The sequence below is a fragment of the Amphiura filiformis genome, chromosome 15 (genome assembly GCF_039555335.1).
Source record: "Amphiura filiformis chromosome 15, Afil_fr2py, whole genome shotgun sequence".
In the NCBI taxonomy this organism is placed as follows: domain Eukaryota; kingdom Metazoa; phylum Echinodermata; class Ophiuroidea; order Amphilepidida; family Amphiuridae; genus Amphiura; species Amphiura filiformis.
This window is the reverse complement of record NC_092642.1, coordinates 1,180,332-1,290,295: the sequence shown is the minus strand read 5'-3', so window position 1 is coordinate 1,290,295 and position 109,964 is coordinate 1,180,332. Positions and strand designations below refer to the sequence as shown.

General features: G+C 36.2%; 1 protein-coding gene across 1 annotated transcript; it reads right to left on the bottom strand.

The window, feature by feature from the left end:
• Positions 1–9,841: 9,841 nt before the first annotated feature.
• LOC140171131 (uncharacterized) lies at positions 9,842–91,941 on the bottom strand. Its single transcript, XM_072194312.1, has 12 exons — positions 91,474–91,941; positions 26,827–26,878; positions 26,088–26,168; positions 24,270–24,356; positions 23,535–23,603; positions 22,192–22,437; positions 17,429–17,497; positions 15,234–16,271; positions 14,206–14,286; positions 12,592–12,681; positions 11,597–11,743; positions 9,842–11,138 (listed from the first exon to the last, which is right to left on the bottom strand). The coding sequence occupies exons 1-12, from the start codon at positions 91,885–91,887 to the stop codon at positions 10,516–10,518; spliced, it is 2,997 nt and encodes a 998-aa protein (XP_072050413.1). The 5' UTR covers positions 91,888–91,941; the 3' UTR covers positions 9,842–10,515.
• Positions 91,942–109,964: the final 18,023 nt, after the last annotated feature.

The window sequence follows — 109,964 nt, the reverse complement described above, 5'->3', positions numbered from 1 at the left end:
CAATTTTCCTGGGCCCGAATTCAAATTGTAAATTATAATGTTACACTGGTCCACATTTTGTGACACTTTGTAAAACTTCAGACTTGGAAATCAACAAGTTTATTACAAAAAATAATAGTCACCATTTAAGTCCTATACCAAGTCTTTATTTGTAACGAAGTACTTTTGCATTTGTATTTGTACTTTAAAAACATTTGAACGTTTTTGAAATGTCTAGAGAGGAAATGGCTCTATTCATGTACAAATATCAATACACAAAAAAAAAAACATTATTATACAAGGTAATAATTAATAACAAGTAGACAACACATTTCATTTGGAAGACTTTTATTTTCATGATTTCAGCCTGCAGCCATTAGCTAGCTGAGGATTGTATTCATTCTGCTTAGATTTACTGGAATATTCCATTCAAAATCCACACACCCTCTGGAAGATTTTACTGGCATCTCAATTCAAGTAACACTTTAAGCTCAATCCGGCTGGAAATATTTGCTGTAGGGTTATGTTAAATTCGGTTCAAAATTGTTGCGATTTATGAAATTCAGCTAAATTTGGGTCTAAAACCATGTTTTTGTTTGGAAAGTTTCCACACCTTTTTAGATAAAAACTGTTGGATCTTGAATGGAAACCAAATTGAATTTGGTTTGAATTCCATAATCTTCCTCAAGGAGGTGTGGTTGTCAAATGGAATAGCCCAATTATGAGTTCAACTGAAATAGATTTTCTTTGGCAATGTCACAAAAACAACTGTTTTACATAAATGTTTCCCATTCCTGCAGCAAAAGCAATCTTCATATCATTTCTATTTAGTTGCATACTGACGGAGCACTGAAACAAAATATCAGGACATATTTTAGCATCTTCCTTTTAGCCTTTTTGGTGGCCCATGAACCAAATTCTGGCCCATTTTCATGTGCTTTAGGCACATTTGTCCCAATGAAGTCAGTTTTACACCACTAATTCTTATTAAATTTTATCATATAATTATAGTAAAATAAAAAAATAAAATAAAAACTAGGTTCCAGCATCTATTGTCCTAATCTTATGGAACCCATTTTGAAAATTAGCCGAAGTCACCAAATTTTGATTTAGAACTTAGAATTCCTTTGTCTAGAAAATCCAAAACTCATCCTGGTGATCGTGTGTGCAAACATTAGTATTTTAATTGTTAATTTATGCAAAAAATGGGGATACTTGTGGCCTATGACATACCAAAAGATGCACATTGTAGTCAATTTTGTCTCAGTATTTGAGTCAGTGGGAAGCCTGCCCCCTCCCCAAGGGCAGGGGCGGATTTAGAGGCGCCCCTCTATAGCTCTCTATTTTTTGCAGAGCGGCGCTTGACTTTATGTATTTTTGCAGAGCGGTGCCTGACAGTGTGTTGCCGCCTAGCCACTGTGACAGCAGCGGTTGCGCAGCGCCCCCTCTATTGAAAATTCCTGGATCCGCCCCTGCACACCAATAAGAAAAGACTTTTCTTTCATAATATCCTAAAAACATGTTCACATTTTCAGATAAACTTTTTAATTAGACACAAATACTTTTCTGACATAACATTCTACAAATCCAAATTGGGTGCCTTCTTCAACATGGGTATAATCTTAATTCATAATAAAAACATGATCTGTTCTAGCCTTATATGCAATTTGTATCAAAATAAATATACAAGAATATTCTAGTTTTCTGAAGAATATATTACACCTTACCTTATTACACCTGCATTGCATATTTTTGTAAAATAAAGGGAGCAAATTTAAATTGAAAACGTGAAAATTAAGTTGAAAAGAGGTGTAGGCCCCACAGACCTGCAGTGTGGGGTGGGGTGGGGTATGAACGTTTGGACAGTATTTATTGTGGGACATTAGAGCACATCAGACATATCGAATTGCATTCTGAATACGAAGAATGTCCTTCTGATATCAAATAATTTTGATTTTTTCAAATTCGCATGTAATACATTTTATGGCAAATGATTAAAATTGATATTTTTGATATTTAACAGTACTTGAAGTAAACTTTATAAATCTGATGATTTATACTTAAAGTGTATGTAGGTGGGATGAAAAGCCGACGATGAATTGTAAATGTTGACCTTTCGTATTGAAGATATGGATTTTTTCTTTTTTTTTTTTATTCCATATCTTCAATATGAAAGGTCAAAATTTTCAATTGATTGTCGGCATTTTCTCCCAGCTACATACACTTTAAAGAATATGTCATTAGATTCATAAAATTTACTTCGAGGACTGTTATTATCAAAAATGTGAAAAATGTCAAATTTTAATCATTTGTCAGAAAGACATTCTTCGTATTCAGAATGCAATTTGATATGTCTGATGTGCTCTCATGTCCCACAAAAAACGCTTATTCCAGATCCCTTAATTCTTTTTTCTACATATTTTTGTAACACATTTTGCAAAGGGTGTGAAGTTTTGGAGTCCCTTTGTAAAATGAGCACAAGTTGTTAAGAGGAATATATTTGAATGTTTCAGCACCATCCAGGGATCATTACTTGAATTACCTGGATATGATATACACACAAACCCCTTCTCAAGGATGATAAATGCATGTCATCATGCTCACTCCCCCCCTTATGTCAAAAAATAGGGGGGAAGACAAAAAAGAGCAGGAAAATACCTCTTTACTTCATCTACCTCTGGCACCAATACTTCATAGGATGATAGCTGGATAACAGACAGTGGCATAGCCAGGAGGAAGCTTCCCCCTGTGAGAAGTCTTCCCTCCACCCTGATATTTAAGATTTTAGGCCTTTTTTGTATTTTTTTGCCAATTTTGGTCAAAGTTTGCCTCCTTAAAAAGTTGTCTTTCCTTCTTTGAAAAATGCTGGATACACCACTGATAACAGCCTCTTCCCCTCCCACGAACATCAGCAACAGAAACTGTTAAAAACTATTGGTACTTATCTTACAGTACATTTATCGGTGGTTGGCAAGCGCGGCTGTAGGAATTTGCTAGCAACATACTCACTATGACCCCAACATGGTAAAAGGGTGCATCTTACATTTACTTCACTAAGATATTACTTTTTTTGTCATAGCTTTGGTCATTTTTCAATAACCATCACAAGGTAAAAGGATATAACTTCAAAGACAATAAGGTGATCTGAAAATACTTACTTTTGTCAAAGTATGCTCCATGTAGTTATCCATCATGTGGCACAAGATAGCAAAATTGTTTTAAAAGGGCATTTCATGATCTGCAGCCTCATCTCCCACTTGTCTAAAAAAAGTTGAGATTTTTATACCAGTGGAAACCTCTGGCTACATAATGTTTATGTACCAAAAATTTCTTGCAGATTAATTCATTTAGCAAGAATATTGTCAATTTGAATTACATTCTGGTACACCAGAATGAAATTGCAACACAGTGGCTGATATAGAGCAGTGTAAATACACATAATCATGCATAAAATTGGAATCAACTGAAATTTTGGAAATTATCTTTTTTCGTGGATATCTACCTAAAAATTTCATAAAAAGAGGATGCTATGATCACGAAATACTCCCTTAAACTTATATGTTACATGCTTTTTCCACATGCGTCAAATGAAAAAATTAACCTCAACCATGGCAAGAGGAAGTAGATTGATAGTGTGAACAGAAGATGCATCCCTTTACCTTACTATAGCCAAATCAGGAGCAGTTTGCAATTGAGAGTTTCAGAAGTGCACAAAGATTCCAGTTGACATCCATACACCCTCTGTGGAAGACATGACCTTAATCTCCCACACAGGGGGTGTAAATAAAAAATGTAGACATCCGTTGAGGTAACACCATTTGAAATTGTGACCCGATCCGATCCACACAGGCTAATGTCAGAAAATTTGAAAATTGAATTACTACCATTACTAACTTGCTCAGTACCTGCACTGCTGATGTTGAATCCAGGGTCTCTTGAATATTTGGTTGCAAAGTTATGAACCTTTTATATATTCATTTTCTCATGTTTTTTTATCGTTTTGTTTCTCTCCTCATTTTTGCTTATATCTCAGTTTCATTATTGCTGACTTTAGCCTGTTTGGACCAGATCTGGTCACAATTCACACTCCCTGCCAAGCAAACACTCACTCACCAACATCAACAAATGTTGTCAGAAAAACGTTTAAATGTCGGGTTATAAAGGGTATATTACGGGTATAATACGTTTTCATAACATTAAAAAGCATTTTTTGATAATCTACTGCCCAGTAAACACAAACTGTTTTACAGAAAACATTTAAATGTCAGGTTATATAAAGGGTATAAAAACGTTTTAATAACATTCCACAAACATTTTGAAAACTTGATACAAAACATTCTAAACAGAATGTTATTTGGGGGTTGAAAAAATATATTGCCAAAAACTTTTGCCCAAAATATTTGCAATAACGTTTTAAAAACATGACCTTTATATTAGGTATATCACCTCAAAAATAAAGGCATCAGAAACACGTTATTTAATGTTTTTACATGAATGACCTTTATTAAAGCATCAAAAATCAAAAAACCGAATTGAAATCGGTCAATGCATTGTGACGTAGTGTCAATTTTAAGATGCTCATAAATGGAATGCAAATCTGCCACAAATTGCTATAATGACAAAATTGGCACATTTCGAGATTTTGAAGGTTTATTTGGACACTTGCTTGAAAAAGCAACGTTAATTTAAGTATCACAGGTTAATTGCCTATTTTTTTAACTTCGTCAAAGAAAACAAAATAAAAAAATCTATCATTGAATAATTATAATAAATTAACCAAATATACTATTTTAGCAATTCCGGCCAATCTGCAGACAAATAAAAGTTGAAAAAATGACTAAGTTCAGCTAATTAATATGCAAAATTGATGCCAAAAGAAAACCGTACATGATATCAGGGTGCAGTTTTTTTCACAAACATATGTATACAAAGTTCTTTCAATTGATAACAAAAAATACACAAAAAGTAATCAATTATGCAAATTAGCTTATTACAGCTAATTATGTATTCATGATATTATTATGTAAATTAGGCATGAGTAATTTTGGTTTTTTTCGATGTTTAATGAAAGTCTTTTCATTCATCATGAATTTGTCAAGTATGAACCTGTTATGATGTTGAGTAAAGAATCTGCAGTTAATTACTTTAATATAATACAACAAAAAAACTTCGACATTTTGACGGTGTCTGGAATAGAATTTTCATTTTTTCTGTAAATATGATATGTGTCACCATTGCTCAAAGCCAAATCCGAAAAGTAAAAATAAAAATTCATTTGCAATGAGACTTTAAATTAACATTTTGTTATCTGGATTAACATGGGAAGAGAAGCGGTAAACGGAACAGCCCTCTATTATACCGCGTATACAAAAATGGTGTGGCCTTGGACACACACAATGGCTTAGAGCTATTGTGGTTTGGAATATTACTCCTTTAAACTCACTTAAAAAATGTTTTGTTTCAAATCGTTTTCCTCAAGTGTGCCATTCGTTGTCGACGGAAATAATTTACATGCTTAGAAAGATTAGTATTTCAGCTAAATGGTGGTAGATCTTGATTTTTCAAAAGGCCTATATTTATTGATTTATGAGGGATCTTCAACAATCCATAAAAATAGGTAGTAGCTCTTAAACGAAGCAATATTTATTTTTAAAAACCCGATGGTAGTCACAGAAAGGTTTCACACACCATATATCAAAAATTCAAACAATTGTGATAAATAGCACATATGAGGAAATTAATTTTTCGGCGTGGATGTTTGCCAAAATTGAACAACTTTCATGCGCGCGCTTTTCAATTTACTGTTATGCTTGCATGCACAGTGTGGCAGAAGTATTGTGCAGCCACTGTGACATGCCTATTTATATAACCCGACATTTAAATAATATTAAAAACGTTTTGAAAAAACATCTTAAGAACATTTCTGTGTTTGCTGGGTGCAAATATTTTAACATAATGTTAATTAAAAGTGTTGACAAAATATTTGGCAAACATGTTTGCAAAAATAGTATACAATAACATTTTGAAACAAATATTGTTGTAGTGTGTTTTCATACAAAACGTTTTCATGACCTTTACATAACCCGACATTTTAATGTTATTAAAACGTTTTTATCTAAACCAAAAGCCAAAATATAACTTATTTAAAACGTTTTAAAACGTTTTTGTGTTTGCTGGGTGTGTGGTAGATTTAGGTCATGTCTTCCATATGGATGCCAACTGGAATAGCCAAAATTTAAGACCAGCTCCCACTGAACCTTGTACATGAAAGATCTTGAGTTTAAAGGAGGATTTCGTGATCCTAGCATCCTCTTTTTATGACATTTTTCAGTACATATCCACGAAAAAAGCCTATTCCCAAAATTTCAGTTGATTCCGATTTTGCGTTTGCGAGTTATGCATGATTATGTGCATTACACTCAATACACTGCTCCATAGACAATGCATTGTAATTTTGTTCTGGTGCACCAGAACGAAATTCAAATTTCACGATATCTTTGCAAAACGAATTAATCTGCAAGAAATATTTTGTACATAAACATTATGTAGCCAGAGGTTTCCAGTGATATAAAAATCTCAACTTTTTTAAAGAAAAGTGGGGGGATGAGGCTGTGGATCACGAAATGCCCCTTTAAGATTGTTAAAAGAAGATGACAAGTTTGTAACTTTGGCAGGTCACTTTTTACAACTTTAACTTTGTCAGAAATTAATCTTCTTCAAGTAATCAAAATTCATTCTTTTCATTTTACAGTATAAAAGTAAAATGTTAACATGTACCTGATTTTGCGGGAATCTTTCATGCCCTAATTTGTCCAATAAGTGAGTCAATAAATAATATAGAATTTCTATCAAGTCTAAAATAAGCTGAACATTGGGTTATTTCAGTTGAAATCCATGCACCTTTTATGGAAGACATAACCTAAATCTTCCAGACACAGAATTTTAATTTAAAATGTACGGAAGGTCATATTTTCCACAGGGGGTGTATAGTACCCAGTGGGCACAGGTTAGGATTTCAACGTTGATACAACGTCGAAGTTTCAACCTCATTTGAATTTGGATTTGGAAGATACCTTCTCTTAAATAACAGTATTGCGAACCACCAGCATAAAAAACTCGATGTAGAGAGTCTTTCCTATTCAGAGGAAATATTGCAATTACACACCTTATTGCCTTTTAACAATAACCATTGACACTAGCACATATCAGAGAAGATGTAAGAAAAGGATGGAGAACAGAATTATATCCTTGAGATAATCCCGTAGGTAATCCTGTTGCACCTATCATAGTCCTTTATTATCAAGTGATGGGTTAACCAACAGTTAACAATGAGAGGAAATTCCTGAACCTAGTTCAGTTGGGGATGATTTGAAGTGACCGCCAATTATGACCATTTGATATTTAATACCAGCAATGTGAAAAAAAAAGAAATAATGTAGTGCCAAAATAATGTACCCTTTTACGGAAGGAGCAAAGTTTAACAAGTTATAACTCCGCTTCTGAAGTACGAATGTCAGCGGCGAATGTCAGGTTATTATTTCCCAGTCTTTAAAAAAAATTGCAGGCAGAGGTGGGAATCGATCTCGGTTCCTCCCGGTTAAACAGCACTGTGCAAGACCACTAGACCAACTAAATATCTGTTGTGAGATGTGTGACATTAATCTTTGATATTGCTTAATGGAACAAATCGCGGAATTAAATCAGTAATAAAAGAAATAGATTCTTATATAGCGGTCAAATTAGATCAAAGGGGAAATATTTGTCCCTGCTCGAAAGAAAATATAGGTTAGAAAATTATCAAATAAATTTAAATTAAAAATTGAGATTTTATATTTCTTTCTTTCACAGGCGACATTATCACAGACAAACACTGTATAAGCTAAAAACTCGACTCTCATAACTAGATGCTGACATTTAGCTCAATGGTAGAGCATAAGACTGCTGATATCAATATCGTTGGTTCGAGTCCTCCTGCCAGCAATGGTTATATTTATGATTTTAATGCTACGCTAAAATTTGTTCAGTTTTTTTCGTTTTTTTCGTTTATTTATTTATTTATTTATTTATTTATTTATTTATTTATTTATTTATTTATTTGTTTTTGTTTATTTATGTAAATAATTTGATATATTTCAAAGAGGTATTTGAGCAATTTTATAATCCTATGGGGTCATTTTGAACCCCCACCCCTCCCAACTTGCCAAACGCACAACACCTATGAGTTTGCATCATACATGTCATCATTAGTCACGATTATGCATTTTCAGTTTCCCACGCGTTTGAACGGGAATTGGATTGCGTACTTTTTCGATGTCTAGTGAGCAAATTTTTTCATTATTTTGAGAAAATGATGTCAAATTTTCTATTCTATATTGTTTGGTAATAATGTCTTTTGCCAATAGTATGTTTAAAGTTGTAATTTTGTGTTTTTGATCGCAAAGATCGGATATTTTAGTTCCCGATTCAATTCTGAACCCTTCGCAAGGGTGCCGATTTCGCAGAACTTTGACGATAATTTTGCCTTTTGGACACTTAAATGCTTTCGATCCTTAATTTTGTTTCAACCGAGTCTTAAATTATCAAGCACCATACAGTTGGTACCACATTTATATACATTGATGAAATTTTAAAGATTTTTTTTCAAGTTTCTAACGGCTAAATCGTTAAGTGTGTATTTCCCATTGACATCCAAAATGGCGTAAGCCAGTCCTCAATATACATAGGTATGGCGTATATAGGACTGGCAAGCGAGTCTATGTCATCATCATAAAAATTTAAAATTCAGGTCCCACAAAAATACAGTAATTGTGCAAAGAGGACATAAATTATTTCTTTCTCCCACCATAATTGTCCGCAATATATCACTAACCGCATAGTCCCAGGCAAGGTTCATTATTGTCAGGGTTAGGGTCTTAGGGTTAGGGTCTTATGGTTAGGGTTAGGGTTAGGGGTTAGGGTTAGGGTTAGGGTTAGGGTTAGGGTTAGGGTTAGGGTTAGGGTTAGTTAGGGTTAGGGTTAGGGTTAGGGTAAGGGTTAGGGTTAGGGATTAGGGTTAGGGTTAGGATTATATTCGTATTTATTATACTAGTAATAGTATATTGTGTGTATGCAGTTTATTCCGTAATCAATAAGTATCATAAACAAACACCTTTCTGGCACAACGAATCATAGCACAGTCGTGTAGGCATTAGACTATGGATACAAAGGTTGTGGGTTCGAACCCCAGGTAAACCGTTATAGAATTTTAATTCTATCGATTTCTTTTATTTTATTAAGTAAGAGGAAATAATAATGGTAATAAACTCGTGTTATATCTAGCCTCATAGGCCTATTAATTACATGTATGTACTATGTGTTATCGCATTGTGGCCCATTATGGTTGCAGAAAGAAATAACATACGCCGACAACTAGACTACTATACAAAAAAAATAGTGTCAAATCTTTCCTGGTCAATCAATATAATACTTGCAAATAGATCATAGTTTACTAATCTAATCCTGTACCTGTTATATCACCTGTATTTGCATGTAGAGTCTATACATGGTTTGTTATGGTAGGGATTAGTGTCCGATCTCTGTAATGTAATGTAAATGAAGCATATTGATATGCAGGAAGAATCGATCAGGCGCTATCTATTAGGGAAAGATAAACACTATTCAAAATATCAATAGACAAGAAGAAAGGGATGTAGAGATTTGTAATTGAGTCATGCATGATTTAACAGAAGGTTCTTTCCAATTCCCAAACGTAATGCTAACCTGATTTTAACCCAATTTCAACCTAGAGGTTAGTTGAAATCAGGTTGAAATTTCAACATTGATACAACGTTGAAATTTCAACCTGATTTCAACTAACCTCAGGTTGAAATCAGGTTGAACTCCATCAGGTTGAAGTCCATTTGCAAATACAACATGATTTCAACCTGATTTGAATGTTGAAATTGATTACGATGTCGAAATTTCAATGTGATTTCAACGTCAGGTGTGCCCACTGGGTAGATTTCAACTGCAATACCGTAAAAACTTGATAGTTAGCATATGTGCTTACTATCAAGCGCTTTTAAAACATGCAAACATGAAGAGCCCCACAAAAGTGTAAAGGGTTTTGAGCAAATCATCGATACACAGATTATACAAACAAGTAAGCCTGCAAATTTGTGTCTTAATCCCATTAGCTCAGTTGGTAAAGCGCCGGACTTTGGTACAATTTCATGTTTTCAAAAGCGCTCGATAGTAAGCACATATGCTAACTATCCAGTTTTTACGGTAGCCTATTATGGGTTTTGTTTGATAACCTATGGGCATGGTTAAGGGGGAACTGTTCCCCATGTCCCATTCTCCAGTCAGTGCCACCAAATAAGTAAAGCAATAAGCCTCTATAATAGTGCCATAACACGGATAACTTGAGCGAGTTCTCTCTCAGATCTTCCAATCTAACTCCTTTGCATTCACTTAGTGACACTTGTCATACTTCTTTGCACTCACCGACACTTGGTCCTTGCATCTATATAATAGAAATAATTCTTAACTTTACGTTCATCCGTCATCAGATTGCAAAGTGACATTATAGAGCATCATATAACCTTTATCATATCCATATATCAGTCTATCCTGTGGATAATAAGTTAACATAGATGATGCTCTATATCTATTCACAATAGGAATATCTATCGGAGTCAACTCCTCGTTTCTATATAAGTCAAATGCATAATCTATCCCTGAGTAAACATCATACGGGCTCTTTGTAGCATATAAAACACCGCAGATGATAAACGCATCCCCAGACGAGCTTTTTTGCCGATTCGTGTGAATCGTTCTTACAATAGACAAATCGGTTGCATTTAAAATTGATGCCACCAGCATTTCGTCTTCAGTGGTGTATATTATCCATACGCCGTTTTCATCCACGGCAAAGTCAAAGAATGTTGTTTCTGATTTGTATAAATATTTGAGATGGCGCTCGTAGCGAGCATCTGGTACATCTATTTGAGCTGCTGTGGAGTGTGTGTTTAAGTCAAAGCGAGATGCTCTCTGTGTGCCACTAACGTGGTAATAAAAAGAGTTTTTGTAAATGATGTGACCGGACCCATCCCAGTAATCTGGAAGTGTGATCTCCCTGGCGTGAAAGTTTATCCTGACTGCATTTAGGTTTTCATATTCTGGAAGAAAAATAAAGAATGCAAAATTAAGCTAAATTAGATGGGGTTTTATTAGAAAATGTTTCGACATAAAAATGATTCACAAAGCATGATTATAATAAATATCAGATTTCAAGTGCTCAGATCCAAAGCCAATATAGGCCTACACCATTTTCAAATTGAATTGCTCAACTGAAACCTTACTTGCGGCAAATTTATGACACTATGATCGAAAGTAGCACATAATTCTATTTTCTTGTTTATATTTTACTATTTATATTTGCCTATACATCTTAATGTTTTTTTTTTTTTGCATCTGAATGATGAACTTAAGTGTAACAAAATTTTAACATTTAGTTTTTATTGTTTTTGATTCACAAAATATAAATCTGTTTATTTTAATCAATTCTTACTCACTCACCTAATAGTGTATTTCCAACAAATTGATTGGTAACCCATATTTTTTCTTACTCACTCACCTAATAGTGTATTTCCAACAAATTGATTGGTAACCCATATTTTTTCTCTGCTATCTTCTTCTGGCTCAATATCCCTCATCCACGAACCCAAATATGTCCTTGATTGAGCCTGCTCAAACGGACCTTCTACCAGCTTTAGTTTACATTCTATAGAAGAAAACAAATTGAGATAAATATTAGGCAAAAATAAGCTGTCTCAGACACCCGTGCACATTACTATGTGAACTCCAATTTAGCGCTAGCACTATGTGTTGGTCGTATTTTTTTTTGTACACATTTCACCATGATTGTAAAAGAAGCAATCAAAACTATTAATTGTGTATGTTTATTACTACGGTATGTTTCTGTATTTGAATATCAAAAAGTACAAATATTGTGCCTCATTTTCTTTTAAAAAAATTAAAAAATTAAAAAAAGCATAGCACTTATCTTTTTTTTACCATGTTTCTAAGACAGACTTTTGCCTTATGAGTGCTAGAAAGTCACTTATCAAGAAACAATCAAATCAGGCTATTACATTTGAAAATCACAACCCCCCCCCCACTGAGGAAGAATTTAGAATTTCAACCAAATTCAACAATTTAAATGATTCTAGATCCAAAGAAAATTAGATTTTGGATTGCCAACAAAATTGTCTTATTTTAGGCCAAATTGTGCAAATTCCATTGGATTTCATAAATTTTAACAAATTTCAAATGGAATTAAACAGAAAACTAGTAAACTAGGACATTTCTCTACTGTACTATCACTTCATTCATGTTTTAAAACAGATTTAGAAGTCTGAAGACATTGCTGAAACATGTTTTCAGAATGTAAAAACTCTTGTCTGGAAAACATCTTTTTCTGGAATTTTCAAAATGAGCGTAAGTGCTCTTTTGTAAGGTGAAAAACGTTTTTACAGATTTTCAAGATTAGGGTAGGTTGAGTAAGGAGAAACAGACAAATATGGCGGCATTCAAGCTTTCTCCTTTCTAATCTCTTTGGTGCCTGCTTACCTTTGTCTCTTTCAAATGGCGGTGGTTTGGTCTCTAACACCAACCATTCTGATGTTTCAGGTGTGGCTTGGGAATCAGCTGGAATTGGTTCTGAAAATAATCAACACACTATGTTTAATAATATGTCTAGTCTCCCACAGAAGATCATTTCTCCCATACTGTGCTCAGGGGCATAGCCAGCTTTTTTGGTCAGAGGGGGCAAAATAAAATTTCAGGGGTACAGACGAAAAAAAATACACTTGCATCATACAATACATAGAGACTGTATGTCTTTGAGCTTCAAAAAAAGGCTTTATTGGGATGGTGTGCGCGCATAGCGCGCAAACATTTTGTATTTTACACTATTGTCGCCCATTATCAGGATGGAAATGGCTTTAGCTTTACAATGTGCACGTGTAGCGCACAAAAATTTGGTATTTTACACTATTCTGGCCCATAATCGGGCTGAATTTTGGTAGAAATAAGAGACTCCTTGCCCCTTTCCTTTTCCTTTGCTCTCTTAATTTTCACTTTCATTTTTTTTTTGTCAGAGGGGCACTTTTTTCTTTTTCTTTTTTTCAGGGGGGCACTCTGCCCCCCCTGCCCCCCACTGGCTATGCTACTGACTGTGCTGGCATTTAGAATGCCCTACCAGCACATATTCTTGTGCTTTTTGAATATACCACACTGCACTGGTATGTTCCCGGTACCTCTGCATTGAACCATATCATGCTGATCACTTGCACCTGTACGATTAGTATAATCATGGTAGGTATTATAGAAGGAGGTTCCACAGAAATATCCTAATCCACTCAATAGGGTTAAGCCGATTACGCTATTCAACGCGAGTCATCACTTGAATGGATTTAATCAGTGCAGTCCCTCAAACACGGCCTTTGATGTTTATGATCGTTATGCGACAATATCGATCATATATTTTAAAATTTAATGTAAGCAGACCCCCCAGGTGATCCGTACCGGAAATGGATGGTATTAGTGCCCTTTTGCATCGGTCACATGATCGTCGATTGCGTCATTGTGTTTCCGAGTTCAAGTTGATTTACTAGCGAAAACCTGATCGAATTCCTCATTTCCTTCCAAAGTTACGGTGAATTTATGTATTTTTCTGATCATGATTAGTAATACTGGCGGGTGTCTGCGGGACTTTTAAACCAGTGGAAATGATTTGGAAAGGTTTTCCAAGACTGGCAATGTTGTTTCTATGATCCGCCAAGCTTGGCCATAAGAAATATTGGCGTTATAAAATTACCGGAAGTAAATTGTTTTCCTTTGTTTATGGTCACGGCCACAATGCTTTGTGGGTAAAAATGGCGTCATTCTGCTTAGAAGTCGCGATAACGGTGGTTCATAACCGACCAAGCTCAATAGATAAGAAGCTTAGCAAATTGATAGTGCACCATTCATACCTGATTGCTCAGTATCGACTCATAACGATCATAGTACAAAGGGAACTGGGTTCGTGAATTCTCCTTCTATTAATACCTACCATGGTATAATTATTGTATTGTATTCAATCTATGATTGCAGACATACATAGGTGATGAGTGCAACCTAGTGTAGCACAATATATTCAAAAATTGTTTACACCTGTCTCATATCCCTGTGAAAACTCACCCAGGTTTAAGCAGAAGCCTTTCATTCCTTTCTGTCCTCTAGGTCCTGGTAAACCTCTGTCTCCCTTTTCTCCTATCTTTCCTGTATGAAATAAGACAGAGGATTAGATTTTGTAGGAATTTGTTGCTGATGGGGGGGGAGTGGATGTGGTAATGATTTCCATATGTGAGCCACCCCACCTTTTGGCAAAATTACCCATTTTTTGTTATTTTCAGCCACTTTTTGACAATTCAGGCCGAATGTCCCCCTACATTTCAAGCCGGATTGGCGCTAATGACAGGGGGAGTATGAAATGTACAATAAAGCAGCTCCATTTGAATTTCATACACCCTCTTGAATTAGATTCAATCTGAATCTTCTACAAAAGGAGAGTGAGTTTCAAATAGAATTGATTAATTTGCTAATTCCATTAGAAATTCAAACTCCCTCATGGAAGACATTTCCAAAATTGTCCACAGGGGGAGTATGTACTTCAAATAGAATAGCCCTTCACTGGGAGATCAAACCCTGGAAGAAATCATACTGAAAGCAATGGTCTTCACATCAGCTATTGCTTCCAACCTTTAGTAATGTTGACTTATAATATTGTGCTGGTAATATAGTCACTGGCAATTTTTTTCATTCAAACAGGCAACTTTTTTTATTTACACCAGAGAATAGAGAGTTCCCGTGTTTTGGGTTACCCGCCATCTTGGAGGGAAACCTAAACTCCGTTTACAATTTTCAGAATACCAACACTCGCGCAATAATTAGCAAATGTTATTTTGTAGAATGTAGCACCAATAGGGTCATTGACCAAATCAAAGGAATGAGGAATACGGCGGTGCGAATCACGTTATAAACACTATTGTAGTCCGTTCCGCTTGAAAATACGGGAACTCTCTATAGAGAATTCAGGAAGCTCATTCCCTGGAAATGTTGCTATACATGCATGCAAAAAAATTGTGTTTGCTTCATGGGAAATTACCATTTTTGTCCAGGTATGGTTACCGGCCCAAATATATTACTGATACTGCAAGTTAACTTACCAAATGAACCACGGTCTCCTTTACTTCCTTTCAATCCATGAACACCTGGAATGCCAGGAATGCCATCTTTTCCAGGTGGTCCTGCAGGACCCATAGGTCCATGCAAGTATCCTGGCAGTCCATTCAATCCTGCATCTCCCTTATCTCCTTTCATTCCAGCTGGTCCGGGTGGCCCCTGAGGTCCAGGTAATCCATTTATACCATCCAATCCAGGGTCACCCCAGGATCCTTTCTGACCACGAGATCCTTTTCTTCCACTTAATCCTAGTTCTCCTCTTTCTCCTCTTGATCCTTTGTTACCGGAGTCCCCTTTTGGCCCTGGAATGCCAGGATCCCCCTTCAGTCCCAATTTGCCTGGAGGTCCTGGTGGGCCAATGATAAATCTTCTATCTGCTGAGAACCCTTTAGGACCCCGCTTACCAGGAGGGCCTTTTGGACCAGGTGGACCAACAACAAAAGTAACTTCTTCAGATGTGTTACATGATTCCATACACATTAAATTCAATCTTGCATAATCTAGAATATAATCTTCTCCATCACCACTTAATTCAATATCTCTTACGGTAGAAGGCCCTGGAGGGCCTGGTAATCCAGGAGGCCCTGGAGGGCCATTTATACCAGGGGTACCTGGTAACCCTGGTGGACCAGGAGGCCCTTGTTCAATAATAGTTATTGTTTGTGGACTTTCACTTGTTTGTGGAGTCCCAGTTGGTTCTTCTGGTACAGGAGTCCCTTCTAATTCTCCACCAAAATATTTAGGAAATTTTTCTATCACCTCAGCTGGACGTCCTGGTAGTCCCCGGGGCCCGCCTGGTCCAGTCCGACCTCTCTGACCACGACTACCCTTTTGACCTCTTTGACCTTTTGGCCCGCGAAGTCCCAAAGGGCCTTGAAGACCTGGTTGTCCTGCTATACCAGTCATTCCCTTCATTCCAGCAGGTCCGGGGGATCCAGGAGGGCCAGGTGGGCCCTGAAATTGTCTTATTCTTGACTCAGGTAATTTTGAAAATGCTTCTAGAAGTGCTTCAGTAGATGTGACTGTAAATATTAAAATATAAAATGATTAAAAAAGAAGTTAAAAGCTATATTGTAACATATCCATAGTAAATTTCTTTGCCATATTATAACATTTGCTGAGGAAGACGCCCTCACTGAATTTTTAAAATTCCCTTTTTAACACGATTAAATTGTACTTTATTAAACCAATATACCCTGCAAAAATCAAGACTCTAGGTGCTGTAGTTTTGTCAAATCCGAGATTTTGAATAAAACGCCGGATGCGGCGCTTTATTATTACGATGGAATTATTAGTCGAACACATACACGATGTTCATAACACACAGTACATACACGGCGTGCGGGACGGTGATATACACAACAAAGGGTCGTACCACAACATGACCGAAGGAGGGTAGTACGTATTGGTATTTATGTGCGCTGGTAGTAAATTCAATTTTCTTTGCTTTGCCGTAGTTGTTCGGCTCAAAAATAAAAGGGATATATCTGACAGTAAAAGCTAACATTTTATGGCAAAGAAATGCTAATCTATTTTGTTTGAAAATGTTATAATATGGCTTTAATGTCAGCTATTACTGTCAGATATGTTCCCTTTTAATTTTGAGCCAAACAACTGAGGATAAAGCAAAGAAAATTTACTATCAGCACCAATGACGCCAATGCATGTCACTCCATCGGTTGTGCTATGGTACGGTCATTTGATGTGTGTAGGACTGTCTTGCACACCATGTATGTACTGTGTTATGAACATTGTGTACGTAATAGACTACTATTTCCATCGTAATAATAAACCGTCTTGTTCAGACAGTATATTCAAAATCTTAGATTTTGACAAAACTACAGCTATTTATTAAACTAAATTACAATTGTCATCCCTGGTATAATTTTGGTGTTAGTCAAATACCGTAAAACCTCGTCTACAAGCATATATAGCGTTTTTGATGAAAGTTCAATTAACATGAAACAAGCGTGAATAATTATATCTAAAACCATAGATTGGTCTTACAAAAATACTTGTTTGTATGCTTGGATCTTTAATTTATTTGCTCAAACTCCATAAGGGCGCTTGGATTAATTTAGCTTTCATCAGAAGCACTCTATATACTTATAGACGAGGTTTTACGGTATGTGCCATTTTATGTGACAGTTAATAATTGCAGTCAGTGAGTAGTACCTACCATTACAGCAAGGTGGCGTTTGTCCAAATCTACCAGGCTGACCATCTGATCCTTGCTCTCCATGATCACCTGTTGAATATATACAAAAAGAAATTGTGAGAATTCAAGTGTTTGAAAAAAAAAAAACAGTTGACACTTCATCCACCTATATCCAGTCTACTAAAACTAGCTCTATCATGGGTGAAAATGAGGTTTAAATATGCCATCTATCAGAGATAAGTATCAATGATTGACTGTGTTATTAAATGTCACCTGATATCAACATTGTAAAAGATGAAATTTGCTATCTACTGAAGATAACATGTTGTGGTTAACTATGAAATCTGCTATCTATTGAAGATAATGTGATGTGGCTGAAAGATGAAATCTACTGTAAATAAAATGTGGTTGAAAGGGTGATATCTACTGAAGATACCATGTGGCTGGAAGGATGAAATCTGCTGTCTACTGAAGATACATGTGGGTGAAAGATGAAATCTGCTATCTACTGAAGATAACATGTGGTTCAAGGGGTGAAATCTGCTATCTACTGAAGATAACATGTGGCTGAAAGGGTGAAATTTGCTATCTAATGAAGATAACGTGTGGTTGAAAGATGAAATGTGCTATCTACTGAAGATAACATGTTGTGGTTAACTATGAAATTTGCTATCTACTGAAGATAACATGTGGTTGAAAGATGAAATCTGCTATCTACTGAAGATAACATGTTGTTGAAAAGGTGAAATATGCTATCTACTGAAGATAATATGTGGTTGAAAAGATGAAATCTGCTATCTACTGAAGATAAGTGGTTGAAAGATGAAATTTGCTATCTACTGAAGATAACATGCAGTTAAAAGATGAAATTTGCTATCTACTGAAGATAACATGGTTCAAAGGGTGAAATCTGTGTTATCTACTGAAGATAATGTGGTTGAAAAGGTGAAATTTGCTATCTACTGAAGATAACATGTGGCTGAAAGATGAAATTTGCTATCTACTGAAGATAACATGTGGTTCAAAGGGTGAAATCTGCTATCTACTGAAGATAACATGTTGTTGAAAAGGTGAAATCTGCAAACTACTGAAGATAACATGTGGTTGAAAGATGAAATCTGATATCTACTGAAGATAACATGTGGTTGAAAAGATGAAATCTGCTATCTACTGAAGATAACATGGTTGAAAGTTAAAATCTGATATCTACTGAAGATAACATGTTGTTGAAAAGGTGAAATTTGCTATCTACTGAAGATAACATGGTTGAAAGTTAAAATCTGATATCTACTGAAGATAACATGGTTGAAAGTAAAAATCTGATATCTACTGAAGATAACATGTTGTTGAAAAGATGAAATTTGCTATCTACTGAAGATAACATGGTTGAAAGTTAAAATTTGCTACCTATGTTGAAAAGATGAAATTTGCTATCTACTGAAGATAACATGGTTGAAAGTTAAAATCTGATATCTACTGAAGATAATATGGTTGAAAGTTAAAATTTGCTATCTACTGAAGATAACATGTTGAAAAGATGAAATTTGCTATCTACTGAAGATAACATGGTTGAAAGTTAAAATCTGATATCTACTGAAGATAACATGTGGTTGAAAGATGAAATTTGCTATCTACTGAAGATAACATGGTTGAAAGTTAAAATTTGCTACCTACTGAAGATAACATGTTGTTGAAAAGATGAAATTTGCTATCTACTGAAGATAACATGGTTGAAAGTTAAAATCTGATATCTACTGAAGATAACATGTTGTTGAAAAGATGAAATTTGCTATCTACTGAAGATAACATGGTTGAAAAATAAAATTTGCTATCTACTGAAGATAACATGTTGTTGAAAAGATGAAATCTGCTATCTACTGAAGATAACATGTGGTTGAAAAGATGAAATCTGCTATCTACTGAAGATAACATGGTTGAAAGTTAAAATCTGACATCTACTGAAGATTACATGTGGTTGAAAGATGAAATTTGCTATCTACTGAAGATAACATGATTGAAAGTTAAAATCTGCTATCTACTGAAGATAACATGTTGTTGAAAAGATGAAATTTGCTATCTACTGAAGATAACATGGTTGAAAGTTAAAATTTGCTATCTACTGAAGATAACATGTTGAAAAGTTGAAATTTGCTATCTACTGAAGATAACATGTTGTTGAAAAATGAAATCTGCTACCTACTGAAGATAACATGTGGTTGAAAAATGAAATTTGCTATCTACTGAAGATAACATGGTTGAAAGTTAAAATCTGACATCTACTGAAGATAACATGTGGTTGAAAAGATGAAATTTGCTATCTACTGAAGATAACATGATTGTAAGTTAAAATCTGATATCTACTGAAGATAACATGTTGTTGAAAAGGTGAAATTTGCTATCTACTGAAGATAACATGTGGTTGAAAAGATGAAATCTGCTATCTACTGAAGATAACATGGTTGTAAGTTAAAATCTGCTATCTACTGAAGATAACATGTTGTTGAAAAGATGAAATCTGCTATCTACTGAAGATAACATGGTTGAAAGTTAAAATCTGATATCTACTGAAGATAACATGTGGTTGAAAATATGAAATCTGCTATCTACTGAAGATAACATGGTTGAAAGTTAAAATCTGATATCTACTGAAGATTACATGCGGTTGAAAGATGAAATGTGCTATCTACTGAAGATAACATGTGGTTGAAAGATGAAATTTGCTATCTACTGAAGATAACATGTGGTTGAAAGATGAAATTTGCTATCTACTGAAGATAACATGTTGTTGAAAAGTTGAAATTTGCTACCTACTGAAGATAACATGTGGTTGAAAAGATCAAATTTGCTATCTACTGAAGATAACATGTGGTTGAAAAGATGAAATCTGCTATCTACTGAAGATAACATGGTTGTAAGTTAAAATCTGCTATCTACTGAAGATAACATGTTGTTGAAAAGATGAAATCTGCTTTCTACTGAAGATAACATGGTTGAAAGTTAAAATCTGATATCTACTGAAGATAACATGTGGTTGAAAGATGAAATTTGCTATCTACTGAAGATAACATGGTTGAAAGTTAAAATTTGCTACCTACTGAAGATAACATGTTGTTGAAAAGATGAAATTTGCTATCTACTGAAGATAACATGGTTGAAAGTTAAAATCTGATATCTACTGAAGATAACATGTGGTTGAAAGATGAAATTTGCTATCTACTGAAGATAACATGTTGTTGAAAAGTTGAAATTTGCTACCTACTGAAGATAACATGTGGTTGAAAAATGAAATCTGATATCTACTGAAGATAACATGGTTGTAAGTTAAAATCTGCTATCTACTGAAGATAACATGTGGTTGAAAGATGAAATTTGCTATCTACTGAAGATAACATGGTTGAAAGTTAAAATTTGCTACCTACTGAAGATAACATGTTGAAAAGATGAAATTTGCTATCTACTGAAGATAACATGTGGTTGAAAGATGAAATTTGCTATCTACTGAAGATAACATGTTGTTGAAAAGGTGAAATTTGCTATCTACTGAAGATAACATGTGGTTGAAAAGATGAAATCTGCTATCTACTGAAGATAACATGGTTGAAAGTTAAAATCTGATATCTACTGAAGATAACATGTTGTTGAAAAGGTGAAATTTGCTATCTACTGAAGATAACATGTGGTTCAAAGGGTGAAATCTGCTATCTACTGAAGATAACATGTGGTTGAAAAGATGAAATCTGCTATCCACTGAAGATAACATGGTTGTAAGTTAAAATCTGCTATCTACTGAAGATAACATGTTGTTGAAAAGATGAAATTTGCTATCTACTGAAGATAACATGGTTGTAAGTTAAAATCTGCTATCTACTGAAGATAACATGTGGTTGAAAGATGAAATTTGCTATCTACTGAAGATAACATGGTTGAAAGTTAAAATTTGCTACCTACTGAAGATAACATGTTGAAAAGATGAAATTTGCTATCTACTGAAGATAACATGGTTGAAAGTTAAAATCTGATATCTATTGAAGATAACATGTGGTTGAAAGATGAAATTTGCTATCTACTGAAGATAACATGGTTGAAAGTTAAAATTTGATATCTACTGAAGATAACATGTTGAAAAGATGAAATTTGCTATCTACTGAAGATAACATGGTTGAAAGTTAAAATTTGCTATCTACTGAAGATAACATGTGGTTGAAAGATGAAATCTGCTATCTACTGAAGATAACATGTGGTTGAAAGTTAAAATCTGATATCTACTGAAGATAACATGTTGTTGAAAATTTGCTATCTACTGAAGATAACATGTGGTTGAAAGTTAAAATCTGCTATCTACTGAAGATAACATGTTGTTGAATAGGTGAAATTATCTACCTACTGAAATTTGCTATTTTATGAAGATAACATGAACTGGTTGAAACGGTGAAAGCTGAAGATAAATAACATAATGCAGTTGTGCTTTTCAAAATTGCTGATATTGGAGATTGTGTCATATGTAGGATGATATTGCACATGATACTGTAGAATTTCATCTACAAGCATAAATGAGTGTTTGTTGACGAAAGATATGAAAGACAGACACACTCCAAAACAATATTTGGAGTCTGAGCAAATATATTACTGATACAGGTGGCTGTACAAATAGTATTATTGGAAGACCAATCTATTTTTGTGGACTGGATGGTGTCTGCCTTTCACTTCTTTCATAAAAGAACCCTCATTCTTTGGCATATGCTTATAGATGGAATTCTACAGTATGAGTTACAGCCTTTACACACCTTTTTGTCCTGGTGGTCCCGGTGGCCCAGGTATTCCAACAGGGAACCACCCTCCCCCTGGCATACCAGTAGGTGTACCAGGTAAAGCTCCATAGATATTCATCAATGTCTCAAAGATATCATCACCACTGCCAAGACCTGCCAGTCCATCTTCATCATCACCTAGAGTCTCTGTCCATTTATCATTGAGACTAAGCTGACACCCTGTACAGTCAGGATTGGTGGCATCTGTGTCCCCTCTGTCACCTGCATGTTGGAATCAAATATCAGAAATTTATTGTCACGAATGTAGTACCGGTATCCATGGACTAAAGTGATGCAGACAAATTCCAAATAGTCAAAGTCTCGCCATCATGCATCACCCAAAAGTGAGGGCCGATCTTTTCATGAAGAGTGACAGACAAAACTGCTATGCACATGGTCTTTCGCATAAATGTGAAGAAAAGCCATGCTGCTCTATCATGTTTACGCGAAGGTATACGTAATGCCGAGGTGATTGTTACACATGCACAATTGAAAGTTCGGCCAGGATCGTAGCCAGGATTTGGGGGGGGTGCTGATTTTGAAAAAGTGGACTTTTTTCCAAGGGGGGGCAATTTTGTGAAAAGTGGACTTTCTTCCCCAAATTTGGTCCTTTTTGACAAAAAAACTTTAAAATTCCAAATTCTTAAATTTTGGGACTTTGTGTATACTTTTGCAAATTTGGGGGGTTGCGTTGCACCCCCTGGCTACGGGCCTGCGTTCGGCCCTCATGAATATGTGAGAATTCACAGCATACAATGCACAGGGACTTTGACTGTTGCAAAATAGTCTATATTAGTCTATGGTCAAATCCTACTTGCAATTTGCATCAGTAGTGCACTGGGCAAAATTTCCAAGGGGGTGAAATTGAAAAATCATTAGGCAGAGGTGCCGTAGTTAGAGTTAACTTTGGATATTTAGTTATTTTCTTTATTTTTCAACTGGGTAAGCCTGGTGGAATATAAAGAAAATAATTACTATTTAAAGTGAAAGCTGATAAACATTGAGTTCATTTCGTTGCAATTGAACACACTTTTATAACTAAATCAAGGTGTTTACCTAAAGTGTGTGTATTTAAACAAAAGGAATATTTCTTTTTTTTTCTTCTTTGAGTTGTCGAGGGGGGATTTCCCTCCACTACCCTCCAGGTCGGATTCGATATAATCTTTTGTTGGGTTCCATTAACATTATAGATGTCACAGATCCTCTCTGCTTCTATTAGCTGAACCTTTTGCTTTCCTAAGAATGTTGATGTTCAGATTTGCGGTTTTTACACAAATTCTCATTCTCTTTTCAAATGAAATAGAGTTGACTTTCCCTACCTTTATCACCTTTAGGACCAGGAATACTTTTTCCATCAAGTCCAGCATCTCCTTTAAATCCTGGTGGCCCTGATGGGACAAAAATCATTATATAGGTGCAGAAAAGAGAAACAAATGAAATGTTAGTGTTAAGTGTCCATTTTTAACATCACAATTTGTACAATCATACAAATTAAAAGGGTGCATTGAGGTACTTTTTTCTTGAAGGGTCATTTATCCCAAAACAAAAGGGTTAAAGTTAGGGTTTAGGGCACAGGTTAGAAGTAGGGTTAGTGATAAGATTAAGGTTATAATTTGGTCCACCTCAAATTCGGTAGTGACGCACATGCATATTTTTCTAGCCGCAGTATCGAATCAAAGTTTAACGCTCTGTGTGTACACGTACGCATACAGAGGCGGTTTGTTGGCATGCTTGTGGCGCAACTGTGAAAATGCATTGACATCACTACCGAATTTGAGGTGAACCAAATTATAGGGTTAGTGTTAGGGGTATGGTTAGGTTAAAGTAAGTGTTAGGATTAGAGTTATGGTTAGGTTTGGATTAGGCGTATGTTTAGGGTTAGGATTAGGGCTTAGCTTGTTGGTTAGGGTAAAATTTTAAAAAACACAGACTTTCTATTGATTCTGATATGCCCATTTTGATGGAGAAAAATGGGGGGGGGGTGTGGTGATGCAAAAAGAGGCTATTGATCAGACCATCATCATTAATTTATAAGTACAATTAGTCCACCATACCTCTATCTCCCTTTGGTCCTGGTAATCCCACTCCTTGACCTCCTACTCCTTGACCTCCTACTGCAATACCTGGTGGTCCTGTGTGACCTACAAAATGTAATGAACACTCACATTAATTTTAGCAATAAAAAATTAGTTTTTTTAAATATAATAAGAATGTTTGTTTTAAGAATAGGCCTATTGTGCTTTAATTATCATATATTCCCAATTGCAACCATTTTCCATGCCAAATTTTGATTGTGGCTGAATAGCTCCAAGTAACCTATGAAGAAAGCCTTACAAGGTGGAAAGGTTAAATGAGCAGGGGCGGATTTAGAGGGGGCGCACCTGGCGCGTGCCCCCTCTATTTTTTGCAGACCGGCGCCTGAATTTGTGTGGGCGCCGAGCCGGGGCAGCGGTGGCTCGGTGCCCCCTCTATTGAAAATTCCTGGATCCGCCCCTGATGAGTCTCAGTTATGTACCTTTAAAGACTTGTTAATAAATTTCATTAGTTCATTAAAGAAAATTATTAACTTGTATGATACTAGTATAGTAGTAACAGAATATTGAGCATGGGCATGGGGACACAAAACAGTTTAAATTACAGGAACATACATGTATCAGTAGCGTGTCCAGGGGAGGCTTTGGGTGCTGAAGCCCCCCGCACTTTGTTAAAAATCATGTAAAATCAGCCGTTTTTTGGCGATTTTAGCCATAAAGCCCCCCGCATAAATCTGAAAAAGGGCTGAGCCCCCCGCAGGAAAAGATCCTGGACACGCCGGTGTGTATGTATGCACACCTGCAGACCCAAGTACGCATTTATAATGTAATCAGACATGGATGCATAGTAAGCAGAAGACTCACTACCAGGGTGAGCTGCCCCACAGACATTGGAAATTTGAAATTCAAAACATGCCGCTTAATTTTACATTCATGTATAAACTTCAGAAGCTCTCGCATAGTCAGAAGTAACCCCCCTCAAAATATCAGGACAAAGTTAAGATGCATGGTGCACTGCACCTGGATGCTTTTGGAGGCCCATTTTAGCGGCTCTGCCCACATTGATTATCACCATTTTAGTTTTAAAATGGCAAATTTGAGCTTTTATCAAATAAAATAGTAAAAGACAGAGTTTTTACCTTAGACAGTCCAGGCAAATTACTCTTTTAATGTAAAAGAGTGAAAATTCACTCTCCAAAAGAGTGAGAAGAGTGAAAATCATTACAAAAAGAGTGGAAATCACAATTTCAATGTATGATATAAGAGACAGTACAAAAAAAAAGAGTGGGTTTCACTGTTTTAGGAGTAATTTCCACTCGTTAGAGTGTGTGACATATAAAGTCTATATAATTTGCAATGATATTTTTATAAACATTGTGGAAAATAATTAAAAGACAAATACTTGTTACATTTGGCAAGACTAAAAAAAAAAGCATAAGATTTTACTATGCTTTCATTTTACATTAAAAAAAAAGAGAATGCTAAGTAACCAATCAAACACACGTTTTATAGAAAAGGTTTAAATGTTGAGTAATAAAGGGTATAAAAATGTTTTAATAACATTCATAAAACATTTTTGAACATGTGATGCATGTTGACAAAATATTTTGCAAAAATAGCTAAAAATGTCCCCTTCCTTTCTTGATAAGCGTCCTGTGAAGTGCACTCACTTTATACTAAACAAATTCACCTGTCTCGACTCAAAACCCAACATCCAACTTGTAACCTGTTGATTATCATCTTGATTCATTTAGCACCTTTGGCATGGGAAAGCACTGGAAATATCAATTCAAAGCAGCTGCATGGACAAATGTTACACATTCAAACATTCAAACTCACCTTGTGGGCCGGGATGTCCTGGCAGACCAGCTGGACCAGGTTCACCTTTGACCCCAGGTTCACCTTTGACCCTAGAAATACCTGAATAAAAGATGACAAAATACATTTTCTCACACTATTATATATGATTATACACTTGATAATAACGGTACAGACAAGTTTACGGAAAAAAAATCTTTTCATATAGATATTTTATTTCTATATGCTTTTTCATCAAGATGATCACCATTTGATCAGAAGAAAGATATGCAAAAATATGAAATATGCACACACATACATGCAAAAAGCGCAGACATCATGGAAATACTGCAAAAGAAATTTGCAACCGAAAATAAGGCCAAATATATAGCAATTTCAAAAGAAAGTGAACAATCAATCAAGCAGACAAGCAAACAATTAAGCAAGTAAGAAAGAAAAGAAAATGAAAGAAAAAGAAAAGAAAGAAAAGAAAAAAAAAGAAAGAAAGAAAGAACGGAAATAAAAGATTAAAGGAAAGAACGTAAATCAAGAAAGTAAGAATGAAAGGGAAATACGAAAAGGGAAATAAAGGAGCAAGGCAATAATACAAGGATGGAAAAGTAGGAACGAAGAAGGAATGAAAAAAAATATATATGGAAAAAAAAGAAGAAATAAGGAAAGGGGAATATTAGAAATTTTTAAAGAAAAGAAAAGGATAGGCCTACTCAAAGTAGAGTTAAGAAAACATTTTATTGGTAAAAAAAATTAATCTATTATTTACCTGATGAGCATCTTTTTAAAGTAGCATTACAAAAAGCAGCAATGGAATCCACCTGTCAAAGACAATCAAGAGAAATTTTATTTTAAATTTTGTTAAAGAATATACTCTTATTTCATCACTAACATTCTCCTCTTGTGACGAGAACTTTATCGATAAGATCATTACACTGCAAAATATATTTTACTCAACATTGAGTAAAAAGGTCACAATTCAACAAATTAGTAACACATTACTCAACATTGAGCTCATATTGATCAATATTACCCAACATTGAGGGTAATATCTATTAAAATGAGCTCAATGTTGGGTATTACTTACTCAATTTGAAATAAAACAAACGAAGACGGGAAACAGTTGTACAGCAAATTTTCGGTACTGGGCGTACCTTCTTCAGGCTTTATTACATATGAAATGACACAAGTCATTTCATATATGTAATAAAGCCTGAAGAAGGTACGCCCAGTACCGAAAATTTGCTGTACAACTGTTTCCCGTCTTCGTTTGTTTTATTTTATGTTATATACGGTATTTCACGGGAGTGCATCTTTAGAGATCCAGTTAAAGTATGTGTGTTTCGTCAACTTTCTGTCTACAAATTACTCAATTTGAGTAATGTTGTACTCATTTTGTTGAGCTGTGACATTTTTTTTTACTCAAGTTGAATAAAATATTTTTAAGAGTGTATAACGTACGCATGCGCGTATTTTTTTTGGGGGGGGGGTTGGGGGGTTGGGGGCGCCAGCCCCCCGGGGTAAAAGCAGGGGGCGGCCAAAATAAAGGGGCGGCGGAAGAAGAAGGGGCGGCAAAAACATGGGCGGCAAAAACGAAGGGGGCGGCAAAAAGAATTATGTAAATAAAAAAGGGCGGAAAAATTTGATAAAGCATAAAAATTTGTGAAAAAATGGTACTATATATCAAAATGTGCTGCTTTTTAGGGCGCTTGCGCCTGACCCTTTTTTTTTTTTTTTTTTGCTCTTCACTTTTTCAAACGACCGTGAAAAAAATTGGGTCAACCTTTTCGGGCTGTTGAGGAAGGGGCGGCAAAATTGAACTTTCTTCAGCCCCCCCGGGGTTGGGGCGGCCACGGTACGCCACTGGTACGTGAGACTTCATCATATACATTATGATTCAATCAGGCGGGTGCAGGGGCGGACTGGTCACTAGCTCTGTGGCGTTGTGGCGATCGCCACATGGGCCGCTTGGTTCTGGGCCACTCAGGGCCGATTGCTAAAAAAGAAGAGAAAAAGAAAGAAAAAGGAAAAGAAAAGAAAGGAAAAGGGGAGAAAAAAGAGAAAGAGAGAAAAGGAAAAAGAGAGCTAAAGAGGAGAAAGAAAGGGAAAATAGAAGAAAAGGGGAGAGAATGGGGAAGGAGTATAGTAGCTTAAAGTCATAATGTACGATCTTTTTTCAGAATTTACCTTTATTTTTTTCAAAACCGATTTTTGGCATATTTGTAATACTTACACATGTTATAACTTAAATCTATGAGCAAACTGTCAAATTCGTCCTATTTGTAGTAAAACGGGACGATTCTGTTGGTCCGACATAAAGTCATAATTTTTTTAGATTATGACTTTATGTCGGCCACGATCGCAAATCGTAGTCTCGTACAAAACTAGCTTGGTTACGCTTCCTCCACATGTGGAGGGAGCGTAACCAAACTGGCCGCGTAGGAGACTAACTCTGAGGCCGCACTCGCTGTCCTGATCCAAATAGTGCGATATGTTTAGAGTGATAGAGGTGAAGTTTATGATGTTGTTTCTTTGCAAATTCCCAATGTTTTTCGCGTCCAAATGTATTGGGAACTTTCATAATGATTGCATATTATCATTTTAGAAGAAAAAAAGAAAAATCTAAACATTTAAAAAGATCGTACATTAAGGCTTTTTAAGACAGGCCCTAGGGTCTGAGGCATAGGTCCGAAGGCATAAGGCCTAAGACATAGGCCCAGGGCTTAAGGTATAGGCCCTAACACTAAGCTATTATAGGCCGGCCACTAGTACACCGTCGCGGCATCAGCTACTATGGCCTTTTGAATCAATTCTCTAGACCGTAAACACAACAAAAGGCCAATACTCTAGATGCGATACAGTAAAATTTTTAAATTTTAAGCCAACAGCAAAATATTGGGCCGGCTGTCAATGGAATATTGGTATTTCATTGCGGCTGCGGAATGAGGCTAGGGCCGATATGGGCATTTGGTATATAGGCAGCAGACATAGGAGAAAGAAAGGAAAAGAGGGGGATCATTGAGGATGGATGAGTAATATAAGGGCCTACACAGTGTGCCTGCTATTTGTCTGCATAGTGATAGGGCCTAAGGCCTGTAGAAATAGGGACTGATAGGCCTATAGGCACTCGACTTTCGAAGTGACGGGAATGTGCGGACATGGGACACCAGTTTGAAACTATAGGGGTCTTTTGGTGAGAGGTTCGACGCCATATAGCCAAGGGGATCATTCAGTAAGGAGGTCTCAAAAGGGGGTTCTTTCATATACTGGGACAAAACTTGGGTCAAAATATAATTGACAAATTTTTGATAATTCTTTTTCAAAAGTCATCAAAATGGGATTTTTTGTTGTTGAAAAAGTGAAAGATTACCAGAAATTTGTCAAAAATTCTTTACAAAGGGATGTCTTTTTGTGACAGGAAAAGAAAAAATAGGGGTCATTGAGTGAGGAGTTCAGGAATTCAGTAAAAAAAAAAAAATAAAAAAGTGGTCATTAAGTGAGAGGGAGTTGAAAATGGGGTTAATGTGGGTTGTGAGTGAGTGCCCCTCCCGGCCTTTGGCCCTTTGGACCACCATCAGCTGTCAAAACTAGCATGGCTAGACCATCATTCGAAAACCTCTGGGCTGGGGTGCTCCTTGTAATGCAGGGATTACATTACATAATACTTACAGCCACATTACTTAGTTCAATACCCAAACCAATATCTTTCCCTTTTGATGTTTCAACTCATAGGCGTAGATCCCGGGGATGGGGGATAAATTCCCCCCCCCCCAATATTTTTAAAGGGGATGGTCCATACATGCCCCCCATGATGACACCTGTAGGCCTATGTGAGTTTCTGACCAAATCAATCTCATATTTAGCCATTTTAGCCTAAAAAGTGTCAATTTTTTTCGCGCTTCACGCGCATTTATTCCACTACATCATCACCAGTTTAGCTTCAATATGCCAAAAATGTTTGTGCACTTCGCGCGCATTTGTACAATAAACTTAAAATGTCGCCAAAAGGTGCTATTTCAAGAATATTTTTCCAACCCCAATTTCAAAAACAAATCTACGCCACTAGCACTGTGGAGTTTTATCACGCTCGCTATTAAATGATCAATGCCATTTTTGCCAAAGCTCACTACCATTCGCTAGATGCTGTGAACTACCAAATAATATATACCATAATATAGGTGGTAGTCTAGTTTGGTGTATATGACTTCGATCATGTAGATACGAGATAAATACTTTGACAAGCGTTAAAATTAACATTTATATATAAAATGTCAGAGAGAGTGCACGTCTATCATGTAGACTATATAAATTATATTTCTATGAATTTCTTATAATCATGCGGAAAGAAATCAAGTCTTAAGCAAATAGTGGTTAACCACTCTTTAGTCCAATTTGGTTTTGGGTCGGTGAACTCATGTCGGATTTAATTACCAGGTATCACAATTAAAATTCATTCAAAATCATTCCTGTATTAAGAAGCAACAGCTCGACTTTTTCAAAATGTACATTGATGCTTATGATCGTGTGATGGCATTGCAGACAATGGATAAACAAAATATATCAGAGGGTACAATTACTTTAGGCTATTGATGAAGTCATTTTCTCACGTTTTATTTTTGAAAAGTTGATCAAGTTCATTAATTCCATCAGCTTCAATATAGTTCAAATGGTCATGATGGTGTAAACTTACAAATGTGCAACGAAAGTGTTAAGCCGAACAGACTGTACTTTGCATGAAAGGATTTTATCCATGAGCAAAACATCATCACCAGTTTAGCTTCAATATGCCAAAAATGTTTGTGCACTTCGCGCGCATTTGTACAATAAACTTAAAATGTCGCCAAAAGGTGCTATTTCAAGAATATTTTTCCAACCCCAATTTCAAAAACAAATCTACGCCACTAGCACTGTGGAGTTTTATCACGCTCGCTATTAAATGATCAATGCCATTTTTGCCAAAGCTCACTACCATTCGCTAGATGCTGTGAACTACCAAATCGCAACAGTTTAAAAAAGTTGCTATTAACCTTTACCCAGTAGGCCTAAACAATTTTCAGCATTTGTCTTTTAATGATTGAATATACTCACGATATATGATAACACAGTTACGCAAAGATATGTAACATGTAGTTCTATAGGGCCTATGTGTGCAAATGAGTCAAAACATAAAACATGCACACTACTTATAAAGGAAAAATAACTGTTGGTTTGATCTTGATTTATTGCAAGTGAGTGACAATGGATAAAGAATATTTCAAGTCTGTACAAATGGAATTTGGCTTGAGAAATCGTTGTCAAATACAGGCTTCCTGACCCCATAGAATAGCTAAAACCCTTAGTTGTCCGGGGGCTTCGCCCCCTGGACCCCCACCAGGGGCTTTGCCCCTGGACCCTACCAAGGGCCCTCACGCGGGCCCCTGGACCCCATGCGCTAGTCGCTACGCTCGAATTGAGTAATAGGGCCGGTCTTAATCAATTTGCCACGGCCGCCTAAAACCACCAGTCCGCCCCTGGGCGGGTGTTGGTTTTTGTAATATTTATGCATAAATGGCAAAATGAACCAAAACGGTGTGACAAAAATTAAGTATGTGCCATGCATTTAATATAGTTGATTCCGTAAAATAAAAGTTGATATCCAGCCATCATCAGCATTCATTTATTTGATTTGTTTATATAAAATATGAAAATTAATATTTGGGAGAATTGTACAAAGGGATGAACTCCCGGGGGATGAACTATTCGAACCATTTACATTTTCGTAATTTTCCCCCCAATTTTAATTTTAAAGGGACCATTGAAAGAAAAACATATTTGTTATCAAAACAAAGCTAATAACATATAGAATCCATTTCTAAAATGATAAACGCAATTTTCCTTTATTTTACCCCTCAAATCAGCAAATAAAGACAAAGCGCCCAATGTCACGTCGTTCCGCCCAATTCATATGTGCAGAGACACGTGGCAACCCCTGTGACGTCAAAGTGGTTATCCTTTCCGCTGCATGGCAACACTGCATAGTCCAGACTTGGTCCTAAACCAACGCATGAACTTGACGTGTATACAGCAATGAACTTTTATGTGCCTTTTAGGCCTAACAATTATAGGGCCTATTAAAAAGGATATTATAATATAAATTACAAAGCTACAATGACTTCTATGATAGACCTATATATAAATTCTAGCTAAGCCTACAAAATTGGCCAACAACGGGGAAACATAAGTAAGTTAGGCCTAGGCCTTCATATTGACAAAGTCAAAGCTGTCAGTGCTAGCTGCTCGGCGTTTGCAAGAGAGTATCATTTGTTTTGACTGAGGCATTCTGATATAGCAACTCTTTACTTATATTTCCTCTGAAATATCTGGTGAGGATAGGAAAGAGAAGGCAATGATATTTCGGGTTAGCCCATGACATGCGACTTAATTTCTTTAGGCCTACCTCCCGGACGTGCGGCCTAGGTTAGGCCGTATAAAATTAATATGGTTCTCGTCCAGAGGATTTTCATGAATTGATGAGGGAGGGAGGTGTTTGTTTTTCAGTGTAAAATCAGCATTGTCTGCCGTTTTCGGTCTTTTCCAACAGTGCTCGAGGAAACGATGACGCACTTTTTTTTTCAAATGTGAGATTCTGAGGATAAACCCCTAGAGTAGGCCCTACCACAAAAAGACTTGGAAGTGGTCCTTGTTCTCTAATAAACTTATTTATAGGCCTATGTATGAAAAATTCATCAATCATTCCAAAGTCTAAAATAATTGAAAAATCTATTAAAAAAATCTGACAAATCCCAGAAATTGAGGAGGGACGGGACGAGAACCAAACATTAATTTTATACGGCCTTAACCGCCAGGCCCAGGCCCGTACGCAGGATTTTTTTGGGGGTGCTGATTTTGAAAAAGTGGACTTTTTTCCAAAGGGGGGGGGGCGATTTTGTGAAAAGAAGACTTTTCCCCCAAATTTGGACCTTTTTTGACCAAAAAACCGTAAAAACCTGATTTTTAAATTTTGAGACTTTTTGTATAGGGGAGACCGGGGATGGACGTTACAAATTTTACATTTTGCCCCATATAATTCCAATGAAAGAACTCAAACACTCCATCTTGGGTGTGTGGTTAGCACATTATGTTTACTAAACCTTGGGGCATACAAAACATGAAAACATCAAACAACTAATTAACTACTAATTAACTAATGAAGGTAATTTTTTGTAACAACTTACCCCGCATACCGGGTAAGTTGTTACACCATGCGGGGTAAGTTGTTACAATGTTACAAAATTTTATGGACCTTTTATAGGCCTTTAGAAGCATTTAGATCATTTTTATTCTATAATAAGTTCATTTATATTAAACTATGATGCTCTTCATTACTCGTTGACTGCCGATAAAACGCCCAATAAAGACTTAGTCACCGGACCGCGCCGGCCAGTTAAAGTACATGCCCTATCACACCACTCCACACCATACATAAATTCTCCCAGTCACATTTCCCAAATATGAAATTAAAAAATTCAAATTTTAATTTACTTCTTTTAAAGTTTGGCAGAGGCGGGGTTCGAACTCACGGCGCAACGCTTAGTACTCTATGAGCCTAGCGCCTTAGACCACTAGGCCACTTGTCTTCTTGTTATTCATCTGAAACTTATTTAAAAATATAATCGCAACTTCAACATAGGCCTACCACGTGACTAGCAAAGGCAGAAAACGTATTATATTTTGGAATTTTATCTGCTTAAAACATTAATGTGTATTATCAGCTACCATTATTTATATTGTTGAATTCTCAAGCGCATAGAGACAATTAATACGAGCGTCCTATGATACATACACAATACATAAAATCGATTTTGATCTTCGGCATTACTCGGTGACCTCCGATAAAACGCCCAATAACGCCGGCCAGTTAAAAAAATGCTTAACGCGGCTGTGTACTCTAGCCATTGTTTCTTTCTCAAAATTGAGTTTTTTTGATATGTTTGTACCTTGTTATGTTTTTTATAAATACAAGGAATGAAAATCCAGATTTGTAAACTCCAACTGCAATATTTTAAGGATTTTATTCCACTATTCCACTCGTGTTTGAAATTGAAAAAGAAAGAAAATCTTTGTTGTACCAGCAAGGTACACGCGCGCAACAACTCATCGCGTTGCGTATCGCGCAATTTGTTAACGCACAAATACGCGACGCATACGCGACGCTTATCTGCATGCGCGGCGCATCATATGGAAACACCACGGAAGCACTGAATTCACAAAAACCTAGTGGTCAAATGGCACCGATTTAGCTGATAAAAAGTGGGTTTTTTCAAGTTCTTTCCCCGATTTAAATATCAAGTTATGAATGGATTTCGCTCAAACTTCTCAAGGGCTGTGGATTTACCCGATGTTCACGTAATATAAGTTACAAAAACGAAAACTGTCGCATTCTCCTGTGAGATTCGATGAAAGTGCAAAATATGACCACTTTAAACTTCAACGGCCATTATTTCAATGTTCATTTTCTCGGTAAAATGACGATTTAGGTACACGATAACTCAATAAATACAGCATCTATAGGTAAGCAAATATGATCATCGTAAAAAGCATGATCGACTCAAGAAACGGTTTTCTCATTTTTTATATTTTGGTCTATTTCCGATTTTGGGCATCATTTTGTGCAAATAGGCGTTTTTGAATTTTAAAAAGTTCATTTTGATGCCTTATATGGTCAATATCTCAAAATATAAGGCCAATATCAAAAAAATAAAAAACCGTTTTTGGAATGGAGCCTCAAGATTGAGCTAAAACAAAATAAAATATTTTGGAAAGAGTGTTTTTTGTTATGATGTACCTAACAAATATTGCCAAAAACTCACTTTTTGTGATTTTCTTCAAAATTGTTGTTTTTACCCCAAATCTGTATTTATATTAAGATTTATTGATGTCTTGCCTTCATAAAAATGTATACTTTTATATGTTTTGCGCGAATAATTACAAAGTTATTGCACTTTTACTACATGCATGTCTGAGAGTACACAGCCACCTTAAGTACATGCCCTATTGAGATAAGCAATCCTTTTGTGATATGTCCATTCATCCATATAATAATAGCAATCAGATTTTTGGATGGATGTTTTACACAGTGATTGGAGAAGAAGCTATGTAAATAATCAAAAGTACATGTCTACAAATTGACAAGGACAACTCCTTTTGTCAAAATTGTTTTCACCTATTGCTCAGTATGTTAATTAATCCGATTAATTACGTAATTTCGCCAGCGTATGATATATCAGTAGGCCTACTAATATGTAGGCCCAAGGAGGTTAGATATAGAAAGAACAGGAAATAGATTACGTATCGCATATTGGTCCTTTGTGCCTATTAGAGTTTCCGCCAAGGGAGGAAGAAAAAAGGAAGGAGGGGGGGAAGAGAGAGAGGAGAGGGAGACCGATGGAGTCACAGGGCTCTAAATTACATAGGCGTAGATCGGGGGGGATAAATGCCACAATATTTTGCCAGGGGGATGGTCAATATAATCACCCCCCAATATTGACGCCTGTGTATTGGTTTGTGTCGAAATTAACCTCATATTTGGCCATTTTATAGCCACAAAATGCCATTTTTAGCGCTTTGCGCGAATTTATTCCACTTTTGTCCCATATTTCACCAGTTTAGTTTCAAGCCTTTGCATCGGGGCCTGAGATTGGAATTCCAGTTTCCTTTCTCACGAAGTAAGGGCTAAGAGTAAAATTGTACAATTGTGTTTGGGAGTGGCCTTCTCTCTTTCTCTTTTCCTAGCTATTTTCTTCCATTTCTTGCTTTGTTTATCAAAGCTATCTAGGCCAGCATGCATATATTAGCCTACACTGGCTATCCAGGCTTGTGCATTTGTATGAGCTTGGAACGGTCCATGGTTTTCCATGGATTAGCATGTGTTCCTCACGGACCAACCTGGGTAAACAAATAGGCCTATGCTAAAATTTTCGCGCGCATTTGTACCATAAGGTTCACTGTACTGGGTACTTTTAAAAAATCCTAACCTAACCTAAACATAACTTTAACCCTTAGATTGGAGCTCTACTAGAAGTAAAAATATAGATAGTGAACGAATTTAGTATTTCTATACGCTGGCGAAGTTACGTAATAATCGGATTAACTACCATAGCAATAGGTGAAAACAATTTTTGAATATACCGCGCTGCACTGATACGTTCACGTGGTAGGCCTACCTCTGCATTGAACCATATCATGCTGATCACTTGCACCTGTAGAATTAGGGTCTTTTTATCTTTTCAGTTTCCGTAACTCTATTGTTCAGATACGAAAACGCAAGGGATTCAGTAAGTTTACTGTAATCTGACTTCATTGTTAACTCTGAAGTACCAATCAGCTTATTTCAATAGAGGTAATTGCCTGTGTCAATAAAGCCCATAAAGGCTGGAGATAAATGAACACCGGTGTACGACCGCTGTTTTAATGGTCTAGCGCCCTCTCGTGTTTGACAGTGATAAATTGATTCACATAATTATAACAAAATGCAAATCCGAATGAAAAGGTCCACTTTTTTCTGTAAAAACGTTGAAAATAAGCCCTTCAGTCACAAAAGGTCCGCTTATGAGCCTGTCGCGCCCCATTGCACTTGTGCAGGGCCACAGTGTCGCCCTTCCCTCGTATCAATGTCTATCTCCCTATTTTGCTTCCTCCTCCCCCCTGATCAGTCTCCCCACTACCTCCCCGGTCCCTACTCTCTCCTCTCGAGCTTTCTCTTTCTAGCCTTTCCGTCTCTTCCTCTCCTCTCTTTCTTCCTCACCCCTCCCACTCTCGCTTGTTTAGTCTCAACTTAAGTATCTCCTCCTCCCTCCTCCCTCCCCCTCGCGAAATTTATCAGTATGATCCATGACTAAAAATAAGCTCTGCAAAAATAAACATTTAAAATAAACCCGAGTCTTGCATATATAGGCCCAACCAATTATCAGATTAGCTTGCCATGAATAGAATACATTATCTTTGCTCCAATGCAAATTCTTTTGTATTGCATTTCAATATAAAACATGATTACCAAATCACCACTTGTACGCGCCACATTGGGAGATATTTGACTATTTTAGACGCTCGTTTCATCGCCAATATGAAAGACTCATTGCTTATAACTTGGCAACATGGTCAGTATATATTTCAATGCAAGACTCTTTTTACGATCCACTTACGTCTAGGCGTAAGTACATATACACCAAACACAAGTCAATTGAAGCCGTACAATTTACCGCGAATTTAGGACCGTAAAATTTAGACTCTTCTTTTGTCTAGATTGGCACCCAACCGCACATCTCAAGGTTTTATGTAAAAAATCAATATAACTTACCAAAACGAAAACTGAAATTCACGAGCTTCAAATTTTCAGTAACTAACAAAAGGCTAGAATAAAAGATTGGTCATACCTGGGAGACTACCACTTCAGAATAACAATGACTTACAAAAACTATTACGGATACGGAAACAGAAACTGAAAAGATAAAACGACGGTTAGTATCTTTGAAAAGGCCAGTATTGTATTCGGTCTACAATTACAGACATACACAGGTGATGAGTGTAACCTACTTGTAGTGAAGCGCGATATGTTCAAAATTGTTTTCACCTATTGCTATGGAAATTAATCCGATTAATTACGTAACTTCGCCAGCGTATATCTATGTGAGAATGATACAATAGAGGCCCTGCATGAAATTATTGATTGGCTCCAAACAAAGGTTTTCAACCGGTGTCCTTCACCGTAGTTATGGCGGAGTGCAGTCCATTCAATCAAATGTTGTCATCAACCTATTTGATCGTAGTGCAGGATTATGTGTGTGAGACGAACTGTCACGGTAGATTGCAATCATGCTTTTGTTGAATGCATTTGAGTAGTCCGCCATATTTACGGGATGATACGTCGCATGCAAGGCCTCTATATGACATGATGAACATAGTCATGGATGCATCAGTTTTAAAATAGACTAGGCGGTTACCCATATTTGGCGGTTCTCGGCTGGGCGCGATTACCAGGCTGATGGTGACATGCCCATATGACAGTTTTTACTAATTTGACCTCAGATGACCCGTGGTGACCTTGGATGACCCCAAAATGACCTTCAAAAAATGCTGCTTTAAATGTTGACTGTACCTACCAAGTTTCATGCCCATACGACACTTTTGAGTAATTTGACCTTAGATGACCCCTGGGAGGGGACCCCGTGGTCAGATGACTTAACGAACATATTAATAAAACATCTTCTTGCCAGCACAGAACTATACCCACCCACCGAGTTTGAGCCCCGTACGACCTAGTTTCATGCCCATATGAAAGTTTTTAGTCATTTGACCTCAAATGACCCCTGGGAGGGGGGCCCCGTGGTCGGATGACTTAACGAACATAGACATCTTCTTGCCAGGACAGAACTACACCCACCCACCGAGTTTGAGCCCCGTAGGACCTAGTTTCATGCCCATATGGCAGTTTTTAGTCATTTGACCTCAAATGACCCCTGGGAGGGGGGGGCCGGGGTCGGATGACTTAACGAACATAAACTTCTTCTTGCCAGGACAGAGCTACACCCACCCACCGAGTTTGAGCCCCGTACGACCTACGACGGCCTCACATTAGCAGTCACAGACAAAACCTAAATCTACAGAATATATCCATTACTCGTCGATACTCGAAAGAGCTCAAAATAAATAACTTAGAAAATTTTCTTGATGTCCTTTAACATGTTTTCATAGTTAACCATCGTTAGCCATGGAAATCTATCATGAGAACTGACCGGTGACTAAGTCCGATTTATTGGGACGTTTATCGGCAGTCAACGAGTAATGATATTATGGTCAGCCGCTGCAACCCGCAAAGAATCGCCATATTCCAACACACGTTGGGCAGCAGCTTCCATAATACATTAAGAGGTGCTTTCCCCCTCTCTGTCTTCCTTTTCCAGGTTCTTGGCATCATCAACAGTAGAGCAATTACAGCTCTATGTAAAGTAAATACACAGTAAACATATGAAATGTTTAAACTTGAAAATTGAAACAAAATATATAGTTCAACACATGTAAAATGTAATTGGGGTAGGTTGTTACATGGGTAGGTTGTTACAGTGTAACAACTATCCCCATAGGGAGTTTTGCACACATACGCCATTATAACACAACCCTGAGGCAGAATTACAGATCATGACTCGGGGATATATTAGTGACATACACATACTATATTTACCATAACAAGCTAGCATTATGCACCTCCAGTCGTTAGAGGTATTACAATATTACAGTTTTGTCAGAAAGTTACTAGGAGAGGACAAAAAAAGTTTTTTTGACATAACTTTTTAGTAGAACAATGGAGAAAGCTCGCGATTGGCAGTATACCCCAGTGATGTGTAGGCAACATATGGATGTCAGTTAGCCTGCCCTCTCTTATTCCAGCTTGGCACACTGATAGGTGTAACAACTTCCCCGTGTAACTTCCATCCCCGGTCTCCCCTACTTTTGCAAATTTGGGGAGGTGCGGTCGCATCCCCGCACACACACCCCCCCCCCCCTGCGTACGGGCCTGGCCAGGCCTAAAACGCAAGCCGATCCTGACTCCGAAGTTTGGAAGCTGAATTGTTTGTTTGTTTGTTTACCCAGGTTGGTCCGTGAGGAACACATGCTAATCCATGGAAAACCATGGACCGTTCCAAGCTCATACAAATGCACAAGCCTGGATAGCCAGTGTAGGCTAATATATGCATGCTGGCCTAGATAGCTTTGATAAACAAAGCAAGAAATGGAAGAAAATAGCTAGGAAAAAGAGAAAAGAGAGAAGGCCACTCCCAAACACAATTGTGACCCCTCGGCACAACAGAGCCCGGATGTCGCCAGTGCCACTATTGAGATATGCTCCATCGAACTTAACAATAAACAATAGGAAACAAAGGATTTATTGACTGTTTTATTGATTTTTCACTACTTAAATGTCAAGTACTATAGACATGATATACATCATTTTAAAGCTAATTTCAAGCAGAATATTTTGGTTGAATATCTCAAAAATGATGATTGGCGACTTCAGGGCTCAGTTGTGCCGAGGGGTCACAATTGTACAATTTTACTCTTAGCCCTTACTTCGTGAGAAAGGAAACTGGAATTCCAATCTCAGGCCCCGATGCAAAGGCTAATAAAGTGTGTTGCTTGTTTCTAAACGGTCGCTCCGTGTAGAGACACACGTATGGGACCAGGTTCAAAACAAAAGTCAGGCTCGGGAGAGCGAGTTGGCGCGGTTGTTTCCTCGCCTTGCATCACTACTGAGGTCCCGGGTTCAACTTCAAGCCCCTGGCGCGCGGCCCAAAGACTCATGTGAACTTGGTTTATCTCGATCCCGCAGGTTTTCTTCGGGATCTCCAGTTTCCTCCTGCTTCTCAAAAATCGGTGATTAGTTGTTTGGTTATCAAAAACTTCCTTCACCCAATGAAATTTGGGGAGCTGAAAAGATCATTGGTGGATGTTACAGTCCAAGTGCGGCTAGATTTGCGACAAGTTCGGCAGCATCCAGCCTAGATGATGCGATCTGATTGTGATAAGTACCATGGCAGTGAAATTACAGCGCTTTGAATCCTCCGAGATCTGGGAAAAGGCGTTATTATATAAAAGCCGAAATTTATTTTTAAATAGATAAATCCAAGATATACATCCAAGATGGTTGAAATCATCCAAAGGTAAAGTGCTCAACCAAAAATGGGAGCGAAATAATTAATTAATTGGATTTGATACAGCTACATAATGCTTTACAAATCTGTTTCGTAAGGCCACAGGGCCTCACTCCTCATTTATTTTTATTTATTTTTAAAAGCCTATGAAAAATGAGAAACAAATTTGAAGATAAAGAACCACGAGAGGAACATATAAAGGCCACTCCAAACAATCATATGAACAATATTTACTGTCAGCCTTTAGTTTACGTTATGGACTGTTTGACTGTTTTAAATCAAGGGGTCTACATTTTATTCATATAAATACTCAATCACTGCTACCTAAACTTTCTGAATTGAAAATTATTGTAAACAAAACTAGAGCTTCAATAATTGCAATATCCGAAACATGGATTGATGATTCTGTTACGGACTCTGAAATTGAAATAGAAGGCTTTAATGTTCTTCGTAATGACAGAAATAGACATGGAGGGGGAGTGTGTTTGTACATTAAAGATAGCATTGCCTTTAATGCAAGATTAGATCTTTGCAATGATCAGATCGAATCGATTTGGGCTGAATTATTGTTCCCCAAAACAAAACCAATTGTTGTAGGGGCTTGCTACCGCCCTCAAACTAACTCTCACTTCTTTGACATATTTGAAGACACTTTGTCTAGAATTCAATCTGATTTGGAACTCATTATACTTGGTGATTTTAATGTCGATTATGCCTTAAAACAAGACTATCTTTTGTCAAAAATGAAACATGTGTTGCAAATGTTTGATTGTAAACAAGTTATTGATTCCCCAACTAGAGTGTGTAAAACAAGATCTTCTATTCTGGACCATGTCATCTGCAATAACCTTGACAACATCACCCAGGGGCGGATACAGGATTTCGAGAAGGGGGGGCACACTCCTGAAAATAAAAAAAATTAATAAATGGCCGCAAAGCGGTCATCCCGGATCGCTTGCGCGACGCAGGGGGTGTCTGAGGGGGGATGTGCCCCCTCAGAAGTGAGAAACTTTTGGAAAATGAAGACCCAAGTGAAGCCATTTGGTGGACCATTTTGTCAACATTATGGTGTAAAATTTTAGTTTGAAAAAGCCTAAAATTTGCAAAAAGACGGCCCAGTTGAAGCCATTCGTGGACAAGTTTTTGTAAAATTTGCTTTATATGTACCCATAACGTTTCGCGACATGGGGGGGTGTCTGAGGGGATGCCCCTCAGAAATGAGAAACATTTGCAAAATAAAACCTAATTGAAGCCATTTGGTGGACCATTTTGGCACTATTATGGTGTAAAATTTGAGTTTGAAAAAGCCGAAAATATAACATTTGCGAAATGACAGGCCAATTGAAGCCAACTTTTTTTACTTTTATTGTATAAATTTAGAGTTCTGTGTTTGAAATACAGAAGCGAAAACGGGCAGTTGTTTATACAGGCAGGGGTGTCTGATGTTCCCCTCCGAAATTTGGAAATTTTATGAAATGAAGGTCCAATTGAAGCCATTTGGTGCATCTGTTTTACACTATACGAGAGTATATCATTGCTTTTTAAAACAAAACAGGGCCCGAACTCAATTTGTAAAATGTTACACTGACACTTTAATAGGCCTATAAGACTTGGAGATTCGGCATGGATCGAAGTCAGCATGGAGTCCGTATTAATACTGACTTTGGTGACAAAATGTGACGGGCCCTGCATCATCGACGGGCCATCAGAAATCAACAAGTACTGCCTAAAAGAATCCGGCCTATATTAGGCCTATATAGGGCCTACTTTTGATATACCAGACTGTGAGCTACTGTGCGGTTTATTTGGCATGGGCCTACTAATTATACGTGCAATTTAACTTTTCCCCTTCTCCTTTCTCTTCTCTTTTCTCCTTTTTCCTCTTTCTCTTCTCTTCTCTCTTTTCCTCTTTTTTTTGGGAGAGGGGGGAGGAAGGGGCGCCGCCCCCTGAATCCGCGCCTGGAGAGTGCCACCCCGGTGTATGATACTCACTACAGATTTATTAGGCTATAGGCCCGAAGATTTTTTTTCTTTCTTTTTACGTTGTGCCGTTTTCTTTTTTCTTTCTTTTCTTTTCTTTTTTCCCTTTCTTTTCTTTTCCTCTTTTCTTTTCCTCCTTCTCTTCTCTTTCTTTTCTTCTTTTTTCTTTTCTTTTTTGGGATCCGCCAAAAGGGGGGGCACGGGCCGGCTGTGCCCCCTCTAAATCCGCGCATGACATCACCCAATCAGGTACAGTCGGTGTAGGCATTAGCGATCATCAGTTTCTTATTTATTGCACTAGAAAGACAAAGAAGGTGAAGTTCAATAAACACAACGTGGTCAACGTGCGTTCTCTTAAGAATTACAGCAAAGATGATCTGCTGGTTGCACTGACTGATACTGACTGGTCACATGTTTATTGCAGTGATGTGGATTCTGCTTGGAATGTATTTAAAATGAACTTGTTGAGTGTCATTGACAAAATAGCTCCTGTCAAAGAGGTTCGAATAAAAAATAAAACCGAACCATGGATGAATAATGACATCTTGGATAACATCCGTACAAGAGATAAGCTTTTGCACAATTTTAAACATGATAACAATCCTGAGGTTTACACAAAGTTCTGTAAAATCAGAAATCAAATTCAACGGGATATCAAAAAGGCAAAAGCTTCATATTTTTCTAACAAAATTGAAGAAAACAAAAACAATCCTAAAGGTCTTTGGAAACAATTTAAATCTCTTGGCTACAGCTCCAAAGGTAAAGATCATTCTCAAATTGTTTTAACTGTGAATGGTGAGAAGTGTTTTAATTCTAAAAAAGTCGCCAATTGTTTTAATGATTTTTACACTACTGTTGCTGGCAACCTAGTGAAAGATCTCCCACCATCGAAAGGTCTTTTTTCGACTGAGTCTGAAGTTTATAAAAAATTTTATAAAGAAAAGGATGTGAAACCAAACAGTTTTAGACTCTCATCCATCACTTCTGATTTTGTTTTTAAAGAACTCTGTTCATTAAACATATCTAAAAGTACTGGGCTCGATGGTATCCCAGCAAGATTTCTTAGGGATGGAGCCTTGGTCATCAAAGATCATTTAACGCACATTATCAATTTATCTATCAGTTCAAGTTCAGTTCCAACCGAATTTAAAATGGCTCGTGTTAAACCACTTTTTAAGAAAAATGTAAGAACAGAAGTTGGTAACTATCGTCCTGTGAGCATTCTTACTGTTACTTCCAAGATCCTTGAGAGGGCCGTCTATGTCCAGCTTGAGAACTACTTAACAAAGAATAACATCCTTTACAGCTTCCAGTCTGGATTTAGGGGGCTTTTCTCAACGGACACATGTTTGACTCACCTTACTGACTATATTCATAGTCAGACCGCTTCTGGCAATTTTACTGGTATGGTTTTGATTGATCTGCAAAAGGCTTTCGACACTGTTGACCATGTCATTCTTTTGAAAAAATTAGAGGCCTTGGGAGTGTCCTCGGTTGAGTGGTTTAAATCTTGTAGGAGGCAAATCGTCAATGTCAACCAGGTTGATTCTGCCCCACTTGATATTTCCTGTGGAGTTCCGCAAGGCAGTATCCTTGGTCCACTCCTCTTTCTCTGCTATGTGAATGACATGCCCACCAGTGTCAACTGCAAATCACTTTTATACGCTGATGACAGTGTCTTGCTTGTTTCTGATAAAGATCCCCAAAAGATTGCTGATAAACTGAGTCTGAGGCAATGGATGATAGATAATAAGCTCTCCTTCATCTTGGTAAAACTGAGGCCATCTTATTTGGTACCAAAAGGAAGCTAAATTCAGTTGATAGTTTTACTGTTGCTTGCAATGGGGAGCTAATTAATACCTCTCTGTCTGTGAAATATTTAGGGGTCACCTCGATAACACTCTTTCCGGTGAATCAATTGCTTCTAATATTATCAAAAAAGCAAACGGGAGACTCAAATTCTTGTACAGACATGCAGACTTTTTATGCATGAAAACACGCAAGACACTGTGTTCAGCTTTAATTCTTTGTCATTTCGATTATGCATGTTCTTCATGGTATACAGGGTTATCTAAAACTACAAAAACAAATTACAAATTATGCAAAACAAGATCGTTCGTTTTATTTTGGATGTGGGGCCACGTACTCATATTGGGCAGAAAGAATTGGATTTGGTGGGTATGCTATCAAGTCAAGACAGAGTAGTTCAATTAAAACTTAGTCATGTTTTTAAAATTTTCCATAACTGTTGTCCTGAATATATGAAAATGCATTTTACTAGAGTATCATCTCTTCATAATTACAGTACCAGGGGTAGTCCATTCAACTTTAAGGTTCCTCACTCCAAGGGCCAAAATAGCCTCACTTTCTTTAATAGTGCAATTCATCATTGGAACTCACTGCCAAATGAAATCAAGAACATCAATGATTTTAAATTGTACAAACAATCTGTCAAACAGTTTTAGCTGATCAAGGGCCCATTTGATTTTGAGGGTTTGAGCTGGTCTCACATTTCTGCTTTTTGCGTCCTTTGTGCACGTTGTCTCTGTTCTTGTTTTTGTATGGCAGTTTGTTCCTATCTTTCTCTTGCTTGTAAAGGACCCCAATGGAAATAAGCTTTTCCCAAGGCTTTTTGGGCTATCCTTGGTACTTGTGTTGATTTGTAATTTCGTTATACAATTTTGATGTGCAATATATTTTATTTTGTTATAATAATACTGTATATGTAGTGTAATTTGTATGTTATTCTTATAGTACCAAATAAAATCAATCAATCAATCAAAAATGCTTATAGGCCTAATCCAATCTCAACTTGAAAGTGCAAAGTGTCCGAGCGTTTTATCAAAGGTAGGCCTACAGTTACAAAGTTTATGTTGATTGGGTAAATCTTGTAAAATACAGCGCGCCTGGCTGGATATTTCGTTTTTAGAAATGACTGACATCAATTTCGCATAGCCTAGGCCTACCCCGGTCCTAACCATCCATGGATTAAAATAAGTGTAGGCCTATAGTATTTCCCATTATGTTTGTAGCATATAGGCTTTTTGAACATGTTCGGCCTATGTATGTTTGTAGGGCTCCTCGTAATTTATTTCAAGAACAGCTTGCATGTCATGTTCTTCTGAACCAACTTCTTCATCTGCCGTTCAGCTACTGCCCCAGTGCCAACGGCTCAAATAATATTGGCAAGTCTCCCGTATAACACATGGTAGGCCTATAGGGGAATAAATTTGTAAAATAAAAGGGCCTAGGCCTACTTTGCATTGTTTGGGGTATGAAAATAAGCACTTTTGAAAGTTAACTTATGGAAGAAAAAGCTTTTTTATACCAATTGTCAGGTTTTGGAAAAAATAATCTTCTCTTGAATATTTTTTTAGGTAGGTCCTACGGAAAAAATACATAGGCCTATAATAATAATACCCATGATATGATAATATATCATAGGTCTATAGGCATACTCATAATTAGTTTTATGGTTTTATATATGCCATGTAGGGCCTACTACATAAAGTCATCGAAATCATATCTTAGTCATGTTGACCGGGGTTGAATTTATGAATACCCCGGTAAGTAAAATAGGAAGCTGCATGCTTGATGATGATTAAAAACAAAACAATTGATCGTCCCCGCCCGCTTCCTTTCGCATGGCATTGCAATTGAGGGAGTCTGAAATGTTTAATGCTATTTTCTTTATTATAAGGGAAAACTTCTTTTTTTTAATATTTCAAAAGTTAATAATATTGTCAATAGTTTATATTTGCTTCTGTCCAATAAGCATATCAATTTAGAGGCTTTGTTTTAATCATCCTCTCAGAAAACCATCAAATAACATATAACAAGAGCCTCGATCCTATCATCCTCCTCTACAAATTACACAACTAGTAATAATGTCCGGGAATAATACATAGGCCGGCCTAAATGTTCCATTTGCATTGTAAAAAATAACTAATAAATGATAAATAAAATGGCCCTCCACTTCCTCTTTTTGATAACATGTGGACAATCAACTGGAATTTTATTTTTACTTGACCTTTAAATAATTATAAGTGGTTGTATTATCATGATTATTGCATCTGATATTTAGATCGCGATCGCTGTTGTCAAATTATCGCGGCAAAAATGTCAACGCAACACAGAACGCGTAACCACAATGACGTCATCAGGAAAGCGCCCAATTTTCTACTTTTGATAAATGACGCGCGATGTAACGTCGGAAGGGGGTAAATCGAGTACGTTGTTTTCATTGTATTTTTATTTCTAAAATAGTTAGTTCCTCAATTGTTTTAGATATTGATTCTATATTTTATGGGCTTTATTTTGATACCAAATCATATTTTCTTTCAATGGTCCCTTTAAAAGGCCTCTTTTATTAGTAGTAAATCAACAATGTTTAGTATTCTTGTTCTGATCAACGTAATTCATCTGCTGGTATTCACGTCGCCATAACATATTGTTAAAGAGGAAAGTTCATCAAGTAAACCAAACCAACCCTAACAGCATATAAAAATATCACAGGCATAGCCAAAGTTCGCTGACAGTGCCCGTACCCATTTTAAACGTGTAACTACATCTTCAGACACATCTGTGATGTATTTAGCATGTTGGATATGTTATAATGCTATAAACTGTCAAATGCACCCATGCAGCAGCAGCTAGATATAGCCTGCAGATTGTTTTTCTGGCGACGTTCGAGATTTGCGATCAAAATAATTATAGACCTTATAATATTAAAGGAATATTTCGTGATCCATCCTCTTTTATGACATTTTCAGTAGATATCCACGAAAAAAGCTTTCAGTTGACTTTCAAATTTCAGTTGACTCCGATGCTGCGTTTGCGAGCATGATTACGTCGTATGTGTATAACACTGCTCCATATAGACAAATGTAATTTCGTTCGGAATTCAAATTTCACGATATATTTTATTAAACAAATTACTCTGCAAGAAATTCTTTGTACATAAACATTATGTAGCCAGAGGTTTCCAGTGAGATAAAAATCTCAACTTTCCGGTGGGGGAGATGAGGCTGTGGATCACGAAATGCCCTTTTAATGTGCCATGATCTCAGCCTTGGCCAATCGAGTTATTATCATCATCAACTTGGCTATTGCTATAGACATAGCCTACTTAACTTATGTATGTATTTTCTTTCAGCAACACTTTTAATCAATTCCTTCATAGGAACACTACATATAAGATATAACAATTTCCTGGAACAAAGAAACATAAACGCGTCCGAGATGTTCAAAAGGTGTACACGATATGTAAAATGAAGTCATTTTCTCACGTTTTATTTTTGAAAAGTTGATCAAGTTCACTAATTCAATCAGCTTCAATATAGTTCAAATGGTCATGATGGTGTAAGCTTACAAATGTACAACGAAAGTGTAAAGCCGAACAGACTGTACTTTGCCTGAAAGGATTTTATCCATAAGCAAAACATTGTGGTTTGATCCTTGCGGTCTACCTGGCCAAACAACATTCATCAAGTGGTCATTCCTGAACTTTTGCATCTTCAGGTATGAAAATATTGTGGATGTAATTCCAGCATCCACACTGCTAAAGGCATGCATACGAGTATTAATGAAGACCGCATTTTCACTCCTGTGTCCAAAAAGCAATTGTTCTTTTACTTAATTTTAAAAGCAAATGCCGCCAACTATACACTGCAAAAACAAGTGTTTATATTTAAACACCATATTGTGTTTATCAGAGCAACACTTAATAAACACATAATTCATGTTAATGGTCTAACACTAATGTTCATAAATTAACACTTGGTGTTATATTACAAACACTAATGTTTGTAATATAACACCAAGTGTTAATTTATGAACATTAGTGTTAGAAAAATTAACATTAGTGTAAGACCATTAACATGAATTATGTGTTTATTAAGTGTTGCTCTGATAAACACAATATGGTGTTTAAATATAAACACTTGTTTTTGCAGTGTATATATCGGATTTTTTTTCTTGAACATAGACCAGACAGTATTATTTTCCTTTGCGTTTTTAAGGCAAGTCCTAAAATAGCTTAAAATTACCTGTCTGTCTTGTGTCAATGTACACAAATAAAGTTTTCTAACGTGAAACGATAAGAAAACAAATTTGACCCCACGCGGAAGCAATTCCGGTTCATACCGATCGGGTCTGTGTGTTCCCGGCCGGGTGTTGCCATAGCAGCGTGACAGCATCGTGTGTTGACCAATGAGAGCTGCCCTCTCGTCTGCGCTGGTCACTGTCGTGGTGTTTTGTCTTCATTACATTATTGGTTTCCAGAATGGATAGACACAAAATTTTAATTCGGCGAGTGTCCACACCCGGTGTCCACAGTGATAGACTCAATTCCTTTCATCATTGGTTTCGTCAGTAAGCTTACCATAATTAGTTTATTTAAATGGAAAAAAACCAGTCTAATGAAGGAAGCTACAATAAGGCATTTAATTTATGCCGTGGACATGATCGCTGAAAAACGAATTTTTAAATCGTCGGCGCAACGTCATCAGAGTCAGAGCAAGCCAAGTTGCACACGGCAGAATTAATATCAAAAAATACGGCTGCCGTACCAAACAATTATGCAAACGAAAGCCATACAGCAGTTGAACAGGCGCCGATTTGATAAAATGAATTCCAACCAATTCCATTTCAACGAAAGCCTATGGAAGTTGGTGATGCATAATACATTGTGTGCATAATTCGTCCGATAAAGAATTTGTTTACAAACCAGGCCAAAATGACGTCCATGGTTTCTAGAGGTTGTTGTACGCCACAGCGAAATGCCGGGTGAGAGATTTGCTAATATCATTTCAAATATATCCAAGAAATATAAGCCATCATGCATTTAATTTCATCAATAAAGTCATAATTGTGCCGGAAAAATAAAAGCCATCAGAATTATTGATTCCTTTCAATTTCAAGAAGTCAATAGACATAAACACGTTGAATTGGTAAATATACCCATTGATAAAGTACTTCATTAATTATTCATGAGTTTGTGGGTTTTTCCCGGAAGACAGAAAGGTGTTCTTGCCATAGTTTCATTTAATGTTCAAAACTTTACAAAACATGCATACGAACATTTTAACAAAATAATAATATTATGGCACTATGTTATGGTTATTAACCCTAGCAAAATGATGTATTAGATTCAGTGAATTGCCCATAATTAAGATGTTTATAATAAGTTTATGAATCATAATTTAGTTAAGATTATCTCCGCCAGTTGCGAATGCAAAAACTGATTTCATATATTATCTCATTGATAAAAAAGGTCCAAATGTTTATTAAATTAGAGGAGCTTAAATAAAGCTTTCGCTTCAAAATATCAAACAATGTGGTTTTTAGGAACAATATCACTGATATATAAAACAAAATTTTGATTGGTAGTAAAATAATGGATTGAAATTATATTCTGGAAGGTCGAACGTTACCGCAACGTTTAGTAAGAAAGTGGAAATACGCTTGAAATTGGGACAGACAATTATCAGGCCTAATAGCATTTTAAATATTCATTGGGTTAGACTACTGGAAAAATACAGTATTAACCAAGTTTTCTGATATGTTTTCTACTCATAATTTACATTCAATTTGCAATAAATAATTTCCGCCCGGATGTAAATAACACGCAAAATCTTTAAATTGTCGACATCCAAATCAGGATCAAAACAGTAAAATATCAAGGACGTATCGCTGGAGGAAAAATGTGTTTACTAGGTCACTACAGAGGTCAAAATTCTTGCCACGTCATGTCAATAACCGCGGGCGATTGGTCGGATGTCATGAGTGATGTACGAAGTCATGAATATTGTCAAGGTTAAACAACAAATAAAGATAAACAAACAAGAGTGTTCAATGTCTTGCCGACGAACTCTGAGGGAAAGAAAATGTTTGAATGATGTTAATAAATAATATGCCTGCCGTTGGAATTTGCAGAACGGTATAAAAAACGAGCAGTCATGCACAGGTATCGTCCGGTGCGGCGAGGCTAGCTCATAATATCGGGGGTTAAAGTAATAATTAAAATTTATATGAGCTTCATCATCATCGATCTATCATCTTGTGAATTGTGATTGCGTTCATCAAGTTCACGATCGAATTTTCTCAGTCATTGAACCTTCTGAACCTTCTGAAGTTGTAGTCAGCAGGGCGAAAACCGCAAATCGCTAACTATTTGGTGACCTGCAAGCTAGAGGTTTTTCTTGAATATATCTAAAGATGGGGCTGATATAGTGGTTTGAGTGAGGGAATTCCATGCCCTTCCAGTTCTTGGGAAAAATGAGTTTTTATAGACGTCCTTCTTGATGAATGGAATTTCAACATGTAGGTGGTGGTTTCTTCTCAAACCCGCAGCAGAAGAAGTTTGAATATAGGCTTCTTTGTTGATTCCGACCAACTCATTTTGGATTTTGTAAAACATAGCTAAACGATTTCTCTCCCTTCTGACAGCTAGAGTGTCCCATCCGAGATCTTCCAGCATCTGAGTGACACTACTTTCTCTTTGGTAATCCCCTGTGCAAAATCTTGCAGCTTTTCTCTGCACACTTTCAATCTTCTTTATGAGTCCCGCCCTGTATGGGTCCCATGCACACGCAGCATACTCTAAGACTGGACGCACTAACGTTAGATATGCAGTAGACTTCACTCCCCCTGGACAAAACCACAAGTTTCTCCTCAGGAAACCCAGAGTCCGGTTTGCTTTGTTAACTGTGTTTGTAACATGTTCTCCCCAGTTCAGCTTATTATCCAGCTGCACCCCTAAGTAAGGATTTGAGTTTGGCTGCTGTAAAACTTGCCCGCAGAAAATATAGTCTCTGTGTGGAGGGTTTCTCTTCAAAGAAATTTCCATGACCGTGCATTTGGAAGGGTTAAAGCTCATCTTCCAGGTCTCCTGCCATGTTTCAAGAGATTTTAGATCAGCTTGTAGAGAGTCCATGTCCCTTTCATTTGACACTGTAGAGTACACCAGGCAGTCGTCTGCGAAGAGTCTTACTTGGTTGCTCAACATGTCCGGGAGGTCGTTTATATAGGTTAAAAACAACAACGGCCCCAACACCGTCCCCTGTGGTACTCCAGAAAGGACATCTTTGGGTGATGAAAAATTGCCCTCACATGCAACTCTCTGGGTCCTATTTGATAGGAAACTTCTGATCCATTGATGAAGGTTGTTTCTAATCCCGTAATGATGAAGCTTATTCAGAAGGCGTTCATGAGGAACCTTATCAAAGGCTTTGGAGAAGTCTAGAACTGCCATGTGCACTGAATCCCCTTGTTCCAAAGCTCTTGCAATATCATCAACAGTTAAAATGAGTTGAGTTTCAGTGGAGCGCTTAGATCTGAAGCCATGTTGTGAATCAACCAAAATATTATGCTGCTCCAAGTGATCCATAACATGTGAATGTATAATGTGCTCCAGAATCTTGCAGCTGACGCTTGTTAACGAAACGGGTCTATAATTTTCAGGCACGGCTTTGTCCCCCTTTTTAAAGATGCCACAAATGTTTGCCTCCCTCCATTGATGGGGGAGAGTCCCTTGATCAACAGAAGCTTGGAACAAGTCTGTAAATATCGGCGCAAGTTTCTCAGCAAACATTTTGAGAAACCATGGAGGTATCTCATCAGGTCCTGCTGCTTTATTCGGAGACAGTTCTTGGAGTTGCTTTAAAACCCCCTTTTCATGAATAATTAAATCTGGAATGTCTTGAATACTGCTACTGCCAAGTGTAGGAATCGCTTCCTTGTCTTCTCTTGTAAAGACACTAGCAAATTGTGCGTTCAAAGCCTCTGCTTTTTCCTTCCCATCGCTAATGATATTATTGTTAACTTTGAGATCTGCGACACCGCTTTCACTTTTACCCAGTCTTTTCATGTATGACCAAAACTGCTTGGTGTTCTCTTTCATTGCAGTGGTAAGATTATTTGCAACAAACTCACGCTCGGATTCATTGAGAGATTTCTTAAGTTCTTTCTGGCAAGACAAAATTTTTTCCAGTCATCACTACTTTGCGACTTTTTCGCCTTGTTAAAAGCCCTCTGCTTCCTGCGTCTGAGTCTGTGGTGTGATCTCTTAAACCATGGCAAACTGTTTGGTTTAGCAGCTGTCTTTTGAGGAATATGCTTATTCATGACTGTCTTTATTTCACTTTCAAGATTGTCCCACTTTTCTTGCACAGAGACATTTCCCATGCTAAAATACTTGTCCTTGAAGGTACTCAACTCCTCATTAATCAAATCTTCATTTGCCTTCCGCCTGACGAAGTACTTCCGTCTTGGTTGTCTCTTCCATTTTGCTCTCAAATCTATGTCGGTGATTACCATGTAATGATCACTGAGTCCTGGATCAACTTTGACATCTCTCACAAGACTTGAATTATTAGTGAATACAAGATCCAAGATACTGTCTTTTTCTTGTAGGTTCCAACACATGCTGGTTTAAACCAAAACCTGTTGTAGTCTCAAGAAGCAGCTCTGCTGTGGATTTAGATGCGGGGTGATCGCGGATGACTGTGCTATTTTTCCAGTCAATATTTGCTTGATTGAAGTCGCCTGCCAGGATAATGTTATAGCCCTTGCCTTTCTTTTCAATTTTGTCAAGAGAAACCTCAAGATCGGTGACAAATTTTACATTGTCATGTTTATGTTTATAACCGGTGCCAATCAGTAGCGAGTGGCGCCCTGGAGTTCAAGTTGGTTCCACATGAGTTCATTTTCTGTTTCAAATTCTTCCCGCCTTGTCATGATGAGATCCTTCTTGCACGCAAGTAGAACTCCACCATGGATCCCCTCTTGCCTATCCTTCCTAAACACATCATACGAGTCCGGGAGGATTTCAGAATTTTAATGTTCGGCGAAAGCCAAGTTTCGGTGCCTTGAATGATATCAGGTTTATATTGTTCAATAAGCACTTTGATATCGGCCGATTTGTTACCAATACTCTGGAAGTTCAGTAACATAATACGTATTGATTCCCTGCTACTCTTCTTTGTTTTTGCTTTAGAAGAAACTTTTTTAGCTGCTTTTTTACCGGGGGTACTGCGATCAGGAATCTGACAGTGGTCGTCAGATACGTCAGAGAAGGTTGAATTTCCATCGTCATTGTCACTCAAACTGGAAAATTGGTTGCTGGTACTGCAATCCAAAATGAATTGAATAGGGAGTCTGAAAAATTCATTATGTCACACATTGGGCATATCCAGGTGCAATTTTTTCCTTCGAATTGTAAATAAGTTTCATTATCAACTCCACCACATTGCGCATGGATCCACTTTTCACAGTTGTCACACTCCAGTCCCTGTTGGTATTTTGTCACCAGATTATCACACATACCACAAGGCTCAGGTTTACAAAGTGGGCAAAACCATTCCTGGTTCTGTTTGATAATGTTTTTGTATTCTTTCGAGGAAATATTGGCACAATTTGCATGGTATAAATCGTCACACTCAACACATTGCACTTTTCTGCGATTTTTCATTATTGGAACTTTACAGCTCTCACACTTGACTGGACCAGGGTTTAGATTGATATCACCTGATAACAATAAGATCATGCAGATGCCAATATGTCTGTTTGGACGAAGCTGGATATTGATATATCTTGGTCTAGACAACAATTTATATGTAGTAATATACAAAGTTGAACCTGCTGTACAATCCACTCTAGCTATTGTCTGAGAAAAACCTCCATCCCACGAATTTAACTTGTCTAATGAATGATTTACTTCTGTTTCAGATGTACGCCCGTTCACACACGTCATACAATGTTTCACAAATAAGTAGACTAATACTATGTTCACAACACCACTGATATTCATGATGAGAGTTTTGCTGGAAAATACACACACTTAAACTGGAAAATTATGATTTATCTCCTGCTACTTCTGCTAACGTTTTATGCTGCTGCTGCTGCCAAAAATTCACAATTGCACAATGTAAACGAAAGATGTATAGTTGACACAAATTGAAATGTTTTGCTGCAAAGATTTGTTCTCCTCTTCAAGTTCAACATACAATGATATGAAAAAATATGAAATGTCTACTTCCCTTTATCTCGAGGTCTGTGAAGTTCCTTTGCTTGATTTCTGCTCCAAGTTCTGCTCCTGCGCCACACCCTATTTGGTCGGATTCAAAATGGCCGCCGCTTTCCCGCCAAAACCAAAGATGACACAAATCACAAATATTGCACCAATATCACAATGACCCATACACCAGATGATGAAGAAACTATGCTATATTTCAGATGATACACGATTACAAGATGGATGATGATAAATAACATGTATTGCACAAAAATGATCCACCGATGCGATGTCCTCTGCTTTGCTTCTGTATTGTATACTGCCACGCCTACCAATTGCACTCCAAATCCTATTCTGCTGGGCTAAAAATTTTACTGAAGAAACCACTGCTGCTTGTAGCCATAAAATACATCCAAAAAGTTCACAAATTTCACATATAACACTGCCACTAGTTGATAAAAATAACTTAAAGATGGTTGAAGACACGATGAAAAGATTGCACGTTCCGTTGCTGTGTTGCACTTGAAGATCCTTGCTTGTTGGTTGATAATGTAAACTCCGCCGAATTCTCTCTCTGCTTCCCGGTGACTCGTTGGTCTTCACACTCGAAGTTAAAAATACATCAAAGTTCTCAACATAAATTCACAGTTACTCCACAAAGTTCACTATATTAAACATCCAATTGAGTTGTACTACCCTTTTACTAGAATGGTTATCGGAAATACTTTTAATAAATAGAGTTCTACCTCTTCCAAAAATTATAATAAAATAAAATAAAATAATTAAAATAATTAAAAAAAAAAAAAAAAAAAAAAAAAAAGTTTGTTTTAGGTTGGGATCAGTAGAGTCATATCATTCATAGTTGCATACGCTGGAAGTAGGGAGAATTGATGCGAGCGTCTATGCCTTTGGTTGGTGGTTGGCGTGAATAATTTACCTTTCACCAGCTGTTCCACTTGAATAATTTGATATTTTATATTCAAAATTCCATGTGGCAAAAGCTCCAACATTTCAAAAGACACCTGACGTCATACGTCATTTTAATAAGAATGCTGTCCTAGCATACTAGCAGAAGGTAGTTCATTTTAAATTAATATTGTCTAGCTAGATTAGATTGTGTTAGCTGATTCGCTAATGGTTAAAAAATATACTTTTATATTTTGGTGGAAACTTTTATATTTGGTTGATAATTGTATATTTTGGTTGATACTTTATAATTTGGTTACATAGTTTAACACAGTATCAGTGGTACTATGGGGCAAGCAGCTGCTAGCGAAAAATAATTGTGGTCAGGCAATAGGTTAAATGCCAATATCATTAATAAGCAGACACCGAAATTCTCTGCCCAGTCATAGGTCGATGTATTATGTGCAAGGTATGATGTGTCAATGTATGGTGTGCAAATCGTTTTGGGATTTGAGAGCTGGAGAATCTTTAAGGTTATTAATTATTTAAACTGTTGTGATTTGGTAGCTTACAGCATCTTACCAATGGTAGTGAGCTTTGTCAAAAACTGCATTGCTCAATTCATAGCGAGTGTGTAGAAGAATTAAAATATCACAGATATACTTTGATAGGTGTTGGGGTTCTTTAGTTACGTTGTAAAGAGGGCTGAAACAACAACACCTTTGTATAACGTACATAACTCATTAACAACAATAAATTAAGCAAGTTTGCAATGTATACGATTGGTAGAATGAACTTTTGCAAAACATCAAGGTGTTATTTTTCAATAACATATTGATCTAGATAATGAAAATCGAATTTTAGGTTGCTTCGACCAACAATACCTCGTCTACCCTTAAGGGCAAGCAATTAGGTCACACAAACACAAATTTTATAGCAATTGATGTTGAAATCTCGGGGTCAAGCATGTTAATTACAAAGTATATTCCATTCAATGGAGCAATATGCTTACACCACGTCAGTTACCATGGTTACAATGTTAAAAGAAGTAAAATTGGGTTCTCTGCTACATCTTTAGCACCCCTTAGCAAGTGATGTTGTTGAAATTCCAGGGTCAAGCAGGTTAATTACAGGTTTTTATATGAGTTCAGTGCAATGAATGAAGTTGATTGGTAGAAATTATGAGGTAGGCCTACCAAGGGTCAAGGGTTCGAATCACAGGTCCGGCTCTTTGTGTCCTTGAGCAAGACACTTCACTCTACTTGCTCATCTACTCTAGGTTCCAGAGTAAAAAATAAGTACAGCTTGTCTGTATGCAGTGCGACAATACTCATACATATGAGGGAGGCACTTATAAGGAAGAAGAAGAACTTAAGAAATTACCATTAGGTATCTAATTGTAGTAGGTCTGAGTAGGTCACTAGGACATGGAATTCTGATTAAAAACCCATGGGGTCCGACGGACATATACTTAATAATTATGATGTTCCAGGTAATCTCTGAGAATGGCGTCCTTGGCAGTTTTAAGCCTTATTTTGACATTGGAGTTGTTTGGTTGATGTTGAATTAAATTTATTGCCAATAGAAAATTGAGAAATGTAAACTGCAGGTGAAGTGGAAGTCTCAGTTTAAGTGCTATCGTTATATTATAATGATGAAACAACAATTTTAGCGTTGTTGCGAATTGCAGATCCATCATTTAAAACCAACAACAACAAAATAATGTACATCAAAATTTAATGCAAACAGTATTAGAGCGTAAAAAAGCTAACTAATATTAAATCTATTTATATCATTAAACACTATAAAATCAATTTATAAACTCGGCAAGCCGATGAAGTGAAATACAATATAATAATTACAGAATTAAGAGCACACTAGCACAGAATTACACGACAAGAAAATAAACATAACAAATAGCACAACATTTCTAACAATACAAATTTATAAGAGTGAAATAAGGTTAGCAACAACTTTAAACTGTTGCGATTTGGTAGTGTACAGCATTTTGCGAATGGTAGTGAGCTTTGGCAAAATTGCATCTATATTCACAGATATATATTTTGTAGGTCTGTGGTTCTTGAGTTATATGTTAAAAGGGCTGAAACAACACTTTTGTAAACGTAGATAATCCATTTAGCAGCAATAAATTAAGGAAATTTTCAAAAATTGTAGAATGAACCTTTGCAAAAGATCAAAGTGTTATTTTTCTATAATATATTGATTTTGATAATGGAAATCGTTTAATCGTTTAATCGTTTGTACAGACAGCAAAAGTACCTTTCACACTCCAGGTGTGCTAATTAAGAACTATATACTTGCCCTACTGTTTCCTGTTCTTTTTGTTCTACTTGTTACAGAAAAGATGAGCATGTGGGTAATATGGGTGCGACAGAGTATCTTGTGGAATTGTTTACTGAGCAGACGATATGTGATTCAGAGGTTGAGGACAAGACTAAATGAAGTGTAGTCACGATGTTGGGCCACCCTGACCACAATTACCATATACATGAACAATGAAATTCGTCAGAGTTAAAGACAGCCCAAATATTGGGAAATTACCATATCCATAAAACGAGTGGTATAACTTTTAATGAGAATAGATAAGTGACAAGACATTTGGTTGACCATATTCTACAAAGTAAACTGAATGAAGTGTTTATGCAGATGGAGTTTATATGTTGCAAAATTCACACAAAGGCCTGGTCAACTGAGCAGAACTTTATAAAGATAAATGCCTGGTCAAATGGTGAAATGGACAGACCTGTGATGAAAATTAGTCAGAGTTGAGTTTGCTTTTCTTCAGAAGCATGATTGTTTCATATGCATTATTAAAAAGTATTCAAATTATGCGACGCTTTGGTCAGCTATGTCTTATGTTACGTAGCGGGATGGAAGGAACCAGCACCAGGTTGGCATGGGATAGCTAGACAGGGGTCAAGTACTATGTCCTCAGTTTTCTTGTTCATCAAAATCTAAAAATTTAAATGTGTTCAAGTTTTATGTTGAGGTTGCGCAGCCGGCTAGTTATCACGTTGATTCTGCATTCCCCCTTTGACATCCTACATGTTTATGTACAAATGTTCACAATTCTCAGAATTTCACTTCATTAACCAGCGAAATTCAATACATTACCCTTCAGGTGCACTGAGAAGCATGCCAAAAACGTATTAATCAGCATTCAGCTCTGATTCATGGGTGGGGGGGAGGGAGGGAGGGGGGAGGGAGGGAGGGGGGTTTGGCAAGTTTCTCAGTCATTCCATTCCTAATAAACTTGTGTGGAGATGTTTGTTTTCTTTTATCTTGCATCTTCCACTTATATGCACCTGTATATCTATATTTCATATTAATATCAGTTAATACTGTATGCACTAATTATATAATGAAAAACTGATAGAGTGGAAAGTTTCGGCCATTATAAAAATCCCTTTGTCGGGTTATTTGTGGGCTCCACGTTCCTCAGTAATGCTTACTGTAGAATAGAAATTGGGTTGAGCTGCTTTGCTCTTATTCTGGAGTTCCCCTTTGAATTTGCGATTGGGATTCATGATTCCTCAGTTGGGTTTACTGTCGAACAAAATTGGGTTGAGTATTTTTACTTTTATCTTGGAATCCCATCCTTTTGATTTTTCCTTTTGAACTTGCTTGATTTGGGATTCATGATTCCTCAGTTGGTTTACTGTCGTACAGAAATTGGGTTGAGTATTTTTACTTTTATCTTGGAATCCCATCCTTTCTGATTTCATTCCAGGGTTGTGTACTAACCCTTTGCTTGTAATGATATAATGGCTGAAATCTTTGTTTATGAAAATAAAATTATTGTCTATCCTGATGGCCAATAAGTATTACCAAAATTTGCTGTTGCCTTGTGTGTCATTGTCTCCGTCTGGGGTTAATAAAGTTTTCTAACGTGAAACGATAAGAAAACAAATTTGACCCACGCGGAAGCAATTCAGTTCATACCGATCGGGTCTGTGTGTTCCCGGCCGGGTGTTGCCATAGCAGCGTGACAGCATCGTGTGTTGACCAATGAGAGCTGCCCTCTCGTCTGCGCTGGTCACTGTCGTGGTGTTTTGTCTTCATTACATTATTGGTTTCCAGAATGGATAGACACAAAATTTTAATTCCCACCCACCTCTCCCAATTTTAGGGGAGCCTATGTGTTTGTCAAATATGTTAATGCAAGCACATAACTTTATTTCAAGCAAATCATAACTTGTTTTAAAAAAAAAAAAGGCAGGTACTGCTTTCCTTACATAATTAAGGAAAACAAATTAAATAGTTGCACGATATAAAGCATGCTTTAGGCATGCTATTTGAGCACAAATAATTATATGGGTAAAGAAATTTTTTTATGGGATTTGGATTCTTCAGTCGGGTATTCACTGTAGAACAGAAATTGGGTTGAGTATTTTTACTTTTATCTTGGAATTCCATGAGGATTTGTATTAATTTTCCCCTGGATTGCTTTGGGATTCAGATTCCTCAGTAGTGTTACTGTAGAACAGAAATTGGGTTGAGCATTTTGCTTTCATCTTGGAATCTCAAATATCTTTGTTGATATAAAATAGCAAATAAATGATAAGCTCCCGACATGCGCAGTCAAAATTCATTATAATGCTAATTTTTATATATAATAGCAGCATAAAATTTAACTGCAGCTTAATGCATTATTACAACATCTGTTATCAAAAAAATTCTAACATAGAAAGGAGTCCTCACAGAAGACAGACTTATCGATCAAGAGTTAAACATGTCATGTTTAATTACATAGAATACTTAGAGGACAAGCTATAAACATGTATTATACAAGGAGATGTTTGTTTTCTTTTATCTTGCATCTTCCACTTATATGCACCTGTATATCTATATTTCATATTAATATCAGTTAATACTGTATGCACTAATTATATAATGAAAAACTGATAGAGTGGAAAGTTTCGGCCATTATAAAAATCCCTTTGTCGGGTTATTTGTGGGCTCCACGTTCCTCAGTAATGCTTACTGTAGAATAGAAATTGGGTTGAGCTGCTTTGCTCTTATTCTGGAGTTCCCCTTTGAATTTGCGATTGGGATTCATGATTCCTCAGTTGGGTTTACTGTCGAACAAAATTGGGTTGAGTATTTTACTTTTATCTTGGAATCCCATCCTTTTGATTTTTCCCTTTTGAACTTGCTTGATTTGGGATTCATGATTCCTCAGTTGGTTTACTGTCGTACAGAAATTGGGTTGAGTATTTTTACTTTTATCTTGGAATCCCATCCTTTCTGATTTCATTCCAGGGTTGTGTACTAACCCTTTGCTTGTAATGATATAATGGCTGAAATCTTTGTTTATGAAAATAAAATTATTGTCTATCCTGATGGCCAATAAGTATTACCAAAATTTGCTGTTGCCTTGTGTGTCATTGTCTCCGTCTGGGGTTAAAGGGCCATAATACATCGCATTCTCCTACAACTTAGGGCCTAATGGTAATATGCCTATGACCAACAACTATTTGTTATACCGGTATATGTTATCTGCAGCGGTGTCTTGCAAATCGTGGGAATGGTGCCTTACAAATGGAAAGCCAGAAAGAACCATTTTAAACATGAAAAAGTTATGTTACGAGACATTTTGGGGTTCTTGTAATTCCTTGGAATATAAGAGAGTAATCAAGAGTAAGACAATATTGCTTTGGGGCGTCACTGATTTTTTTCAAAAGGGAGTCCTAACTTAACAGAGAATAATTACAGTGTCCTCGCTATTTGAACTTTTTTCGAGGAAGATTTGCCTTTACACTAGTATATCCAGCGATACTACCCGCAATTACCCGGCCAACCACTTTTCCTTGCTAAATTCGCGGGTTTTCCGCGATCGGTCAATGACATTTGCATATGTTGTTGACAAAGACATCAATCTTGTTCTTGTTAAAGGCAAATTAGTATGATTAGAGAAAGACCTGAGTGAAAAATACATATCTGATAGCAATTTACGAACATTTGGAAAGCGTCTTTCACTTTAACACCAAGAAGCCTCCGGGACTAACGCAAAGTGGGTGTGTCACCACGGTTCACCACCCTTCAAATGATTGTGCATGCCATGTACTGATACGATCTGAGATGAAAAATGGTGTTGATAAATGATGATGCATTGCCTTAATTGGTCTTTTCAATTATATTTTTACTTATAATAATATATGCTGACTATAAACCATCAAATCTTAAAAGTGTGTTTTTGAAACTTCTGGTGATTTGAACATCAATCATAATTATCTGATTATAGTAATTTTAATGAAAAGAATGGTATAATCGAATGAACGCCAAGACAAATGCATTATAAATTCAAATGGTAGACCCCGTTGGTAGATTCCTGTTTACAGTGGAGATCTTTCAAATGATGATAATGTTTGTTTGTTTGTTTGTTTGTGGGCGTTTTGTTCGATGGGTAGGGATACATTGAATATTAACTAACCGCTGAGTATGCTCGAATGTATGCAAAGTTTTTCTTGTATTTTTTCGATTGCAATCGATAAAAACCCGAAAAAACAAAACGTGTTTTTTGCAATTGCGTCTTCTTAATCGTACATATTTGTCTTTTCGATGTAGAATAAAGCCCAACAGTTAATTCGTTTATCAATAATCATAATGTTAATGGTAAGCTCCATTTTAGTTAAACGTCAACGTACTTTTCAGGAAAATGTCGAATATCAAGTAGTGGAAAACAGAATAAAACACATCTCTGCATGCAGATTCTTTCGTCATGATTGCCATGCTTCTTGAGAGATAAAGTCAACCTCTTAATTGCTAAGACGGTTAAACAAAGTCGCGAACAGGATAAAACGAATTGATAATGAAATACAAATTATGTTATCATTCTGCTCAAATGATATTATTTTTACTTTTTGTAACAATCATCCTACAGGTGTAATAGGTCCCACACGACAAACTTATGATAACAGTAAGCAGGCAAGTGAATTAATTTGAGTTTTATTTCAACATTTGAGAATTGGTCGGTGCTGTTTGCAGCCATATATAAGCACGCACTGTAAATGACGAGGATGATGAGCCTGATCATGGGAATATATAGGAATGGGATCAAGTATTTTAATGAGTGAAAGGGATGAAATGAAATCCACAAATAAAACTGTCACTTAACAGAAATATTGTCATTATAAACAATTTATGATGCCAATGACTTTTACGAAATATACACGACAAGCCAACTAGAAATTCGTTGGTGCTTTAAGTATGGCATCGTAAACTTTAATGGCAGTAACGTACATAGAAACAGATGAAGTTGAACATTTGTCAAATAATGAATTAAAATGATCATTGAACATGATGAGTGATAGGTTCCACTTCTGTTTGAAATCATGTTATTTGTTTATGTGTTGGACGATTTACTTACATAATTTGTTATTTAATTAACATTTTAAATGAAACCAGAATAAATCCGCCTATCTTTTTGAAAAGTATATGCTGTCGAAAGAAATGATTTACAAATTTAAGGGTATATGATGGATAACTATAAATTATATAACAACAATTCCATTTGTTTACTACATTTTCTATACGTTATCTGTCACGCTCAAAAAAAGTTCACATATGGTACAGCTTTTGTCCATTTTATTTGAATAAACCAAAAACATGTTGAGAAAAACTCCCGGGAAAAACTCCTCAAACCAATCACAATCCTGATCACGTGATAAATGTAGGCCTATATCATATCTTTAAGGACACAGTTCTATAACCCCAATATGTTTTGTAAATTCATACAAAAATATCATCTTGAGGTCAAATTTTAAGCAATGATTGTTAAATGGGTGTTAGGAACTGTGCATTTGGATATGAGGCTATTTTGGCTGGTCACTTTCACCGGAACACCCTTTTTTAAACAAAATAATCTGACTGAGGGAAGAACGGCCGTGAGTTCACTCAACCCTGCACAAATTTGCCATAATTTGTCACCATTTCTATTGTAAAATATGAGAACAAACTACAAACCAATTCATACGCGATTGTGTATTTTGTTAAAGTGATCAATAAACGGTAAAGCCTTTCTGGAAGCGAAATTGGCCATAAAGAAACTGTATCAAGTTTCGGGTGTTCTTTGACAGAAATTGACACCATTCATGTCGCCATGAAGGGGTGAAAAGTTTGATGGCACGGCAACATTTTGTTTACTTTTGGTAAAACGTGTGTTTATTGCTTTCACTTTAAATTTTCTACCTCAATAGATTCTGAAGTGCAATGGTTGTTGAATTCATGAACAATTATTTGAATGAAATAAAATGTTTGCAGGATATTTATTCTTTCAAACCCCGATGTTAAACCCATCGCACTCTGAAATGTCAATGTTCATTATCCCGGTTATGTGGTGGTGGCAACCTCCGGTGACCCATTTAATTATCTTCTGTCCAAGAGGGATCAAGGCATTACCGTATAATATACTCTAATGAATTTCAAGCATTAAGTTATAAAACATTTTGTTAATGCAATTCATGTGTTTTAAGTTGTAAACATCTCAAAAAAAGTAACTATCCCCCCTTAAATAATGCCCATTATTCAAAAACGGGCGATTGTATTACAAAAATGTAACATGCGTTGGAAGCAGATTTTATTTCTGCACATTTTGACACCTCATTTGTAGCAATTGACTAAATATTGACGTCACAGCGTACATTTAAATTAATGTAGGCCTAACCCAAGATTTGAAAGTTGCAGTAAATTGTATTGATTTTGTATTCAGTATAATAGAAGGAAATCTGTGTAATGATATCTGAATGTTTCTGTATTGTATGTAAGTGCAACTTTCAAATCTGGACCTTACTACATTCGGTGTTTTATTGTTTTCTGGGCTATCGTATCAAATGAGGTGTCAAAATGCGCAGAAATAAATTCTGCTTCCAACGCATTTTACAGATATCTAAAACAATAGCCCCTTTTTGAATAATGGCCATTATTTAAGAGGGGTTAGTTACTTTTTTGAGATGTTTATATTTGTAATCTGTTTGCGAATAGAGATTTATTCCTGAAGTATTTATTTCCAGGATCTGTGGAATGATTGATAAAAAAATTTCAGGAAAAACATCAAGCATGAGCTTGCCTTTTTACCTTTTCAGCGACACAACTCACTTTTTTGTACTCTTTGCTTTGAATTTTCAATAAAAATTCCCTCTAAAAGGGAAAGCCAGCCTCAATGTAGAAGAGGTCTTGTAATTAGTTTTGGTCAATGTGAAAGGCATTTTTAGGATCACGGCTTACTACATCCATGTTACATGACAGTCCACCAAACCATCAACGGTGAGAAGATGTACACTGAAACTGCAGAAAACATTAACTCCTAATCTCCTGTCAACTCTTTAATTCATTATTGTTCATTATTATTAATTCATTATTGTTCTCTAAATTGTTCTGTTCTGGTTTTATTTGTCTTTTCAGCTTTTTACCCACGATATTTCAATTTCCAATTTTTTAATACCATAACTTACGAACTCAATTTCTTCGCTTAGGAATGTCCGATTTTATTGGGGAAAACGGCGTTGTGGAGCAAAATAGCTCTTTATGTGAAAGCCTCCAAATTTATAAGCTGTCCAAAAGATGTCTGTTTTTGACATGATACACCATATTTCTTAAAGACCCATTCAGTGATCCCAGTGCAAGAGTAAAAAACTAAAATTGATTATAAATTGCTTAAAAGAGAAGGATAGGCCTAAGTCATTCAAATTGTCATTTGGTATTTTTGAAATGCCAAATTTGGCAAAAAATGCAGAAAACAGCAGTACTGACGAAGTTCAAGCCCCGCCATTCAAATACTTGTAGCTAATTTTAGATACTGTCAGTATCTAAAAATACAGATTCGTGTAAAATGTCTTATTTTGTCTTAAATAGGCCTACACGGCTTTTGGCTGAACCATTCGCAGACTTAGCACATCTATGTAATAACAAAGGTACGGTACCAAAATTTTGATGATTTTTACGATCGTCCGGATGAGCAAATCACTGAATGGGCCTTTAATATTAATATTAATAATAGATAAGCTGCCTTTAAAAATATTATTGACAATGTTGAGAGTAGGAATTACCTTGAAAAATGTCTCAAAAATACAACATGCCAGTTATATTCCGGTCTGAAACGATCAGACAATATTTTAAACATTAATAACATCATAAACCCAAATCGTGAAAAAATCACCCCGGGTAGATTTTTGGCTATTTCTCCATTTACGATCCTGCCCAAAAGTGTCTGCTTTCGATATACCACGTCACAAATACTACACTGCACTGACTGCAGGTTTTAGTTAAAAGGGCAATGCGTGATCCACAGAAGCATCCCCTAACTTTTCTCAAAAAAAGTTGAGATTTTTATATCACTGGAAACCTCTGGCTACATAATGTTTATGTACAAAATATTTCTTGCAGATTAATTCGTTAGCAAAGTAATCGTGAAATTTGAATTTCGTTCTGGTATACCAGAACAAAATTGCAACACATTGTGTACACATAACCATGCATAACTCGACAAAATAAAATAAAGGAAACAAACATAATTCTCCTTTTTACAGTGTCGTTTCTAAAAGCTCATTTTTAAGCCAAAGGTCCTCTCAGTGAATGTGAAATCCAACATTTTTTCTTCATTCACTGCGCCGTCTTTTTTAAAGGCATTTCTTGTTTTAGAATAAGCTTTTTTTTGTGGATATCTACTGAAAAATGTCATAAAAAGAGGATGCTAGGATCACGAAATACTCCTTTAATTCGCCATAGCCTATAACATAATATAAACTCACCTTACATGTACATTTTTTATTTTAAAATAATTTGATATTAATTCGCAATGTATAGTTTACTATATGATAGATGGTGGCAAGAACATTTATAAAGGACTGATTACTCACTGCAATCTTCACTCTTGTGTGTCTTGACTGTAAGTTTATGAATCAAATAAAAAAGATAGAAAGTAGCTTCACTTACGTTATGTGTCATTTTATTTATAACATAGAAGTTATTAAATTAATAAAGTAAGACAATTTATTTATATATAAGTGCATGTCAAATGGGTACATTGTTCAATACTATAGGCCTACATGCATAAATTATGCCCATATTATAGCTAGGCCCTAAAAACTTTATTTTGCATCGGATTTTTCCCGTTGAAAAGGCAAAACTGATGTTCATGATAGCAACTATTTCATCAATAGCATTTTGAGTCATTTTTATCCATAAAACGACACAGGATATGATAGATAATTACTTTGACATCAATATGGTCCATATATGATGAAGATTTTGATTCTTAGATCTGTTATCAACATGATATCACGCTGTTCAGTGGTCAAGGACCCCGGGTCAAAGACACTGAAATGACATACTTTTCTTCTGCTGACCATATGATGCTGTATATTAACTATTATTGTTACATTTTAGGCCTATAGGGGGCCTACCTAAAACTTTTAAAGTCATATTAATTCAAACATAACTTTAGTAATACTCACTCGTTTTCATTCGTTGAAACGGCAAAACATACTTACTTTTCCTTACACATCGAATTAAAATATTAAAAAAAAATTCAACCACAAAAAGTTTTAACAAAAAGTCATTCCAATACCAATAAAAATTAATCTCTTGAGCAAACTGACCCCATCCCAGAAACAGGTACCAGCCCGATGGGCTGGCGAAAACTTATTTTTAGCTGTTATAATTTGTTGTAATGTGTCATGTACCAGGGCTGGAAGTGCATGGTGACAAATGTCAGTAACAATGCTTCTTTGGTGTTGAATGTTTTCATGCAAAATATTAAAATACCGTAAAAACTCGATAGTTAGCATATGTGCTTACTATCGAGCGCTTTTGAAAACATGAAATTGTACCAAAGTATGGCGCTTTACCAACTGAGCTAATGCACTCATAGAAAATGTTCGTTGGCATTATTCAGTAAGTTGATGTAAGTCGTTGCGTCAACTTTCCGAGTAATGCCAACGCGTACAATTTGAGTAACGCTGACTCGATATCATTATGTTGGTCGCACTCATTTGCACTTACTTTATTGAGTTGTTACAACTCAGAAAATGAAGGTTAGCATAATTTTCTAGAGGTGTGCTACACAAAATTTTGCACTGATTACAAAAATAAATATTTGAATACTGCTAATTGTGCAGAAAATGATCCAATTACGTGAATTAAGTAACAAAGTACCAAATTGGAATAACTCAAAACAATAAGTACCAGTAACTTAATATGAACGAGTTACATCAACTTTACATGTTGAGTTACAATAACTCAACTAATTGGTTCTTTGAACCTTGTTTATTTTTCTAAGTTCCCTGAACTTGAATTCGGATAACTAAAATGAATTTTGTTTTGGCAACTTTACACTATTTTTGAGTTGTCCAAACTTACTCCTTTTGAATTGCGCCAACAAGGCGAACAAGTCATTTCTATGAGTGTGGGGTTGAGGCACACATTTGCAGGTTTACTTGTTCGTATGTAACTATGTGTATCGATGATTTGCTCAAAACCCCTTACACTTTTGTGGATGAGGCTCTTCATGTTTGCATGTTTTAAACTGAAGCGCTAGATAGTAAGCACATATGCTATAACTATCGAGTTTTTAAGGTAGGATGGATTAATAAGAAGAATTACAGGCTGTGTGTCCTACATATTCAGTATATTCATGATTGGCACTAACACGACAGTAAACTTATGGGCAAGAGCCGCAAGACGTATAATGAGCATGTTCCTGCGTTCAACAATTCTAGCCTGTGGGTCATTGAGAGTATTTGGAGCTAATTTCTTTCCACCATAATATTATTGTTTGATGTTTAAATCAATTATCTATTTGGTTATTAGTTCAGTCAAAACAACAATCATTGATATAATGAATGCACCATGTCAACTTCGTTTTAAACTTGATATGCAATTAACATGCATGGTTGCAAATAAAACTATTATAGTTCATGCGTCCATATGTTTCATGCAAAGTATGTGCCTTGAACTTTTCCGTATAAGACAAAAATTAAGAACAAACACCGGGACAAACACACACAGGCAAGAATTAAACACAACATTAGCCTATTGTTTTAATTTCCATCGACTATGCCACTTTAAAGGAATCCATTCAAAGCGGGAGCCATACACGAAATTAGGGTTAGGGTAAGTTTAGGGTTAGGGTTAGGGTTAGGATTAGGATTAGGATTAGGATTAGGGTTAGGATTAGCTTACACGAAATAATTACATGAAGGATCGACCTAATATTACATTATTGTTTTAAAGAGAAAAAAAAAGTATCCAAACAGTTGGGCGCCCATTCCTTTTTTAAAGGAATTTTTATTCAAGTTGATCGACATGCCTTTATCTAACATCTAATGACGAGCGGTACCATATGGTATTTATACCGCACGGATGGTCTCCCCTTCCCTCCATACAGTTTCTGAACCAAAATAATCAAATTTCTAGTGGCACAGTCCATTCATCTCCATACAACAGTAATACCTCAAACGTTGACCTCAGATTGTGGAGTATGAGTTTTCATACCCAACACATTCAAAGTTCTTTCAATGAATGTGACAATATTGGGATTAAGGAACCATGTCCTCACAGATGAGCTTGATGAGATCTGGCCGTTCAAGATGTCGTCACAATACTTGGCATCTACCTTCAATGAGCTTCGTTCTTGGCATCTATCTATTTATAATACGCTATATGTGTACCTATGTAGTTTTACCAGGGGCGTTTGACATCATTGTAAAATGATCATTGACATCATATGTGTTATGTTTTGCAGAACGTTCATAACATGTCAAAAGAAGAACACAGAGAAGAGCAAAACAAAAATTAAAGTGGTTATAGCCTATGCGCCAGTATGCGGTAGGCTTATGATACGCCCATGCAACGGTTCAAGTTGTAAACGCGCTTTAGTGAGAATGGGACTTTTGGCCATTTTGGAATCAGAGATAAATTTTGTTTGTAAACAGAACTTTGGAAGATTTGTTTGGAAGAAAAGTTTAGAACGAGGAACGAAATGGGAATATATTAACATAGAACTTTAAAACAAACTACATAAAATAATACCTGTTCTTGAATCATTATGGTTAAGAACACAAGTTTAGCATTCGCATAATCAGATAATTCTGGTCCAGTACATTCATGTCAACTTTGGGTCGATCCTTCATGTAATTATTTCGTGTAAGCTAATCCTAACCCTAACCCTAATCCTAATCCTAATCCTAATCCTAACCCTAACCCTAACCCTAAACTTACCCTAACCCTAATTTCGTGTATAATTACATGAAGGAGTAACCTAATATTAGCATAGAAAGAAGTCCATTAATTTTAAAGTATTTTCCCATAAATATTCAGGAAGATAAATGGTCTTTAAAAAGACAATCTTCCCGAAATTTTACCCTAAAATTGAATGATAAGATCTCAACAAAGTCCATCATATTGGTTTAAATGGATGTTTACTATTCGTAATAAATATCATTTTCAAGAATTATTGCAGCAGCTCGTTCATTCAGTGTGGTTATCAGCAACGCCTTAAAGCGCGCTTCAGACTCCGAGTATTGTACGTACAATATTGTATGTACAATATGTACGTTATTTAATCTATTGCCATTCTATTTCCAGTAATGTTTAAGTTCTAACGAATGTTTGATGACGAAAAATCGGTAATATGTTACATACAATATCTAGGAGAAATATATTATCGATTTTACGTCATCAAACATTCGTTAGAACTTAAACAGTACTGGAAATAGAATGGCAATAGATTAAATAACGTACATATTGTACATACAATATTGTACGTACAATAAAAAGTCTGTATACTGCTTAACACTACACCAAAACGTGATGTATGATGAACCGACCAAAGTGATGACAAAGGAACTATAACAACACCCATTCCAAGTTCCATATAACATAAAGATGTTAATCATCATAATTACACAGCCGTGACGTTAGTCACGGCTGTGTCTTTTTTCTTACAGGTTCTTTACACAGCCGTAACGTTAGTCACGGCTGTGTCTTTTTTCTTACAGGTTCTTTACACAGCCGTGACGTTAGTCACGGCTGTGTCTTTTTTCTTACAGGTTCTTTCTTTCTTCTTTCTTCTTCTGTCAACCATTACATTTGCTCTAGCACTCACATGCTTACATCGATTTTGACCTAACTTGGCCACAATGATTATTGACCATGCCCCCACATGTCACATGAAAATCTCGGGGTCAAAGGTCACGCAGGGGTCTAGAGGTCAAAAACGTGATTTCAACTAAAAATGCATCTTCTCCCACAACTTACGTAGGACAGCAAACCCACTTGCACACATGCATTGCTATTACCCAGTGTCTATGTGGTGTACACAGATTTGGAGTCAAAGGTCATTAAGGGGTCACTTCCGGTATAAAACGAAAAACCTTCAAAAATTTTATTAGCTAAGTTAAACATAGCACAGTAACGGTATCTTCACATATGATCTGCAGTCACCCAATGTATATGTGGTATTTTTTTTATTTGGGGTCAAAGCTCATTAAGGGGTCACTTCCGGTATAAAAAGAAATACCTTTAAAATGCATCTTCTTCCACAAATTATGTGGGACAGAGACGCCACTTGCACACATGCATTGTTATCACCCAATGTCTATAGGGTGTACACAGATTTGGGGTCAAAGGTCATTAAGGGGTCACTTCCGGTATAAATCGAAATATCTTCAAAAAAATTTATTAGCTAAGAAAAACATAGGAGAGTGATGGTATGTTCACACATGAATTGTGTTTACCCAATGTATATATGGTATTTTTTTTATTTGGGGTCAAAGGTCATTAAGGGGTCATTTCCGGTATAAAACGAAAAACCTTTAAAATGCATCTTCTCCCACAAATTTCGTAGGACAGTGATGCCACTTACACACATGCATTGTTATTACCCAGTGTCTATGGGGTGTACACAGATTTGAGGTCAAAGGTCATTAAGGGGTCACATCCGGTATAAAACGAAATAATTTCAAAAACTTTATCAGCCAAGAAAGATATATCAAAGAGACGGTACATTCACACATGAATTGATGTTACTCAGTGTATAGATGGTATTTTTTTATTTGGGGTAATAGGTCATTAAGGTGTCACTTCCGGTCTGAGACAAAAAACCTTCAAAATGCCCCTTCTGCCACAAATAACATGGCAAAGTGATGCCACGTGCACACATACATTGACATTAGCCAATGTCTATAGGGTTTACATATATTTTGGGGTCAAAGGTCATTAAAGGGGTCACAACACGGCTGTGTTCGTGGTCTTAGACCACAGCTAAGTCTAGTTCTTTCTTTCTTTCTTTCTTTCTTTCTTCTGTCAACCATTACATTTGCTCTAGCACTCACATGCTTACATCGATTTTGACCTAACTTGGTCACAATGCTCATTGTCCGTGCCCCTACATGTCACATGAAACTCGTGGGGTCAAAGGTCACGCAGGGGTCACAGGGGTCAAAAACGTGATTTCAGCTCAAAATGCACCTTCTCCTACAACTTACGTAGGACAGAGACGCCACTTGCACACATGCATTGTAATTACCCAGTGTCTATAAGGTGTACACAGATTTGGGGTCAAAGGTCATTAAGGGGTCACTTACGGTATAAAACGAAAAACCTTCAAAAATTTTTATTAGCTCAGTAAAACATGGGACAGTAACGGTATGTTCACATATGATCTGCAGTCACCCAATGTATATGTGGTATTTTTTTTTTTATTTGGGGTCAAAGCTCATTAAGGGGTCACTTCCGGTATAAAAAGAAATACCTTTAAAATGCATCTTCTTCCACAAATTATGTAGGACAGAGACGCCACTTGCACACATGCATTGTTATTACCCAGTGTCTATGGGGTGTACGCAGATTTGGGGTCAAAGGTCATTAAGGGGTCACTTCCGGTATTTCTTTCTTTCTTTCTTTCTTTCTTTCTTTCTTCTGTCAACCATTACATTTGCTCTAGCACTCACATGCTTACATCGATTTTGACCTAACTTGGTCACAATGATCATTGACCATGCCCCTACATGTCACATGAAACTTGTGGGGTCAAAGGTCATGCAGGGGTCACAGGGGTCAAAAACGTGATTTCAACTAAAATGCATCTTCTCCCACAACTTACGTTGGACAGTGACCCCACGTGCACATATGCATTGTTATTACCCAGTGTCTATGTGGTGTACACAGATTTGGGGTCAAAGGTCATTAAGGGTCACTTCCGGTATAAAACGAAAAACCTTCAAAAATTTTTATTAGCTAAGTAAAACGTAGCACAGTAACGGTATGTTCACATATGATCTGCAGTTACCCAATGTATATGTGGTATTTTTTTTATTTGGGGTCAAAGCTCATTAAGGGGTCACTTCCGGTATAAAAAGAAATACCTTTCAAATGCATCTTCTTCCACAAATTATGTGGGACAGAGACGCCACTTGCACACATGTATTGTTATTACCCAGTGTCTATGGGGTGTACACAGATTTGGGGTCAAAGGTCATTAAGGGGTCACTTCCGGTAAAAACGAAATATCTTAAAATTTTTTATAAACTAAGCAAAACATGGGACAGTAACGGTATGTTCACACGTGATCTGCAGTCACCCAATGTATATGTGGTATTTTTTTATTTGGGGTCAAATCTCATTAAGGGGTCACTTCCGGTATAAATGAAATACCTTTAAAAATGCATCTTCTTCCACAGATTCTGTAGGACAGTGAAGCCACTTGCACACATGCATTGTTATGGGGGCACACCACTAAATCAATGCGCCATTTGTGTAACCCTAATGAGTTCCAGTAAAAAACAGAAACTTTTTGAGGTATTTTGGGCTGGTCTTTAGACTTATTAATCAGAAAGAGTGGCGAATTATAGCTTAAATTAAAGTGTAAAGCCTATACATAAATTTGAGTCGCCAAAAATGGCAGAATCGGGTTTGCAGTCTTGAGAGCATGTCAAAAACAGTGAGGGCGCTGTTCGCGGCCTCCTAGCGGGAAAACGAGATGGAAGAACCCCCATACATTGAAACATATGTTAAACTTTCATCTATTTGCAATCGACTGGTCATCATAAAATATTTTAAAACGAGCCCAAAAGGCCTCAAAATGAGCAAAGAAAACCGGTGTTTTTACACGTGTTTCAATGGGAAGATTATTTAGTGGTGTGCGCCCTTCGAAGGGCCTAGGCGTAAAATCGTGCTCCTGAGCGATTTAGCCAAAATTGAAGTTTTCTGTCGATTAAGTTGCGTTTTTTAAATTTTAATAGATAGTTTTTATGTTAGTGAATATATTTAATGCGTTTTAGATGCAAGTCGCGCTAAGTTTATTCTCTCAGAGGCCTTCAAAGTTAAAGAAACTGTCAAAATTGTGAGAAAACTAAGATTTCTCAGATTTGAAGCAAAATTGTCTTAAGGTGACAAATCGGCACAAGTCTTTAAACCTCTCAAATCTTAATTATTTTATAAGGGGGGTGATTGTTGTAAAATCATTAATATATAGACCTTTGCCATTATGAAACCTAATTTCTTTTCATTTTAAAGCGGTTTTTAGCAGATAAACGGTCAAAAACTATATGTTGAGAATTGGTATTTAATGCAAATCTAGGGAAATAAGCACAAATGGTCAAAATGTTGAAAATGTGCACATTTTTGGAATGCACCATGCATCTTTGATAGGACATTTCTCTTGATGTGGATGTCACAGAGCACTCAAACCTTGAGTGTTTTACTCAAAACATTTTATATTTCAAGAAAAATATAACAAAATTCGATTTTATGAACATCATTTTTTCCTTGAAGGGGCACACCACTAAATCAATGCGCCATTTGTGTAACCCTAATGAGTTCCGGTAAAAACAGAAACTTTTTGAGGTATTTTGGGCTGGTCTTTAGACTTATTAATCAAAAGGCCTCAAAATGAGCAAAGAAAACCGGTGTTTTTACACGTGTTTCAATGGGAAGATTATTTAGTGGTGTGCGCCCTTATTACCCAGTGTCTATGGGGTGTACACAGATTTGGGGTCAAAGGTCATTAAGGGGTCACTTCCAAAAAAAAAAAAAAAACCTTCAAAATTTTTTATTTGCTAAGAAAAACATAGGACAGTAACGGTATGTTCACACATGAATTGTAGTTACCCAATTCATATGTGGTATTTTTTTATTTGGGGTCAAATGTCATTAAGGGGTTACTTCCGGTCTGAGACGAAAAACCTTCAAAATGCCCCTTCTGCCACAAATAACATGGCAAAGTGATGCCACACGCACATATACATTGACATTAGCCAATGTCTATGGGGTTTTCGTATATTTTGGGGTCAAAGGTCATTAAGGGGTAACAACACGGCTGTGTTCGTGGTCTTAGACCACAGCTAAGTCTAGTTCTTTCTTTCTTTCTTTCTTCTTTCTGTCAACCATTAGTTTGCTCTAGCACTCACATGCTTACATCGATTTTGACCTAACTTGGTCACAATGATCATTGACCGTGCCCCTACATGTCACATGAAACTTGTGGGGTCAAAGGTCATGCAGGGGTCATAGGGTCAAAAACGTGATTTCAACTCAAAATGCATCTTCTCCTACAAATTACGTAGGACAGTGACGCCACTTGCACACATGCATTGTAATTACCCAGAGTCTATAGGGTGTACACAGATTTGGGGTCAAAGGTCATTAAGGGGTCACTTCCGGTATAAAACGGAATACCTTCATTTTTTTTTATTAGCTGAGAAAAACATAGGACAGTAACGGTATGTTCACATATGAGTTGCAGTTACACAATGTATATGTGGTATTTGATATTTGGGGTCAAAGGTCATTAAGGGGTCACTTTCAGTATAAAACGAAATACCTTTAAAATGCATCTTCTCCCACAAATTACGTAGGACAGTGACACCACTTGCACACATGCATTGTTATTACCCAGTGTCAATGTGGTGTACACAGATTTGGGGTCAAAGGTCATTAAGGGGTCACTTCCTGTATAAATCGAAATATCTTCAAAAATTTTATCAGCCAAGAAAAATATTGCACAGAGACGGTACATTCACACATGAATTGATGTTACTCAGTGTATACGTGGTATTTTTTTATTTGGGGTAAAAGGTCATTAAGGGGTCACTTCCGGTCTGAGACAAAAACCTTCAAAATGCCCCTTCTGCCACAAATAACATGGCAAGGTGATGCCACGTGCACACATACATTGACATTAGCCAATGTCTATGGGGTTTTCATATATTTTGGGGTCAAAGGTCATTAAGGGGTCACAACACGGCTGTGTTCGTGGGTTAGACCACAGCTAAGTCTAGTTACTATTATATCTGATGACATTTTGGATTCACCCGTGTCTTAGCGAGGTGTAACATGCATGAGGCAAACGAGGGCAGCGAAAATAGGAACAGGAATCAGTTTAAGATTATGCAGGAGATAGGAAAGAAAAGAAAAATGCTGATAAATCTTATGAAGATATATCATGACAAATGGAACAATTGCCAAATCCGTAACAGTAAATTGACATAATTTCAAATAAAATAGACTTATTATGCGCGTGCCAATCGCGTGCTTATCAATCGCCTTATTCGTGTTTTTCTGGAATATTTTTATAAACACAGAAAGATTGGCATTTTATTACCTATTGTCGTGATCAGATCCTCTATTTCATGTATTTTGTAATTATTAAGCCAATGAGATTATATAAATTCAATTATCGGTCTAATTTGTGTTTGTAAATAAGAATACGTATTACGTAGGTGTGTAATCCAATCCTGGAAATTATAAAATGAAAAGGAACATCAAATAATGTGGATTTTGTTAAGTATAATTTGGTATAATTTGCACTAACAACAATAACTAGACTTAGCTGTGGTCTAAGACCACGAACACAGCCGTGTTGTGACCTCTAATCACCTTTGACCCCAAAATATATGACAACCCCATAGACATTGGCTAATGTCAATGCACGTGTCCATGTGGCATCACTTTGCTATGCTTATTGTGGCAGAAGGGGCATTTTGAAGGTATATCGTTTTATACCGGAAGTGACCCCTTTCTGACCTTTGACCTCAAATGTGTGTACACCATATAGACACTGTTATAACAATGCATGTGTGCAAGTAGCATCACTGTCCTACGTAATTTGTGGAAGAAGAAACATTTTAAAGGTATTTCGTTTTATACCGGAAGTGACCCCTTAATGACCTTTGACCCCAAATAAAATAATACTACATATAAACTGGGTAACCACAATTCATGTGTGAACATACGGTTACTGTCCTATGTTTTTCTTAGCAAATAAAAATTTTTGAAGGTTTTTCGTTTTATACCGGAAGTGACCCCTTAATGACATTTGACCCCAAATCTGTGTACACCCCATAGACACTGGGTAATAACAATGCATGTGTGCAATTTGTGTCACTGTCCTACAGAATCTGTGGAAGAAGATGCATTTTAAAGGTATTTTGTTTTATACCGGAAGTGACCCCTTAATGAGATTTGACCCCAAATAAAAAAATACCACATATACATTGGGTGACTACAGATCATGTGTGAACATACCGTTACTGTCCCATGTTTTACTTAGCTTATAAAAAAAAATTGAAGGTGTTTTGTTTTATACCGGAAGTGACCCCTTAATGACCTTTGACCCCAAATCTGTGTACACCCCATAGACACTGGGTGATAACAATGCATGTGTGCAAGTGGCGTCTCTGTCCCACATAATTTGTGGAAGAAGATGCATTTTAAAGGTATTTCTTTTTATACCGGAAGTGACCCCTTAATGAGCTTTGACCCCAAATAAAAAAAATACCACATATACATTGGGTGACTGCAGATCATATGTGAACATACCGTTACTGTGCTATGTTTTACTTAGCTAATAAAAATTTTTGAAGCTTTTTCGTTTTACACCGGAAGTGACCCCTTAATGACCTTTGACCCCAAATATGTGTACACCACATGGACACTGGGTAATTACAATGCATGTGTGCAAGTGGCGTCACTGTCCTACGTAATTTGTAGGAGAAGATGCATTTTGAGTTGAAATCACGTTTTTGACCCCTGTGACCCTGTGTGACCTTTGACCCCACGAGTTTCATGTGACATGTAGGGGCACGGTCAATGATCATTGTGACCAAGTTAGGTCAAAATCGATGTAAGCATGTGAGTGCTAGAGCAAATGTAATGGTTGACAGAAAGAAAGAAGAAAGAAGAAGAAGAACCTGTAAGAAAAAAGACACAGCCGTGACTAACGTCACGGCTGTGTAAAAACGCGTGCAGCTGCAGCTACTACTGTATTATTTTGTGGGTGGTTAGGTGTAATTATATAAATGAAAAAAAAAAAGATGTTGAAATTGGCTATTAATACTCAAAATGTTGCATTATTGTGCAGATTAACGAATGGATCGCTTACCCAGAATTATATCTGTATACAATGCCCCTTGTTAAAGGAGTATTTGTAATTCTATCTTTTTATGACATTTTTCAGGAGATGTCCACGAAAAAAGCTTATTCCCAAATTTTCAGTTGATTCCGATTTTGCACTTGCGGGTTATGCATTACACTGCATATGCCACTGTCTTGTAGGCCTTATTTCGTACTGTTAAGGTGGTACTACACCCCTTGCTAAGTTTGTGACTATTTTTTGCATTTTTCTCAAAAAAATAATAACACACTGGCAACAAGGATATATGTATATTATAGGGGCAAGGAATGCAGTTACTACACTGGAATTTCAGTGACTCAAGAACCGGCTCAAGAAAAGCGGTACGTTATTTATCATAAGAAAAGAGGTTGGCCTACCGCTAGAATGGAATTTCAGTCAAGTAATTGGATTCCTCGCCCCTATAATATACATAACGTTTGTACCAGTGTGTAGTTATTTTTTGAAAAAAAAATGCAAAATTAGTCTTTATCAGGGGGTGTAGTACCACCTTAACCCGAACGCAATACAAATTTGACGATGATTTTTCCAAACGAATTAATCTGAAAGGATTTCTTATAAACATTATGTAGCCAGAGATTTCCAGTGGTATCTCAACTTTTTTTGAGAAAAGTGGAGAGATGCAGATATGGATCACGAAATATCCCCTTTAAGTAGCCGAAACATTGGCACACGTAATAAGTTCGTCTGAAAGTTCAATATTCTCTGAGGCCCATGAAACAGTAGAAACACGCCGAAATGTAGTCCCAAAAGACAAGACAACTTTTTACCCATCAATATGGAGTTTTGATTAATGAGAGAAAGACGATTGAACATTGACATTATACAGACGAATTAAAAATGTGCATGCTCATCCGGGATGATCATTAGGCCTATGGTCGTACTTTATCATGGTTATGTTTATGATTAATGTGACCATTTTTTGTTCTCATTTATTTGGTTTGATATATAGGCCTACCATAGGCCTATCCAAGGGCCACATCAAGTGCATGAAACATAATAATGGTAAACGTATTTATTTTTAGTGACGCTCAAATTAACTGATAATCAACAGCCTATTTGACATGGCACTCACACTCGTCCAATGTGTATTTTCTGTCCGTCGACAGACATATGTGACGTGTCATGTCAAAAGGAGACACTTTTGGGCAGTTATGGAGAAATGGCCAAAAATCTGCCGATGGGTGATTTTTTCACAATTTGGGTTTGTTGCGACTTTGTGATGTTATTAATGTTAAAAATATTGTCTGATAGTTTCAGACCGGAATATAACTGGCATCTTGTATTTTTTGAGACATTTTTCAAGTTACTTCCTACTCTCAACATTGTCAATATTATGGCCGATATCTCAATTTCCAATTTTATAATGCCATAACTTACGAACTCAATATCTTCGCTTAGGAATGTCCGATTTCAATGGGGAAAACGGCGTTGTGGAGCAAAATATCTCGATATTTAAGATATGTAAAAACCTCAAATTTCATAACCTGCCCAAAAGTGTCTCCTTTTGACATGATACGTCACATATGACAACACAGTGGCCTTTTAATGTATTAGGCAATTATGTGAAACTCGCACATTCAATGCCCGAATCAACTGAAATTTTGGAAATAAGTTTTTTTCGTGAATATCTATTGAACCATACCATAAACAGAGGATATCACGAAATCACGAATGTCCCTCTAAGTTTCGAAATCAATTCTTTTAAATTCCAAAATGCGTCGACACAGACAATGTAGAAAGAGGAGTTCCCGCCATTTCTAAATTAAACTTAACCCACCTACAATATTATAAGCCCTTCTTCAGTACTTTCATAATGATCACTAGTATGGTATGCCACACCGACCGTCTTATAACTGGTTATATCAGGGGTTCTATTTTGCAGTCTCAATTTATCATACGTCAGTTTTGCCATGATTCTCTCGTCTATTTCAATGATAAACTTGGCAATCTTTGCATGGTGGAATTCCATGGCAGAATAAACCTGGGACCATATTTAGGTATGAAGGTCTCAGGACAGAGCAGGAATAAACTCTCTCAACCTACTTCCCATGCTTCACAGTACTTACACCTTTTAAAAGTGAGAAATTACATATCCCCAAATAGGTTCTATTGTTTAAACTCGACAGCTTCAACCTCTTTTTGTGTAAGTACTTGGTTGCCAAATTGAGTATGGTTCGTGATCATACACGTGGAAATAATTTGAATATTGTTATCTCCACAAAGCTCATACCATATTTACCAAACATATTTCACAAATTATATGGATAATTTGATTCTAATAATAGGTACAAGAAGTTGAGGAATTTTGTTAACTAGTCCAAAACGTGCTTATATAGTCCTTTATAGTAATGTAGTCGACGCTTTCACGACTTTAAAATTTCAATAATAAAAGAGATCTGTTCAATGTTTTTGCGGACTGTATCCTGGATATCTTCAATATAATGGTTCAGAGATAAGTTATATTTATATGTATTATAAATCATTTTACTCGTAATTTTACCGAGTTCTTATTGTCCAGAGAAAATTTTATTTATTGAAAAAAGTGCAGTACTATCTGTCAAATGAACTTTATGAATAAATCGAATAATTTTAATTTCCCGATCCTATGTAACTGGTCTGGACAAAATTCTTTTTATATGAACGACCAGAATGTGGTAAGGGTACCTTGGTATACAAATACGAACAACTTACGTCGTACGTAGAAGTTGTTGCACACAGAACAGTAACGTTGTCAAATGGTCAAATCATTTGTTCACATAAATCAAACTTGTTTTTTTTTATATCTGAATTGTGTTCATGTATTATGGGAGAAATAATCCAACATGTTATTCTTTTTAAAACTCCATATAGTCCTAATAGTAAATTCTATCGTGAACGCAATATTATAAGAACGGGGGTTTCTGTTGTTCATTGTATTGTATAAAATGCCAAAGCATTATTGGTCATTTACACATTTTTGAAACCAGACGGACGTCTTTGTGTTCGCTTGTTTGTGTATTTGTTTGTTGTTGTTTTTTTGTTCGTTCGTTTGTTTGTTTGTTTGTTTGTTTGTTTGTTGTTTGTTTCGTATCTTTGTTTGTTTTTATTTTGTTTTGATTCTTGTTTATTTATTTTCGGTGTATTTGTTTATTTGTTTGTTATATTGGATATTATTTTCACGATAGGGCTTAATAGGGCCTCTATAATGGCACTTCCCTATATGGGCCTGAAAACAACAAACAAACAATAGCTGTCCTATAGGCTATATATATATAGCCCAAATTATTTGATCGTTGTCATAATAGACCTTTACCTTTTGTATCATCCTATGTGATATAGATTTTTACTATTCATACCTTTTATGTCATCCTACTGCTAATTAATGTGATATAGATTTTTACTATTCATATCTTTTGTGTCATCCTATTCAGTTAATTCGGATAATTAATTTCCAATTAAACAACCAAATTGTGTAATCTGGATGCAGCCTTGACCTAAAGATCCACAAATATTGGTGAACTCTTAAACTTGTCGTTTTTGTTCAAATCACACGCCTATTATCTCAATCACAAAGACAGCAATACAATACCTAGTGGCAACTATTAACAGAACTGACGTTAGCAAAATATTTGTCCGCACGATTGAATTTATACATCATTATTCTGTTCCTCATAATTAAGGTTATTAACTATTTTAAACTCTTGCGATTTGGTAGTTCACAGCATCTTGCAAATGGTAGTGAACTTTGACAAAAACTGCATAGCTCATTTCATAGCGAGCATGTATAGAAGAATTCAGATATCACATAGGTACTGTGTTTGTTGAGTTATGTTGTAAAGTGGGCTGAAACAACAACACTTTTGTAAAACGTACATAATTCATTAACAACAATACATTAAGCAAGTTTTCAAAGTATAGGATTTGAAGAATGAACTTTTGCAAAACATCAAGATGTCATTTGTTAATAATATATTGATCTAGATAATGAAAATCGAATTTTTGGTTGCTTCGACCAACAATACCTCGTCTATCCTTAAGGGGGAATAATACCCTGATTTTCATCAGTACCCCTCTTCTTTTTTTTCTTGCAAATTTATTAAGTACATAAATATGTTCATCACCTCATGTCCTGAACTTAAAAAATATATCTACATACAAAGTGCTTTTAAACCATTTTAGTAAGTCATTTTAGCCCTATATATTTTTTGTTTACTGTATCCTAGTAACTCAGATCTGTGTTTCATAACAAACTATAATTTATTCTATTCAACATGTTCAAGTAGGGTACATGAATAGAATACATTAAATCCTTTGTTATATCTATAGAAAATCTATAGTGGTGCATGCAAAATATAACACTGAATAAATTAAATAAACACTTATACAATGGATGCATAGTCATTAGTCAATTTAATACTATAATGTGTTGTTAGGAGAAGAAAAGGCTATTAGGTCACCGTATGTCAGGTTATAGGTCAATTGGTTCAGGTCAAATTTAAGCATCAATTTTGAATACACATGTGAGAGTCTGTGATATCATAATGAGGCATAATTTTGATATTCTGTCTTTAACTGGATATATATCGAGAAGTGCAAGGTGAATATACTAATATACCTTGGGATGTAAATGGTGAGTACAATTTAGAATGCCTGGTTGAGATGGATTTCACAAATAAATATAAAATAGTTACCAAAATCACAAAAGTTAAGTTTACGGAAAACTACCCAATATGGTGGTATAGGTGACAAGAAATACAATTTTTTCAACATTGCTGTAGTATGGTTGTGGTAACCTGTTACCTATGGCTTAATTAAGTTTCAGTGAAATAATGTCGCAAGTTAAAAGTACAAAATATAGCTCAACATTGAAAATAGAAGCATTTTAACCAATTCCTTTTTTGATAGTTGTGGAGCACCAAGTTCATGAAGTCATAAAAGAAATCAGGAACCACTTATTCCCATTTTACATATCAACTTTATTTCCCTAATGTGTTAGCAACACATATCCAAAATTTTAACGAAATCCGTTGATAGTAAGCTTTACAAAATGAAGTGAATTTAAATCATCAGTGATGTACCTCCTTTTGGCTTCTATCTTTAAAAGCATGTAAGCTACATTGATACCGATGCCACCAATAAAACGAGAAGATTTGCCCCTTCATTTTGCATCCCACTTTGTCTAATTTTTTTGTAATTTCTTCACAAAATGCCAAAAAAAATGCAAAGATAAACCGCGAAAGTTCACTAAAAACTAACCGCATCCGCATGGACTTTTGCGATTTGTCTTTCTTTGAGATAAACTAGTTTATGATTTAGTTTAGCAATATGAAAAATCAAATAGGAGTAGATTTTTTGTTATAATCGAAAATATAATTTCCATTTTTCCACGGACGCCAGTATAGTTTTCCCCCAAAATAGGCTTTTTAAAATGTTTATTTCTCAACAGGGCCGGATTTACCATAGGGCCAGATGGGCCCGGGCCCAGGGCCCCCAAATTTTGGGGGCCCCCAAAATTGCTCTGTGCAGTGTGCATCTTCCATTTTAGCCGAAAAACACCATGTTTTGGGCCAAAATAGGGTACAAAAATTGCAAAATTTTGCGCGCAAATATCCTTGTACAATCTAAAAACTTGGCTACTTGAGTGCACATGCCTTCCTCACGGTGCGTTTGGGGCCTCCAAATTTTGGTCTGGCCCAGGGCCCCCCAAAAGGTAAATCCGGCCCTGTTTCTCAAAACAATTAGTACAGTGACCCCTCTTTTTTATTTTAGATATTCGAAATATATCGATGAAACTTAATTGGTACGAAATTAATTAAAGACAAATCTTGTGTGGACAATACCCCTTAATAAACGAACACTCATATTCAAAATGATGATCATAAAAATGTAAAACTTGAATTAGGCATGATTGAACTTTTAATTTATCGACACCATTTTTGTTTATTAAAGTTCTCTGAAGCATATGATACTTCTCGCGATCCATTACATTATCTCATTTGTTAAAAGCAAAAACGGTATTTTGCAATTAAGTGCAGAAAATGTGATTATATTTTCACCAGAAACGTGGAATAAGAACATGCACTATTCGTGAAAGCGGGCGCGAAAAAAGCACTATTTATACCTGTAACATGTTTAAATTCAAAGATAAGGAATTCTGTACGGCGTTTAAATATGATTTACGGGATTTATCAGGAAAAACAACAACTTATAGTTCTGCAATTGCATAATTTACCAAATATGATTTACATTATAAAGAACCGAGCGCAAAGCGTGATAAAATTGGGAATAATTAATTCGCTGACAGCATTTTTGTTGTTTTCGCACAACGCGAGATGCACGGTTGATTATACAACTCAATATGCTTAAAGAATTTTGTGTAATTTTGAGTAAAGAATCAAAGTTTTGGGTAAAAATGATTATGAAAGATAACAAGCTGGCCAGCTGCGATCACATTTAAGCACTAAGGAAATCTCCCTTAGTACTTTAAGGTTGCGCTGACCATTTCTTGTTGAATTTATTAAAATTCCTCACACTTGTGTCGCAGATCAATTAAATTACACCGATTGTTGTCTCTCCAATATTATTTTCATACTTGTGCGAAGATAACTGCTATAGTGCCTTTAAAGGTTGACCTTATTATACGCTAAATATGGTCCACTTTCGAGTGTAAAAGTATAAGCATGTCGAGAAACACATGTCGAGAAATTTAAGAAATGTACACTTTCTTATTGCAAAAGAGTGCTACCGTATAAAAATTATTCCGAAATCCGAATGAAATTTTTACTCTTTTGCATTTAGAGAGTAAACTTTCAAGAATAAAATTATTTTTAAAGAAGGTCACAAAAAAGTCCACTTCAAGTAAGACAAGAAGGTTCACATGGGGGAAAATTTGCTTCCCCCTCCAAAAATATCTGTCTACGGGACTGAACCAACCAGTTTCACCTTAGTCAAGTTTATCGAGCGTGACTAATTTAACATCATCATCTTCAGATTTTATCGCCATATCCACGGGTGAAATTTAATTTATTTTCTCCATCACAGGCACTTATTAATAATTATTGTAGTTCTAACCATTCTAACACCAAATCACTCGGTGAGCATCATTTTATTGCAGGCATTTTGTTCTCTTAAGGTTAAGGTGGTACTACACCCCTTGATAATTTTGTGACTATTTTCGCAAAAAAATAATAACACACAGGTAAAAAAAATTATGTATAGGGGCAAGGAATCCAGTTACTACACTGGAATTTCAGTGACTCAAGACAAGCGGTTATTTATGATAAGAAAAGAGGTACCGCTAGAATACCTCATTTCTTAACATATATAATGAACCACTTGTCTTGAATAATTTTAGTATTATATTGTATTTTTAATGTATTTTATAGTGTTTTTTAAATGTGTCTATAATTATGTACCGTACTGTGTAATTTTAGTTCTTTTATTTTGGTGTGTGTATAAGGGACCCCATCCAGTGGGCTTGCGTGCGTGTTCGGGGTTGCCCTTTTGCACCACACACCGCATTTTGATATTTTGTGCAATAAAGGTATTAACCTAAACTAAACTAAACTAAACTAAACTAATCACTGAAGTTTCAGTGAAGTAATTGGATTCCTTGCCCCTATAATATACATAACTTTTGTTACCAGTGTGTAGCTATTTTTTTTGAGAAAAATGCAAAATTAGTCACAAAATTTATCAGGGGGTGTAGTACCACCTTAATCTAATTCCAATTGAAAATATGTTTATTTGTTTCCATGGATAAAGGAGCTTTCAAGTTAGCTTAATCGATAAGGCGTTCGACTGTGGTGCGAGAGGTTGTGGGTTCGAACCCTGGCGGTGCCTATAGTACGCTCACGTGGAAAGAAAATTGAGTTAGCTTGAAATTCCCTGGACAAGGAACTCACTGCTAATTTGTCTCGTTGTAACCCGTACGAAACTCGGGGAGCTGATCCTGGTTGCGATGGTTATTTGTGGAATGTCTAGGGTGTGCGCTCTTGAAGCAGCAAAGTCCCTGATTTGTTGTTTAATGATTTGTGGAATGATGTGGGCCGTAGTGGTCAGCGACAACCTGTAAAGTGTGCTGAGGCTTGTGGATCAACGTCTAGGCGTTGTGCCTGTGCGTAGCGCACTATAAATCACTGCGCTTTTTTTTTTTTTTTTTTTTTTTTTTAAATTTGTTAAATGATTTTTATTATTAAAAACATTCAAACACCCTTAGGGGGCGCCGAATTGACCAATCAGCACCATTATCAGCATCAGCACCATCATCATCATGGGCCTCATTGGTTCATCATAGATCCTGGAGAGAGTGTGTTATTAATCATTACTCTATTTTATTCTACATACCTAAATACTGATTGACAAATACAAGGTACTTCCATAAATAATATTTGCAAACCATTTGATTTGAAATGTTTTATCTTATTTATTTAGACCGACGCATATAAATTTCATTTTATTGCTTGCATGAATAAAAATATGTCATAACTTTATGTCAGATAATTTACGTGTATAAGCCTATAACTTGAGGTTAGAAAAATAAGGTCATTGATCTGCTTTACATGAAAGTTAAGCGCTATAATGTCCCATCCAGGGTTTATGTTGTAATACCGGTAGGTAGTCCCATATTTTTAAACCTTTACTATAAAAAATGATTCAAACGTGCTGTTTACTAAGATCCAAATCTGAAACTGATTTACACGGATATTCGGGCCCGGCTTTTGGGATTATAAATAATACTTTTCTTATTTTCGCCGATTTTAACCCCCATTTACCTCTCACGATTTAGTTTTATGCCCTCTAAACGGCGGTATCTTTCTAGGAGGACCCATTAGCGCCTATTCGTCTATTTAGATCGCGCAGGTTTATTACACAGCACAAGACAGTCCGTTAGAGATGTACAGTGGTTTAATTTCAACACCTAAAACTGCGGCATTTGAGGTAAAAAACTTCAAAATTTGATACATGTCAAAAATGAATTTATTTTCCTGTCAAAATGGCTTTTTTATAATCTCTACTTTTTGCACCATTGTAATGACCATTGGTGTACATAAATATCTTGAAAGACTAAGCCTGAAGTGCTTTATTACAGTAAAATTTAACGTTTTATAATAAAACCGCAGATTTCCGGTTTTATTCTGAGTTCACCGATCGAGTGCTGGATAAACACATCGCGTGCGTGTGTATCATTGAATCAATGACGTATAAACTGTATGCATAACGCTATTCGTCTTACGTCTCGACGCATGAACTGCGTATATGTCGCTAGTCATCTTACGTCTTGTTTGTACATCCCAGCTGCGTGAAACTCCGCCAATAATAATACGATCGGCGAGATGATACACGCATATAGGCGCTGGATATGAAATAGCAATTTTACCTCATTTGTTTGGCTCGAAATTAAACGGGGCAATGTGATCAGTAGCTATCAGTGAAAACTAGCATTTAAATAGGAATCTATTCTTTTTGCAAATCACACATTATGGCTTTAAAGATGCCGTTGCACACATAGCATTATGCCCTGAAGAATCGTGCTATTGATACCTTTCTTTCAGAAAGGCCCATCCATTACCTTTCCTGGAATTGGCAAATAGATGAAGTAGATTCGCGTTACTATTAACATTAAGTTTTGTCTTTAATATTATATATAGATCTCGTTAATGCCCGACTTGAAATCAATCAAATCGTTATATCTTCATTAACATTTTGCCTTATAATTTCTGCTGCTTGCTGACAATGATGAATTCTCTATGACGGAGACTCTAAGTTTTCTCTCTACTTCGATAAAATTTCGTAAAGTGATAGACGGAAAGTTGAAAAGCATCACGTCGCAGTTCCCATCGGTCAAATACCTCGAACTGCATGAGAAAATCTCTTTGAAATGTGGCTTACATCTATCAGTGGTATTTTGATAGAAGTAAATGAGCAATGGTGGTATCATTTCTTGGTATATTTGCATAAATCATATATAAATACTTCTCGGTCTCATTATCATAGGATAAAATGGTGAGACAGGCTAAAAGAAGCACTTTGCGAAAATCTGCGTAGACTGAAAATAGTCTTTAAGAAAAAAAAAAAAAAAAAAAAAAAAAAACACATTTAAAGCCACAATCTACGATCTTTTAAATTGAGTTTGGTCAATTTTGTGGCATATTTGTAATGTTTACTCATGTTCGAACTTGTGTTTTTAGTTAGGAATTTGAATAATATGAACTACAGTTTATCGGCTAAAATAATAAATGAGTTTTATTCCATTTTACTTCATTCATGTCCAAGTTAGTTTGACCGAAAATATTCTGACAGTTGTTACTAATAATATTTTAGAATATTTGGGCCAAATATTATTTGGCTAAGAATAACCAGATTAAAATTTGACCGATATCATAGGCTTTAAATGTATTTTGTTGTTTTTTTCTCAAAAACAAAAATGGAAAAAAAAATGGAATATTAGCTTTTGCTCCCAGTCCCAGTTAAAGGATAAATCTATCCTGTGTGTCATCTGCCAAAACATAAAAATAACTGTTTTCTTTTTTAGTTAAAAAAAATATAATTATAAGTTCGGTATTTTTCTGAAATCTGGAGAACGATCCAGATGTTCAGGCGATCGTTACATTACTTATTTACAGACATGTCAGAGATAGTACTTTAAAAAGTTTGCAGACACAACACAAACATAAAGACTATAGGCCTAAGTGCTAATCAGAAAACAGGTAATCTATAAAGAAGCTTAAATGCTCACATTAATGTTCTTAAGGCGGGTCGGAGGGGAGCATGACCTCGCGGTGTTTCTACTCAAATATTGAGACAAATAAAGCCGGTATACACAAGAGAAATGATATGAGTTCTATAAAGGGGACCACAACCAATATGCAAGATTTTTCTCGGGAGGAGGAAACACCATAAACTATCATTTTGACATATTTTTGGCCCTAAGTCACGAACCGCAAGACCTATGGAAATATTAATTAGATCATTGGCTTCTTTGACTCATTTCCAATATTAAAAGGGCATTTCGTGATCCACAGCATCATCCCCCACTTTATATCACTAGAAACCTCTGGCTACACAAAGTTTATGTACAAAACATTTCTTGCCGATTAATTCGTTTGGCAAAGATATCGTGAAATTTGAATTTCGTTCTGGAATACCAGAACGAAATTACAACACATGCATTGTCTATGGAGCAGTGTAATACACATAATCATGCATACCGTAACTCACAAACGCAAAATCGGAATCAACTGAAATTTTGGGAATAAGCTTTTTTCGAGAATATCTGCTGAAAAATGTCATAAAAAGAGGATGTTAGGATCACGAAATACTCCTTTAAGTACACTGCCGTTTTGGTTCCTGACATCCCGCTTGCCTTAAATTCATTGTTCTATATCATATCGATTGATCGATTAAAAGGACGTCCTATTTTTGTCCGATATTAATATCGTGGTACTTTGACTGAATGAAATCCAGTCAAAAAGGCTTAAAGATTGTCCTCTTAAAGATTTTTAATGATTGTTAAACATACATTTTAAGGGTATAATTGAAATCAGTGACTTAAGTTTATATTTGTTTACACTTTTAGTCTTGTCTTTGTGTTTTCTGGTTGAAAGGTGTCAGGCAGTATAAGGCAGTCGATGCGAAGAGAACTAAAATGGCTGAATGCTCAGTCTTTAACCATGCAGTGCTGAATGATATTAATTGCAATTAACAGGATAAAATATTTGGAAAAATGTGAAACGAAAAATCTTCAAATAAATTTCGAAGATTAAATATAATATGAAAATGATATAGCCGGGGCCTAAGTGAGTTCAAAGATTCTAAATTAGTTCAGTGGTCTTAATAGGGTACTACACCCCTCGATAAATTAGTGTCTATTTTTGCATTTTTCTCAAAAACTAATAACACAGTGGTAACAAAAGTTATGTATATTATAGGGACAAGGAATCCAATTACTACACTGGAATTTCAGCGACCCAAGACAAGCGGTTCGTTATTTATGATAAGAAATAAGGTACCGCTACGACTGCACCTCATTTCCTATCATGCTTGTCTTGAGTCACTGAAATTTCAGTGTAGTAATTGGATTTCTTGCCCCAATAATATACATAACTTTTGTTACCAGTGTGATATTATTTTTTGAGAAAAATGCAAAATTGTCTAAATTTACCACAGGGTGTTAGTACCCCTAAGACTCGTAATTTGGTTGTATGCATTGCTTGGGTTGGTAGAATTGTTTAAGTGTAGATCTATTGATTTTATCGAGCTTCTCACCAAGTTTTGATTTTTTGTTAACCCCTCTTTCTTGAGTATGAATTATTAAATATATGCTGCCGGAAGCGTTTACCAACTCCGTCGATTTTTATAGTGGGTTTTCTTCTAACATGTCTTAGTTTTCGATTTGTTGATACAGTGTGTATCATAGTTAACACGTTTATCAATGCAGGTTTGATGAGATTAAAGCTATAGGTATACTTCTTTATTCCTATTTAGGCGCAAACAATAAGAAGATGGCACCGCCCTTCATCTTATATTGAATAGGAACGTGTGAAATATAACTGATTTGGTTCTTTTTGAATGGAAGCCATTACAGATAATATCATACATGCATAAGCCTTTTAAAATGTGAAACATGTTTTAGCAATTTGTAAGCAAAATATTTCTCGGGACCTCGGGGTTGGTATGTGCTATCTGTCATGTCTGTGATGACAATAACCTCTAATAGGACGATATATTTACATCATATGACATGTGTAGCCTACGCTGTAAAACAACTGATAACACTAACACTAAAACACGTTTATTTTTTAGGAGGCTTTTGCATACAATAAACACCATAACACGTTAATTATAGAGGTTTTTGTGATAAAATATAAACACTCCAACACGTTTATATCACCGATATAAACATGTTAAAGTGTTAAAATCCATCAACAAATCCCTCTATAAACGTGTTATATAGTGTTAATCGTATGCAACGCCTCCTATAGGCCTACTTTTACGTGTAGAATATAAATATAAACGCGTTTGAGTGTTTATTAAGTGTTATCTGTTGTTTTTTACAGAGTACGTACAACACACATGATCCACAAACACCCAGGCTCATCCCAACACCCTTACAAATAGAATACCATTATAAACACATAATATAATACCCTGCACATAAAGCTATACCCCCACACCAGGAGCTACCAGGGAAAAATCCTGCACTCGATCCACCCCCAACACACCCCACCCTTTATGATGACCCGCACAACTACACCCGCACTGCCACGACTGCAGCGCGCGTTACTTTCTCAGCTCGCGGACACTCAGCTCCATCCACACACACACCCCACACCCCACAAACCAGCATTACCGCTACACCTCCACACTACCCGTATAGGGACAAACAAACAAACAAACGAAACATCAGAACTTATTACTTACCGAAATTGTTACAGGCAGTTTGGCATATCCTTCCATAATATCACTCCTATAGAAAATATTATCATCCTTTGCTTTAGCTATTTTTCTCCTGTCCCTCTCTGTAATAGTAGTCCTATCCAACAACACATCTTCTTCACTATCACCTTTATTCAACTTTTGTTGCACATCACCTCTCTGCGTAGCCCGTACAGAAGATACATCATCCTCATCACCCTCTATACGTAATTCCAAATAAAGTAACTTTTCACCATCCGAACAAGAACATTTCAAACTTAAATCCTCACGTATTTCCAATATGTACAGAAAATTTACGATAAAACTTGATGTAGTGACGAGAAAAAGAATTATTATCAAACAGTAAATTAATTTAATATGAGAACCGAGTCGTGATATATCCTTTTCGTTGATCGCCATGGTTGTGAATGAAGCTAACCAGGGAAGCGAGCAACGCACAGACCACGCAATGCAACGATCGTGAGTTAGCAGAGATACGCCTCCGTGTGTGAATTATTGACGAGGCATCAGGTCGCCCGCGGCGGTACGATGACGTATGACCTCATTGAACTTTCGACCAATGACAATTGGAGCATCATATTGCGGAACAAAGCATCGCGGATGTCGCGTGTCTTATATTAGGCTGTGGGGAAAACTATAAATTGGACATTTTTATTTATTTGAAAGAATTGAACGCCAATTATTTTGATTATTGTGGATTTTAAGAGGTTTGAATTCTGGAAAAGTCGTTCCAATTCGCTTGTGGGATATGGTAAAACAATTAAGAGTTCTCCGAGCGTTTACTCGAGTGACTCATGCATGTAATTTTATTGCGGTGAATCAATTTTTAAAAAAATGTGCGAAATATGTTTTGACACATTTTATTAATTAGAATAAATGTAAAAACTGGAAAATTCTATTCCAACTGACCAGCAAGAAACCAAAAGATGGATCCAAAAGAACAGTGTGTCACATTAACAAGGGGTAAATTCAAAAACAGCGTTGTTGTTGTTGGGTTTTTTTTGTGTGTGTGATCTTAAGAACTCCAACATGATATTACAACACGTTGTCATTATTAATTCACTCTATTTCTGTCATTTCTCTCTTAATTTCGGGTCCCTAAACATCCGGGCCTCTGGACTTCGTCCTCAATTTTTGTCCTTTTTGTATAGGCTTATGCCTCTGAAAGGATGATACCTTCTGAGCTTGTTGCATTTTACTATAATATTGTAGGTAAAGCATGCAAGAACAGTCTTTTTTGATAGACATTCGGTATCAAAGAGTGAATTGTTTGTAAGGGGTGGTTAAGTACAAATTTCAGTAAGATATAAAAGGAGGGTAGGACCTTTACCCCTCCCTGTCCTGCTCCCATGTGGGAATCCCATAGGTACGTTAGTCTCAGGGGGAGCTAATCCCCTTTGATATGGACAATTGACAAACCCGAGGGGAAAACGTACATTAGCAAAACTTAGAAAAGAAGGGTAAACCTCTAGTGACCAGAGCTGGGGTTTGTTTCCAAAGATTTACCATGGTCAAGCAGAGGACTGAGTTAAACAAAGTTTGGGTTTCCTTAAGCCTCTCATAGTAGCCTAGAAGCAACATTTAACTCCTAACTTGCTGTAGTTCCCCGGGGTAGTTCCACTGATATGAAGGCATATATATACATTCTTCAAATAAGTCTGGTAGAATTTTAAAAGCACTTTAATACCTAAATATGATATTATAAATCACAAAATTGATTGTGTATCAAGAAAAGTATGTTTTTGAATAGCTGCAATTTCGTTGAAAAGGCTGATTAATTAATTACCGGTGATTTTTTTCTGCAACACGACGTTATAGCAGTCTATCATGTCTATGAGAAGATTATATATATACCAATACTTAAATTATACAAATCTTTTACAATTTTATACAGATAAATGAACTGAAAATGCCCTCAAAAAGTCGCATGCTAAGGGATATGAACCATACGAAAAACCGAAGCTTTTGTTGCTTTGAACTTGACTTGAAGTTAATCCGCATTTATCGCGGGAAACTTGGCCTTTTGCCCCTATTTATTGAGTAAATATTGCCCAAGTAATTGGTTGTGTACGATCTCTCAATCTCACCCAAATGGGCAATTCCATGAAATCCACACACCCCTACATGTAGCTCCCACACAGTGAGTGTATTAAAATTAAGACTATATACCTGAATGGATGACTCCATTTGAAATTCACACTCCCTGTGTGGGATATTAAGGGCACATTTGAAATTTACACTCCCTGTGTGGGATATTAAGGACATGTCTTCCATAGGGGGTGTATGGATTTCAACCGGAATAGCCCATTGTCAATGCCCAATGGCACAGTGCCATCACTTTTATGGTGATGATGATCAGAAATGAGAAAGTGATGTAGAAATGAGTGAGAGGGGTCGGAACGTAGATGGCAGGATGAGAGCCGGTTTGGGTGGTCGACTCCCGGGGGTCGACTACTGGAAAATATATGATCATTTCGTTGTAGATTTGATAAAGTGTATTGCTCGAAGCACACAGTTGATATGAAGTCACAAGAAATCATCACGAATGGAGATGATAGTCAGCTCGCATTGTAAATAAGTTTAGCACGAACTTGGAATGAAAAACGTCTTAACGTACTATCATCATAATATTGTCAAGTTTGAAATTTTGTTACCGAAAATAGATCTTGTCATGTTGTCATAATCCTACATGCATGGTCTATCATATCGAACACAAATTGCTCCACGTAACACGGGCATGCCTTGCGTGACCTATGCTTGACGCCTACAACCTTAAATTGTCATCATTAGTTTAATGTGTTCGTATCTTTACTTGTGACATATAACATCTACTCATTATATACGTGGTTATCAACTGACACATTTGAGCCACGTTTTCAGCAATACTTTCTATTCCAAATCATGGACATGATGAACGAACACCTCTGAACATTTTAATAGCTAGAACTATACTGCTCAAAGAAAGTATCCTTACACTTGGAAAAATAATCACAATTTCAAAACTGAACCATTTTGGGGTAACTTTGTATTTTTAATAGATGCACTATCTAATCCTGCACATTATGACACCCCATTGAATCCAACGTGACTTCAAACAAGCATTTGATTAGACGAAGGTCCCGTTTTAAAAGTGACGCACTGGTCTATTCAAAACTCCACGGACTAGACATTTGGTTTGAGAGAGGTAAATGGCTAATTTATGTGTGCCTATAATTTAAAACAAAAGGAACAAAAGAAAACTGAAACAAAAGAGCTGACTAATAAAATGCAAGTTATGAAAAGTCAGAGAATTAAAAACTGAAATGAATACTGCTTTAAATAGAGCTTCATTGAAGAAACTGTGTTGTCCCTTTGTTGCGCTTGTTGGGATCTTTTTACGCCTTGCATAGGCCAATTTGTCACTTTTAAAATTGGACCTTCGTCTATTCAATTGTTTGTAACTTTACTTCTTGAAGTCACATTGGATTCAATGTGGTGTCATAATGTGCAGGATTAGATAGTGCATTTATTACAAAAACAAATTTATCCCAATATGGTTCACTTTTGAAATTGTGATTATTTTTCCAAGTGTAAGGATACTTTCTTGGCGCAGTATATATGATACGATCGTACAGAATGTATCAAAATAGTTGGTAGGCCTATTGGAAAGTCATTTATCTACAAACGAGGTTGATCATGTAACATTTTGATATGGCAGTCTTGTCCAAAATAACCAGCCTTCTCACTAAAAGAGGAGAGTCAAAATTATGTAGATTACTCTCTAAATGTAAAAGAGTGAACTTCCACTCTTTCAAGGAGTTGGTACAACCCGTTTTTGAGTGTAAAATACTCTGACATGAAAGAAAGTGCATTTTCTTTAGGCAATTATTCACTCTTTTGAGAGCATTTTTTAAATCCTTCTAGAGTGAACATTTTCCACTCAAAAAGGGGGTTGTCCTCCATTTCACTCTTTTTTCCACTCTTTCCACGCGGTGTATTTTAGAGAGTATGGAGTAAAAGTGATCGTTTTAACATTTCTCATTGAGTGAAGGGTATATAACTCCATACTAAATGAAGTTCAATGTCGACATGTATACAATTAACATTCCCCGGGTAACATTAATGATCATGTTCGTGAACATCATCCATCATTTGTTGACATGTAACAGTGTCAATTAATTGACCCAATAAATCATACACATGCTAGAAAATGTTGAAAGTTGAGGAATGGAGTTCTGCTATCTACTGAAGATAGCGCGTGTCACAAATAACGTGTGTGTTCCAGGCTATGGTTTATATCCAATACAACTAATTGTAGAATATGCAGCACCCATTTGTTTTTAATTAAAAACATAATTATTAACCTGTTTTATACTAATTGAAACATTTCAATCATTTTCTTTAGTTAGACGTAACTGGCAGTAACATTCTTTTTTTTCTTTTCTTTTTTAGGCCCTTCACAATTGATTTTGAGTTTACTGTTTCCCTCCCGCATCCAAAATTGAGAATTGCAAAATATTTAATTATTTGATTTTCATGTGACATTTTCTCTGTTAAACGACATTTTAATAACATTAATTTGCTACTTTCTTATTTTAATTATCCTACTATGATGCTGAACAAACAAAGAACACTCCTGCATTATTATCAATGTATAAAATTAACCATAATTGCAATATAATTAAATCTGCAGTGCCAACATGTATTGTTGATATTGGGCTGTGACCACTCGTTTCAAAATAAAGAAAATAATAAGTAATTAATAATTTTAAATAATTAAAAGTTACCTCGTACCTTTTTTAAAATCTTGAACAGTAAACTAAGAATTTAATGTGAAGGGCCTTATCGGGCACTTTAAAAATAAATGGGCCCAACGATTTCATACAATCGCAATCACAAAATTCAACGACTAACATGACTAAGTCGTTGAATATGCAGCAGCATTCAGATTATTGAGTGTAGGCTAAAAGGTCATACCCCGGCCTTAATCTTTCCAGCAAACACAAAACGTTTTAAAACGTTTTAATCAGGTTACATTTTGGGTTTTGATTTTGGTAAAAACGTTTTAATAAAATTAAATGTCGGGTTTTATAAAGGTCATGAAAACATTTTAAAACGTTTTGACAACATTATAAAAATGTTATGGTAAAATTATTTTTGCAAGCATTTTTTGCCAAATATTTCGTCTCAAAAATGTTTTGGATCCTATGAAAACGTTTTATATTCTTTATTTACCAATTATATAACCCGACATTTAAACATTTACTGAAAATATTTTGTGCTATAGCTGAGTTACTATCTTATGTTCATTAATAATTGGTTATAAAATCGTATTATAAAAGTCGTATCGCAACTAGGATGTTCATTTTTACTGTCTAGCGTAACTCATCTCGCTACCAATTAATCAATTTTTGGAGAACCACATACGATCAGCGTAACAAAATGACAACATGTATCAATATCATGTCAATGAAACAGGAAGTACATAGAGAATATCGAATACTACACTATCCAAGGGTGACGTTTTATTGATAATTTATGGACCTTTACTCTTTATACTGAAAGTATATGTATTTTTATGTCATACAAATGCTGCGTAAACTGTTAATATTAGATATGATATTTTACATTCCTGTATACAACCGGTTACCAATTGCAGGAGATACGCACATTGACAAGCTACTGAAGAAAGCTCCTATTTATGGACCCTGGCTATCTACTGAAGATATAGCTTTATGTATCAATATGACTAATACTCATAACATGCATATTGAAAAGTAATGCCTCCACCAAATGAAATCGAGGATTTACAATTTTACGAGTTTCAAATAATTGAAATAGTTGGTCACATATAAATTACATTGCATTTCGATGTGATATTCTGGTTGCATTGTTACTTAAACATACAAACAGTTTTTGGACACATAACTAAGACTCTATAGGCCTATATAAATAAATCGCTATCAACTTAAAAGCTAAACATGTGTGTTGCTATACTGTATATATTTCTAAATAATTATAAAAGTTAATCTGCAACAGTTCAGAGTGCTGAATATTGATCTCATTTCTAAATATATATTTGTAATTAATTACATATTGATTTTTATATAGCACACACACATATTTTTGTCATTTGATTGATATAGATACAACATCACCTGATGTGATGAGATACTTATATTATTTCCCAGATATTTGACGACAGGGAGAAGTTGCCATATAAAAGTACTATTGACCTGCAGCGATGACTTCATAGCCAGTCAATATTACTGTTTTATTGGAACTTTTTTCCTGCATCGAATGAATATCGGTACTTTGCATCGGCGTTGTCATTTCCCTTTAATATAACAATATATCGCTATACTTACTTTACTAAACTGAGCTCAAAAAGAAACTTATAATTTTTCACATCTTATGAATCACAGAGTCATATCTTAAAATCCTGTCCATCAAAATGAACCAAAATTACACAAATACTTCATATTCCACTCAAAACACATGTCAGTAACTAAGCAGTTGTCCATCTGACACAACAGTAAAATGCAATGATACGGAACAGCTCCCTGGACCCCTTTCACAGCCCAATATTGGGCACATATAGCACAAGAAATCTGTAAGAATGCATACAAGATCCTTGCATAGATGATGAAAAGGTGCTGCGTTCTGCTTTTCACACACTTTCTTCCAGAAACAGGTCTTGTTCCTTACTATTGCACTTAATGTTTGGGAATTATCACCCGTGCAAGGATCTTGTAATCATTCTCACAGATTTCTTGTGATATAGGTGCCAATTATTGGGCTGTGAATGTGGTCCAGGAAGCTGTCCCATGTCAGTGCACTTTGCTGTTGTGTCAGTTGGATAACTGCTTGGTTACTGACATGTGTTTAGAGTAGAGTATTGAAGTAATCCTGTGCGTAATTTTGGTTAATTTTTATGAACAGGATTTTAAGATATAAGCTTGTGAAAAATTATAACTTTCTTTTTGAGCTCAGTTTATAATTATGCAATATATGAAAATAAACATAACAAATCTTTCTCCGACCGAATCTACCCCTGAAAATTTGGTTGAGAACAGCAACTAATTGTTTTTCTGATGACCTATTATAATACCAGGGGTTTCAAATAGGCGGGCCGCGGACCAGGTCCGACCCGTCGATCAATATTAGTATAAATGGCCCTTGAACAGCTCTGAAATGTACAACGTGTACTAAGTTTACAACTTAGCAAAAGAAGGTGGATTTGGCTCTCAAACTTTCAGTTTTGTAGTAAATTTAGCCCTCCATAGAGCATGCGAGAGCAACCCATGGCCTGTATACATGTTATATGCTCTTAATATTGAACATGCTTAGGATAGCCCTTATAAATACATTGCTATCTACTGAATTGCTTATGAATTCATAACTATATTATAAACGGGCCATAACTTTTGGGTAATAACACATTGCTATCTACTGAAGATAGCATTTATAAATACGAGCACCATCTACCGAAGATAGCGCTTGTTGCTAAGATAACTATATGGATATGGGCACCTTGCTATCTACTGATAATATATTTGACAACTAAGAATTTGCAATCCACTGAAAACAACGTCTACCGCAGATAGCCCTTGTTTATGAATACCTTGCTATCTACTGAAGATAACTAGTTGTGTAGGAATTCCAATGGACTGTCTATAACTTTTGGATACTAAACACATTGCTATCTATTGAAGGTATCATTTGTATATGCGAACACTCATTTACTGAAGATAACTCCGCATTGTGAATATGTTGCTATTGTTACGAGTCGTACTTGACTCAAGGCCAAAATCACCTTTTACCCGAACTCACACGAATGCACAACACAAATACACTGTTTGATTTTAAGCTAACAAATCTAAGTCTTTAATTGAAAACAAAGTATGCTTGGTACATATAACAACAATTACAATAAAATCACACAAACAGTTTTATTCTATCGGTACTTAACCAGCGGTCTTCTTGTTGGTGATTCTAGAGTTCTTGCAATGTTCTGGACGACTGATGTAATATATCCTTATTCACTTGTCCTGCGAAAATCAGCGAAGTCCATTGTACACTTGCATTTATAAATCCTTGCGTATAAAATCCTCATACGAAAATGATGATGCTTTCTCCAATCTCCTTTGCGCTGCCTTCTCCACAAATATAGGCTATCTCCTTGCGCTGCTTTCTCCAATCTCCTTTGCGCTGCTTTCTCCACAAATATATCTCCTTGCGCTGCTTTCTCCAAAAATGGTGTTTCTTTCACCATCTCTCTTTCTTCAGGGAACAGGTTTCTTTAACACAGCTCCGCTGTTTTTTGACAGATGCGTGGCCTTCACAAACCCAGCAAATTCCAACAATTCGACAAGAACTTTAATCCTTTGATGAGGAAGAGCACATTTGTTTGCTCGCTATCTCCTTCGTTGCTGTATTAAAATAGCTCAATTATTGGCTACATAAGCTGGTTAAAATGTACTTCTTTTTTGAAGCACGAAGACCATCACACACATGTGGAGTTTACAATCTCCCATGACATTCTGTAAAGTCCCAACTCAAGCATCCAGCTTTTTATACCAGTACTCATGCAAAAATACCCATCATCTATTAATAAACCATCACTTCATTCACATCTTCACAGATGATGCAAGCTTGGGATTTCCCAAGATTAATTATACACATTAACCTTTCTCATTACATCACTTCCTGGGTGTTTTTTCTCTATGGTGCAATAATGCTGAACTGGGGATTTCCAAGTTCCAAACATAGCTCTGACTTTGTTTACAATAATTTTGGGGGAATTCCAAAATGACTTTCCACACCATCATCTTGCATGTACAAGGGGCTTTCCCATCTCATGAAATACTTTCAGCTTGTAAACAAAGTTAAATAATTAAATTAAATTACTCAGGGCACATCACACTATCTACTGAAGATAACTAATCGTTGATAAATTCCTAACTGTAAACTGATTACACCTTTTGGATACGAGCACCTTGCAATCTACTGATGATAGCTGTTGATTACTAACAACTTGCTATCTACTGAAGGCAGCATTTATGAACACCATCTACCGCAGATAGCCCTTGGTTTTGAATACCTTGCAATCTAGGGAAGCGTGTTCATAATTAAAATATACCTTGCTATCTATTGCAATTAGCTTTAATTGCTAACATCTTGCTATCTACTGACGATAGCATTTGTACATATGGCCACACATCTACTAAAGATAGCCCTGCTAATTAATTGCAAATTTGCTCCCAAGCACCTTGTAACTTACTGAAAATAATGTTTGCTCACAAACGCCCTACTTTCTAACATTTGACTGTTTTCTAATGACATACATTTTGTATAAATATATACGAACATGTGACAGAAAGAACCTTGCTCTATGCTGTATAGATATAGCATTTGTTGACGAACACTTTGCTATCTAATGAAGATATACCTCCTATTATATCCACCTACATTATTTTGTTTACTAGTATGGACACCTTGCAATTTACTAAAAACCGTTTTGCATATACGCCTTGCTATCTAAAGAAGATAACTGTTGTATAATTATGTACATCATGATATCTATATGAATTAGATATTAGAAGTAGTTCGAAATTAGCCACACCATTGAAGTTCTGTATGACTCAAGAAGCTTCCCATACATACATATCTTGCCATGCTTCTTGTACATGTACGGCGGGTATTAGACGTGACTGCCGAGTAGTAGTAAGCAGCACGCAGCACCAAGAAAAGTTCACGAGTTGACAACTTTTATTTATCTGAAAGTTTATGAAAATATAAAGGAAACATGTTGAAGTCATTGAGTTTGGCTATACTTAGGAGGCTATCAAGTGAGGTCGTTCAACTGCAGTCGTCTTGGTCAATGCTATATAACGTAACACCCGCCTTAACACGAGTAAAACAACGCCTAAAGGTAAGGGGCGTACATGCGCGTATTTTGGGGGGGCTTTGGGGGCGCCAGCCCCCCGGTCAAAGTAGGGGGCGGCAAAAACGAAGGGGCGGCGGAAGAAGAAGGGGCGGCAAAAACAGGGGCGGCAAAAACGAAGGGGGCGGCAAAACGAATTATCAAAGAAAAAGGGCGCAAAAAATTGGAAAAGCATAAAAAAAAAAAAAAAGGTAGCTTTTAGGGCGGTAGCGCCAAAAATCCTTTTTTTTTTTTTTTTTTTTTTTTTTTTGCTCTTCACTTTTCAAACGACCGTGAAAAAAATTGGGTCAACCTTTTCGGGCTGTTAAAGAAGGGGCGGCAAAATTGTTTCTTCTTCAGCCCCCCGGGGTTGGGGCGGCCACGGTACGCCACTGGCGTAAACAGAATAGGAGAGGGAGCAGAAGAGCATCTGCGGAAAAAATCCTGCATGCAGAGGAAAATGCGTAAACTTTGAGATAAATGGCCTCTATTTATGTTGCCCTCTAAATGGACAAAGATTTTATATTTTTGACCTTAACATAAAAGTTGTTGAAAGAGTTTGTTTTTGGTATAGGCCTAAGCCTAAGCCTACTCTAAGGAAGAAAATGGCTTTAACATCCTAGAGTTACATAGCTTGTCAAAGATCACGGTAATATGGAGGAGTCAGTTAATTTATTATCAGACCCAATTTACGTTTTATAAATCCACCCCTTCTCACTCCCGTACATAATTTATGACCTTTGTATTATGGACTAGGCCTACCAGATGGAACAATAAGATCCATATGTATTAATAGAAAAAAATGTGATTTTTGAAAAAGATTAAAAAAAAAAACCCAAACCCTCAACCTACAAAAGGCAAGCCCGTGGCATCACGAAAATGATTTTTTATCAGATTGTTTTGGCATTTTGTCGCTTCATTATTTGCACTTGTATATACTTTCTACTTTTTATAATAGTCGAAATAATATTAGTATTGTATTGAATCAAACATGAAACAATAATGCATTAACATATTATTTTTTTATAGGTTCATGTCACTCCACAGGGAAACCACAGAGGTGTAAGTGATTACCATGATTAATAGTGAAATCTGTATGGATATCTGTCAAAATTTACGACTCGCGTTACAGTTGACATGACAAAATAAGCGGTTCAAATCGCTTCCAAATCTATGTAAATAAACGTACCTGACATTGACTGATGCAGTGTGGAATGACAACATACCATAATTGATTCATTATATAGCCAGTAACTAATTTTGACCAATGAATTGGTTTGCACTTGCCAACGGAATCAGTGACGTAGGCCAATATTTTTAAGAGGGGTGGATCGGGGAAAAACAACTTTTCGGGGAAGGGGGAAAAGTGACAGTCAACATGATCAAAGGGCTAAAAGGTAAAAAAAATGTCAGTATTCCACCGGTGAAAAGACTTCTCACGCGGGGGGGGGCATTCCCTTGCCCCAGGCTACGCCACTGAAAGAAATATAGTATAGGCTACAGTATAAGGATCCAATTATCAATAAATATCAATCTGAGGAGAGATGTGTGAGGACCCCAGTCAGACGCCCACTATATTGCCAATATCGAAGAGTTCGTGTTAAAGTACCCCATACCCCCTTGGGTGTGGGTATCAGTCATCCCAAGTTTTTTTTTTTTTTTCCAGCAAACAGAGAAAATAGTTTAATTGTATGTAGGGAAAAAAGGATATTGAACCCAAAGATCACTTTATTAAAGGTGCTTGGCCTGATCGACAGCCTCATCCCCCACTTTTTCCTATCAAAATGGAGATTTTGGCATCAGAAGAAAGCTTGTATTTTCTCATAATCCCAGTGAAATTTTAGGAATGAAATATATTCCGTTTAGCTGTTTATGATCAAAAAAGTGATACCCCTACCTTTAAATTTTCATTTTATGTGAAATTGATGATTTTTGTGCATGTAACAACTCCATCTACAAGCACACATGCTTCTAAATGAGCGGTTTTTTTAATGAAAGAGATGAAAGACAACAACACCCTCCACAAAACATTTGGATTTTGAGCAACAATATTACTGATACATGTGGCTGTGCAAACCTGTATTATTGTAAGACCTATTTATTGTAGTTTTTGCGGAGGGTGTCTCTTTCGTCAAAAACACTCATTAAAAAGGCATTATGCTTGTCCACGTATGTGATTAAAGACTCAAGTAAAACACCAGATACTTTATCATCACCTCAATTAAGACAAAAGTGAAACAGTAGTATACTTTCCATTCAAACTTTATTGCATAATTGATCAAAACATTTTGATACATTTCACAAAAATGATTGCAAATAATAATGATCCAAAACAATATCAGTACATTAATAGAGGTCTAAGTTACATACACTAAACTTTCTAAATACACATCAAATGCATAAATATGTGACGTGGTATATATTGAAAGGAAACACTTTTGGGCAGGATGGTAAATGGAGAAATAGCAAATAATCTACCCGGGGTGATTTTTTCACAATTTGGATTTGTTGCGAATTTGTGATGTTAATAATGTTTAAAATATTGTCTGATAGTTTCAGACCGGAATATAACTGGCATCTTGTATTTTTTGAGACGTTTTTCAAGGTTACTCTCAACATTGTCAATAATATTTTTAAAGGCCAATATCTTAATTTCCAATTTTACAATACCATAACTTACGAACTCAATATCTTCGCTTAGGAATGTTCGATTTCATTGAGGAAAACGGTGTTGTGGAGCAAAAAAAAGTCTATATTTAAGATAGGTAAAACACTCAAAATTGATAACCTGTCCAAAAGTGTCTCTTTTTGATATACCATGTCACATATTTTTTCCTTTATCTCAAATCAAGAATGGCTATATCACTTGCATCTTTACTCTTCATAATATAAGTGAAACAACCAAACAAAAAAAGTCTCCTGATGCAAACTAAATTTTGAAACTGATACACCCCAAGCAAGAATAGTAAGTTCCTTTGTTCTAGGAATATAGAACTGTTCATTACTACTAATTTAAGTCAGTCATGACTTGATGTTAACACTTCCTACATGCTTGTGTAGAAAAGTGAAATGGCATATGTGTGACATCTGACTAACTGTACTACTATTCCTCACATATGGATTTGTGTATACAATACTCACTGTATCCGTGTCAAGTGGCATTACAGTGCACTGTTAGTGACTAAAACATCAGGTATATTTAGTCTTGGCTAATCTAGAAATGTCCAAATCTGATTCTATCCATATCAAACAGTACAAGCAGGAAGTTTGACACCTCTTTTTGTCGTTACTATGTTTTGATGAATCCAAGTAGGATTTTTAAAACTCATAGCTCGACCAATAAATATGGGCTCAATCGATCCAATTTTATATCATAATACATTTTTTGTATGATTTTGTCTGTCCACACATAATCTTTCTTCAGGAAATATACATTATGTTCATCATCCGAATATACATACAAATTTTAGAGACCACATGGAATAATGCTCATAAATGTTACTTCATCAACCAAATGTTTTATATCATAATACATTTTTGTATGATTTTGTCTGTCCACACATAATCTTTCTTCAGGAAATATACATTATGTTCATCATCCGAATATACATACAAATTTTAGAGACCACATGGAATAATGCTCATAAATGTTACTTCATCAACCAAATGTGTTTTACATTTAATACTCTTATCCACTTAACAGGCTACAATATATTTGTATAAATTTCATCAAAATTGAACTTAGTCTTCATGCTTTATGACTAGTAACCCATCACATTAAAACACAGCAGGTTATATTTTCGAAAATGTACATTTAGTTTTCTTAAGGGGGTACGACCCTCGATAAATTTGTGTCTATTTTTGCATTTTTCTCAAAAACTTACAACACACTGGTAACAAAAGTTAAGTATATTATAGGGGCAAGGAATACAATTACTACACTGGAATGTCAGTGACCCAAGATAAGCGGTTCGTTATTTATGATAAGAAATAAGGTACTGTTAGGATGTACCTCATTTCCTATCATATATACTGAACCGCTTGTCTTGAGTCACTAGACTTTCAGTGTAGTAATTGGATTCCTTGCCCCAATAATATACATAACTTTTGTTACCAGTGTGTTATTATTTGTTGAGAAAAATGCAAATATAGTCACAAATTTACTACAGGGGTGTAGTACCCCCTTAAACCCAAGTTTATTGAACTCATGATTGGGAAAATAGAATATTGATTTTATGTGACTATTATTATAATTCAAATTCATTATTATATTCTAAATTTTTCATATTTTCTTTTCTATTTTTCAAAATGAGTTTTCAACAAATGCTGTGTATCAATGTGTTGAGTCATACAAAATGTGCATTGGGCAGTTATCATGTTCAGTCATAGGCATTCCAAAGTTATAAATGTATTCTCTACTGACATTCAGAATCATGTTTACTCTTTGAGGGCAGCATGCATTTTGCACTCCAATACTAATTCCATACCGTGTGTCAAATTTTAACAGATGAGGGCAGCAAACATTTTTATCTCACAAAATCACACAACAAACACATTATCAACTGGGTACAAGAGAAGGGACCAGAGACCAGTACATCTCTATTCTCCTATACCATTTTTCACCCTGATGTGGCAGTGATGTCAGTGCACATTTTATTAGACGTAGCTTCAAGTAGCTAGCTGACGCTCAAAGCGCTGGGGTATGCACGGCCGTGCTTAAAGACACGGCATACATTCGCACGCGAAACAGCTGCCTCAACGCGTTGAAGTCACTACCATATCAAACTGAAAAATATTATAACAGGGCTTGAAAAATGTTTATTTCCCAGGAAGATAAGCCAAATTGCACATAATTTTGTAATTCTTACACAGGGAAACAAAATATTCATCCAAATACCAAACTTTCCCTCCAAATTCCCAAAATTTACAGGGAATAAGCTTCCTAGATTCCACATTTTTTCCAGGCCTGTCATCAAATAACTTCAGATAGCAATAATTATTCCTGATGTGATTACCACCTTTTAACAAATGTTATGTGATGTAATAAATAAATAAATAACATCATCATTCACACTTTACATAGTTAATTTGAAATAACTTTTATATTGTACATTATTTTGAACAGAAAACAAAATTTTTTTTATGTATGACACTGCTCATTAAAATGGGCACTTATGCAGCAGAATATCTTATGAACCATAATACTTAATTGGCCTGTGTTGAAACCCCCATCAAATCAAGAACATTGCAAGATAATTATACATTACATAATATAACATAAGAAGCAGTATTATAGCACTTTTTCATCGCTTAGAAGCTATGACCAAAGTGCAACCACTGAAACATATATATATGTGATGCGATCAAGCAAAATCGGAACTCGGAAATATTGATTTTGAGATATAGCCAAACAAAGGGAATATTTCCTTTTGTTTCCTATTGTTTTGGAAACTCTTTTAATTGCTCATATCTTTGGAACGGGTTGTTCCATTTCAACATGGGGTTTTCTGCAAAATGCAGCTTTGTAAATTCTTTTTACTATCCTATAAGAAACTGAAAATTTAATATTTCCGAGTTCCGACTGATCTTGCTTGATCGCATCATAGTAGACATCTTAGTATTTCTTTGGCCTGCAAGTGTAGATTTATTCCTGTTTCAAAGGACTCATTGTGCGTTATCACATCACATACCAACTATACAACAGAATTTATTCTAACTGATTGTATAAAATAACAAAACAGATTCATTGCAAGTAGAATAAATAAAATGCATAGATTTTCATAAAGAGGTCTATTGACCAAGTATAAATAAGTTAAAATTAATTTTCTTAAAAACTCATAACTCAAATCACATCATTATACTTGTAAACATTAATTAGAAAATAGAAAATATTACAAAAACAATAACAATAGAAATAATAACAATAGAAATGACAATAGAGAGAGGTACATCAGTATTCAGTAGTAATCCATTGTTTCATGTGCATGTAGCATGGTCATAACTTTGAATAACCCTATATGAAAAAGCATTTTGACATGTCATATGGATCTTATTGTTAAGAAAAGATCTGTTTTGAAGAAAGATGTTTGAAAATGTTGGTACCCACTTCAAACAAGACTTGGTAAGACTTAGTATGTGATTCAAAAGGGATCCCAACTGTTAACTTAACGTACAAAAATTTTTCAAAAGGGATGCCGATTGTCAACCCATATATGATTCAGAAGGAATGCAAACTGTTAACATAAGCAAGATTTCCAAAGGGATGCTGATCGTCAACTCATATATGATTCAAAAGGGATGCCAACTGTTAACGTACACAAGATTTTCATGTCTTTAAAGTGGCCCCATCATAGGCCAGTGATATGTCAAAGTGGACGTTTTTTACTTCTGTGTTTTGCAAGCTTTTATTGAGGAACTGGAGAGAGAAGCACTGCACCGCATTTGCACTGATCTATAACAACATAGCCCTGCTGCCTACACTGACTACATAGCAATGGGAATATTAGGGGAAGATGGCACCAATGTTGACATGGTATTATGAACATCATCCTGCAGCATGTTGATGTCTTCACTTTGTGAAGATGGCATCCAACACTCTGTCAAGCGATGTTGTATTAGGACGTATGAAAGCGCCACAAGAGATTCTAGTTGGAAGATATTTGTAGTAATGACATTCATGCCAAAGCCATTGGGGCACCACATCTGTTTATCATTTTCCCCTTGTGATAGCAGCATGTATGGGAGTGAAGGCATCGATTAATGTCCATGTGGAATGGAACAAACCACCACTATTATGGACATTGTGGCTGCATGTAAAGGGGAAAAAAGGACTCTAGCATGCAAATGATTAACAAGACAAATTGCACAACTAGAGGCCATGATGACAACTCCGACAATTCCGAGGACACAGAAAAGAATACTCTCTGTAGAAAAGATACCTCAACTTCTCATGGACTATTTTTCCTTTGAAGAATTGTACAACCTAATGAGTCGTAGCGGATGGCAGGTAAGAAAATAGAACTACAATATAATTGTTTGACAGTCAGACTTGGGTGGAACAGAAACCAACATGATGTAATGTTTAATGCAACCAGAGTAATTTACACAAAACTTAATCATTCCAGATTTGACATCACTGAAGACATCACTGATGGGGTGGATGCATCCAACTCTTGCACCGTGCCCTTTATGGACCCCAGCAAATGGAAGCCCCTTAAGCGAGATCGAAAAGGTTAGAATAGTTAGGAACCAATGAGCCAGAATTACCTCCTGAGTTCAACTGGCTCATTGGTTTCGAATGGATGACTAATTTGTTCGATTTCAACTCATATTGACCATAAAAATGAATTAAAACAGCCGTCTCTCAACATGCAATAGTAAAAATTCCCGGGCGCCGAATTTATAACCATTAGAAGAAGTATAGGATTCGGAAGCAGTCGAAGCTCCTTGAAAACTATTCCATACAATTTAAGTTACTGTACAGGACAGAATCACAATCTGAAGAGCCCAGAGCTTTGGAGAGGGTACAAGAAGGAAATAATTAAACATTCATTGTCCATCCTTGGAGCTTTCATTCATTGTCCATCCTTGGCCTAGACCTATCAGAAGGTGCTGTTTTACTATCTCAGCTGAAGGAATGGGATAATGCAGCTTGACCATGTACACTATATTAATCACAATTCTTTGTACTGAATGAATTCCACACAGATGCAGCGACAGGAGTGTCTAAAGTGCAGTATGAAGGCATTAAAAATGGCAGTGTCAAAGTGAACGTTATAGGGTGGCCACAGGATGTGCAATTTAGAAAACCTGGGTCAATTGGCGCAGCAGGCCTGTCCAAAATATGGACAGTTCAAGACAAGCTCAAAAATCAGGAATGGGATAATGCAGCCTGAACATGTACACTATATTAATCACAATTCTTTGTACTGAATGTATTCCACACAGATGCAGCGACAGGAGTGTCTAAAGTGCAATATGAAGGGATCAAAAATGGCAGTGTCAAAGTGAACGTTACAGGGTGGCCACAGAATGTGGCATTTAGAAACCCTGGTGCAATTAGCGAAGCAGGCCTGTCCAATATATGGAGAAATCAAGACAAGCTAAAGGAATGGGATAATGCAGCTTGACCATGTACACTATATTAATCACAATTCTTTGTACTGAATGAATTCCACACAGATGCAGCGACAGGAGTGTCAAAAGTCCAGTACGAAGGCATTAAAAATGGCAGTGTCAAAGTGAACGTTATAGGGTGGCCACAGAATGTGGCATTTAGAAAACCTGGTGCAATTGGCGAAGCAGGCCTGTGCAAAATATGGAGAAATCAAGACAAGCTCAAATTTAAAGGTACCAGGAAAAGGGGGTGTCTGACTTGCCGAGAGAAGGGACAGGGTGAACAGTGTATCCATTGAATGATGTGTGCTGTTTTCATCCGTTACATTTTGGCGTAGTCTGCAGGATACATGCAGGACTCAAAACCTAAACTTTGAACATATTCTCAGCACAATAACTGTCTATCAACTTGTGCTGAAGACTCAAAACCCAAACTTTGAACGCATTCTCAATGGTT

Bases quoted from the DNA above. Each gene is read 5' to 3' on its own strand.
- LOC140171131 (XM_072194312.1), bottom strand. From the start codon at position 91,887: ATGGCGATCAACGAAAAGGATATATCACGACTCGGTTCTCATATTAAA. The intron at 16,272-17,428 runs GTAGGTACTACT...TAATATTTACAG, and splicing joins AACGCCACCTTGCTGTAATG to TCACATCTACTGAAGCACTT. The intron at 12,682-14,205 runs GTGAGTTTTCAC...GATTATTTTCAG, and splicing joins AGGCTTCTGCTTAAACCTGG to AACCAATTCCAGCTGATTCC.